General features: G+C 45.6%; 1 protein-coding gene across 4 annotated transcripts; it reads right to left on the reverse strand.

Moving 5' to 3' along the window:
• Positions 1-12,207: 12,207 nt before the first annotated feature.
• On the reverse strand, positions 12,208-102,879 carry DYRK1A (dual specificity tyrosine phosphorylation regulated kinase 1A). 4 transcript variants are annotated; one of them, XM_059493272.1, is made up of 12 exons: positions 102,677-102,829; positions 74,130-74,207; positions 39,178-39,383; positions 27,060-27,152; positions 25,755-25,943; positions 24,863-25,010; positions 21,350-21,636; positions 19,489-19,635; positions 19,047-19,187; positions 18,467-18,773; positions 17,909-18,033; positions 12,208-15,769 (listed from the first exon to the last, which is right to left on the reverse strand). In XM_059493272.1, exons 2-12 carry the CDS (start codon positions 74,137-74,139, stop codon positions 15,146-15,148), a joined length of 2,277 nt encoding a protein of 758 aa, XP_059349255.1. In that variant the 5' UTR covers positions 74,140-74,207; positions 102,677-102,829; the 3' UTR covers positions 12,208-15,145. The 4 variants fall into 4 exon arrangements, with proteins under 4 accessions (XP_059349255.1, XP_059349257.1, XP_059349258.1 ...); XM_059493274.1 differs by lacking the exon at positions 102,677-102,829 and adding an exon at positions 100,206-101,766; XM_059493275.1 differs by lacking the exon at positions 39,178-39,383 and having other exon boundaries at positions 102,677-102,879.
• Positions 102,880-124,005: the final 21,126 nt, after the last annotated feature.

Below are 124,005 nucleotides of genomic sequence, written 5' to 3' on the forward strand. Positions count from 1 at the left end.
GAAAACAACATTTTAATCAGTGTTTGAGTTCTGTTTGGTTGGTTGTTTGGGGTTTTTTTTTCCTTATTTTTTGTGGGTTTTGTGGGTTTTGGTGGTTTTTTTGTGGGTTTTTTTTTTGTTTGGTTGGTTGCTTGGGGTTTTTTGTTTTGGTTTTTGTTTCTAATTTTTGGGTGCTTTTTTGTGCTTTTTTTGTGGCGTTGTTGGTTTTTTTGTTTTGTTTTTTGGGGTTTTTGTGGGGTTTTTTGTGGGTTTTTTGTGGGTTTTTTGTGGGTTTTTTGTGGTTTTTTGTTTGTTTTTGTTTGTGTGGGCGTTTTTTGGTTGTTTGTTTTTGGTTTTGTTTTTGTTTTTTGGTGGGTTTTTTGTTTGTTTGGTTGGTCGGTTGGTTTTTGTTTGGTTTTAGTTTTGGTTTTTTTGGGGTTTTTCCTCAAGGGAATGGAACAGTTGTGACTCCAAATCAGGAAATTTGGTGCTGGGGCCCAGGAGCGGAGTCGCGCGCTGAGCTCAGGGCTGTGCAGGGATTCCTTTCCTATTACCGCGCCTGAGTGGGCGCAGCTGGTGAGAGAGAGACGGTGAATCTTGTTTCTTGAATCAGAAGGCTTGATTTATTAATATATGATATAATACATTATAGTTATACTAATGAGAATATAGAGAGAGGTTTTGCAGAGCAGCTAGGCTAGCTAGACATAGATAGAAAAGAATCCACAACAAAGCTGTGGCCAAGGACTCAGTCCCCTGGCTTGCACTGGTGATTGGCCCTTAATTATAAACATAAAACATGAACCAATCACCAATCAAAATAGGTGCCCCTGTTGCATTCCCCAGCAGCTGATAATAATTGTTTACCTTGTCTTCGGAGGCCTCTGGCCTCCCGAAGACACAGAAATCCGAAAGAAAGGATTTCTGTGGAGAAATGTCTGCGACACTTTCCCACATTAGAGCCGCAGCGCCAGCAGAGCTGCTCACGTTGCTGGTTTGGAGAAGCCCTGGCGGCTCTGGGTGAACAGCAGGAAACACAAGGAGATTTTATGTGGAACAATTCATTCCTAGGAGGAATGAATTTTTATGTTTGGTTTTGTTCTGGTCCATGAAAATTGATGTTTTCCTCTCAATGTCTTAAGATTCTGAGCACTTGGAAGTGTCCATGCTACCACTGGTTCACAATTTACTATTTTCACATGGAATCGGTGACGTGGTTTGAGAGGAAGTGAGGTTTTTTGGGATGCTGTGGTCAAACCAATAGTGCTTAGATTTGAATATTGGCACCTGGTGTGGCCACTGAGGACATGGACAATCATCAAGGTGGGAAAAGACCTCCAGGATCACCCAGTGCCACCCCAGCCCCACCAGCATCACCCCAATCCCTGTCCCCAAGGGCCACACCCAGACTGCTCTGGGACAATTCAGTGACTCCAAACCTCCTCCATGACAGCCTGGATTTTTATATTAATGCTGAAAAGCAGAGGAAAATGGGGTTTTTTTGGTAAATGTTTCTCCTATAAAGTGCAAATCAGTCAGAGAGGCTCAAATCACTCACAGATATGGGAAGAAGAGGGAACTCTCAGCCAGACTCTTCCTTCAGCTGTATTTCATGGAAAGATCCCTGTTACCAGCCAGGTGTTCCCTTTTCCACTCATTTTTTTCCCTCCATATCCCCATCCTATCTCAGGAAAAGCCCCTGTCCTTGCCTATTAAAATTAAGAATTGCATGAGAAGGGTGGATGGATCTCCTAAGGGTTTTATTCCTCTCTTTTTTGTGGCTCCCTTAAATTCTTCCCTTTCTTTGAGCTTTGTCCCCTCCCCTCTGTTCCCGTCACGTTCCACCCTTGACTGATGTGCCCAAGTGCTCCTGCTCTGGAGCCCGGATCAGACCCAGCCACCTGATACAGCTCAGCTGCTTCTCCAAGGTTTTTCCTCTGCTCTGGGTTTGGTCAGCTCCAGAAACCTTCCCTTGCCAAGGGAGCTCCAGCTCTAGAAATCTGCATTTTGTGTCCCATTCCTGCAGCGGCAGGACTGAGAAGCATCCCCAATAGCAAAGATGCCTTTGCTATTTTTGCAGATCCCCCCAGCAGCATTTGTGCTCTCAGGTTTCCCCCCTGGCTGGCTCTGGGATTTTTCCCGTGTCTCTCATTATTAATAGCTGCTCCTCCTTCGTATCTCTTACCTCAAATCCACTCTCAGTTATTTCTGTGTTGACAGTTGCAGCCTCTGCACTTTATCTGATCCATCAAGCGTGGCTTTCCCCTTCTGGAATTCTGTTCTGCTGATGCATCCTGGCCTGAGTTAGAACTTCTGCCTTCCTGCCCCAGAAACAGCACAAATTCCACTTTGGCTGCATTGGAGCTTTTAAAATTCCCTAATGAACATCAAAACATCTTTTTGGTTTTCCCAAGTTGTGGAATTCAGCCTTGGGAAGTTTCTCTGCCCATGGCACACCCAGACAAAATCCAGAACTCTGGGTGTGTACTCTGGGATTTTTCCTTCTTCAGCAGAGTCTTGTGGGCTTTTCCTTTGTCTCTTACTTGAGATAAGTCTCAAATTCCTCAGTAAATTCCCTTTTCCCACAGGGAAGGAGCAGGGACACCCATCCAGCAGAACTGGAATAATTTGTCTTAAATGCTGGGTCACTTTGTGCCCAAAAGAGAAGTTATTCCAACAGAACCAAAAAGACTGAAACAATCCTTTACAAAGAGCTCCCTTATCACAGAGTTTTGCAGCAGGGTTTGTAACCCAGGAAAAACTGGAGTTGGTTTGAAGCTTCATTGTCAAGAATCAGCTCAGAGCCTTGACACAAAAATCAGGGGTTACTATTGCTCCAGAGCAGAAGGAAATTCAGGGTAAACTCAGAGCTGCACATGACAAGGGGATGTGTCCAAAGACATTTCCTTTTACAGAATCAAGGAATTGTTTGGGTTGGAAGGGACCTCAAAGCCCATCCAGTGCCACCCCTGCCATGGCAGGGACACCTCCCACTGTCCCAGGCTGCTCCAGCCCCAGTGTCCAGCCTGGCCTTGGGCACTGCCAGGGATCCAGGGGCAGCCACAGCTGCTCTGGGAATTCCATCCCAGCCCCTGCCCACCCTCTCAGGGAGAACATTTTTCCTAATATCTGATGTAAAGCTGTAATTTTTCAGTGTGAAGCCGTTCCCTGTGTGCTGTCCCTGCATCCCCTGGCAATTGTCTCTCTCCAGCTTTCCTGGGGCTCCTCCAGGCCCTGCAAGGCCACCCTGAGCTCAGCCCAAAGCTTCTCCTGTGCAGGTGAGCAATGCCAGCTGTGCCAGCCTTTCCTGCCAGCAGAGCTGCTCCATCCCTCTGCCCATCCTGGAGCCTCCTCTGGGCTCTGCAGCAGCTCCAGCTCCTCCCTGGCTGGGGCAGCTCTGCAGCTGGGAAATCACCTGAGGGGCACAGGGACACAATCCCCATCCCAATCCCCATCCCAATCCCAATCCCAATCCCAATCCCCAATCCCAATCCCAATCCCCTCCTGCTGCCCACACACCTTTGGATGAAGGCACAGATAAATATTCTCTCCTTCTCCTAAATTAATACTTGAGGAGAAATCCCACCAGGGTGTGTGGGATTAAACCAACATCATCCCAGTTCATAAATGCACCATCAGTGTCCCAGGGCAAACCAGATTTAATTAAAATTTTCCCTTTAAGAGAGCACCTTAAAGTGAAGTTAAACCAACTAAAAGTGAAAAGAATGAATGCTGAGGCACTTGTTTGAACTGGCTTTAACTTCTGCAGCCTCAATGCAAAGCATGAGGCCCAGCAGGATTTGGAAGGCTGCTGCTTCCAAAGATAGGCTCAGAATTTGGGAGTGCTGAGGGCTGCCAGAGCAGCAGCTAAAATTAGAGCCCAGCAGCCCATGTCAGATGTGTCAGGAACCCACTGCAAATTCAATATTTTGAATGTTTTTCAAGCAGGGCCTTCCACCCAGGCAGAGTGAAGTTTATTTCAGGTAATGATGGGGAGTTACCGCTCAGAATTTTTCCAAATTTGAGGAAAAACCAGTCAGGAGAAAAGGCCCTGCTCAGATCTGCTTTTTCCTCCTTCTCCTGTTACCCCTCCTAAGGCCTCGGTTGGATCTTACACCACGCCTGCCCCAGCTCCCAGCTGTGGCCCTTTGGCCAGGGCTCAGGAAAAGGGGGACAGGGAGCTTTTTGTGGGGTGCAGCTGGGGCTGGGTTTGGGGTCAGGGAGGAGCTGCAGGGCAGCCCTGACACGGACACAGATTGGGATCTCCTGGGATCTCCTCCCAGATTCCACAGGCAGCAAGGATGGCCAAGCAGCTTTTTGGGCCTGGAAGCAGCCAGGAAGTTTCTCCTAACCTTCAATAATTGGGATTGATGCCCCCAGGGCTGAAGAGGGCTCTCCTCGGTGTCTCAATTCTGATTTTCCATTATCCATCACGATGCTTCCCCAGTGGATCCAGTGAGTTACGCCACATGGAAAAATTTGCATTTTCCCACTCGGAAATTCCAGTCCATTGCAACTTTTCAAGCAAAACAATTTCACCTCATAAAGACAAAGTTGTGCAGAAGGTCTGATATAAATACCAATATAAATACCAATATAAATACCAATATAAATACCTGGTGTATTTTTAATTTCTACAGCATTTTCTTGTCTTTTCTCATTGAATAATCAGCCTGAGTCTTTCCAAAGTTACCTAGAAATCAGACACCTGTTAAATCCAGCCTGCTGACCTTTTGCTTTACTAAGCCTATTGGTTTTTTTTGGATCTGTGCCCTTACATGGACACAGTTTGGGATCTCCTGGGCATCTCCTCCCAAATTCCACAGGCAGCAAAGATGGCTTAAGCAGCTTTTTGGGCCTGGAAGCAGCCAGGAAGTTTTTCCTAACCTTCAATAATTGGGATTGATGCCCCTCAGTGTCTCAATTCTGATTTTCATTATCCATCATGATGCTTTCCCAGTGGATCCAGTGAGTTACATCACATAGAAAAATTTGGATTTTCCCACTCAAAAATTCCAGTCCACTGCAGATTTTTAAGCAAAACAATTTCACCTGACAAAGTTGAGCAGAAGGCCTGATATAAATACCTGGTGTATTTTTAATTTCTACAGGTTTTTTTGTCTTTCCTCATTAAATAATCAGCCTGAGTCTTTCCAAAATTACCCAAAAATCAGGCACCTGTTCAATACACCCTGCTGACCTTTTGCTTTACTCAGCCTTTTGTTTTTTTGGACCTGTGCCCTTACATGGACACAGATTGGGATCTCCCAAATTCCACAGGCAGCAAGGATGGCTCAAGCAGCTTTTTGTGCTTAGAAGTAGCCAAGAAGTTTTTCCTAACCTTCAATAATTGGGATTGATGCCCCCAGGGCTGAGGGGGTTCTCCTCAGTGAGTTAATTCTGATTTTCCATTATCCATCAGTGGATCCTGTGGGACCCATGGCAGTGACTTACATCACATGGAAAAATTTGGGTTTTCCCACTCAAAAATTCCATTCCATTTCAACTTTTCAAGCAAAACAATTTCACCTCATAAAGACAATGTTGTGCAGGAGGTCTGATATAAATACCAGGTGTAAATACCCATATAAATACCAATATAAATACCTGGTGTATTTTTAATTTCTACGGGGTTTTTTTTTTTGTCTTTTCTCATTAAATAATCAGCCCGAGTCTTTCCAAAGCTACCCAAAACTTAGGCATTGTTAATTACAGCCTGCTGACCTTTTGCTTTACTCAGCCTATTGTATTTTTTGGATTTGTCCATGCAATCAAGACCTCTGCCTTCCAGTCTCCATCCAGGAGAGCTTTTCCATTCCCTTCATTTCTTCTCCTCCCCCCGGGCCCTTCCGTGGAGCTGCAGATATCCCAGTGCCATTCCCTGGATTCCAGCCCCAGGGAGCTCCCTCAGGTTTCTCACAGCTTCCCTGAACTCTGTCCCACTTTGCCACATCATTTCTGGGATTTGCCATCACTCCCTTCCCAAATGGCTGCTGAGGATACAGAAAACGAGAAAATCTTTGCACCAGGACAGGCTGGGACTCCCGAGATTTTTTCCCCCTGGAAATTTCCAATTTAGGGAGAAAAGCTCTCTCGATCATATTTACACCTGAAAACGAAAGGTTATAAAGACAAAAAACTAAACGGAAAAGGGGGAAATAGTTGAATAAAAACTAAGAAGTATTAATGGAGCATTTACAGGTCCAGTGGAATCTGATTAGAATTATAGAGGGAAAAAAAGCACCAAAAGAAAAAACAAGAAAAAAAGGATTTTCTTTCCTTCTTCAGAAGTAAGAATAAAGAAAGAAAAGGATGGGGGAGAAAAAGATCTGCAAAGGAGTGAAAATAAGCAGGAAGAGTTAGAAGGATTGAAAAGAGAGAGGGAAAGGGAAAGAAAAAGAGAAAAAGAAAAAGAAAAAGAAAAAGAAAAAGAAAAAGAAAAAGAAAAAGAAAAAGAAAAAGAAAAAGAAAAAGAAAAAGAAAAAGAAAAAGAAAAAGAAAAAGAAAAAGAAAAAGAAAAAGAAAAAGAAAAAGAAAAAGAAAAAGAAAAGAAAAGAAAAAGAAAGAAAAAGAAAGGAATCAAGAGGGTTACAAAAAGGATTTTTTTCATGGAGGGGAGAAGAAAGAAAATACCTGAAAAATCAGTGAAAATTAAGTTAAAGCACTGCAGGCAGTGGGAATGGGAAAGGAAAAGTAGAGAAAAGGGAAGGGAAAAGCAAGGAAAAGACCTGAAAAGCAGAGAAAAGTCTCTTAAGTATTGGAAAGGATAAGGAGTGGGAATAACAGCATGAAACAAAAGGAAAATATAAGGATAGAAAAGCAAGCAAAAGGTAAGGAAGGAAGTGGGGGAGAAAGAAATTACATTACCCAGAAAAAGCATGGAAGAGATGGGATAAAATGGGGAAAGTCAAAGCAGGGAAAACCAGGGAGGGGATGGAAAAATGAGCAAAGGGAAGAAGAAATGGACCTGGAAAACATATGGAAAAAAGTGGAGGAGGAAGGGAGAAAAAATTTGAAAAGCATTGAAGTGAGGAAAGGAAGCACAGAAGCACCCAAAAATATTGGAATTATGAAGAAAAAAAGAAGGAAAAAAGGAGAAAAGATTGGAAAGAAGAGGAGGGAAAGACCTGAAGGGAAAGCAAAGTGGGGGGAAACAAATGCAAATCAAGGGGGGCAAAGGAAGTGGGAAAGAAAGGCAGGAAAAAAACAAGCAGGAAAGATGGGAAGTGAAAAGAAAATACAGGGAAAATAATGAAAATAGAGGGGGGTTAGAAAGATCCTGAAAAAATAATGGAAGAGAACTCCAAGGAAGGAATGAAAAGTTAAAGCAGGGGAAAATCTGAAAGCACCAAGAAGAAAAAGGGGGAAAAGGAAAGACTTGGGAGGAAACCAAAAGGGAAAGGAGGAAGAAGAGGAAGAGAAGAGCAGGGGATGGGGAGAAAGAAAAAACAGGGGAAGAATGGCAGGAAAACAAAAGCAAGGAAGGCACAGGAAAAGCTGTGAAAAGAGAGGAAGAGAATAAAGAGATACAGGGAGAAGGAAAAGCAGAAAAGATTGGGAAAGCAACAGGGAAAACAGGGGAAAGCTGTGGGGAAAGAAGGGAAAGGCAGAGATGGAAAAAGAAGGGGGGGAAAGAAAAGCAGAGGGAAAATTCAAAGCTGAAAGATGGGAAAAGGAGGGAAAAATGTGAAAAGGGAGAAAAATTGTAGGGAAGGGGAGAAGGGTCAGAGTGGAAAGCAGGGAAGGGGTAAGAGAAGCACTGAGAAAGAAGAGGAATTTGGGAGGGGGACATAAAAGACTTTGAAGTGCTCCTGAAGAGGGAAATGAACTGCAGCTTCAACTGAGAACCAAATGAAAAGGGCACTGGAATTCTTCTAGCCAAAGTGACAATGTTGGATTCTGACAGAACTCCATCCCTGCTCCCATGAAGGAACCCTGAGACAATCCTGCTTTTCCAGGCCCTGGCTCCTGGGATTCCTGATTTCTCCTCCAGGTCACTGAGGCTGTGACACTCCAGCTTTGAGAATTTCATTCCCAAATGGGGAATGGGCACAGCCCTGAGGCTGCCAGAGCTCCAGGAGAGTTTGGAAGCTCTGCCAGGGACTGGGATTGTTGGGATTGTTGGGGTTGTTGGGGTTGTTGGGATGGTTGGGGTTGTTGGGGTTGTTGGTTGGGGTTGTTGGGGTTGTTGGGATGGTTGGGGTTGTTGGGGTGGTTGGGGTTGTTGGGGTTGTTGGGGTGGTTGGGGTTGTTGGGGTTGTTGGGGTTGTTGGGATGGTTGGGATTGTTGGGGTTGTTGGGGTTGTTGGGATGGTTGGGATGGTTGGGGTTGTTGGGGTTGTTGGTTGGGATGGTTGGGGTTGTTGGGGTTGTTGGGGTGGTTGGGGTTGTTGGGATTGTTGGGGTTGTTGGGGTTGTTGGGATGGTTGGGGTTGTTGGGGTTGTTGGGGTTGTTGGGGTTGTTGGGATGGTTGGGGTTGTTGGGATGGTTGGGATGGTTGGGGTTGTTGGGGTTGTTGGGGTTGTTGGGATGGTTGGGATTGTTGGGGTTGTTGGGGTTGTTGGGGTTGTTGGTTGGGATGGTTGGGGTTGTTGGGGTTGTTGGGGTTGTTGGGATGGTTGGGATGGTTGGGGTTGTTGGGGTTGTTGGGGTTGTTAGTTGGGATTGTTGGGGTTGTTGGGGTGGTTGGGGGGCCTGGGCAGGGCCAGGAGCTGGAATGGATGATCCCTGTGGATTCTTCCCACCCAGGACATTCCATGATTCTGTGGTTGAATTCCCTCAGCTTATTCTTGACTCCAAATGTCTCCAAATTGGGACTTTCCTTGGAGTAAAAATCAGGAAAGCTTTTGTTGAGTTCAGCTCAATGTGCTCCGCTCAGGATGAGCCTTTCTTCCTGTCCTGGGTAAAGGAAACTCCATCATCATCATCATCATCATCATCATCATCATCAATCACCACCATCATCATCATCCCTGCAGCCTCAGAATTATCAATTCCATCCACCAGCTGCTGCTATTGATGGGAAGGAGTCCTGGATTCCTGCCTGAGCCTGAGCTGGCTGGCAGGAAAATCTGAAGGAAAAGAGAGTTTGGGAAATGACAGGAAATGGTAAAGATGTCCCCAGCCAGGGAAGGGGAAGAGAGATCCTGAAAAAAGATTTTTTTGGATTTTCTGCTTGAGATCTTCCGTTAATTTCTTTAGAACAAACATTTGATTTTCCATCTATCATTTTCCAATCATTAACTCCCTGGTTTTGGACAACCAACATCCATCAAATCCATCTCCTTTCTCAAGGGGAGGCCTGCAGGAGGGGGATTTGGTTATTAATTTGGTCTTTAATTTCTCCTGCCTTAGCCATGCTCCTCTTTTATTACTCAACACCACAAGCAATACCCATAAAACCTGAAGTTTCAAGAAATTGTTAAAACTCCTGTGATTTCAAAAGAGATTAATAAATCAGTGCTCAGCAGGACTCGGTGATCACATAACAGATTTGAGAAGTTTTAAACTCATTTTTAACAGAATCAAAGAAAGCTTTGGGTTGGGAGAGACCTTAAAAATCCATTTCCACCCCTGCCATGGCAGGGACACCTGCCACTGTCCCAATGTCCTTTGCCAGTGTTTTACCCCTCATGGTAAAAAATGCCTTCCTTATATTTACCCTAAATCAGCTCCTTAATGTTGGAAGCCATTCCCTGGCTCCTGTCCCTCCATCCCCTGTCCCCAGTCCCTCTCCAGCTCTCCTGGAGCCCCTTTAGGTACCAGAATGGGCTCTGAGGTGTCCCTGGAGCCTTCTCCAGGCTGAACAACCCCAGCTGTGATTAACCCTGATGCTCCAGAACATCCACCATAAAATATAATGAGCAGCAACTACAAACCCCTCAGGTTTAGGCAGATCCCACAAATTTGCCAGGGCTCCTATGGAGAACTGCTGAAAGCAAATCCAGGCACCGTCATCAGTGAGGAAGGAACAGCTCAACAATCATCAATGAGGTGGAAAACTAAAAACCAACTGCAAATTTCCAACATGAAGAACCTCTAGAACCCCACAAAAACGGGGATATGGAACAGAAAACCAGTGTTTGACTGCTTTGCTGTGCAGGTATTGTGCACTTTAACATGAATCATTCCAAGTAAAATATCACAGAATCCCCAAATCCCTGAGGCTGGTAAGGCCCTCCCAGCCCATGGAGTGCCAGCTGTGCCTGATGCCCAAATTATCAAATATTAGGCCCAAGAGACTGAGGAAAGGAGCAAGACTTGAAGCAGGCTGGGCTCATGGTTGGTAAAACTTGGACCATCAGAGAAGTGGAAAGGAGTCAAAACATATCCTATTGAAAATACACCTTTTCAAACAAATTGGTGATGTGCTTTTTGTTCTCAGCTTGCTTTCTGCCCACAGCAGCTGTGGCTGGCAGTGTCCAAGGCCAGGCTGGGGCTTGGAGCGGCCTGGGACAGTGGAAGGTGTCCCTGTCCATGGCAGGGGTGGGACTGGATGAGCTGTAAGATCTTTTTGAATTTAGTCCTAATTGTAGAATCGTTTAGGTTGGCAAAGCCCTGCCAGCCCATGCAGTGCCAGCTGTGCCCTGTGGGCACCCTGTCCCCAGTCCAGAGCACTCAGTGCCACCTCCAGGGGACACCTACAGGGATGGGCACTGCAAAGCTCCCTGGGCAGCCCCTGCCAAGGCCTGAGCTCCCTTTCCATGGGCAAATTGCTGCTGCTGTCCCAGCTGAGCCTGCCCTGGCCCAGCCTGAGGCCGCTCCCTCTGCTCCTGTCCCTGTTCCCTGGAGCAGAGCCCGACCCCCCCGGCTGTGCCCTCCTGGCAGGGACTTGTGCAGAGCCACAAGGGCCCCCCTGAGAGAATTCCAATAAATAAATCATCCAAAAGTCAGGCTGAACACCAACTACCCTCAGGAGATAACTCCCAGCAGTATCTCTACTCTGCAGCCACTTCCTTGTGTATTTTTCACCAGACATTTCCTTTCTATCCAGAAGTTCCAGACTGATCTTACTGGGATGAATTTGTTCTATAAACCAACACAACAGGTTCTGTGTCACCAGGCTGGAGTCTGCACTCACTCCCTCCTTAGGAAGGATGTTCCTGATGGGCTTCAACAGGAATTCTTCCACAGAGGATCTTCAGATATTTTTTCAGCTGTCCAGTATAAAGTTTAAGCACATGGGTGGTGTGATGAAAACAAGGATGGCAGAGTGATAAATCATGGAGGTGAAGTCACATTTCCAGGTGAGTCCAAGCCTTGTGGCATGCAGGCCCCTGCAGACACCACGGTACTTACAGGATGGAATCCTAAATCCTGGCACAGCAGCCATTGCCCAAGGAGCAATCAGGATGGAGAACCATCTACATTTACAATCTTTTAATGCAAAGAACTGAGGCTGAAAGGCTGAAAACTGCAATCCTGGCAGGGATGAACAGACCAGGAACCGAGAGAGAGGCCCAGGGATGTACCTGCACCTCCTGCACACGCCCAGCAGGGCTGGCAGCACTCCAGGGCTGGGTGCAGCAATTCCAGCTTCCACAACGGGTTGGAAAACATCTGAGGATTCAGAAGAGCCACAAGAGCTTTAAAGGATTTGAGGAGGTTCATCAAGTGAATATATTTTTTACGTGGAATAGTTTCAAACTGGAGCTGTTACTCCTGTTCTGCCAGGCTCTGGTGGCCACCAGCTGTAGCTCAGCAGTCCCAGAGCTGAAGGAGGAGCTGGGAATAACCTGGCTGAATCACTCCAGAGACACAGAAAACTCCTGGAAAACTTGGCAGGAAAATCAGCGTTTTCCCAACCAGGTCCTACTGCACCCCCAGCCAGGGATTGGTGATGCAGAGGGAGCTGGGCTGGGCTCGGGGGATGACACCAGGCCAGCCCCAAAATCCCATTCCACGGCCCCAAAACCAGCTCAGCGGGGATGGGGAGGAAGCTGCAGAGCACATCAGAACACTCAGACTGAGAGATGAGGAGTAAAGACCTCCAGCTACGAGCACAGTCCATGGGCATCGAGCAGAGCTGTGCTCACACATCAGTGACTTGCAGACCTCGCTGGTTTTCAATTAAAAACTCCAAATTAGCTGTTATGCCTCCAACTTTTACTTTCATATTTTTAAGTCTGTTTCAATGTATCTGATATTTACACATTATAGTATAATTATACCTACCATACCATGGCTTGGAGTAGGTTAATTGCATAGGAAGACTCACTACGTTTACATTTTTCTTCTTTTTTTTTTTTTCCTTAAATTACTCTTATTTTTTTTTCCTTTTTTTTTTTTTTTTTCCTTTTTAAAAAGCACAGTAAAGAGTCTGAGGACAAATTATTCAACTGTTTATCATACATAAGACTGCATGACTATAATACAAAGGGCTTGTCTTTTCATTTAACGTTACAATATACACAGCAAGTCCGGACTAGATCTTACAATCTGAACACAGGTATTTAACCTTTTCCATGCTGTTTATGTTTACAATGCACAGAAGTCCTGTAACCAAACTGTGTAGTAAAGCACACAAAACTGGACTGTAACATAACACAGTATGCAGAAGCACTGGATTTTATGATTTTTTTTTTGTTTTGTTTTTCTTCTTGATGTAGAGGTTATTTCTTTGAACTGCTTTAGGTTTGGTGGGGGTTTTTTGGCGCTTGCTAAGGGGTGGCGCGTGGTGTTACCCAGATTCCACATTACCCTTCTGTTCCTAGACAGCAGTAAGAACTGGATTCCTTTGATTTGATATTGCTAAACTCAGCATTCTTTTCTAAGGTGACAGCCTTCCAAATCCCATAAACTTCTCTGAATTACTGAGCTTCAAAAGAAAACCAAACAACAACAACAAAAAAATAAACGGGGAAAAAAAATCCGCTTTCATCCACGGGGTTGATGTGTCGGTATAAAATGAAATATTTGATTAGGAAAATCATGATTTACAAAAGAAAACCTAATCCCAAGGATTCATTCCCATTTACATGGTAGTCAGCTGCTGTGTTGCCACTGTGAGTATAAAAAATTCCACCTTTTTGACTGAAAAAACGACTTGGCCGCATGGAATTGACCATTTGCTGCTGAAATGAACTTTTCCAAGGGCTGACTGGCAGAGGTAGATCACTGCTTCTGTAAGAGAGGATGGGCAACACTGTTCATCTGGGATGGGCAAGCAAGAACTCACCTTCATTCCTTCACCAAGGTGTTTTTTCCTCATGCAGCTTTTTTTTTTTTTTTCTTTTCCCACAAAATAGAACTAAAAATAAAATCTCTTGGATGGGCCCATAAATTTTGCAACTGCCAAGCTGACTGTGTTATATTAAGGCAGCGTTACCCAAAAATTAGGCACCTGTTAAATACAGCCTGCTAACCTCAGGTCTCCCTTGAGGGTTTTGCTTTACTCAGCCTATTATTATTTTTTTTGGACCTGTTCATGCAATCAAGGTCTTTGCCTTCAAGTTTACAATTTTGTTAATAAGGAATACAAGAATCAACTGCTGGTTTCATAGCTTCTGGATCTAGTGTCCCTTTTAACCTTCAGAAGCCTGAACACATTGATAATGTAACAGATGTTATAGTCTCCAAGTAGATGTCAATCTATTATCTTCAGTACACAGATTGCTGTAAATGTATTGGCTATGAATTCAACAACAGTTCCAGTTTTGTTTAAGCAATAGTACAGCCATAATTTTTCAACTGACATTTAAAAATGGTCTAGTTACACCTTGTGTCAAAGTGCAGAACTGCTACATTATTGGTTACAGACATCTATGTGCTATAAAAACAGCTTTGGTACAATAAATTATCAAAAAAGAAAATAAATTTTTGTAAAATTCACAGCATAATTGTGAGGCAAAAAAGCAGTCACATAAAATTCTGCATTTTTTTTTTTTTAAAAATGTTCAGGATGAACAGAAGACGTCTTTGTGCAGAAGTAATGGTGGAGAAAACCACGTGCCGAGAAAAAAGCAAAAGAAAAAAGTAAAAAGCAGGAAGGGACACAGTTGTAGCTATTTCCATCAAACGCAAACCACTACTCCTGTGACCTTCAACCAATAAGGAAGTCAACTTTATGACACACGCAAAGTGACCTTGCAATACCTTACAATAAGTGGGTCACAAAAGTCTATTTTTTTAAAAGAAAGGCCTCTTGAATTACCCATTCTCTGTGTTTTCAGCATTAAGGACTGTCTGCAAAAGCATGTCCAAAAGTGATTGCATCTGAAATGGTAGGCTCTTCTAACTTAAGAGTCCAAATCCATAAGGCCAAAGGTTATCCCAAAGACCACCACTTAGACCTCCCCAGGACTGGCCAGGACCGACCCGTTGATTGCTTCTCAGTGCACCTCAGTTATGAAACCAGTCAGATTTCCATCCTAACTGCCCGTGGGCTCCCAAAGGTGGCACCCACAGAATTCCCATCACAATTGCTGCTTTGATCCTCAGTAGATTCAGAAAAGGAGAGTTCTGCTCACCGCCACTTCGCATGCTCAATGTGCCTCACAAACTCCGTCACAACCGTCCCTTTTTACAGCTGAAGAATAATATATTTGTGTAATCTGAAGGTCCCTCTTTCTTACAGTACTGCATTTCTGTGCCCATGGTTGTTTGGGGAACTAAAAAAAATATATATATTACTCACTCCCCCTCCCACCCAAAAAACTTCAAAGGGCCTTTTTTTAGAAATCATGTGCAATGCCTTTAAAAAGAAACTAGTTTGCAACTATGACTAACATTTGAACAATAACCCCTGTCGAATGAGAGCAAAAATAAAATTTAAAATTAAAATTAAAGTTAAAATTAAAATTAAAAAAATCAAAACCCCTCCCCAAAAAAACCAAACTATGACTAGGTTGTGGCAAGTTAAAATGGGGGAAGCGAAAGGTGAACACCACTAAGCTATCCGTTAAGGTGGGTCCAGACATGGCTCTTAAAAAAAAAACCAACCAAAAAAACCTCCCCCCAGCAAAAAACCAACAAAACAAAGAACTTCATTGTCCCTTTGCAATCTTTTCAAGTTTAAAAAAATAGTCAACTTTGCCCTCCTGTAGCGGTTCAGTGAGTTTATCTCCTTCTGATTCAAGCAGCTTTGCACTTTGTTTTTTTTTTTTTTTTTTGGAAAAACACCACTTCTATAAAAACACACAAGAAACAAACTTAGTTTCAGTTTAGTCACGAGCTAGCCACAGGACTTTGCTGAACACAAACTCCTGTCATGGGAGACTCTTCTCTATCAATGCCTTGCCTCATGGCAAGGTGTCCTTCAGTCATGTAATGAGCAGGACCTGTATTAGCAGAAAACTGGTACGTGGGATGTCCAGCTATGCCAGTTTCTTGGCGCGGATTAGAGTAGACTGTTAAATTCATGTCCATAGCTCCGTTCTGTCCAAAGTCCAAGGTGTTAGCAGCCACTGGGCGGTTCTGATAGGCCTGATTGCCTTGGTTACCAGTAGAGGAGGAAGATGTAGAGGAAGAAGTAGTTGAGGAAGACAGGGATGTCATGGAGTGGTGACTGTGGCCCACCTCCATAGAATCCTGGGTGGAGGAGCTGTTTGTTGGAGAATTGTAGACTCTCGGCCTGGTCCGGCTGCCCAAGGCTTGCTGTCCATGGTGGTGGTGGTGGTGGTGGTGATGGTGGTGGTGGTGGGAGCTGTTGCCGTGGTGATGGTGTAATGCGTTCTGTTGCTGAGGGTTGACATGGAAGGTGGTTTCCTGAACCGGGTGGTTCTCCACGGTGACCTGGGTGGGAGCTTCGGTGGCTGTCCAACCGATGGGAGGGGGAAACTGCTGCCGAACCTGCAGAATGCCAAAGACAACGCTGACTCACAGCTGTCCTTCCACCCAAGCACAGAATCATAACGGCTGGGACAGACCATCCAACCATCCAAAACCATTCAGTTATCCAACACCATCCAACCATCCAAAACCATTCAGTTATCCAACACCATCCAACCATCCAAAACCATTCAGTCATCCAACACCATCCAACCATCCAAAACCATTCAGTCATCCAAGACCATCCAACCATCCAAAACCATTCAGTCATCCAAGACCATCCAACCATCCAACACCATCCAACCATCCAAAACCATTCAGTCATCCAAGACCATCCAACCATCCAACACCATCCAATCATCCAACACCATTCAGTCATCCAACACCATCCAACCATCCAAAACTATCCAACCATCCAACACCATCCAACCATCCAAAACTATCCAACCATCCAACACCATCCAACCATCCAACACCATCCAACCATCCAAAACTATCCAACCATCCAACACCATCCAACCATCCAACACCATCCAACCATCCAAAACTATCCAACCATCCAAGACCATCCAACCATCCAACACCATCCAAAACCATCCAACCATCCAAGACCATCCAATCATGCAAGACCATCCAACCATCCAAGAGCATCCAATTATCCAAGATCATCCAACCATCCAAGACCATCCAAGACCATCCAACCTCCGACCACCTTGTCAACTGAGTGTCACATCCAGTCAGTTCTTGAACAACACATGAGAGATTAAGTTATTCATATTTATGCCAAATTTCAAAATGTTAACCGAGCCTTGAAGTTGCACGATTATTCTAGAAATGTAGGCATGCCCTTAAAATTAATTTCCAAGACTTTTCTATTTTGAACAATAGATGAGAGATTAAGTTATCATATTTATGCCAATTTTTTAAAATGTTAACCAAGCCTTGAAGCTGCAGGATTATTCTAGAAATGCAGGCAAGGTACTTAAGAATAATTTCCAATACTTTTCTATCTTGAACAATATATGAGAGATTATTTATGCCAATTTTCAAAAAATTTTAACCAAGCCGTGAAGCTGCAGGATTATTCTAGAAATTCAGGTATGTACTTAAGATTAATTTCCAATATTTTCTATTTTGAACAACACATGAGAGATTAAGTTATTCATATTTATGCCAATTTTTAAAATCTTAACCAAGCCTTGAAGCTGCACAATTATTCTAGAAATTCAAGCATGCCCCTAAAATTAAATTTCCAATACTTTTGTATCTTGAACAACACACAAGAGATTAAGTTATCATATTTATGCCAATTTTTGAAAACATCAACCAAGCCTTGAAACTGCATGATTATTCTAGAAATGCAGGCAATGTACTTAAGAATAATTTCCAATACTTTTCTATCTCAAACAACACATGAGAGATTAAGTTATTCATATTTATGTCAATTTTTTAAAATCTTAACCAAGCTTTGCAGTAGCACAATTATTCTAGAATTTCAGGCATGCCCTTAAAAATAATTTCCAACATTTTTCTATCTTGAACAATATATGACAGATTATTTCTATTTATGCCAATTTTTAAAAAATGTTAACCAAGCCTTGCAGTTGGACAATTATTCTAGAATTTCAGGGATGCCCTTAAAAATAATTTCTAATACCTTTCTATCTTGAACAACATGTGAGAGATTAAGTTACTGTATTTATGCCATTTTTTTTAAATCTTAACCAAGCCTTGAAGATGCAGGATTATTCTAGAAATGCAGCCACGTACTTAAGAATAATTTCCAATACCTTTCTACATATACCTTATGGAAAATGAATGCACATCCTGAATGTTATTTTCAAACACTTAAAGGAAGTCTGATAAGTGACTTTGGTGTCAAAATTATAGGAGCAGCTTTACGTTATAGTAATAATAACAGCATTTGTATAACACTTAGTAAAATAAAGCCCTGACCTCTGGCTCGGGAGCCTGGAGAGAATAAGCAAAGCAAATGAAATTAAAATGTTGTAGCTCATACCCTGCAAGGTGCCAACAGCATTAGAGGAACCACTGGAACAACACAGCTGATTAAAGGCTACTAAAAAAGCAGTTTTTGGCTACACAGCAATGAATGATCTGCACTGGGGAGAATCTATGGTTTTGTGTGCCCTGCATTACCTGTGGGCTGTGTGTCTCACAGTCCATGGCCTGCACAGCAGCAGTGAAGTGCCCACCGCTGTGTCGATGCTGGTGCGTGGGGTCCGACCGCGCCCTTCCGCTGTTGCTCGTGCCAGAAGATCCACCTGGAAAACCCCAACGTGCTCAGTGACCAAAGGGACACAGAATTTACAGCTATCAAACAATGGCAGCATGGAAGGTTTACAAAGTGCTTCAAGGGAAAAGTATAAGATCAATGTTAATCACTCACATTTTTGCTCATCTAGTTGGGTTTTTGGGGGTTTTCTGTTTACCTGTTCCAGCTGATTAAAATAATTGTATAGCGATCATGACTGGTATTTTTTTGACAGTATGGAAAAAAATTGACATTTCAGAGAATCATGGAATATTCTGAGTTGGAAGAGACCCACAAGGATCATCCAGACTCCCAACAATCCCACCTGGGCACCCCTGGCAGTGCTACCAAAGGCTCCTGAAGCTCTGGCAGCCTCAGGGCCGTGCCCATTCCCTGGTGAGCCTGTTCAGCGCCCAACAAACCTGTTGATGACCAAAACCCACCTGAGCTCGAAGATGTACTAGAGGTGGTTCCTGAAGACTGTGACTGCTCCATGGCAGGACTCGTGGACACGCTGTTACTCGTGTTGGTACCTTCGTCCGCCGTCTTCTTGAAGAAACTGTGCTGCAGGGCGTAGTAGGGCTGGATTCGTGTCTTGGGGTCATAGTCAAGCATCCTTAAGATGAGGTCTTTGAACTTCAAGTAGTCAGCTACAGTATGACCTGACTCCCCAGCACGGCGCCCGCCTGGCCCTCCTGTCTCGACTCCCAGGATATTGTGGAGTTTGCGAGTTGCCGGTGGTTTGTATTCCTGTGGGGAGGGAGGAATGGCTGGCAATCAGTGTGTGAAGCACAGATTCTGTACAAAAACTCAAATCAAACCAGAAAACTGTTCAACACAACTGGAAATGTTATTTGATTGGCAAGACAGAACAAAATCAACAAGAAAACTGCATTTTCAGTAGGATGACGCAAAACAAACAACTCAGCTGCGTTTTCAGTAAGACAACGCAAAACGAAGTAACAACTCACCATTTTATATGTTTTTTAATATATTTATTATTAATCTAATTGTTTTACCTACCCTTTTTCCATCTTTGGTCTTCTTCAAGTTCCAAGTGCTATCTGGCAACTTCTCAAAGAACTTTCTTGCTTTGGGTGCTTGGTCGAGGATGTGGGTTGGTGGAATCCCCAAAACTTCCACTATTTTATTCATCTGATCCACCTGTCCCAAATAAAATGGGTTGGTGAAGGACAAGTGACAGCCAGCCCAGCTGTGGCACAAATGTCAGCTATTCACACAAGTTCTAAGCTAATTAATTTAAGAAAAATTTAATATGGACAAAACAAATTAAGGAGTAAGAGGGAGACACAGAAAATGATGAATAGATAATTTTGTGTCCTGACAAAAGTTGTGTTATTGATCAGAATTACCAGATTTTCCTAATTTATGCATTCTAATTAAACAGATGAAAATCATGATGGGGGTTAACAATAAAACCCCCAATTCCTGGGAGATAACTCACCTCATTTGCCCCACTAAAGAGAGGCTCTCCAGTGTGCATCTCGACTAAAATACACCCAAGGGACCACATGTCAATAGCAAGGTCATAAGGCATTCCCAGTAGCACCTCTGGTGATCGATAAAAACGACTCTGGATATATTGGTATATCTGCAAGAAAAGCATCTCCAAGTCACCATCACACACAGCACCCCAAGGGACTGAAAATCCCAAGAGACAAAACACAGCTGCCATGAAATCCCATTCTGGTGCAGGGAAAGAGGAGGTATCAGGGATAATAAAATATATACATGTATAACATTAATAAAAGTATCTAATTGTTAATTTCCACAAAAAGAGCAGAAAGTTCAGCTTGAGTCATGTCATGTTTTTGTAATTGTGATTCTTAATATTTCAAAATTATCTTATTAGTGATAAATAATTGATTTGGATAAACAATTCAGATATGATTTCACCTGGTCTGTTCCTTCAGCCCTTCCTTTTAGTTTATAACAAAAAGTTTTTTTATTAATCTAAATCTCTGTCTCATTGCTGCTTTCAATCCAATATTCCATATTCTGATCCACTACTCCTAAATTTATCCTGGGAAAAGGCAATGGGGTGCTGCTGACCAGAGCCAGCTCCTCAAGAGACAATTGGGGCACTTTTGGTGACCTCAGTCCATGAATTCCTGAATTCTTTTCCTACAGATCCAAGCTGCACTGTCATAATCATAAACAGGGGACACGCTAAAGGAATGCTCAGGGAAAGAGGAATATAAATGGAATAAGATACTCTTTTATTATTATCTTATTTATACTTAATTTTTTGTTTTATTTATTAGCACTGCAGATTTCTACCAACAAGTGCTGGTGCATTCTCCACTGAGAGCCAAGGAGAAATAAAAAACCATGGAAAATTTAAAATATGGTGGATTTTTATCTACTGGGACACTGAAGGAAGTGGTGGATTGTCAAATTGTTCAAAATAAGGTGTGGATGTGACACTTTTGGACTTGGTTTACTGGTGAACGTGGTGCAGCTGCTTCATGGTTGAACTTGATCTTAAAGATCTTTTCCAGCCTTGACAATTCTGGGATTTTGAGCTCTTGTGGACTGTGGATCTCTATTTAAAATTGAGTTATTATTTTAAAACTGTTGTATTTGCATTTCCCCCAGATGAAGGGAGGAATGATGAATCTGACTCCATGTTCTCAGAAGGCTAATTTATTACTTTATGATATTATATTATACTAAAGAATGCTAAACCATACTAAAGAATACAGAAAGGATGCAGACAGAAGGCTGAAAAGATAATAATGAAAACTCCTGATTCTCTCCAGTCTTGGCACAGCTTGGCACTGATTGGCCAATGAGTTAAAATAATTTACATTAATCCAGTGAAAGAATCACCTGTGGTAAACAATCTCTCAAGTATTCTTTAATATATTGTATTAAAGGATGCTATACGAAACTATACTAAAGAATACAAAAAGAATAGTTACTGAATGCTAAAAAGATAATAATGAAAAATTTGTGACTCTCTCCAGAGTCCTGGTACCACTTGGCACTGATTGGCCAATGAGTGAAAATAATTTACATTAAACTAATGAAACAATCACCTGTGGGTAAACAATCTCCAAACACATTCCAAAGGAGCAAAGCTCAGGAGAAGCAAATGAGATAAGAATTGTTTTCCTTTTTCTCTGAGGCTTCTCAGCTTCCCAGGAGAAAAATCCCAAGCAAAGAGATTTTTCAGAGAATGTGAATGCCACATAAAACCATCATGAATGGAGCTCAATGAGCTAGATGCGTATCACAACATAAAAATCCTGCATTTTTCACCAGCACAAACAGAATTCTCACCGATTTCCCCCCAAACTCACCCTCTGCCCAAGCTGACACGAACTGCCAAAATCCACGATCTTGATGGCGCTCCTTTTGGGGTTGCAGAGCAGGATGTTCTCTGGTTTTAGGTCACAGTGAATGATGCTGAGCTCGGGGGTGGCCAGGAAGAGCAGGGCCGTGCACATCTGCTGCGCGAACTTGCGCGTCAGGTTGAGCGACACGCCGCGGAAGTTGGTGTTCCTCAGCAGGTCGTACAGGTTGTAGGACAGCATCTCAAACACCAAGCACAGGTGGTTCCTGAACATGAAGTGACGCTTCAAATGCACTGGGGAAAAGGAGGAAACGGCATTAATGCACTCTGGGAATGAGGGGTTGTTACAACACAGCGTGGAGGAAGGAGGAGCGTCAATAAAATAACAGAGCGTCGTTTTTCTTCCCTGGGTCTGTGGTGTTCACAAAATGTTTCTGCCAAGGAGGCAGAAATTTCTGTCCTATTGGAAAATAACTCCCAATATTACCAGTTGGATTGTGCCTGGGCCAGTCTGACCCTCGCTGCTGGGCCAAAGGCAGCAACTGCGGTGTATCACCCCAGAGATACCTTGGCCTGCTGGGGATTGCAGCTGGGCACTGAACAAGTCCAGGCTTGTTAGGAACTCCGTTTACCTCAGGAGGAATGGCTTCAGGCGATGGTGAAGAGAAAAAGGATGGATTCTGCTGGAGGGTTTAATGTCCAGTGGTTTATTCCATGGTTACAGAGGTCTGAACGTGAGCAACTGCTCCAACAGAATCCGGCCACATGGTCTCATTCACCTTTTAAGCTCAGGGACAGGGGGAGGGGAGGTACAGGTGAGCCACCAACCAGGTGAGAGTGGCAGGGTCTCAGGGGAAGATGACACCCAGACAGGCCAATGACCCCCAGGCCTGAGGGGCATCCTTTGAACTTGACCAACCACACGAGCCTTGCTGGAATGTTAAACCTGATTGACAGGACTCACTCAGCATGGGGGCAAGGGGCAAGGGAGAGAGGTATAGGCACACCTGGGGAAGTGACCTGGAAGTCCAAAATGGGACATTACAGCACACCACAACACTGTCCTGAAGGACAAGAGGGCATTTCCACATTCTCAGGTGCACCTCAGTAAAACTGCAAAATCTTGTGAAATCTTTTCAATGCTTTAATCAATGAGTAGGAAGCTGGGCACTGAGTAAATAAGAGCACTGGGTTTTTTTCTGGTTTCGTGGTGTTTGAAAAATATTTCAGCCATGCCTGGGGTACAGAGGGGCATTTTACACATCCTGGGGTGCAAAAACTTGTGAAATCTTTTAAATGCTTTAATTAATGTACAGAAAGCTGAGCACTGAGTAAAACAAGAACATCAGGTTTTTTCCTGGTTCTGTGGTGTTTATAAAATATTTCTGCCAAGGAGGCAGAAATTTCTGTCTTGGAGGGCAAGAGGGCATTTCCACATCCTCAGGTGCACCTCAGTAAAACTGGAAAATCTTGTGGAATCTTTTAAATGCTTTAATCAATGTGTAGGAACTGAGTAAATAAAGAGCATTGGGTTTTTCCTGGTTCTGTGGTGTTTATAAAATGTTTCTGCCAATTTCTGCAATGCCTGGGGTACAGAGGGACATTTTATACACCCCTGGGTGCAAAAACTTGTGAAATCTTTTACATGTTTTAGTCAATGTATACAAAGCTGGGGACTGAGTAAAATAAGAACATCAGTTTTTTTCCCTGGTTCTGTGTTATCTACAAAATATTTCTGCCACGCTTGGAGGACAAGAGAACATTTCCACATTCTCAGGTGCACCTCAATAACACTGGAAAAACTTATGAGAACTTTTAAATTATTCTAATCAATGTGTAAGAAGCTGAGCGCTGGGTAAAACAAGAACATCAGGTTTTTTCCTGGTTCTGTGGTGTTTCTAAGGAGGTACAGAGGGGCATTTTACACATCCTTGGGTGCAAAAACTTGGGAAATCTTTTAAATGCTTTAATTAATGTACAGAAAGCTGAGCACTGAGTGAAACAAGAACATCAGGTTTTTTCCTGGTTCTGTGGTGTTTATAAAATATTTCTGCCAAGGAGGCAGAAATTTCTGTCTTGGAGGGCAAGAGGGCATTTCCACATCCTCAGGTGCACCTCAGCAAAACTGGAAAATCTTGTGAAATCTTTTAAATGTTTTAATCAATGTGTAGGAAGCTGAGTGCTGAGTAAAATAACATCAGGGTTTTTTCCTGGTTCTGTGGTGTTCACAAAATATTTCTGCCATGCCTGGGGTACAGAGGAGCATTTTACACATCCTTGGGTGCAAAAACTTGTGAAATCTTTTAAATGTAGGAAGCTGAGCACTGAGTCAAACAAGAGCATTGGGGTTTTTCCTGATTCCATGGTTTTTACAAAGTATTTCTGCCATGCTTGGAGGACAAGAGGACATTTTCACATCCTCAGGTGCACCTCAGTAAAATTGGAAAATCTGGTGAAATCTTTTAAAAAGCATCTTTTAAGTTTATTGAAAGTTTAATCATCTTATTTAGGCATTTTATTTAAGTTAAAAGCATCTTTTAAGTTTATTTAAAAGCATCTTTTAAATGCTTTAATCAATCTGTAGAAAGCTGGGCACTGAGTAAAATAAAGGCATTGGGTTTTTTCCTGGTTCTGTGTTATTTACAAAATATTTCTGCCATGTTTGGAGGACAAGAGGGCATTTTCACATCCATGGGTGCACCTCAGTAAAGCTGAATTAACCAAAAACTTGTGAAAGGATTATTGTCAAAGTAACTTATCACTCTCTTACATATACAGAGGAAATATTTAATTGTGAGAAGAATTTAAAATACACAATGACATCACTGCAATTTATAAGCTGATTACTTCAATTAATAAAACTGATCAATAATCCCAAGGAATTGTATCAATTTCCTTTCAGTTTATGAAAGGAACCAATCCAAGACTTTTTTTTTATTAAATAAATTGAAATATTCATCACATTCCTCTGTTCAGAGGCCAGCAGGGTTTGCCACTGTCAAACCTTCAGGTTGCCACAAGAAAACTGAAATAGGAAAAACATTTCAGGGAAAAAGCAACACGCTCCCCTTTCTGGGATAATAAAATCTTGAATATGAGCACCATGAGAATTCAGACTTTTAATTAAGGTGGATTTTTGGTCAGCTTGGTGCCCATGGATTTGTCTTCTCCATTCTCCCACAGCAGCTCCTTCTGTGTCCTTTACAACTCACCTGAGATGGAACATTTTGCTCCCACCCTGGTGCCATTTCCTGCCACACATCCTTGTCCAAATCCCTGTTCTCTGACCTTTGGAATTCTCCTCCCACCATTCCATGTCCTGCTGGGCCTCCTTCACTTGGTTCCAGCTCCTCCCCAGAGTTCCTGAGCTTGCTGGACCCACCAGCTTGGCAGGAACCACCAAATATCATCACAAATATTCCAAAACAGATCTGGCAATCAGCTGGAAGCAGCCTGAGCTCCACAGCAAGATCCAAACCGTTCATAATGCAATAAAAATGAGGAGTAATTAATCCCATACCTATGTAGTATTTCATCTCAGTGTCATGTTTGTTCATCAGCTCGAGCAGCCTCACTTCAATCTGGGCCTGATTTAGGAAAGCCTTCTTGTTTTTGATGATTTTGATGGCCACCCACTCCTGCTCCACTCGGTCATAAGCCTTCACAACCTGCAAGTGAAAAATCCATCAGGAAAATCCGACTTCCAAACCCATCCAAACTCCCTTGTTCACCTTTCTGAATTCAGAATTCTTCTTTTTAATCTTATTTGTTCTGATGATACAATAAAGCTACAACTCATTTGATGTTTATTGCAGTGATGTCACTTTATATGCAAATAAAATTATCTAAACCAATACTGTAAAAGGACTGGTAAATCTGAGAAAAACTAAAACCAACAAAATAAAATCTCCATCCTGATCCAGCTGTCATTGTTAAAGCAGCTTCAAATCCAAATATTTCCCTCAAATTCCCGAATTCTGACTGAGAGAAGGTGTTGGCTGCAACTTTAGCTGCAACCAGACAAAACAAATGCTGCTAATGACATTTATAGGAGGTAAGATCCAGCACTAACTATTGTTTTAAGTTAAAAACCCAATTCAAGCTAAAAACCTAACTCAAACTAAAACCAAAGTAAAAATGTAACTCAAACTAAAAACAAACTCAAGTCAAAAATGTCACAGATGGCAAAAGGTGGAGGATTTCTCATTGTAAAATGCAACACACACTGAAATTGAATTAAATGTTTTCTGTAGTAACATGAAATAGCACAAGATCTGAGTGTCTGAACAGGCACTCAGGATAACAGGAGTGAGAAAAAAGAGTTTTAATTTCAAAATAAAGCAGAAATAACACTCCAAATGAACCACACCTGTGATCCACAGTAATGATAAGAACACCTAAGGAGCCTTTACCTGTCCAAAGGATCCTTTGCCTATCAAGGAGTCGATCTCATAGCGGTCCATCCACTTCTCCCCATTTTTCACAATGTAGTCGTAGTTGTCATCATCATAACCATCATTGTAAACTTTCCTCTCCTTTTTGTGACTGGAATCATCTCCCTGGCCCTGCTGATGCCGCCGTTTTTTTTTTGCATAGTAAACCTGGAGGGGAAAAGGAACTTCCTTAAGAGCCTTGCTTAGAACTGCAGCTCAAGAAAAGAGGAAAATCAACTTTTCTTCAGCATCCTGTGCTTTGAAAGTGGAATTTCTACAAGTGAAAACCAAGCAGGCCTCTCCTCCTATTGCTGTGGTTGAGTCAGGTCATAATTCCAAAGGAAAGTCTTGAATAATTGAAAAACTGGGAAAGCAGAGCTGAAGAAATGTACTGACACTAATAAATAATAATAATAACTCTGATAAATGTACTAACACTAACAAATAATAATAATAATAACTCTGATAAATGTTCTAACACTAATAAATAGTAACAATAACACTCATAAACATGGTAATACTGATATGGAGTTCATGGGTGCCAAAGGAACAGAAACACCCCAGCACAATGTGCACACAGTAAAATTCAAAATGTTAACTAGCCTGGAAAGAAGAATTACCATTGATATTCCCACAAAACTGGGAAAGAATTCCAAGAAGTCATTAATCACCATAAAAATATCTTCACAATCCCTTTAATTGTCAAAAATTTCAAACTAACTGATGCTTTCCTGTGTTAACCCGAACAACTTTATATTTTCCATTTGTCTATAATATTTCATTCAATAATTAAGAAAAAACACTTCAGCATTTTCCTTATAAGCTAATCACCATAAAAGTATCTTCACAATCCCTTTAACTACCAAAAATTTCAAACTAGCTGATGCTTTCCTGTATAAACCTGAGCAACTTTGTATTTTCCATTTCTCTATAATATTTCATTCAATAATTAAGGGAAAACACTTCAGTATTTTCATTCTAAGCTCTTAGAAACATTAATAAAGTTTTATTGAGCTCAAAGTGTGCTTGTGCCATTCATTGAGCTCCTTGTCCTGCAAGCTCAACATTTGTTTATAAAACAACAGAAAATAAATCCCAGGATAAAAGATTTCCTGTGTGCTGGACAGAAAGCAGGACTGTGACAGCCATGACCTCAAACAGGACGTGAACAACTGAGAGAAAACCTGATTTTTTGGATCTCTTGATGAGATTATTTGTAAAAAATCCATTTAAATCACGTGTTGTAACAAACATCAGTGCAGTGAAGGCAGCTGCAGCCATTACCTCATTAATATGCTTGTAAGTTTTGATCAAATCTACAGAGAGTTTCCTCAGTGGAGCAGTGGCTGGATCACGAAAAGTTTGGGGCATCCGCCTCTGGAATGGGAATATGACAGAAATTAGAATAAAAATAGGAATTTAATGGTATAGTTACTGCATCAAACTGTGAAATTCCTCACAAAAATGAGCTATTTAAATGCAACAGGTTTTTTTTAAACTAACAATAAGAAAAATCCTACACCCAGTTTAGTTGCTTTTTGATATATTCATAATTTTTAATGTATTAAGAATTTTTCAATAAGGGTAAATTCCAAGATTCCGACCTCTCCTGCCACTACACCCAAAAAGTTTAATCCAAATCTCCTTTGACCACAAAGATTCTCCTCCATCACTCCTCCCCCTCAGGACTGACACATGAACTGTCACCACATTTAAGGTACACACATATTTAAGTTCACAGGAACTGCTGGAGAACTGGGCCAGCTCATCACATTCAACTGCATTAAATTCCAAATAAATATTGGAATAAAATAAAACCAAAATCCAGGACTACCAAGAGACAAACCATCTCCAAAAGCTGTGCCCAGCACTGCTGGACAAGCTCTGGGAATTCTGTCCCACCCAGCCGGAGTCTGATGGGGACTCTGGAGAGTGGCTGATCCCTCAGCCTGCCCCTCTCTCCATCCCAGAGCACAGGGCACAGAGCTGGGTCCAGGTGGCTCTGGAATGTCCCCAGGAGGTGCCCCCAGAGCCCCTCTGGGCTCTGCTCAGGGCTGGGCACTGCCCAGGGCAGAAGTTGTGCCTCCTGTGAGGGGAATTGCTGGGCTCAGGCCCTGCCCGTGGCTCTGGGGCCATTGCTGGGCCTGGAGCAGAGCCTGGGCCTGCTCTGAGCTCTGCACACAGGGACAGACACAGGGACAGACACAGGGACAGCCAGGGACAGACAGGGACAGACACAGGGACAGACACAGGGACAGCCAGGGACAGACACAAGGACAGACACAGGGACAGATACAGGGACAGACACAGGGACAGACACAGGGACAGCCACAGGGACAGACAGGGAGAGACACAGGGACAGACACAGGGACAGACACAGGGGCAGGCAGAGACAGACATAGGGACAGACACAGGGACAGACACAGGGACAGCCAAGGACAGACACAGGGACAGACACAGGGACAGCCACAGGGACAGCCAAGGACAGACACAGGGACAGACACAGGGACAGACACAGGGACAGCCACAGGGACAGCCAAGGACAGACACAGGGACAGACACAGGGACAGACACAGAGACAGACACAGGGACAGACACAGGGACAGCCACAGGGACAGCCAAGGACAGACACAGGGACAGACACAGGGACAGACACAGAGACAGACACAGGGACAGACACAGGGCCAGGCAGGCCCAGGCAGGGCTGAGGCCCCTCTCTCTCCCTGGGGCTCCTCTCCAGGCTGAGCAGCCCCAGCTCCCTCAGCCTTTCCTGGGCACGGAGCCGCTCCAGGCCCTTGCTCAGCTCCAGGAGCTCCTGGCCCTGCTGTGCTGAGGAGCCAGAGCTGGGCACAGCAGCCAGAGGTGCCCCCAGGGCTGGGCACAGGGGCAGGGTCAGCCCTGACCTGCTGGCAGTGCCCATCCCAATGCACCCCAGGACACTCTCCTGGTCCAGGGACAGCTCGGTGTCCCCAGGTCCTTCCCCAGCAGGGCACGCCCAGCCTGGGCTTGGTCCCCTCAGGGTGCAGGACAAAAGCCCAGTGTGAGTTTAAGCAACTCCAGCAGAGAAAAGCCTGTTCTGTGCATGTTTTCCATGAGAATTATTGAACTAATAAATGAGTTATTAAATAGAGATGTCTAAAGAAGGCCTGGAGGTGGCACTCAGAGCTCTGGGCTGGGCACAGAGCACAGCTGGGATTCATCCTGGAGACCTTTCCCAACCTAAATGATCCTGGAGTTCAGTGATAGCAACTTGAAAAAGCAGAGTTCACCTCCTGTGACTGAGGAGAGTTTGCCATTGCCAAGTCTACCTTCTAGTTTTTATACAATAACTTAATACTTATAACAGTTGCTATACAAATAACTACTTTTCCCTCTATGACAAAATAAAAAGAATCACATCAAAGTGACTCAAAAAAGGTCTCACAGAAAGAAATTATAGAGAGTTTGTGCTTCTGAAACTGGACATGCACTGAGGTACCAGAGGGACCACCCTAGAAAGCCAAACTCCCCTTCTCCTCCTGTGTGGGCAGGGGAAAAACCATTAATTTTATTTTATTACAAGTACAAGCGCTTTGTAAACATCAGGAAACTGTTTGAAAGTTTCCTAAACAAACCATCAGACATTTACAAAACATTTTTGTTTCTTCCTTTCATCTGGCAAACAAATGTGGCCCATGAAATAAACCCCACCTCAAGGGGATCTTTAGGATCTCTCCCTCAGCACTGAGCAGCAGCAAGTCCTGACCCAGCTGTCACTGATAAAGCAGCTTCAAATCCAAATATTTCCCTCAAATTCCAGAATTCTGACTGAGAGAAAGTGTTGGGATATGGGAACACTGGTGGGGTTTGCTGGTGAAAGAAACCAGGAGGTGGCAGAGGAATATCAGGAATATTGGCAGGGATGCATGAGCAGAACGGGATTTGATTTTTGAGGGAAAAGTCTCAATGTGGAAGAATTCCATAGTTCAGACTAACTATTCCCATAAAAAATTGCTCTGATTTGGAAAGAGAGTTTGTATGCCAAGTCTTGAAGTTTATTTTTTAATTTATAAGTCAAATTTGCTTGCTTACTACAAAAATAAAGATCTAATTCCCACTCTGAAATAAACAGCCTAGTGAAAAAAAATCTGAATTATCATAATCAAAAAATTGTAAATAATTCAAATTCTGCAGGCTGCTACAGCCAGTCCCTTCTTTAACAACTGTGCATTTTTACAATCACACATTTCTGAGCACATTCCTGAACCTGTATGAACTTCTCAGAAGTTTGATTTTGCTCCCCTGGGTTCACAAAGTTTTGGGATGAATCTTTTTCCTCACACTTTTATACTGTGAAATTTGCAATATTCCCTTCTTTTTTCAAGTGAGATTCTTTACTCCTGATGATGGAGCATGGAACAAAATAATTTTGTGTTTTATACAACAACACTGTCCAATCCTTTATTGTTACTTTGGGGTTACTCTGATTTCTGACCTGGATTTAAGGAATGCTCAACCACCAAAGAAAGGAGGAAAAGGGGAAAAGGGGAAAAAAGGGGAAAAGGGGAAAAAAGGGGGAAGGGAAGGGAAGGGAAGGGAAGGGAAGGGAAGGGAAGGGAAGGGAAGGGAAGGGAAGGGAAGGGAAGGGAAGGGAAGGGAAGGGAAGGGAAGGGAAGGGAAGGGAAGGGAAGGGAAGGGAAGGGAAGGGAAGGGAAGGGAAGGGAAGGGAAGGGAAGGGAAGGGAAGGGAAGGGAAGGGAAGGGAAGGGAAGGGAAGGGAAGGGAAGGGAAGGGAAGGGAAGGGAAGGGAAGGGAAGGGAAGGGAAGGGAAGGGAAGGGAAGGGAAGGGAAGGGAAGGGAAGGGAAGGGAAGGGAAGGGAAGGGAAGGGAAGCTCCCATTTCACAAGCTTCAGTCTCTATCTGGTGGCCAGACAGCCACACTGCAAGCTCAGACCTCCCTCAAACCAGAACACAATTCATTGAGCTGCTGCATCTCAGGTCTGAGAGACAAGAAACTACTTTAATTAATAAGAAAATACCCACAAAAAGGGCCCCATTTATGTGTCCTCAACACACTGGTGACAAAGCACATTTTATGGCAACTGTGACTTTTAGCTCAGGTGTGCTGTTTGAAGTCCCAGCCATTGGGGATGGAACACACAACAAATTCCTCTCTTCATGGGCATTTTCTTTTTTTGTCCAAGCAGATGATATTGCTCCTTTTAAAATATTTTTATTATGGAGAATCCTGAGCTGTCTATGGGATGCTTTAATTCGTTTTTTTTTAAAAAAAAAAAGAAAGAACCACCAATATCCACATTCATTAAAAGAAGAAAGAAAAAAAAAGATAAATTCAACTTGTGCATAGCACATGTTCCACTTCACAAACAAAATAAATAATGAAGACTTCATTGTGTCAGGTCAACTTTTAGCAAGAATTCCAAATTTAATTGTTTCATTGACTTGCATGGCCTCACTGATGACAGAGACTGCTAAAGTTAAACCATCATTAACAATAATGTTGAACAGGTAGTGGGAATATCTGAATTAAGGATTTTAAACTGGTGCTACAGCATGAACCTGGCAATGATCTTGATGAGGTCAATAAAATCTCTGGCCAAGATGTGGATTAGAAAACCTCAAATTTTACAGATAATTTTATATATATATATATATATATATAAAAAAAAATTTTAGAGTATATAATATATATTGCATTATATATTCAATATCATATTTTATATATTGTAGATTACATATTATATATTGTATATGTATTATATACTAGATATTATATACTGTATACTATATATTCTATATATTCTATATATTCTATAATATTATATTATATTATATTACATTATATTACATTATATTACATTATATTACATTATATTACATTATATTACATTATATTACATTATGTTATATTATATATTTATTTTATAGATTATATATATTAGTTTTATATATGGTATATTTGTTTTTTAATATATGCAAATGATGTTAGATAATCAGAGCTGGAAAGGTGTTTAACACTCAGCCTGACCTTCCCATTCCAGGTGTTTCACAAAAGCTGAACCACTGGAATTTGTTACCAAAATCTCACCTCAGCTCCTTTATCAGGTAAATCAATTTTCTAATAATTTTGTAATTAAATGAAAAGAGTTTCAGGCAATCTGAGCATCAAAACAGAGCAGCAAAAAAGAGAAACTTTGAAGTTGTGACAACTTTTAAGCCCTTATCTTTCATTCCCATCAGGCTGTGTTGAACTCAGGATGGAACCAGTCAGAAGTGGAGAGAGAAATGTGAATTTATTGGCGCTGCAGGAGAACGATCCCAGAGATCCCAACTCTCCTGCTCTCCCTGGACCGTGTGCTCCCACACTCCCTGAAACTCCAACACTCAGCAGCCACAGCCAGGACCCCTCCTGCCAGCACAGTTTGGGAAACAAAAGCCTTAAAAAAGAACTCCTGAAGGGAAAAAATGTAAAAAGACAGAGCTGGAAGGTTTAAAGTGTAATTTAAAACCTCATAAATAAGAGAAAAACAAAACAATCTGGCTGCTCTTGGAGTATCTTCCTGGAATTCTTTGATCCTTGTCAGTGATGGGTGTGGGGACCACAGCCAGAAGAAATAAGTGCAAGAGAAAATGATGTAAATAATTTTTAAGACCAACTTATATGTAATTATTTATATTATTTACATTTACCATAAATACAGATAATTTATATAATCTGAATATAAATTGTCATTATTGTTCCTTAACCTTTAATCTGCAGCTGTGAGTGATTCCCTAAAAACCAGAATATGGCCTGCAAGTCACAAAAACCCCAAATGGAAGCAGGAGTAAAACAAATTCACATTTATTCTCTGCTAATGAATTAAAATCATTCCAGGAACCTGAACCAGATACTCCATAAAAAAATAGGAGTCAGTCTGCAGCAAAAACATAAAAATAACTTGATAATCTAATGTAATCTAAATACATAGACTGTATAGAATTAAAATATAAATTACCATTATTTTTCCCTAATTTGATGATTCCTGTGAATGCTTCCCCAAAAACCAGAATATGGCCTGCAAGTCACGAAAACCCCAAATGGAAGTAGGAAAGGAATAAAACCAATAAATTCACATTCCCTTTTTCTGCTTATGAATTAAAATCATTTCCAGGAACCTGAACCAGATACTCCATAAAAAAATAGGAGTCAGTCTGCAGCAAAGACACAGAAATGACCTGATAATCTAATGTAATCTAAATACATCGATTGTATAGAATTTGAATATCAATTGTCATTATTGTTCCCTAACTTTTGATGATTCCTGTGAATGATTCCCCAAAAACCAGAATATGGCCTGCAAATCACTACAACCCCAAATCCAAGCAGGAATAAAACCAATAAATTCACATTTATTCTCTGCTTATGAATTCAAATCATTTCCAGGAACCTGAACCAGACGCTCCATAAAAAAAGGAGTCAGAGAAAAGGAATAACCGGGCAGAGCACCCTGAGGGAGCTCAGGGCGGGACTGGGTTGAGGCGGCCCGGGAGCACCGCGGCGCCGCGGCCAGCAGAGGGGGGCGGCAGCCCGGGAACGGCTGCGAGCGGGAAAACCCCCTTTCCTGAGAAAAACCCCCATTTCCCGAACAAAACCCCCGTTTCCAGAGCAAAACCCCCGTTTCCCGAACAAAACCCCCGTTTCCAGAGCAAAACCCCCGTTTCCCGAGAAAAACCCCGTTTCCCGAGAAAAAAACCCCCGTTTCCCGAGAAAAACCCCGTTTCCCGAGCAAAACCCCCGGTTCCCGAGCAAAATCCCCGTTTCCAGAGCAAAACCCCCGTTTCCCGAGAAAAACCCCCGGTTCCCGAGCAAAATCCCCGTTTCCAGAGCAAAACCCCCGTTTCCCGAGAAAAACCCCCGTTTCCCGAGAAAAACCCCCGTTTCCAGAGCAAAACCCCCGTTTCCCGAGAAAAACCCCCGTTTCCCGAGAAAAACCCCCGGTTCCCGAGAAAAACCCCCGTTTCCAGAGCAAAACCCCCGTTTCCAGAGCAAAACCCCCGTTTCCCGAGCACAAATCCCTATTTCCATAGCCCAAATCCCCATTTCCCCAGCCCAAATCCCCATTTCCCGAGCCCAAATCCTCATTTCCCGAGTCCAAATCTTGATTTCCAGAGTCCAAACCCTGATTCCCCTAGCCCAAATCCTGACTTCCAGAGCCCAAATCCCCATTTCAGAGCCAAATCCCCATTTCCCGAGCAAAAATCCCCATTTCCAGAGCAAAATCTCCATTTCCCGGGCCCAAATCCCCATTTCCAGAGCAAAATCCCCATTTCCTGAGCCCAAATCCCCATTTCCCAAGCCCAAATCCCCATTTCCCGAGCAAAAATCCCCATTTCCAGAGCCTAAATCCCTGTTTCCGAGCCCAAATCCCCATTTCCCGAGCAAAAATCCTCCTTTCCCGAGCAAAAATCCTGATTTCCCAAGCCCAAATCCCCATTTCCCGAGCAAAAATCCCCATTTCCCGGGCCCAAATCCTGACTTCCCAACCCCAAATCCCCATTCCCCGAGCCCAAATCCTCCTTTCCTGAGACCAAACCCCCATTTCCATAGCCTAAATCTCGATTTCCAGAGCCCAAATCCCCATTTACTGAGCCCAAATCCCCATTTACTGAGCCCAAATCCCCATTTCCCCAGCCCAAATCCCCATTTCCCGAGACCAAACCCCAATTTCCAGAGCCCAAACCCTGATTCCCCTAGCCCAAATCCTGACTTCCAGGGCCCAAATCCCCATCTCCAAATCCTGACATTTCCAGAGCCCAAATCCCCATTTCCAGAGCCCTCAGGAAGGGCTCACCCTTCCAAAGAAGTTATTTATGGGGCACCCAAATGGGCTATTTTAGGGCACCCAAATAAGTGACTTTTAGGGTACCAAATGGCATTTTAGGGCACCCTAACAGTTTACTTTTAGGGCACCCAGAGAAGTTATTTTATGACACCCAAAAAGTTACTTTTAGGGCACCCAAAGAGGTGACTTTTAGGGTACCTACATGAGTTACTTTCAGGGTTGCCAAAGAAATTCTGGGGCCCCCAAACTGATTACTTTTAGGGTACCCAAATGGGGTGTTTTAGGGCACCCAAAAAAGTTACTTTTAGACCACCCAAACTGGGTATTTTAGAGCACCCAAGAAGTGACTTTTAGGGTACCTGAATGAGTTACTTTTAGGGTATTCAAAGAAGTTCTAGGAAACCCAAACTATTTACTTTTAGGGCACCCAAAGAAGTTGTTTTTAGGGCACCCAAAGAGGTTATTTTAGGACACCCTAACAGTTTACTTTTAGGGCACCCAAATGGGGTGTTTTAGAGCACCCAAAGAAGTAACTTTTAGGGTACCTACATGAGTTACTTTCAGGGTGCCTAAAGAAGTTTTAGGACACCCAAAGTGTCTACTTTTAGGGAACTCAAATGGGGTGTTTTAGGGCACCCAAAGAAGTTACTTTTAGGTACCTAAATTAGTTACTTTTAGGGTACCCAAAGAAGTTTTAGGACACCCAAAGAGTTTACTTTTAGGGCACCCAAATAGGGTAAATTATGGCACTCAAAGAAGTGATTTTTAGGCTACCGAAATGAGTTACTTTTAGGGCACTGAAAGAAGTTTAAGGGCACCCAAACAGTTAACTTTTAGGGCACCCAGAGAAGTTATTTTTAGGTCACCCAAAGAGGTTATTTTAGGACACCCTAACAGTTTACTTTTAGGGCACCCAAAGAAGATACTTTTAGGGCACCTAAATGAGTTACTTTTAGGGTACTGAAAGAAGATTTTGGGCACCCAAAGAGTTTACTTTTAGGACACCCAAAGAAGTGACTTTAGGGTACCTAAATGAGTTGCTTTTAGGGTAACCAAAGAAGTTCAATGGCACCCTAACAGTTTACTTTTAGAGCATCCAAATGGGGTATTTTAGGGCACCCAAAGAGGTTATTTTAGGACACCCTAACAGTTTACTTTTAGGGCACCCAAATGGGTTGTTTTAGGGCAAGAAATTATTTTTAGGGCACCCAAACAGTTTACTTTTAGGGCACCCAAATAAGTTACTTTTAGGGCACACTAAGAAGTTATTTTTAAGGCACTCAGATTACTTTTAGGGCACACTAAGAAGTTGCTTTTAGGGCACCCTAACAGATTATTATTTTTACATCTGCACCCTAGCAGGTTATTTAGGGCACCCAAGCAGGTTGGTTTAGGGCACCCAAGCAGTGACTTTTAGGCTGTGCAAAGCTGGGGCACCCAGGCTGTCCCAATGGTCCAGGTCCCTGCTGATGCTGGGAAATTCCAGGAACTGCAGCTCCCAGACCCAATCCTTGTCTGTCTGACTGGGTGGGAGCCACTGCATGGAGAGGATCCAACCTTAAAGGATCAAACTCCCTCAATCTGCCTGAGGTCATCTTTCTCCTCCTCCTGTTTCTATGGGTTTATTAAAATCAAACTAGCAAGGCTTCTCCAATTCCTTTTGATGCATATTATAATCTGGAATTTCTGGATGATAAACATTGGAGAAAGGAGGCTCAGGGGGGACCTCGTGGCTCTGACCAGGGAACAGGGACAGGAGCAGAGGGAACGGCCTCAGGCTGGGCCAGGGCAGGTTTAGGTTGGATTTTGGGAAAATTTCTGCATGGAAAGGGAGCTCAGGCCTTGGCAGGGGCTGCCCAGGGAGCTTTGCAGTGCCCATCCCTGCAGGTGTGCCCTGGAGGTGGCACTGAGTGCTCTGGGCTGGGCACAAGGTGGGGATTGCTCACAGCTGGGACTCATCTTGGAGATTTTTCCCAACCTAAATGATCCTGAAATTCTGTGGTATGAACTCACAAAGGCAGAAGCCATTTTGTGTGACCAAAGAGAGTTTGCCATTACAAAAGGCTGCTCTGTGTTAGAAACTCTACAAGGAGATGACAGAGAGAACCAGTGGTGGGATCCCACCTGAATAAAACCACCTAAAGAGGTTCCAACAATGTTCTCTGCAAGGTTCCTTCTCAGAATTGACATTTACAGGACAGAACTTTATCAAGTATTTGGATAAAAACCTTTTCTCAAGGCCAGAGAGAGGTGGCAGCACATTCATGGCAATGCCTTGAATAAAAAGGATTCCTGTAGGAATGTCACAAAGAAAGAATCTGTAACATGCAGGGATCAGTGGGACACAAACCCCAGATGTTGGCAGATCACATCTGGAGAGAAAAGCACAAAGCCTTTAACTACAGAGGTCAAATTTTTACAAGAAAAAAAGATATTTTTTAATCAAGATGAGCCAGAGCTGTAAATGGGCAGCCCAAAAGAAAGAACAAGGAATTTATTCTGCAGAGGTCCAGGTCCAGAGCAGATGATCTGAGCCATCAGCAGGAAGGTCTCAGCTGGATCTGGCTGTGCAGATAAAATCAGAAATGCACGGCAAAGACAAAAAGTCTTTGGGAATCCCCCCAGAGGCTCACACAGAACCTCCACCCCAAGCAGGAGCCTGGTGAGGAGAACTCTTGGTGGGACTGGGTGATGGCAGAAGCACAAGAACCCGAGGGAGGAACGAGGCAGGGAAGGGAAGCAGTCAGCTGGCCACCATCAAAGCCAAGAACATTAATTCTATAAAACTGTGGTGCTGGTGCAAGAACAGCTTGATTGCCATGGCCAAGGTGTCCAGCTGATTATTTCCTCACATGGATCATGTCCCTATAGCCTAAAATTCCTTGAGTTTGTTTCCAAAGTGCCTTGAAAGGATTCAGGTGCAACTTTTCTTGACTGACCAGCCTCATTGCAGAAGTTCTGGGAGACCTTTAACTCAAAAAAACTCAAAATAAAATGTCTCTGTAGATCCTCAAGCTCTATATTATTATATAGGAGATTTCCTCTTCCTCCTGGACAGGAAACCCATCCCTGGCATCTCCAGTCACTGGAGATCTCCAAACCCTGGCCATTCTCATGCCTTCTAATCCCTTCCTCCTCCTGCCAAAGCATCTCCCCACAGCCCCAGAGCAACTCCTGATGGTTCTGGAGACTCTTCTGCCCAAAACATCCCGAGCAGCAAACACACTTCACCTTCACCCTCTTTAGTGAAACATTCCTCATCAGTCTGCAGCAAATTTTCAATTTCTAAATTACAGGTTTTGTTGGAACCCCTCTGCCCTTATGTTTCCACAACTGGGCCATGGAATTTTTAAAAACCAACAGAATTCCCACTTATCCAGAGCCACAGCAGCTCTTGTGGCTCCTGGCACTCTGAGTTGGGAGGCTCCTTCAGCAGTCCTACCTACTCAAATAAAATCTATTTTGTGCAAACTTCTGTATTCCAAATACACCAACCAGTGATTCCGCACTACAACTGTCCATTAGGATAAGTAATAAAGCAATCAGCAGCTAACAAACCACCCAAAAATTTTAACACCAGTTATTATTTTAAAAAAGAGCTTTTCACAGTTCTCCACTCGGCCAATCTTTCTCTCCCCTTATTTAAAAAAACGTTGCAAGTAGAATAAATATGTTCCAGAAGTTTAGAATCAACTTTTAAAACTTTTTTTTGAAGTTATAGTATACATATACATATATATACACAAAAATAGATATACACATATATTATATACATATATATAATATGTATATATATGTAATATATATTATTATATATTATATATTATAATATATATTATGTCTTGTAATACATATATATGTATATACATATATATGTTATTTATATAATATATACACATAATATATAATATATATAATATAGTATATAATATAGCATAATATATAATACAATATATATAAATATGAATATACATAAATATATATAAATATATATAGACATGGTATAATATAATAATATAGCATATATGTATATAATATGTGTATATATTATGTATATGTACATATATTTATATGTGTATATATTTATATATATATACATATATATATGCACACACATAAAATATATAAAATATAAATAGTTTTAAATATACTGTTGTGTGTTAATTCTATCCTTACAGAGTTGGGAGTTAATTAGTTTAAAAGAAAACCCTGCAAGAATAAAAGCCCTGATGCTGTAATTGATGGCTGGATAATGCAGGGACACAGGGGACATTTCACAGGGGTTCAGAGTGACAGGACATGGGGGGAATGACTTTAAACTGAAGGAGGGCAGGGCTGGATGGGTTCTTGGCAATGAGGAATTGTTCCCTGGCAGGGTGAGGAGGAGCTGGGGTGGAATTCCGTCCCTGGATCCCTGGCAGTGCCCAAGGCCAGGCTGGGCACTGGGGCTGGAGCACCTGGGACAGTGGGAGGTGTCCCTGCCATGGCCAACTCATCTCTAAAGGTCCCTTCCACCCCACATGAGTGCACACCTGCCCACTGAAGAGCCGCCAGGTGCAGGAGCAGCCCTGGCCATACCTGGTTTGTCAGGGGGATTGGCTGCTCGAGCTGCTCAGCGTAGGATAAGGCCGAGACCTGCTGGTCACTGATGCTCTGCTGCCGCCGGTCACTGTACTGCTGATGCGAATGGGACATCTGTCCAGCCATCTGAAGGCCAGCAGCATGGAATGAAAACGATGGTGCAAGCCGAACAGATGAAGGTTTGCATGCTGAAGTCTCTCCTCCTGCAAAGACAAGGACAGGGTTAAGCAGGGGATGGGGAGAGAATCTTGTCCTGGGTTCTGAGTCCTGGATCCTGGAGAGCATTGGCACCCAAGGGTTGTCACACGGGGGTTCCATAGGGATCAGGGATCCCAGAATTGTCCTGCAGGGCTGGGCAGGGACTTCTCACAAGGACACGGGGAATGGCCTTAGGTTGAGAGAGAGCAGGATTGGATGGGATACTGGGAATTAGGAATTGTTCCCTGGCAGGGTGGGCAGGCCCTGGCACAGCTGTGGCTGCCCCTGGATCCCTGGCAGTGCCCAAGGCCAGGCTGGAACGACCTGGTCTGGTGGGAGGTGTCCCTGACCATCAGATTATTGTCACACATGGGGGATTCCACAGGGAGGGATCCCAGAATCACCCTCAGGGAAAGGGCTGGGCAGGGACTTCTCACAGGGACACAGGGAATGGCCGCAGGCTGAGAGGGCAGAGCTGCCCCAGCCCTGCCCCAGCCAGGGAGGAGCTGGAGCTGCTGCAGAGCCCAGAGGAGGCTCCAGGATGGGCAGAGGATGGAGCAGCTCTGCTGGCAGGAAAGGCTGGCACAGCTGGCATTGCTCACCTGCACAGGAGAAGCTTTGGGCTGAGCTCAGGGTGGCCTTGCAGGGCCTGGAGGAGCCCCAGGAAAGCTGGAGAGAGACAGTTGTCAGGGGATGCAGGGACAGCACACAGGGAATGGCTCCCAGTGAACTGTTCCCTGGCAGGGTGGGCAGGCCCTGGCACAGCTGTGGCTGCCCCTGAATCCCTGGAGTGTCCAAGGCCAGGCTGGAGCACCCTGGTCTGGTGGGAGGTGTCCCTGACCATCAGAACTCCATCTTTAAGGATCCCTTCCAGCCCAACCCATGCTGGGACTCTGATCCTCAGCATCCCTTTCTTCACAGCTCCCCCTGGGTGTCCCAGCTCAGTCACAATTTGACAGGGGTTATTCCAAACACACAAATTCTGTGTATGGATCCCAAAAAGCCAGAACACCACACCAATTCTGCCTTTCAGGGCTGCTCCCAGCATTCTGGTCTGACTGTACCAAAGGAAAATCCATTGTCCAGCCTCAGCAGCTCATCTTTGTTTGGGGATGAGGTTCAGGGGTGATGATGGTGGGACTGGGATGATCCCAAAGGGCTCCTCCAGCCCTGGTGATTGCCTGAATCCCTGAATTCCTGATTCCCTGAATCCCTGATTCCCTGATTCCCTGAATTCCTGATTTCCTGAATCCCTGAGTCTGTGATTCCTTGAATCCCTGATTTCCTGAATCCCTGATTCCCTGAATCCCTGATTCCCTGAATCCCTGATTTCCCTGAATCCCTGATTTCCTGAATTCCCGATTCCCTGAATCCCTGATTCCCTGAATCCCTGAATCCCTGATTCCCTGAATCCCTGATTTCCCTGAATCCCTGATTTCCTGATTCCCTGAATTCCTGATTTCCTGAATTCCTGATTTCCTGAATCCCTGAATCTCTGATTCCCTGAATCCCTGATTTCCTGATTCCCTGAATCTCTGTTTCCCTGATTCCCTGAATCCCTGATTCCCTGATTCCCTGAATTCCTGATTCCCTAAATCCCTGATTTCCTGAATCCCTGATTCCCTGAATCCCTGATTCCCTGAATTCCTGATTTCCTGAATTCCTGAATCTCTGATTCCCTGAATCCCTGATTCCCTGAATTCCTGATTCCCTGAATTCCTGATTTCCTGAATTCCTGAATCTCTGATTCCCTGAATCCCTGATTCCCTGAATTCCTGATTCCCTGATTCCCTGTCCTCTGTGTTTCTGCCTCCCTACAAAGCACAGCAAACAAAGAGCAGCTGCAATCTGAAAGCAAAATTATCACTAAAGATTAAATTTAGAAGGAAGGTGTTAAACAGCCAAGCACCTGACCAGCCAAGGGAAATCCCCACTTCCTTTGCAGTCCAAACCTTGCAAGAAAACACAAGCGCTAGAAAACAGTAGATGAGCACAGCCAAGATTTGGCTTTCTTAAAAATAACTGTCAAAAGAAAACTAAAATATTAAGATTGATACTGCACATTGACTCAACACCTACCAGGGCAACAGCACTGCATGGATGGAATCAAACACCATTTTACATTGATTATGTTAAAATATTAACCTTTTAAAATTAGCATTGCACAGAAAATTACTTTTAACTCTTCTACAAAATGTCCATTAAAAACTGAGAATCAGAATTATCTCCCATCTCCACAACTTGGTGGATTCAGTGAACATTTCCTGTTCAAGATTCACTGAACACTCCTGCAAGAATGGCTGAACATATGTAAGACATCATCCACTATCTCTACTTTTTGCTCTTTTAATTTCTGAGGTTCTGCTTAACCTGAAAAAAAATCATAATCTCACTTAGCAACATCATGGTGACTGAAGTAGAAGTCAAAACAATATTTAAATCAGAGAGTCAAAAATACCACTGATTCTGAAGTGTGGAGCCAGTCACTTTCAAAGTTTCAATTTTGTGTTTTCTTACCTCAGGCCACAGGTTTCCAGTAGAGAATTACCTGGACAATTACAGAACTTTATAAACACAAATTTTATTTTAAAAATTCTGCCCTTCCATGTGTTCCTCAAAAAGCAGAAAGGTCAAATATATAAACCCAAAAATCCTGGCACTGTGGGGTTCTCATTTACTGCACAGGATCTTCTGACACTCCAAAAATCACAGCAAGTCTGAGGATAGACTGAACAATGCACTACACACACTTAAAATAAAGTAAAAATACAAAATAGAAGAGTGTTAAAGTGTAATTATCCCACAAAACAACACTTGTAATGTAATACAAATGTTGTGATGTGATGTTTGGGTTCAGCTGGAAACTTTCCATGCTTGTAGACCTTTTCCTCCCAAGTCCACCTACACCCAAATCTGTAATTTTGATTTTTTAGTTTAGAATATTTTTGAGATTTGCTGTTGGTGAGTGCCAAAGAGGTTCCTGTCGGCTTGGAGGACAATCCCACACCAAATGTGACACCATAAATCCAAACTGTGTCCAACAAGAAGGTTCTTCACCCAGAGGCACAAATGGCTCCACAGCAAATCCCAGAGGAAAGGGACAGGATTAGAGCCTGTGGTGATGTGAAGGATGCCAGGGGGGTGGATGGGAATTGGCCAAACTCATCCCTGTGCTCCCATCCCAAAGGGAAAAGGGTTTGAGTCCCCCCTGAGATGGGACCGAGCCCACCCAGCCGAGCAGCCCTGGGGCAGAGCTCCGGCAGCTGAAATTCAGCACAAGGAGCAGCAGCCAAGGAACTGCAGCCCCTGGGGCTGCCACACACACCCAGGGCCTGGTGGGACCCCTGTCCTTGTCACATCCCAGCCCCTGCCACATCCCTGTCCTTGTCACATCCCTGTCCTTGTCACATCCCTGTCCTTGTCACATCCCAGCCCCTGCCACATCCCTGTCCCTGCCACATCCCAGCCCCTGCCACATCCCTGTCCCTGCCACATCCCTGTCCTTGTCACATCCCAGCCCCTGCCACATCCCTGTCCCTGCCACATCCCTGTCCTTGTCACATCCCTGTCCCTGCCACATCCCTGTCCCTGCCACATCCCAGCCCCTGCCACATCCCTGTCCCTGCCACATCCCTGTCCTTGTCACATCCCTGTCCCTGCCACATCCCTGCCACATCCCTGCCCCTGCCACATCCCAGCCCTGCTACATCCCAGGCCCTGCCACATCCCAGGCCCTGCCACATCCCTGTCCTTGTCACATCCCTGACCCTGCCACATCCCTGCCCTGCCACATCCCTGTCCCTGCCACATCCCTGTCCTTGTCACATCCCTGTCCCTGCCACATCCCTGTCACATCCCAGCCCCTGCCACATCCCTGTCCCTGCCACATCCCTGTCCCTGCCACATCCCTGTCACATCCCTGTCCCTGCCACATCCCTGCCACATCCCAGGCCCTGCCCCATCCCTGCCCCTGCCCCATCCCTACCCCTGCCACATCCCTGTCCTTGTCACATCCCTGCCCCTGCCCCATCCCTGCCCCTGTCCCTGCCCCATCCCAGGCCCTGCACTCCCAGCCCAGCCCAGCCCCAGGGAACCCTCCCAGAAACCCTGGGGACACAGCAGGGGAAGGAGGGGAAGGAAGGACTGGCTAGAATAGAAATCCTGACCTCCTTTAGTTCTAGGTCGAGGAGTCGCTCCAGAAACAGGGACATTTGTGACAGCCATTAATTGAGGCTCACACAGCCTCTGGTGGCTCTGGGATTGGGTTTGGGCTCATCTGGAGAGCTCCAGACAGCCAAAAAATCAGGGATCTGCTGAGCACCAGGGCAGGGCTAAAATCCACCAGCACATCCAGAACTAGATGGGTCTGAGATTGTTCCCACAGCACATCCAGAACTAGATGGGTCTGAGATTGTTCCCACAGCACATCCAGAATTAGATGGGTCTGAGATTGTTCCCACAGCACATCCAGAATTAGATGGGTCTGAGATTGTTTCTGGCTCATCTGGAGAGCTCCAGACAGCCAAAACATCAAGGATTTGCTGAGCACCAGGGCAGGACTAAAATCCACCAAAACCTGTTCCCACAGCACATCCAGAGCTAGATGGGTCTGAGATTGTTTTTTGGCTCATCTGGGGAGCTCCAGACATCCAAAAAACAAAAATCAGGGATCTGCTGAGCACCAGGGCAGGACTAAAATCCACCAGCACATCCAGAGCTAGATGGGTCTGAGATTGTTCCCACAGCCCATCCTGAACTAGATGGGTTTGAGGTTATTTTTTGGCTCATCTGGAGAGCTCCAGACATCCAAAAAAAATCAAGGATCTGCTGACCACCAGGGCAGGACTAAAATCCACCAAAACCTGTTCCCACAGCACATGCAGAACTTCCACAAGGTGCAGTACATCATCCATTTTCCTTTTTAACCACTACAAGTTCAAGTGATCACACCTTGTAAAGCACCTTGGGAAGAAAATGAAGTTTTTAAAAAACCCCCAAACATATGCCAAGATCTCTAAGCATGAAGTACATTAAGGGAAAAGATTATGGATTTGGAGTGGGCAGAACTGTCTTACAAATAAGCCTTACCTAATGTTAGTTCAGGGGAGGCATAAAAATACCCACCTTGATTTGTATTTGCACTCAAAGAGGCTCCCAGAGCTCTCTGAAAATAGACACAGTGCAGAAATGGATCCCCTCATAAAGGAGAAGGTTTATTTCTTAAAGCATCCTCTCAACACAGTGGAAGAAGTTCAAGAATATATTTATTTGTTTATTTGGGAAGGATGGGAAATACTTCTGTCATTCAAAATAGATGTGTTTTAGATGTTTGGGTTTTTCTTAAAATGAATTTTTGGGGCCTCCCCATCCCTGGAAGTGTCCAAGGCCAGGCTGGGTTATCCCTGCCCATGGCAGGGGTGGCACTGGATGATTTCAGGGTCCTTTTCAACCCAAACCATTTGTGATTTTAAGATTTTTCCAAGCAACAAAGAAATTATCAACTGCAAGCATAACAAATATTTGAGATTGTGATTATTGAGGAATCTATAAATTAACTACAATTGGTGTAATATTGGAAAAGTTTGTATACATTTTTAAATTTTTGCACAGATTTTTTAAGAACTCCACGCAGATTCAATTTCCTCTCTCATCCATTTGAGATCCTGTTATTCCCATTTTGATATCAGTCCACAGAACTAATTTAGACATTAAACCTCCTCCCTAAAAATGTATTTTTGGTGGTAAAACACATCCCTGGCCTTCCCTTTCAGCTACAAACATTCACTGGGGAAGAGCTGTGGGTGACTGAGTGATCCCAAGAGTGGATCAACAACCCAGAAAAAATCAATGGATTCTACATTGGATTGAAATCTATGGATTGTAAATTGGATTGAAATCAGTGCATTGTAAATTGGATTGAAATCAGTGCATTGTAAATTGGATTGCAATCAGTGCATTGTAAACTGGATTGAAATCAGTGCATTGTAAACTGGATTGCAATCTATGGATTGTAAACTGGATTGCAATCAGTGGATTGTAAACTGGATTGAAATCAGTGCACTGTAAATTGGATTGAAATCAGTGCACTGTAAATTGGATTGAAATCAGTGCACTGTAAATTGGATTGAAATCAGTGCACTGTAAATTGGATTGAAATCAGTGCACTGTAAATTGGATTGCAATCTATGGATTGTAAACTGGATTGCAATCAGTGCATTGTAAACTGGATTGAAATCAGTGCATTGTAAATTGGATTGAAATCAGTGCATTGTAAATTGGATTGAAATCTATGGATTGTAAATTGGATTGAAATCAGTGCACTGTAAATTGGATTGAAATCTATGGATTGTAAATTGGATTGAAATCAGTGCATTGTAAATTGGATTGAAATCAGTGCACTGTAAATTGGATTGAAATCAGTGGATTGCAGCCAAAACCCACTGGCCACAGCACTGGGCAACCTCCAAAGGTCTCTTCCAGCCTCAGGGTTTCCACATTTCTGTGTCGCAAAGTCAGCACAAAGTGAGTTTTCTCTCTGGATCAGTTGTTAGAGTAGTTCCTCTGTTGGGTGGGACGGCACCTGAAAATCCCAACAGTGATTCCAAGGTTTCTCTGCATTCCTGCCCCCCAGCTCATTAAAGATCTACTTTGCCTCTCAAAGTATCTTTGTGACTCTCTTTGTCCCTCTGTCACACTTCTACCTCAGTGCTCTACTGAGGTGTATTCATAGTGAAATATAAAAAAGGGAGGCAAAGTCAGACAAAAACCATTAGAGAATTTAAAAAGTGACATTTCCTTAATATCTCTTCCTACTTTTCACCTCCCAATTAAAAATCAGCCCCCAAAAAGTGACAGTTTGGACGCTGTGAGTGATGCAAATCTGCTTCAGGACTGACAAAGCATCTCCCAAGGGCAGCAGCAGCAGCAGATCTCGGTTCCATGACAAGATAAAGAGTTATCTTGCTGATAACAGAACCTCTGCAACAGCCTGAAAACACCTCCCCGCCTGCTGGTGGCTGTGCAAGATGAAGAGGTAAAAGCAGTGGAAGTCCCATCAGCATTTGGAAGTTTAAATGCAGGAATTCCCCAAGTTTGGAGGTGCCCCAGGCCAGGCTGGAGCAGCCTGGGACAGTGGGGGTGTCCCTGCCCGTGGCAGGGAATGGAATTAAGATGATAAATAAAGCCTGAAACTTCCTCTGCGCAATTCACCTGCCATTCTCTCTGCCTTGCTACAACTTTTCTTCCTTTTCTTCAACATTTTCCCTCCTAAGATCACTGCTCTGACCCAAGATGCTGCGAGCTCCTCTCCCTGCCACGCCACCCTCCCTGTCCCCCCATGTGCAGCCATTCCCTGCACTCCCCCTCAGGGATGTGCTGGCAGCTGAGTGGGAACCTGCCAGAAAACACCACCAGGGAACAGAAGTGTGAAGGGTCTCGTTGGCCACAAAGGCTCATCTGCTTCCCACACCCAGAGCTCACAGCTGGTGGGGCCACACCACAGAACAAACACGACTCTGACCGAGCAGGACAGGCTCAGACTTTAAATCTTTTTGTTTCCAACCCCTGCTAAACCATCACAGCTGAAGGCAAGCACTTCTTGCTGCTTTTTTCTGTGTTAAAATTAGTGATGTGTGTGAAAAATGCCTATTTTATGATTGGCTTTTTGCAAATATTAACATGAATATTGTATGTGTTGTGTTAGAAAGTGATGCTGTATTAATTCTCTTAAGTAGTGTGTTAAATAGAGTTTTAGGTTATAAAAATTGTTGAAATAGAAACTATGCTATGTAGGATACTTTTTTAAAGAAAGGACTGGCAGTGAGATAGCAGTCACAGGACACCTGAATCTTTCAGAGAAAGAGAATTTATTCCCCATTATCAGGAGAAATGAACTTCTTCCCGCCTCGAAGGCGCTGTCAGGATTCAGAGGAAGAAGCTGACACTGCCCAGCCAGAATCCTGTGTTTGAATGGAATTTATGCATGATATGTGAGGTGTATGAATATGCAACAGGCTGTTGTTTTTAAGGGTTAATCCTTCATTAACTTGTGTCCTTTTTCGGGCTCCTGCTGCCCAGAAAAAGGTACTCAGACATCCATAACTTTTTGTTTCTCTTGTCTCATATTGTCCGTATTCAAATTGTCCAAATTATTATTACTCTAACTGCATTACTAGTTTCATAACCATTTTATTCTTACTAAACTTTTAAAATGTTAAAAACAAGGCATTGGTGTTTTTCACAATGTGAAAGCCACCCAATGTCCACTCTAAGAAAATCCTGTGTTAGCTGAGGAATTGTACAACCCTCTTCCTCCAGAGAAGATTATTTCTGTGCAAAGTTCATTGTTTTGCAGAGTTCTGGTCAATTTTATTTTTCACCATCTCAGCTTGGAAAAGCTCTCAGCACCCATGAGCACTGAAGGGGGTCTGGAAAAGGGAGGCAGATGCCTGCACTGCTCTGGCACTCTGAGGTGTACCAGCACACCCTGCAACAGCCAGGGAGAACCAGCAAGAGTCCTGGGATGTGAGAGCTCCGTCCACACACACCCACGCTGAGGACGAGTCAGACCCAGCAGAGTTCCCCCTGAGCACCACAAACATCAGCGCTGGGGATGGCAGCGTTTGGAACAATCATCTCTGAGCAACGAGCAAAGCCCGACCTGAACTCTGCGTGCCCTCCTGCCGCCCTGCCCTGCCCACTGTCCCCACGCGGGGACATCGGGGGGCTGCAGGGACCTCCCTGTGCTCGGCCTGGAGTGGGAAAGGCTGGGAGAGCCCGGGGAACAAAGGGGAATTACCTGGGGCAGCTCCCGGAGAACAATCCCGTTATAAATATCCCCCAAAGGAGGAACTTTATTATTGTGGGGGGATTATTGAGAATGGCTGCTCCACAAGTTCTCCTACAATAACCATTGAGCCAACTTCCCTGTACACAAATGCCAAACGCTGCTTGCCCGGAGAGCAGAATGGAACCCTGAACTTAGAAACAACCCCCAGGGTTCCTCCTGCTCCTGTCCCTGCTCTGCTCCTGTTCCTGCTCTGCTCCTGTTCCTGCTCCTGTTCCTGCTCCTGTTCCTGCTCCTGTTCCTGTTCCTGCTCCTGTCCCTGCTCTGCTCCTGTTCCTGTTCCTGTTCCCGCTCCTGTTCCCGCTCCTGTTCCTGTTCCTGTTCCTGTTCCTGCTCCTGTTCCTGTTCCTGCTCCTGTTCCTGCTCCTGTTCCTGTTCCTGCTCCTGTTCCTGCTCCTGTTCCTGTTCCTGCTCCTGTTCCTGCTCCTGCTCCTGTTCCTGTTCCTGCTCCTGTTCCTGTTCCTGCTCCTGTTCCTGCTCCTGTTCCTGCTCCTGTTCCTGCTCCTGTTCCTGCTCCTGTTCCTGTTCCTGTTCCTGCTCCTGTTCCTGCTCCTGTTCCTGTTCCTGCTCCTGTTCCTGCTCCTGTTCCTGTTCCTGTTCCTGTTCCTGCTCCTGCTCCTGTTCCTGTTCTGCTCCTGTTCCTGTTCCTGCTCCTGTTCCTGCTCCTGTTCCTGTTCCTGTTCCTGCTCCTGTTCCTGCTCCTGTTCCTGTTCCTGCTCCTGTTCCTGCTCCTGTTCCTGTTCCTGTTCCTGCTCCTGTTCCTGCTCCTGTTCCTGTCCCTGCTCCTGTTCCTGTTCCTGCTCCTGTTCCTGTTCCTGCTCCTGTTCCTGCTCCTGTTCCTGCTCCTGTTCCTGTTCCTGTTCCTGCTCCTGTTCCTGTTCCTGTTCCTGTTCCTGTTCCTGCTCCTTCTCCTGCTCCTGCTCCTGTTCCTGTTCCTGTTCCTGCTCCTGCTCCTGTTCCTGTTCCTGCTCCTGTTCCTGCTCCTGCTCCTGTTCCTGCTCAGGAGGTGACACCAAGCTCCATCTTTTCCCAGCCTGGAGGAAAAGCAGGCCAGGAGCAGGTTCATGAGCTGCTGTGCCATGCTGAGCCTGTCCTGGCCAGTTCCTTCCCTGGATGGGCTGCACAGGAGGTGGACTTAGGGCAGGACTTGTGGTCTGTGCCTTTTGTGCAATCAGAGAACTCCAGTTCCTTTTCCTGGAGAAAAACTGCAGCTCAGATTTGTCTCAGGGAAACACTGTGGGAAAAATCTACCAAAAAAGAAAAAAAGCCACTTGAAAAATAAAAATTTGGTAGCAGAAGGGCTGAATGCTGCTGCTCATTGTAATTCTCCCACTACAAGAGAAAGAAGTTTCTAAAACTCATTTAATCAACTGGCAACACAGTATATAAATGTGGGTTTCATTAACTTATAAATATGACTTTGAGTACACTCCAGAGAATCTCAGAACTGAGAAAATGTTGTGAAAGTGAAACTACTTTTTTTTTTTTTTTTTTTTTTTTTTTTTTTTTTTTTTTTTTTTTTTTAATAAATGAAGCCCAAGATTGCCAAAATTCTCAGTTAAAACCTCCAGGAAACACAAGCACTCTGAACTTTCAAAGCCCAAATGAAGCTCTGTGAGACCTCTGCTTGCCCATTTCTGCCCTGGACAAGCACCTGCCTTAAAGCACAGCTAAAAACCACCTGGAATTCCACAAGGAAACAGCAAACTGAACTGAAAAGCCACTAAAATGAAGAGAAATGAGGAAAGGCCAGAATCCTTGCCCAGCTTTATTTCTGTGCCTCCATGTCAATAAGTTATGATTCTGTTTAGCCCCATGAATGCCCTGTTTGTTTTAGGGGCAGAATGGAAGCAGTGCTGCCTCAATAGGTGGCCACACAATAGATCTTTTGATTTTCATTGTGTTTAACATAATATCCCTTGCCACTCTTCAGACTGTGCTCCAAATAAAATTATTCCTGGCTGCTTATACATTCTATAGAGTGCTCATTGTTTTTGCATCCTCGGAATTCACAAACAATCATTTCCTTCTGTAGAATTCTGCATTTTCTCCTGCTCTGCAGAAAAACATCCAGACATGGGATAAACACCAAAGGGCTCCATAATTTAAATTTTTGTACTTTGCAAAGACAAAGGGCATATCCTAGCAGGTAAATCTGTGTTTTACAGAGCTCCACAGAGGAGCAGCTTTGAGGTTAGGTTAAAAAAGCTCCTTTTTGACCTCTGTGATCCTCCAAGAGAGCATATCCCAGGATTTAGAGAGGAAATGACTGCACACACACCAACTGTTAGGGAAGCTTTTCCCCTTTTCCAACTCTCTTCAAGTTCTTCCCAAGTTTTCCTGGCACACTGGAACTCTGTCCAGCTGCTCAGGAGCACTGGGCAAACCCAAGTACTTTGGCTGCTGATTCACCCCAGCGTGTATTTGTTTATTTAATGACAAATCAGTGAGTGAAACAATATCTCAGCAGTCAATACTTTATTGCTGAATGTTTAATAACCTCTATTTCAAGAAGAAACTAACTTTTATTTTAAAACTGACAAATAAAAATTATCCAAACTCACTGATATTGGTGAAAATGTGCCAAGGTTGAGGTTCAGAGGCTTCTTTTTTTGTCTCCCCCTACAAATTCATGTGTAATTTATGATCTTATGCAATTATTCTAAGGTTTATAATTTTTCTAATTGAGTGAAAAGCCTGCCATTAAAAAGAAGGAATATAAAGGAGAGGGGGAAATGGAGATAAACTTTTTTTATGATCATGGTGAAAGTTCAAAGACTCACAGAAGCAATAATATTGGAAAATACCACCAAGATCATCAAGTCCAACCTTTGACCGAACAAACATAACAATTCTTAAAGCAGAAATAAAGACTGAAGTGTGAATATTACTCCAAACACAGGTTTTCCAATAATTACTTAACTCCAGCTACCTCTGCATCTTTAATCCTGCTTGAAGACCCACACCTGCCCCTCTGTTCTGAGTGAAAACCACAAACACAAACAAAAAATTCTGTCAAATTCAGTAAATAAGGAGAAAATCTTTTATAAACCACGGTAATCCCCTAATATAGCAGAAATTTAGGGACAAAAAGTTTAAATTCACATTATTTTGTCCTTTAAAAAAGCTATAAAAGAACCTCTCAACTGGTTCTTCAGAAGGCTTCAAGCAAACTCCAAGTACACACAACTTTATTAAATCTAAGTTTTTGTTCTAGAAATCGCTACGTTTCTCTATGAAAATGTCGGCTTTATCCAAGAAAAACTAAATTTGCCTCTGCTGAACCTGAAGTTTTCTGAAGGTTTAGAAAACAGTCAAAAAATTAAAATTTCACCAAAGTAAAAATCCGATTTAACCAAAAATCTGTTTGTGACAGGAATTCCCATTATTACTAGCAAATGTCAGATGGTATCAAAACACAGATACATATTGATATTTATGTGGAAGAGAAGGGAGAAAAAAAGGAAAAAATAGGGAATGTAGCTGGATTTACTCATTTAAACAATTCATTATCCTTACAGTCACTTTTGGTGAGTTAAAAGAAGAGAATTTGAGCAGTTATGGAAGAAAATACAGGAATTGGACACTGAGGAAGAGGGAGGGAGGGAGAGGGAACAGGACTGAGGAAAGTGATCCATGACTGAACAGCAGAAAAAGCTGCTTGGGAAGGCAGGGAAAGGAAAAAAGGCCAGATACAGATGCAGATTTAAGCAGCAGAATATATTTTAAGCTCAGATTCCCCAATATTCTTAGACAGGAATGATATTTAGGACAGAAAAAAAAACCAGGACTCAACTTAGAGCTGAGGAGGGGCCTGGTTATTGGTGTGGAGTTTTTTTTTTTTTTTTTGTCGGGTGGGATATGAATACAGCATTTTTGAAAGGTGAGTGTGTTTGTTCCAGAAATAGATTATTCTAAAGAAACATCAGATTGAGATGCCGATCTTGGACAGCGAGATAGGGCTGTGGTGTATCGTAAGAAAAATCAGATTGAGATCCCGATCTCGGACAGCGAGAAGGGGCTGTGGTGTATCGTGAGTGATTGGTGAGTGTACCGGCGTTCTGCTTTCTACAAGAAGCTGGCTACTTTAAGGCGTTTTATTTAAATAATAAATTTTAAAACAGGGGGGAAGCAGGTGGGAAGCAGCAATTAGCCGAAGCGCTGGGCGGCCGGGCCGGGCCCGGTGTGAGGGCGGCTCGCAGCGCGCAGGCCCCGCGCGTGAGGGGGAAGCCGATCCCGGCGCTCCCCTCAGCGCATCCCCGGCTGCCGCAGCGCGCCCCAGCAACAGCGCCTCATTAGCATAGCCCACCCCGGGCCGCGCCGCGCCATTGGCCCGCAGCGCCGCGGCGCGGACCAATGGCGGCGCGCTATGCAAATGCGGGCGCGCAGTTGCCAGGGCAGAGCTGGCGCGCGGCGGCCAATGGGCGCGGGCTCCATAAACAAGGAGCGCGATTGAGCTTTGTCACATTCGCCGGGCGCTGTTAACACTTTCCAGTTTAGGGCGAAATTAGCTCCATCTCCCGAGGATCAGGCTCATGTTCTACATTTCACCCCCACAGCAAGGGCAGGGCGGCGCAGCCATGATACACGGGATTTACGGATAAGCGCGCCCGCGTTAGGATTTCGCCTTGCCCGGCTCCGGGACGCCTTCTCCGGGGTTGGGATGCGAAAGATCCCCCAAGGCTGCCGGGTGGGAGCGAGCCCGGCTGGAATTCTTGCCGGGGCTTTAAAAAGCTATAAAGTTCCCTGTCGCTGCCTTCCTTAGGCAGGTCACCTCCTAAAATTACTGTGTCAGGCCACTCCTGTCCTTCCCTTTTGAATTTATGTTTCACTGGTTTGGGTTTAACCCTAAAGACACAACATCCATCATTATTATTATTATAATTATAATTCACCCCCCCTCCCCGACAGATTTTAAGCAAGTGAAATTTCAGCTCGTTCTACCGCCGCTAACGACTGAACATGAGCGATGCTGAAGCATCCTAGGTGAAATAAGCAGATTTTTTTCTTATTTTAAAGAAAAAAAAAAAAATAAAATATTATCTGCCAGCATATTGGTTTCTGTGTGCCTGTGACGGCGTGAATCCATCACTGACCAGCACCGCTCCTGCTGGGGAGATCCCCTTCCCACGCGCAGGGGGGATGCGGCTGTGGAAAACCGGCGGCTGGAAATGCAAAGAGTGACAGACAGACAGACTTACTCTGGAAGCCCCCGGCTGTCCCTGCAGCACAGCAGCAGCAGCAGCAGCAGCAGCAGCAGCAGCACTGTCCCCCCTCTCTCTGTGTCCCTCTACGCCGTGGCGGCCGCGGCGATGCCGGGCATGTTTTACTGCACTTTGCCGAGCCCGGCAGCGATGTGCCAGCGCCGCTGCGAGTCACTCACCTGCCGAGGGGGTGGGGGGGGCTTCCTGTTCTCCGGGGCTCCGCCAAGGTGCCACCGGACAGGGACAGAGCACGGAGCCCCCGGAGCCCCCGGGCACGGCGGGGACAGCACCGGAGCCCGGCCGCGCTCGGAACCTGGGCTGGGGCAGGAGGGGCGCGGGCAGAGCCAGAGCCGCTCTGAGGGGCCCGGCCCGGCCCAACTGCACCGAGCTGCAGCGGGATTTTAAAATGTCAGCTCCAACAGAACTTCAGAGTTTTACCGGCTCCCTCATTCAAAAACTTCATCTTGGACATTTTAGCAGTAGAGAAACTACTGAAGTATTTCCTTCCATGCCTTAAAACACCAGCAACTCCCTCAGAGAAGCTAGTGAAATCCCTCCCTGTATGCCCCAAAACACCAGCAACTCCCTCAGAGAAGCTCCTGAAATCTCTTCCTCATTCAACAATTTCACTTTGGACATTTTAGCAGTTATGAAACTACTGAAATCTCTCCCTATATGACCCAGAACACCAGCAACTCCCTCAGATTTCAGGAGTGAAGCTCCTGAAATCTCTCCCTGATTCAACAACTTCATTTTGGACACCTTAGCAGTTATGAAACGACTGAAATATCTCCTTCCATGCTCTGGAACACCAGGAACTCCCTCAGAGAAGCTCCTGAAATCTCTGCCTCATTCAACAACTTCATTTTGGACATTTCAGCAGTAGTGGAACTACTGAAGTATTTCCCTCCATGCCCTAAAACACCAGCAACTCTCACAGTGAAGCCACTGAAATCTCTCCCTGTATGCCCCAAAACACCAGCAACTCTCTCAGTGAAGCTCCTGAAATCTCTCCCTCATTCAACAACTTCATTTTGGACATTTCAGCAGCAGTGAAACTACTGAAATTTCCGCTTCCATGCCCTGGAACACCAGAAACTCTCACAGTGAAGCTCCTGAAATCTCGCCCTACATGTCCTAAACCACCAGAAACTCCCTCAGCAAAGTTCCTGAAATCCCTCCTTCATTCAACAACTTCATTTTGGACATTTCAGCAGTAGTGGAACTACTGAAATTTCAGCTTCCATGCCCTGAACACCAGCAACTCCCTCAGAGAAGCTCCTGAAATCTCCCTCATTCAACAACTTCATTTTGGACATTTTAGCAGTAGTGAAAGTACTGAAATCTCTCCCCACATGCCCTAAACCACCAGCAACTCCACAGTGTGCGTGCACTACACACCCCAAAAATCAGTGCTGCCCATTCCTTATCTCCTGGCAGCTTTTGGAACCCATTTATTGCATTTATTGCATTTATTTTGTGCTCACTTGCAGCCCCTGCAGCAGCAGTGTTACCTGACAGGGGCTTACAGGATTTCCCAGCAATCCGGGCTGGGCTGGCACCTTGCAGCACTAATTTATTGCATTTATTGCAGCGTTTATTGCATTTATTTTGTGCTCATCTGTGCAGCAGCAGTGTTACCTGACAGGGGCTTACAGGATTTCCCAGCAATCCGGGCTGGGCTGGCACCTTGCAGCACTAATTTATTGCATTTATTGCAGCGTTTATTGCATTTATTTTGTGCTCACTTGCAGCAGCAGTGTTACCTGACAGGGGCTTACAGGATTTCCCAGCAATCCGGGCTGGGCTGGCACCTTGCAGCACTAATTTATTGCATTTATTGCAGCGTTTATTGCATTTATTTTGTGCTCATCTGTGCAGCAGCAGTGTTACCTGACAGGGGCTTACAGGATTTCCCAGCAATCCGGGCTGGGCTGGCACCTTGCAGCACTAATCCCCGTGCTGGGCTCTTGCAGACTTTTATCAGCACTTCATGAGAGTTCCTGGTGTTGGTGCAGCACCTCCTCCTTCCCCCACCTCCAAAGAACGTTACTCACAATTTGCAGTTTGTAACACAAAACTAATTAGAGATGGAATAAATTACCTGCTGCATGGCAGCATGAGAGGTGAATAACACCCAATATTTTATCCCAAATCAATACCCAGCATTTCCAGCTGAACGTAAAGTTAGCATAAATATCAGCATCATTTTTAAAGCTCTCCTTTTGTACAAACAGATATATATTTAAAAAAAAAATTAAAAAGAAATCTTTTGCTATGCATCAAACCCATCAAGGGAAATAACTTGAATTATTCTATTTCCCATTTGTAGTTACTGAGGCACAAGATATATTTAAACAGTTGGTAGAGAAAAAATGGGAAGCATCTCCCATATCAATGTACAGCCAGCATGCCAAACCATGAATGCAAGTGCTAAACAAGGGATGAATACATCATGTGCAAGAGTCTCACATGATATAAATTATTCAATACCTGACCAAAGAGAACAGCTTTCAGGAGAGAGGGGGAGGATCTCAAAGTACTTTTGTAGTTTGAATACAGGCAGGGTTAGGAATTGCTGCAGAATCTTTTTAACGCTGTTAAATAATCCCATGTATTTCCCAGCTATTTCACTGGGTGACATCCACCCAGCTCTGGTGTCTACCATAAATAAAGGTGGATTTCATCTAACACAGCCATGACAATTTTAAAATAAAACCAACTGTAAAAATAAAATAACTTGGCACGTGGGCAAGTGTGTATTTTGAGAATTTGGGCTGTCCCCTCCTTCCACTTGCAGGATTTGCACAGCCCTACTGATATGAAAAGTCTTTTTTCCTTTCCTTTGTTCGAGTTTGGGATTTTTGGGATTGGATTTGAGATTGCTGTGAACCTATCACACATCTTTAACACACACACACACACACACAGAGGCTTTTGAAGTGAAAAACTGAACTACAAAAAAATATCCACCATTATAAATTCCACCTCAACTATGGGGAAGCTGCTGCTGTGATGATTCCAGGGAATTCCCTGGCTGGCTGATTTCATGGATGATTTTGGAGTAATTCATGTCACTCCAAGAGAAATTTATAGCACTTAAATTTTAGCTACAGAGCAGTTCTGTTGCATTTGAAGACATTGCTTTGATACTCTGTATTAATAACACAAATTCTGATGGAGTTCCTACAAACCAGAATATTCTGTATTAATAACACAAATTCTGACAGAGTTCCTAAAAACCAGAATATTCTGTATTAATAACACAAAGTTCCTAAAATCCAGAATATTTTGTATTAATCACACAAATTCTGACGGAGTTCCTAAAAACCAGAATATTCTGTACTAATAACACAAAGTTCCTAAAATCCAGAATATTCTGTATTAATCACACAAATTCTGATGGAGTTCCTACAAACCAGAATATTCTGTACTAATAACACAAAGTTCCTAAAATCCAGAATATTCTGTATTAATAACACAAATTCTGACAGAGTTCCTACAAACCAGAATATTTTGTATTAATAACACAAATTCTGATGGAGTTCCTAAAAAACAGAATATTCTGTATTAATAACACAAAGTTCCTAAAATCCAGAATATTCTGTATTAATCACACAAATTCTGACAGAGTTCCTACAAACCAGAATATTCTGTACTAATAACACAAATTCTGACAGAGTTCCTACAAACCAGAATATTCTGTACTAATAACACAAATTCTGACAGAGTTCCTAAAAACCAGAATATTCTGTATTAATAACACAAAGTTCCTAAAATCCAGAATATTCTGTATTAATCACACAAATTCTGACAGAGTTCCTACAAACCAGAATATTCTGTACTAATAACACAAATTCTGACAGAGTTCCTACAAACCAGAATATTCTGTACTAATAACACAAATTCTGACAGAGTTCCTAAAAACCAGAACACTTTAAAACTCTCAGGCACTCTGTCCTTATAAATCCACATCACAGTTCATAAAATAACAACATTCCAGGTTTTTCCTCACTCCAAAGTTGCCTGGAAGCACCAGAACAGTTCCATAAAATCCTCCCAGGTTTGAACTGCACCTAAACCATTTTTGTGCTGCTCTCTCCATGATTTGCTAACTGATATTCTGCATTTTACAGCAGGAATCTGAAGCCAGTCCTGACAAACTCCACTCCCAAGTCACTAAACAATAAATCATTAAAAAGTTTCAATATTTCCATGCCCAGTTTAGTGCTCATCACAGAAAATAAATAAAAAAATCAGAAATAACTCCAGGCAAGATTTATTTGGGGGTTGACAAGTCCAGTCAAAGCTCACATCTGAAAGCCAATTTCCTGCCTCTGTAATAATTCCTGTATTTAGTACACACACTTCCAAGTTTTGGCAATTACTTCTTTTGATTTGTCTCACCTTGAAGCAGCAGATTTAAGGAGAAAAATCCTTAAGTGTGGTTGGATCTGTGCTTGCAGCTGGAAACCACCAAAACCTGGGGATGCCAAACTTCACTAATCCAAACATGTGAGCCCAAAGTGGGGCTCACTGCGAACTGTGTTGATTTCTCTCAAGTAACACAAACTTCAACCCAGAAAAATTTAAAACATAACAACAAAAAACCATCCAGAAAACAAACAGAAAATATCATTATTTCTTTAGGATAATACAATTATTTTTAAAGTGTATCTTGCATTTTTCCTTGTAAGGTTTTATTGTTTCTAGCGTAAAATAAGGAGTAGGTATTAAAGCTAACTATGAAAATTGGGGCTTTGTTCACACTAATAATAACAATGAGAGCAGCACCACCCAAGTATCAGAGTTGTGCAAATTTTAAAAAATAATTTTTGTCTGCATCTTATAGAATTCTAGAATGATTTGGGTTGGAAGAGACTTAAAAATCAATCAGTGCCACCCCTGCCACGGCAGGGACACCTCCCACTGTCCCAGGTGTTCCAAACCCCAGTGCCCAGCCTGGCCTTGGGCATTGCCAGGGATCCAGGGGTGGAATTCCATCCCAGCCCCTGCCAAGGAACAACTCCTGGTTTATCCCACCTGACCCTGCTTTCCCTCAGCTCATCTGCTCCATAAATCTGATTCCCAGTTACAAAAATCCCCATTTGCCATCACTGGGCTCCTCCTTTGCCACCTGTCCCCTGCAAGGACATCAAGGAAGGTGCACAAAGCAAAGACTGGAACATCTGAGCCTCTCCTTCATCAGTCTCTGGTTCTTCTGGAATGCCCAACTCCTGAGAGCCGCCTGCCACCTGCACCTCTGTGCTCACCAAGCAGGTGCAGGAGGGAAGGAACCATCCCAGCACTTCCTGCAGGATGTACGAACCACACCAAGGAAAAGCTGAGTGGATAATTGGCCATGGTTTGGTGTTGTGTGGGATCTCAGCACCTCAGGACTGACGTTCAGAGTCACCGAGAGCACCCTTGGAGGGCTCGGGAGTCCTGGGATGTTGCCAGAAGTGTCTGGTGGCTGCACTTTGATCCCACACGGGAGACGACGCCTGTATGAGGATGGGAGGATTTCACTGGGTGAATGGTGAAGGGATGAGTTAATTAGAGTGTAAAACACAGGGTTTAGGATTTCTGTACAGGGGGGTCTAAAGAAGTAAGATGGAGGAATTGGGGCGTGTCCTGTTCTTCTTCTTCTTCTTCTTCTTCTTGGCCTCCATCTTCTGTGGTGGTGGTGGCACTTTGGGATTGGTTATTACTAGAAGTGCACCGGTTAATAAGGGTAGAAGGTATTGGGGAAAAATGATAAATATTGTACACGTAACTTCGGGTATAAAGATAAGTGACCGCCCCGGGGGCTCTCAGTGTGCCCATGGCTGACTTGCTGTGCAGACCTCTGTCGGGCTGAAAGAAAATCTTTTAGATAAACAATAAATAAACACCGAGACCGAGACAAGATCAGAAGTCTCTCCTCATCCTTTGAAGCGCCGGCTCTTCAAGGCCATCCCTGGGCCTTTCCAGGCCACCTAAACAGCCGAGAAACCGACAGTGTTGGGTTGGTTTCCTCACCTCCAGAGAGGTGCAGAGGAACCATTCCACCTGAGGAAAGGGAGTTGGATGTTCTCAAAGAAAGGTGATGATGGAAAATTATTTACAGGATCTAAAGGAAATCTTCAAAGTTCAGCCAACAATTGTTCTGGGAAAAGATCACCCCAAGTTCTGTTCACAGCAGAAATGTTCATGGGGTTCTAACCCCTAAAGGCTTTTAATCCAAACAAAATGTGCCCTGGTGTGGCCAGGGAATGTTCCCAGCTCCTGAGGACACTGAAATCCACATTTACAGGCACCAGACACGAGTGTCCTGCAATGCAAGGGAACCACGGCCTCCTACAAGGCCATGTCACCAAGGGTGAGGTCACTGCAAGTCAAGAAAAGTGAAATAATGACACACAAACTCTTTATTTTAAAGCTGAAGTATCAATGAGCTTCAAAGCCTCAGCACTGAGGTTTCAGAAGTGTTCTCAGGGAACAGAACACAGCTCCATGCAGGACTCTGCAAACAAACAGGTGAGGAGGAGTGTGGAGTGTGGAACAGCCTCGCTCTTCCTGGGCAGAACGGGGAAAAAAGAGGGAAAGAAGAGGGAAGAAGTTGGAACTGCCCTCCTGCCATGAGGGAAAACTCACTGGAGTGAGGGCTGTGCCAGGCTGAGATGATTGAGAAAGGACACAAAGAAAAGTCTCCCCAAAGAAATGTCACCCCCAAGAAATGCCACCCCAAAGAAATGCCACCGCAAAGAAATGTTACCCCAAAGAAATGTTGCCCTAAAGAAAAGTCACCTCAAAGAAATGTCACCCCCAAGAAATGCCAGCCCAAAGAAATGTCACCCCAAAGAAATGTCACCCCAAGAAATGCCACCCCAAAGCAATGTCCCTGTCCCAGCAGGACATCACTGAGGGCAGTTATCAAACAGTCCCCAAGGTAATGGGATTGAGGGTGCCCAGAGCAGCTGTGGCTGCCCCTGCATCCCTGGCAGTGCCCTGCATCCCTGGCAGTGCCCTGCATCCCTGGCAGTGCCCCTGGATCCCTGGCAGTGCCCCTGGATCCCTGGCAGTGCCTCTGGATCCCTGGCAGTGCCTCTGGATCCCTGGCAGTGCCCCTGGATCCCTGGCAGTGCCCCTGCATCCCTGGCAGTGCCTCTGGATCCCTGGCAGTGCCCCTGCATCCCTGGCAGTGCCCCTGCATCCCTGGCAGTGCCACTGGATCCCTGGCAGTGCCTCTGGATCCCTGGCAGTGCCCTGCATCCCTGGCAGTGCCCCTGGATCCCTGGCAGTGCCCTGCATCCCTGGCAGTGCTGGAGCAGCCTGGCACAGTGGGAGGTGTCCCTGCCATGGCAGGGGTGGCACTGCATGGGCTGTGAGGTCCCTCCCAACCCAAACCATTCTGTGATTCCATGGATTTGGAGGAGAAAGCTCAAAACAAGCCCAGGATGTGCCACCTCTAAGATGTCTGTACAAAACAAGAGCCACGTAACTCTTTATTCTCATCACTGCCATGGAGCCCAGCTTTTCACCAAGTCCATGCAGAGGCGAAATCCTTACCAGGAGCAAAGATCAGTGTCATTTCTGATGCCCCCAAGGCAGTGCAGAAAGCAGGGTCCTGGTGCAGGAGGAGCCCCAAGCAGCTGCTCCTGCCCTGCAGCACGGCCTGTTCTGCCCAGCAGTGCTGACACTCGGGGCTGGGCTCTGCCAAAGCACCGCGGGGTTTTCTCTGGCCCTGCTGGCCAAGAGAGCACAGAACTGCTCCCAAACGTCCCCCCAGCTCCCACAGCTCCTCAGGACCTCTTTGGCAATGTGGGGGATTGCTGTGATTTCTCTGCAGCTCCAGAGAGCCCAACCAAGTCCGAGCAGAGAGGATTTCCCTTCTTTTTCTGCCCCACAAAGGGGAGACTTCCCAATTTCTCAGCTAACAGAAGGGAGCGGACAGAGGTGGAAAATTGTCCTTGCCACCATCTGTGAGAGGAAAGCACGGCAGTCCCTTCAGAGGTCAGGGCACTGAGCGCCTTCAGCCAACACTGCAATGTTTCAGGACATCACCAAGGATGAAATGATGCTGCCAGGGGAGGCTCTGATTGCTGTCAGGGGAAACTTTCCATGCAGGAATGGTCAGGCCTTGGGATGAGCTGCTCAGGGAGGTCTGGAGTCTCTGGGAGCGCTCAGGAGGAGTCTGGATGTGGCCCCTGGGGACAGGGCTTGGGGTGATGATCCTGAACACCAATATTTAACCCTCCCCGTGAAGAAATTCCTCCTGGTGTCCAACCCAAGCCCCCCCCTGGCACAGCCTGAGCCTTTTCCTCCTGTCCTGTCCTGTTCCCTGTGAGCAGAGCTCCTGTCCCCTGGGGAGCTCACACACCAGGCCGTTCTGAAATCCTGGGTTTCACTCCTGAGGGCCAGAAGCACATCAGGCACAGAGTCACACCTGCAATGTCCTGGCCTTGTCCCTTCCCTTGGAGCTGTGCTGAGGACCCCAGAAAGGGCTGCAGGAAAGTCCCCCTGGCTCTCCAAAGCTGAGCACAGCAATGCTTCTCATGGAGCACCTTGTCCAGACCCTTCCAAAAACCTCCTGAGGTGTTTTGTGTTCTCCAAAGCTGCTCAGTTCCTGTCTGTGAACGAGGAAAGCCAGGCCTCAGGCAGAGGTGCCATCCATCCAAACGTGCAGCCCCTCTTGAATGAAATCCCCACTGTTCATTAGGAGCTGGTGCTGAAAGGAGCCCAAATCCCTTTGCTTAAGGAGCTGCTACCCAGCCTTGCTCAGAAGACACCGATTCCCTTTTCTCCCAATTGATCAAAAGGCTCACCCAGGAGGGAACTGCCCGTCTTCCTCATGGGGCAGGGCAGCTTCTTGGGCAGACAGAGCTAATCTGTTATCGAGGATAATGTGGATTTTTATGGCAAAAAACACTGCTAATAAACTGGGATCCATGGGACAAAGGGTGACACAAAGTCAAACACCAAAATGCTGTGACCAACCTGTAAATACTGAGCGCTGTATCTGTGCAAAGGGTATTTATTTGTAGGGAAGGAACCGCTCCCTGTGAGGGGGCCCAGAGAAGTTCTGCTGTCCCATCCCTGGCAGTGTCCCAGGCCAGGCTGCACAGGGCTTGGAGCAAGCTGGGATCATGGAAGGTGTCCCTGCCATGGCAGGGGGTGGGAATGGGATGAGTTTTAAAATCCCTTCCAACCCAAACCATTCCAGGATTCTATGAAAGCAAAAATTCCCTTCTCCTCCATCAACTCCTTCCCAGAAAAAAAAAGTGAAGCAGGTTTTTCATTCACGGTGCACAATTCATGGAATTGCAGGACACAAATGATTCCTCAGGTGTCTGAACATGCACTGAGTGTTTACCCAAACACCTGGAGCCAGAGGGAAAGACTCTGAAAAAGTGCAGAGACGTCACCACGGCTCTGGGAGTGTTTTGAACCCAAATCCCTGCTCCAGACAAAGTTAGCTCCCAAATTCTATTTCAGGAAAGAGCCTTCTATTGAAGAAGTGGAGTATTCAGCTGGCTCCCTTTTGGTGGCACTTTTTCTGAGCACAGAAGTGTCAGAATTTTTGCATTTGGATGGCAGCCTATAGAGCCTGGATTTCTCCCAAGAAAAAACCAAGTTGTGCTTCTTGCCTTCCCCTGGAGCTCCACATGCCTCCAGACATAAAAGAAAACACCAAACAAAGAAAAAACACAACAACTACTTTTGCCTTTCTCAGGATCCAAACAGTCGTTGCCTGGGGCCTTTTGCTACCAGAATCTTTGTTGGAAAACAAAGCTGAACACAGAATTTAAGCTGAAGGTGCACAATCCTAACTTGAAAACTGACCCGTTGATTTGGGTGTGAAACAGCCTCTTTTTTTCTGAGGAAAATCTCTTTTCTTCACAAGAGAAATCATGAAGACTCCTGAAGTCCATGAAGTCAGCCCAAGCCAGAGGACAAGAACAACTTTACAGATAAAATTTCTCTGAAGATGGAAGAAAAGCTGAACTTTCCAAGGAAAGCAACACAAAATTCTCCCAGGTTTTGTAAGGGAGAAAGAAGCAAAGGAATATTCCTGCAGCTGCAGGTCAGGAAAAAAGAAGTTATATTTCTATATATATATTTATATATTATGTATATATAACAAAAGCTAGAACAACCCTGGGGTTTTTTGCTTTGACAAGAGGGGGAAAAAAGCAATTTTCTCCTGAGACATCCTAAATCCAAAGAGAAAGGGAAAAGGATTGAAGGACAAGAGTGGAATTAAGAGCTGAGGAAGGATGGAAGCAGCAGCTGGGTACCCCTGGATCCAGCACATGCCAGGAATCCTCCCCAGCAGGGCAGGGAAGCAGCAGAGATGGGAATTCTCCAGGTACCAACAGGGAAACAGCTCCTTAGCCTGGGAGCCGGTGCTCAGAAACCTCCTCTGACCAATCTGCAAATGGCAGAGCAGGAGAGGCTCAGCTGGGAACTGAATCTGTGAAATCCTGGGGCGTGGAGAAAGGAAAACACCCCAACAGCACTGGCTGGGATATTCCACCCCAACTGGAATATCAGATATTGGCCAATAACTGCTCTGCTCCCCTCCAGATTCTGGGCTGTGACAAGAAATCCTTCTTTTTCTTTGCAGGATTTAAAGGAGTTTCATGCTCCTATCAAACACCTGCCCAGGGCCATTAAAGGTGAGGAATAATTCTGAGGCTCACCACTGACAAACCACAAGATCATCACAAACTGGTCTAAATTAAAGCACCCAAGACTAACTTGTATTTTTTCCCCCAGCTATTTATTTATTGTCATTATCTTAATGCTGGGATTAAAGTCTCCCTTCAACATCCCAGGGTGCCCAGAGCAGCTGTGGGTGCCCCTGGAGCCCTGGCAGTGCCCAAGGCCAGGCTGGACACTGGGAGATGTCCCTGCACTGGGATTCCATGACCTCAACAAGGCAATTTTGAAAAATGGAATTTTGGAGAAAACTCCAGAGATGTGAACATTTAGGCCTAGAAACAAACACTGCCTTTTTTACATCCAGCACCAGAAATACCCTAAAACTCCACACCTGGATCCACCACGGCACTCAGGGAAGTCTCCAGGAATTTCTCAGCATTGTGAAATGATTACTGTAAAATTATTTTACAAAGGTTTAACTTTAGAAACAAGAATAAATCAATTGCCAGATTGCTGCTTTTTTACACAGTCCTTAAGGCCTAACTCAGAGCCTCCCATGCACATCTGGAACTCACCTAAAGTGAAGCTGGAAATGGAATTCTGATGGACGTCTGCAGCCTCTCAGATCTTCTGCTAAACTTCACTAAGTGAAATATTTCAAAGGGCTTAATTCCCACTTTTATTCCAAACTAGCACAAAGCCTCTGCATTACTGGAAGGTACAATACCTGGTAAATATATTTGGTGGGGTGTTGTAATTTATTTTATATTTTATAAGCTAATATAATCTATGTAAGCCATTATTCCATATCTACATGAAGATAAAATCAGTTTTATATTCAGCTTAAATTGTGGATCTACTGAGAGGCATTAACAGCAAGCCAGAACTCACACTAATAGGTGAGTTCTAATATGTGGAAATCCACATTAATGGATTTACCAATATGTGAAATCTTGGAGAAGCAGTTCATTCCTGTTAGGCACCTTCAGGACCTTGGAGGAGCATGAAGATGTCAGCCCTGGTACAGCCAAGCTAAAAAAGACATGTTTGGATCTCCATGTGTTGCCAGAAAGAGTTTCTTTTCCTGGAGTGGCAAGGCACTCCTGAGGAACTGTGGACTTTAATAACAATATTCAATATTTCTCTATTTAAAGGCCTCACTGCCTACAAAACCAGGTAAAAATGAAACAACTTCATCCACCTTTACAGAGATCATCCCTCTGTTTATTTCCTGGCACAGCACATCTGCTGATCCATGTCCACCACATCTGAGGCAGCACAAACAAGTGGCAGGGTCACCCCAAAATACTGAGCTCAAATATTAAAATTTTCACCGATTTTAGTAAAGAAAGGCAAAGTGTTGGATGGTTTAGCAGACTTGAAGTTGGATTCTCTGTTCACAAAGTGGATTCAATGACGTGAAGGAGAAAATACTGAGCTCCAACAGGCAAGATGCTCAAATATTAAAATTTTCACTGATTTTAGCAAAGAAAAAGCAAAGTGTTGGATGGCTTAGCAAACCTGATATTGGATTCTCTGTTCACAAAGTGGATTCAATGAGGTGAAGGAGAAGGTAAGAGTATGCACCAAAATAAACCAGTTAGGAGATCCAGAGTTAACCAGTAAAGCAGAACTTCATACTCTGCTCTCTGCTGGTATCCCCAGATTTTCAAGGGATTTTCAATAACCAACTCGTTAGGAAAATGTCAGCACCAACAGGAAGGAGGAAATCCAGAACAAATCTCTCTTCTCAGCCTGGAACCAAACTGCTGCCCCTGTTCCAGCTGTGCAAAGGTGTCCAGCAGCTGCCTCTGTGTGCCATGAACCCAAAGCAAGGTCCCCAAAGGAATTTTGGGATAATTTAACTCAGCCAGAAGCCACCAGGGGCTGGGTTTGAGTGTCAGGGAGTGCTGAGCCCAGAACCAGGCTGTCCCTTGGGCTGGGCATTCCCTGCTCCTCCCAGGACAAGCGCAAGGTCAGAGCCTCCAATCTGATGTGTCACTGCTGAAAACAAACTCTGCTTCTTGCTCTCTAATCTAATCTCTGTCCTTAACAGCTTATCAACAAATGTGGTTTGAGACTGTGGCGTCACAGCAGAAATCTGAGAGTCAAACTTTGCCACTTTTCCATTTTCCAAGCTTAATTGTGTTCCTAAATCCAGCAGGGTCTGAGCAGCCCTGCTCAGATACGTCTGAGCTGCACCCAGGGGCAGTTTGGATATCCCTGGAAATACCCCGAGTGTGCATGGAGAGCTGATGCACACTGGGACATGGAAACTCTGAAACCTGGGCAGAGCAACGTCCTCCCCTGTGTGTAACCCTGTCAGCAAGCTGAGCACAGCCTGGGCTGCTCTGGGAAACTGGGAACCCTCCAGGATCAGCCTGATCCCAGTCATGGATCACACACACATCTGGGATCCCACCAGGATCAGCCTGATCCCACTCAGGAATCACACACACATCTGGGATCCCACCAGGATCAGCCTGATCCCAGTCATGGATCACACACACATCTGGGATCCCACCAGGATCAGCCTGATCCCAGTCATGGATCACACACACATCTGGGATCCCTCCAGGATCAGCCTGATCCCAGTCATGGATCACACACACATCTGGGATCCCTCCAGGATCAGCCTGATCCCAGTCAGGGATCTCACACACACATCTGGGCACCCACCAGGATCAGCCTGATCCCAGTCATGGATCACACACACATCTGGGATCCCACCAGGATCAGCCTGATCCCAGTCATGGATCACACACACATCTGGGATCCCACCAGGATCAGCCTGATCCCAGTCATGGATCACACACACACACCTGGGATCCCACCAGGATCAGCCTGATCCCAGTCAGGGATCTCACACACACATCTGGGCACCCACCAGGATCAGCCTGATCCCAGTCAGGGATCTCACACACACATCTGGGCACCCCTGCCTGCCAGAGGTTTGATAGAAAATCCAAACCCACAGGGCACAAACTGAACTGAACAGAACAGAACAGAACAGAGGGCACCAGCCTGAGCAGGGAAAGAGAAACACAAACCTTACAAGTGACAATGTCCAATTTTAGCAGCATTTAGGAGCAACATTTGCCCAGTTCTTGCCTCCACCTGCCTGATGAAGGATTATAAATGGAATCCTTACCAAGAATTGCCAAGAACTTGCCAAGAACTGCCAAGAACTTGCCAAGAACTCGCCAATCCTTACCAAGAACTTGCCAAGAACTCGCCAATCCTTACCAAGAACTTGCTAAGAACTTACCAAGAATTTACCAATCCTTACCAAGAACTCACCAATTCTTACCAAGAACTTGCCAAGAACTTACCAATCCTTACCAAGAACTTGCCAAGAACTTACCAAGAATTTACCAATCCTTACCAAGAACTTACCAATCCTTGCCAAGAACTTACCAAGAACTCACCAATCCTTACCAAGAACTTGCCAAGAACTTACCAAGAATTTACCAATCCTTACCAAGAATTTACCAATCCTTACCAAGAACTTACCAATCCTTACCAAGAACTTGCCAAGAACTTGCCAGTCCTTACCAAGAACTTACCAACCCTTACCAATCCCTACCAAGAACTGTTGAGAACTTACCAAGAACTTACCAATCCTTACCAAGAACTGCCAAGAACTTACCAAGAACTCACCAATCCTTACCAAGAACTTACCAATCCTTACCAAGAACTCACCAATCCTTACCAAGAACTCACCAATCCTTACCAAGAACTCACCAATCCTTACCAAGAACTTACCAATCCTTACCAAGAACTCACCATCCTTACCAAGAACTCACCAATCCTTACCAAGAACTCACCATCCTTACCAAGAACTCACCAATCCTTACCAAGAACTCACCATCCTTACCAAGAACTCACCAATCCTTACCAAGAACTCACCATCCTTACCAAGAACTCACCAATCCTTACCAAGAACTCACCAATCCTTACCAAGAACTCACCATCCTTACCAAGAACTCACCAATCCTTACCAAGAACTCACCATCCTTACCAATCCTTACCAATCCTCTCTTAACTGGCCTTTAAGAGAGCCCTCCTAAGGTGTCTGTCTGTGTTTTAAAACCTGACCCCAAAGGAACAGAACTTTGGGATGGAGGGAGACGTTTCCACCTGGCTCCATGATTTATCAAGGATGCCTCCTGCAAAAATCTGCTCTCCTGGATTCAACACAGCAAATGCTCAGGAGCTCAAGTAAATTTAAAGTTCCATTTAAAGTCCAGCCTTGCCCAAGAGAACCTTTCCTTTTGTTGCCACCCTGAACACTGACTTTAAAGGCTGCAGAAAAACCTCTGGATTTCCAGCATTCTGTTGATTACAGAGCTCAGGCATTCTCAGTGTACTGACCAATCATTCGGGAAATGGGAAATAATTGTTAATAGTTACTATTGCAATTTTTGAGCTGAATTTTCATTTGGTTTTGTTCAAAATAAGTTTTTTGTCTTTGCTCTTAGAAATCAACAACAGAAATAAATTTCAATAAAGAAATCTCCTCACAATTTGTAACTTCATTGGAAGTTTTCTCAACAGGTTTTAAACAGAGGGTTTTAAACATGTATTGGGAGGCAAAGTTAATAGAAATGACTTTTCCAGAATATTGGAACTATACACAAGAACAGCAGCACCCAAAGATTTTGTGGTTCAGATGCTCTGCTCTGTTCCTGAATAAGGAAAGCAGCATCCCACACCAGGCTGCAATCCCACACCAAAATCCTGGAGTTTTGTTTCCTCTTAGATGGGGGCTGAGGCTGAAAAGTTCAATTTTCAATATCACAGGTACTGAGCCCTTCTGGAGGAGGGGGAAAAAAACCTTTTCTTTTAAATAGGCAACTTCTTAAATATGGATGCAGGAATCTAACTTTAGCTGTCCAGGTTTCCACACTGCTGCTCTCAAATGCAGAAAGTGGAGCACTAATTTAGTCTGTTGACTTCAAGGTTATCATTCATTGAGGTCAATGACTCCATCTCTGAGAAGCAGAACTTCCATTGCAGCCTGAGCAGCACAAAAACTCCAAAACCAGCAGCAAACCCTGCTGCAAAGGGATTGATTTAGCCGTGGAAAAGCAGGGGTTAATGCCAGGAATAGCCAAGGAAACATTAAAGTAAAAATAAAAACTAAAACTAAAAATATTAATATGTCCCAGGAATATCCAAGGGAAAATAAAAATAAAAAATTAAAAACATTTCCCAGGAATATCCAAGAGAAAATAAAAATAAAAAATAAAAATATTTCCCAGGAATATCCAAGGGCAAATAAAAATAAAAAATTATAATAATAAAAATAATAGAAACATTTACTAAAATACTAAAATAACAATACTAAAATAATATTGATATTGATATTGATATTATATTATTATCACTATTATCAATAATATTAATATTAATACTAATATGTTGTTGTTGTTGTTGTCGTCATCATCATCCCAGGAATATCCAAGCCCTCATTATTGATATTGATATAACAGGAATAATAATAGGAATAATAGTAATAATAACAATAGTAATAGTAATAATAGCAATAATAGTAATAGTAATAATAGTAGTAGTAGTAGTAGTAGTAATAATAATAATAATAATAATAATAATAATAATAATAATGTCATCATCATCATCCCAGGAATATCCAAGCCCTTGAATTCCAAACTCCCCTCCTCACGAGCAGCTCTGTCTCAGACATTATTTATATTTATTTGGGTGGGATTTCTGGGCTGATCTGCCCAGCCAGGACCTGAACCTCCCCCACAAACCCCCTGGGAGGACCCAGCCAGGCAGAATCCAACTGGAACCAGTAACAAACCAGTCTGTGCCAGCAGGGAATCAGCACCTGGACCTGTTCTGCTCTTTCCAAACCTGATTTTCTGCCACCCGCTGGTGTTGGTCCCCTCAGTGGTCACCTGGCCACCCCAGGAACAGCCAGGGCAGGGATAAGTTGGTGCTGGCCCAGGAATTTTGGATTTTCCTGGTAAAACTTCCAGTTCAGGTAACCCAGGTGAGCTCCACACGCTTTGTTCTGAGTGCACAGCAACAGAGGGGTTTTCTGCTTTGGTCTGTGGGATTTTCTCACTACTGACATATAAAAACATCCTTTAAAACAGCTACAGGCTCAATGAAATCAGCAACTGAAATGTGAAATAGGAGGTGTGAGAGCCATGGCCCAGTTCTCCACTTCCATAAAACAAACACCTGGACACTTTCAGGCCCCAAACTCAGCCCAGGAATTCCCAGAAATCCTCCTCTGGATTTGTTTTATGTTAATAAGGAATTCAGCTGGGGCAGGACAGGGACCTGTGTGAGAACTGATTAACTGCCCTTGCAGTGTCCTTATTGAAAAGTATTGAATTGGCTTTTTCTCTTCTCCAAAAACGATCATTTTTAATAAAATTAAGAGCAATATGAACACCTCAAACTTGACACCACCACTATCACATTTCCTTGGTTCTCAACATCTCTGGTGCATCCAAGATAATTCCACGTTGATGAGAATAATTTGCTGTAGCCATGATGTTACTCTGTTTTCTTACAAAGGTTACAAAAAGAAGCTTTGAGCTCTTCAAAAGCCTAAAAATCAGACAAGTCAGTTTTTTTAGATCCATATTCCTCAGGCTCCAGTATAACTACAAAAGTTAAAACCAGAAAGCTGTCATAAAACTAAATTATTTTTATAAGAAATCTCCATAAAAAAGAGGAAAATAAAAAGAACAACCAACCACTGAGTTACACAGGAGCAGGACAAGGGGGAGCAGAACTCTGGACACACCAACTTTAACCAAGATGAATCCTTGCATGTAGGGACTCAGTAAAATCCCAAATTTGATGCCAGCACAGCATGAAAAGTGAATATGGGCAGGATGATCAATCACCAGCCTCACCACAACCAGCAGAGTTTGGTTCCTTGCTTTCCCCAAAGGTCCTGGAGGGACTTGCAAAGGACAAAGGAGTGAAAAATTCCCATTCTGAGAACAAGGTGTCACCTGTGTCACCACAACCTGACTGAAATACAAACTTGGCTTTGCCTGCAAAGAGCCGAACCCCAGCTTTGCTTATGGCCCTGCTTCAGGGGAAAGCAGAACAGAGCCCTAAAAACCCACAAGTAAACAGGAATCAGAGAATCATTAGGGCTGGAAAAGACCTCTGAGACCCTCAAAGTCCAACCTTTACCCAGCTCTGCCGGGTCCTTCTCCAGGCCATGAGCTCAGGTGCCACAGCCACAGATTTCTGAGCATTTCGCAGGCCTGAGCTCCCTTTCCATGGGCAAATTGCTGCTGCTGTCCCAGCTGAGCCTGCCCTGGCCCAGCCTGAGGCCGTTCCCTCTGCTCCTGTCCCTGTTCCCTGGAGCAGAGCCCGACCCCCCCGGCTGTGCCCTCCTGGCAGGGACTTGTGCAGAGCCACGAGGGCCCCTGAGCCTCCTTTGCTCCAGCCCCAGCCCCTTCCAGCTCCTCAGGGATTCTGCAGCCCCTTCCAGCTCCCTCAGGGATTCTGCAGCCCCTTCCAGCTCCCTCAGGGATTCTGCAGCCCCTTCCAGCTCCTCAGGGATTCTGCAGCCCCTTCCCAGCTCCCTCAGGGATTCTCCAGCCCCTTCCAGCTCCCTCAGGGATTCTGCAGCCCCTTCCAGCTCCGTTCCCTGCCCTGGACACGCTCCAGCCCCTCCAGGGCTCTCCTGCAGGAGCAGAACTGGGCCCAGCCCTGGAGGGACCCCAGCACAGAGGGACAATCCCTGCCCTGCTCCTGCTGCACACACAATTCCCCATCCAGCCCAGCTGCCAGGGGCCTCTTGCCCCCCTGGGCACCCCTGGGCTCGTGTCCAGCCCCTGTCACAGCACCCCAGGGCCTTTCCCAGCCCTTCTGCCCAGCCTGGAGCTCCCTGGGGCTGTTCTGACCCAAGGCAGGACTGACCCTCACTCTGCTCCCCATCCCTGGATGCTGTCCTGACCCTCCCACCCTCCAGGTCCTCACTCACTCCTGCCCAAACTGGTGCTGCCCACAAACTGAGGGTGCTCTCAATCCCCTGCTCTGGATCATGAATAAAATTACTGAAAATTTTTCACTTCTCCAAACAGCACCTTAAAGTGCCTTTTTGCTGGGTGTCCCACATATTATCCAGGGCAAAAAGACAAGTCCAATGTGCTGCAAGTTTGTTTTCCTGGTGATTCAAACTGGAAAACAGCATTTAATATCCTCATTTCTTCAAATTTTCACTTTCTTTTTTTTTAGAAAGGAGAGGACCTTAAAACATTTCTGTGTTTTCAGCCTAGGTGGTGATCTAAAATTAAAGTGTTCCATGGCAGAAGTGAAACAATCTTCTTCTTTAGGGGATTGTTTCCCCAGTTCTGCTGTGGTTAACTGTTGGGCTTTGGAGCAGCTTCCAGGACAATGAAGTGAAGCTCATTAAAACACAGAATTTACTGACCCTGGAGAAGCTTCCCCCTTTAACCAAAGGTAGTTTAGACATTACCAGGCACCTCTGATCCATCACCCTCGAGAAACCTTTAAAAACACAAGAGAGCCATCCCCAAGAACCACAAGAACTTTCAATTTCAGGCCTGAGCTCTCCCCAGGCACTCTGAACTTGAGACCAAGATCAGCAGTCACCAAATGACTCCTCCTGTCCCAGAATTGTATCAGGGGGACAAGGTCTCATTTGAAGGCCTGCAATTCTTGTTCATTCTCAGAACCTCAGCACGCCAAGCCTGGCTCTGCTAATAAACAGAAAATGCAAATCAATCTGAATTCTTTAACTTTCAACACATCACAGGCATAAATGCCTTTATCCTGGTTTTTCATCTGTATTTATCAAGGGACTTGTAAATCAAGAATTTGGGCTGCAGGAGACAGAATTACCACTTAAATTTCAAAATCTTGTATCCATTTCAATTCCACAAGCTCATAATTCTAAGAAGCTCAACACCATCAGAAATTCTGACCAAAACTGAAAGTGCTTAAGTTGGGAGTTTTAAATCAGAATAAAGCATTGCAATGTGAAACTGAATTCTCTCAAACACTGTCATGCATAAGGTACAATTTCATAACATTATCTCTCCTTTCACTTGTGGGATGAGTATTTTTAAAGCTTTCAAAACATTTTCTCAATATTTAGGTTCTATTTTAATCTGTCACTGCCTACTACACAGAGCTCCCCAAATCTGATGGGACATCAATTTTCTACACTTTTAATGCTGCTCCTTTAGATTAAGATATTGAAAATGAAACATAAAAACGAAATATCTCTTTGGAGAAGTTTTCCCTTCTCCTCTCCTTCACCCAACCTAATTTTAGAATTCTTTAGACCTGCTTTGACTTGAGCTTTCAGCACACAACTCACAACCACGGGAGTGGAATGAGAGATGTTTGGTTTTCAGGGAATGAAATCTCCACTTCCAGCATCTTGGTCCAAATCCAAAGGCTCCATGTAAACAGAGCCTCCAAAGCTGTTTATGCAGCAACAGCTGATGCAACTGAAAACTGTCAATCAGGAGATGAGCTCCATGCTCACAGAAATCTGCTGGATTTGTTATTTCCCCAGCCCTAAGGATTCCTGGGGTTTAAACTGAACACGAATCCAAAGATCTGGTTGAAATTAGGGTATTTGGGTATAAGAAATTAGAGCAACCCTCTTGGACAAATTTAATTTTATTCTATTTCTACTGCTTGTGATTTTCCCTGACCGTATTTCCAGCAAAAGTAAAAATCAGCCATTGAAGCTGCAAATACACCTGGCACTTCCAGGATTTCTGATTAGCCAAAAAAAGGGAGAATTCCCTAAAAATATCAATCAGCACCTTCAGAAGCATTCCCAGAAAAACTTTGAAAACAATATTTCCAGTCAGGAAAACCATTTTCTTCCTGAGAGAAGAAGAGTTTTCCAAGCTGCAGAAGAGTTTTGAAAGGCAAAGAAACATTCCAAAATTCTTCAATATTTTGCTAAGTTGGAACAACATCATTTGGGGGGACAGAGAATGGAAGAGCAACAAGAAGCACATCAAGAACATCCAACATCTGTCATTGTAAAAATCCTAAACATCACTCACCTGTATGCATCGTCTTCTTTCAAGTCTCATATCATCCTGCGGGGTTGAGGGGACAGGGGAGTCCAGCAGCAAACAACACTGAAAAAGGGAGAAAAAACAAAAATTAACTTCTGAATCTGCAGCCACAGCTGCTCAACCCCCAGCTAAACCAAGGAATCCAAACTAAAATCAAGTTTATAACACACCCATTCTTCTGTAATACACGATTTTTTACAGCCTAGTTAGGAAATGCATCACTTCTAAACATGAATTGCTTGCCGGGTGTCTGAAGGAACTGAAATGTTAAATTTATAACTGACCCATCCAGCCAGAGAAGTCGGGATTTGGTTTTTTCCAGCAGGAAAAGCAAAGACAGGCATGACAAAGATTTATTTTCTACTCATATCTGGTTCTAGAAAAACTTTCCAAGTGTCAAAATGGCAACTATTAACTTAAATTTCAACTGGCCATTAAATATATCTCAAAATTATCATCATCCCAAAAATTGTCAGTCACCCATCTTTGCCAAGCCCTTAAATATTTGAATTTTCACAGAAATTCAGTACAAAATTTCTAAAACACAACTCAACTTGTGGGATTGTCCCAAATCTACAAGATACAGAACTATAAATGCATATCAATCCCTAAATGTTAACATTCACTCTCCTCATGGCATGATGAAATTAAATTAGGTTCAGCTAGCTGCAAGTAATTAAAATATGCTCAGAAAAATAAAATTGTATTTTCCATAGACAGAGAGATATAGACAGGAGTTTCTGTCTACATATTATATATTACATATTATATATTACATATTATATATTACATATTACATATTATATATTATATATTATATATTATATATTATATATTATATATTATATATTTTATATTATATATTATATATTATATATTATATATTATATATTATTATATATTATATATTACACATTATATATTATATCTCATATATTATGTCTCGTATATTATATATGGTATATTATATATGGTATATTATACATTATATATTGTATGTGATATATTCTATATTATATACAATATATAATATAGTATATTATAATATATTATATATTTTATATATTATGTTATGTGTTACATATTATATATTACATATTACATATTATATATTACATATTCTATGTTATATAATGTTATTTATTATATATCATGTATTATATATCATATATTACATTATATGATATATATTCTATATTATAATAATTATTATATATTTCTGTCTTTTTTTAATACAACTCCAACAGAAATTAGGAAGAACAGTAGGATTATAACAAAAAAATTTAAATTAAACCCTCAAACACAACACCCAGCAACTAAGCCTGGTTAAAGTATTTCCCAAGCATTTATTTTTCCCTTCTTCTCCAGCAATCATTGGTGCTGTACAACCTATGGAAACACCAAACCCACTCAGAACTCCTGAGACTTTCAGAGAACTCTGCAAACGACTGACCAGCTGCAACTGGAGTTGTTGTTACTGAAACAGCTCCTGGCATGGAACTGCAGGGACAGTGAGCAGCCTGAAACGCTCGGAGCCCCAGCACCGTGCGCTCCATGGCCCCGGGAGTGAGAGAGAGAGAGCCCATCCGGGGCTGCTGCCCTGTGCCAGTCCAGCCTGTCCCTCCTGTCCCTGTGCCACTCCAGCCTGTCCCATGCCACTCCAGCCTGCCCTGTGCCAGTCCAGCCTGTCCCTGTGCCACTCCAGCCTGTCCTGTGCCACTCCAGCCTGTCCCTCCTGTCCCCGTGCCACACGCTGGCCTGTCCTGTGCCACTCTAGCCTGTCCCTCCTGTCCCGTGCCACTCCAGCCTGTCCTGTGCCACTCCAGCCTGTCCCTGTGCCACTCCAGCCTGTCCTGTGCCACTCCAGCCTGTCCCCGTGCCACACGCTGGCCTGTCCCTGTGCCACTCTAGCCTGTCCCTCCTGTCCCGTGCCACTCCAGCCTGTCCCTGTGCCACTCCAGCCTGTCCCTCCTGTCCCGTGCCACTCCAGCCTGTCCTGTGCCACTCCAGCCTGTCCCTCCTGTCCCTGTGCCACACGCTGGCCTGTCCTGTGCCACTCCAGCCTGTCCCTGTGCCACTCCAGCCTGTCCTGTGCCACTCCAGCCTGTCCCTCCTGTCCCTGTGCCACTCCAGCCTGTCCCTGTGCCACTCCAGCCTGTCCTGTGCCACTCCAGGCCTGTCCCTGTGCCACTCCAGCCTGTCCCTCCTGTCCCTGTGCCACTCCAGCCTGTCCTGTGCCACTCCAGGCCTGTCCCTGTGCCACTCCAGCCTGTCCCTCCTGTCCCTGTGCCACTCCAGCCTGTCCCTGTGCAGCTCCAGTGTCACCCACAGCACAGGGAAGGGCAGCAGGACAAGGAGCTGCTTGTTGGGGCTGTGCAGGGGCAGCCGGTGCAGTGCTGGGTTGGTGTTTTATGAGTGGGTGAATTTTTGCTGCTGTGCCCCCCCCCAAAAAAGGGGAAACCCTAAAAGTGTCCATCCCATGGACCCATGGCCTTTTTATGGCTGCAGTGCCCTGGGATGGCACTGCCACATCCACAGCTGCCAGGGGCACTGCTGAGGCCACAGCAGGTTCTACACACTGGGCACTCTGGTGCCTGAATCCCTTTGGTGTGAGGGAAAGGTGCTGAGCCCACTGAGCCAGCTCAGAGCCCCGGGACTCAACAGCAGCAAGAAGCAAGAGCAAACTCTTCTTTAAACGAACTAACAATGGAATCTCAGAGTGGTTTGGGTGGGATGGGACCTTCAAGATCACCCAGTGCCACCCCTGCCGTGGCAGGGACACCTGCCACTGTCCCAGGCTGCTCCAGCCCCAGTGTCCAGCCTGGCCTTGGGCACTGCCAGGGATCCAGGGATGGAATTCCATCCCAGCCCTGCCCACCCTGCCAGGGAAGGATTTTTCCCCACCATCCCGCCTAAAGCTGGAATTTTTCAGTGTGGAGCCATTCCCTGTGTGCTGTCCCTGCATCCCCTGGCAATTGTCTCTCTCCAGCTTTCCTGGGGCTCCTCCAGGCCCTGCAAGGCCACCCTGAGCTCAGCCCAAAGCTTCTCCTGTGCAGGTGAGCAATGCCAGCTGTGCCAGCCTTTCCTGCCAGCAGAGCTGCTCCATCCTCTGCCCATCCTGGAGCCTCCTCTGGGCTCTGCAGCAGCTCCAGCTCCTCCCTGTCCTGCATCACCAGGTCTGTCCACCCCACACAGGTGCCCAGAGGCTGCAGAGCCTCAGTCCCAGCTCTGCAATCTCTCCCTGGCCAAAATCCTTTTTTCCCTTTACCTGCAGCATCCCTGGGTTTACAGCAGGATTACAGGAAGCCTTTGCCAGCAGCAGCAGCAGCTCAAGGACTGAAGGATTCTCTTGTCTTTACCCTCCTTCAGCTCCAGCACTGCCTGACCCCTCCCAGTGCCACCAGTGCCAGACCAGTTTCCATGCTGACCCAGCTTAGCCCAAACCATCACCAGAGTTTGAGGAATTTTCAGCCAAAACACCCTGGAATATTCAAGCTCTGCTTCCTGCCCGTCCCAGAGTGGCAATGCTCGGCTCCCACAGCAGCAGCAGGGGAAGCACCGAGCCCCGAGTTATTTCAGAGTTTAGAAGACGCTTTAAGAGGTACCAGCACTGAGGAAGAGCCGCTGATGTGAGAAAGTCATTAACAGGCAATTAACAGGAATCAACGCATGGTGCATCTCAGAGCTGACCAGAACTCAGATCCAGCCCAGCCTCAGCCTCCTTGCAGCTCCTCATCAGCCCATCCTGGAGAACTGGACAATTCCAGGGTGGAAAAATCCCTGTTTTCCAAGGAGGGGTTTGAAATCTCAGCAGAGCCCAAAGCCACCGAGTCCCTGTGACAGTAACAGGGTCACACCACATTAAAAAGTAACGATTTGGGGTTTTTTTAAATAAGTACAACCAAACTGCACCCCATGGCCGCAGGGGCAGCACCTTAACTCAGGGTCCCCAGCTGTGCCTGCACCGCCAAGCTCTGAAAGCAAAAGGCCTTTCAGACAGCCTGCACAAAGGCTTCCTGGGTTAGATAATAAATTGATGATAAGAGGAGGCAAGAGCAAATCCTACTCATCACACAGTCTGTAAGATCATTACCAGAAGAATCCCCTCAGTAATAACATTTACTGGGCTTCAGGAACCCAGTTTGATCTCCTTACCAGCAGAGAACAGAAGTGAATTGGAAATAAAGGAGGAGAGGAAGGAACAGATGACAGGAAAAGTGTTAAAAAGCAAATTATTGAAAGTGCTAGAGCAAAGAGAAGAATAAAAGCTGAAGTCTTTTACTAAAACAAAGAGAGCAATTCTTAGAAATCATCTGTGCTAAACTTTACCTGGTGCTTCTGTTTTTTGTTGTACTCCTGGATCTAATCAGGGATGGGATCCCTGCAGAGCCCCAGGGATGGGATCCCTGCACACCCAGGATGGGATCCTGCACACCCAGGATGGGATCCTGCACACCCAGGATGGGATCCTGCACACCCAGGATGGGATCCCTGCACACCCAGGATGGGATCCTGCACACCCAGGATGGGATCCCTGCACACCCAGGGATGGGATCCCTGCACACCCAGGGATGGGATCCTGCACACCCAGGATGGGATCCCTGCTCACCCAGGATGGGATCCTGCACACCCAGGATGGGATCCCTGCTCACCCAGGATGGGATCCTGCACACCCAGGATGGGATCCCTGCACACCCAGGGATGGGATCCTGCACACCCAGGATGGGATCCCTGCTCACCCAGGATGGGATCCTGCACACCCAGGATGGGATCCCTGCTCACCCAGGATGGGATCCTGCACACCCAGGATGGGATCCCTGCACACCCAGGATGGGATCCCTGCACACCCAGGATGGGATCCCTGCAGAGCCCCAGGGATGGGATCCCTGCACACCCAGGATGGGATCCCTGCACACCCAGGATGGGATCCTGCACACCCAGGATGGGATCCCTGCTCACCCAGGATGGGATCCCTGCACACCCAGGATGGGTTCCCTGCACACCCAGGATGGGATCCCTGCACACCCAGGATGGGATCCTGCACACCCAGGATGGGATCCCCCTGCACACCCAGGATGGGATCCCTGCACACCCAGGATGGGATCCTGCACACCCAGGATGGGATCCCTGCACACCCAGGATGGGATCCTGCACACCCAGGATGGGATCCCCCTGCACACCCAGGATGGGATCCCTGCACACCCAGGATGGGATCCCTGCAGAGCCCCAGGGATGGGATCCCTGCACACCCAGGATGGGATCCCTGCACACCCAGGATGGGATCCCTGCACACCCAGGATGGGATCCTGCACACCCAGGATGGGATCCCTGCTCACCCAGGATGGGATCCCTGCACACCCAGGATGGGATCCCTGCACACCCAGGATGGGATCCCTGCACACCCAGGATGGGATCCCTGCTCACCCAGGATGGGATCCTGCACACCCAGGATGGGATCCCCCTGCACACCCAGGATGGGATCCCTGCACACCCAGGATGGGATCCCTGCACACCCAGGATGGGATCCCTGCTCACCCAGGATGGGATCCCTGCACACCCAGGGATGGGATCCCTGCACACCCAGGATGGGATCCTGCACACCCAGGATGGGATCCCTGCAGAGCCCCAGGGATGGGATCCCTGCACACCCAGGATGGGATCCCTGCACACCCAGGATGGGATCCCTGCACACCCAGGATGGGATCCCTGCACACCCAGGATGGGATCCCCCTGCACACCCAGGATGGGATCCCTGCACACCCAGGATGGGATCCCTGCACACCCAGGGATGGGATCCCTGCACACCCAGGATGGGATCCCTGCAGAGCCCCAGGGATGGGATCCCTGCAGAGCCCCAGGGATGGGATCCCTGCACACCCAGGATGGGATCCCTGCTCACCCAGGATGGGATCCCTGCACACCCAGGATGGGATCCCTGCACACCCAGGATGGGATCCCTGCACACCCAGGATGGGATCCTGCACACCCAGGATGGGATCCCCCTGCACACCCAGGATGGGATCCCCCTGCACACCCAGGATGGGATCCCTGCACACCCAGGATGGAATCCCTGCTCACCCAGGATGGGTTCCCCCCAGAGCCCTCCCTGCCCTGAGCAATCCCAGTGTGGAGCCACACCAGGCTCAGACACACCGAGGGTGCAGAGCAGCTCCACCCCAGATAAATCCACAGCACTGTGGGCATGGGGACATTGAACAACAAAACCTCCTCACGTTTCTGACTCCTCCTCACACCCCAGACCTGCTTTCCCTGCTGGCCTCTCAGAGAATTCAAGTTTTATTCCCTGTATTCCTTAGGAGCATCCACCCCTTCCTGCAAAGCTCAATACCCAGCACACATCGATAGGTTCAGTGCAGATCAAAGGTGGGTTCAGAGCAATCAGATTTCTAAACCCCTAAAAGTTAAAGTGCAAAAACCATTATTAACATGAAAATTTAATTAAAAGAGAAGTCTGCTGGGGAGGGGTTTACTTTTTACATCTTCCTAATTAAAACCCTTCATAGAGGGACTTATTTTCCTTATTCAGGATCACTGTATTGTAAGATTCAATTTGGAATATTTTTGCAAAACCAAATTGGAGTTTTTCCTTTGTGAAAAGATTATTTTGTAATTTTTCAAGTCATACTGGTGGAATCCAGAGAAACCCTTGCATTTCTCATGACTACACACACTGCTGGCAGAGCTGAACATAATTCAGGTCACTGACCTTCGGTGAACACAGGCAGGCCTGTTGCTAGCAACATAAAATATAAATACTTACTTAGAAACCAATTTTTTTTTATTTGTTTACTAGGAAAATGATCCTGAGGTAGCCACCATGAAATTGGGGTTATTAACACACCGGAATATAATGGATTTAGACATCTGAACTATGCAGAGGCAATCAGTGATGAGGTTTGGTGTAAGACAAACTGAGCAAAAGGTTCCTCAAAGACACAGATGTGGTGTTTTATTTCAAATGTGAAGTACAGTCAGTGGAACTGGAATCAGATCAATAAATGTGCCAGGGTGCTCAGACAGCCTCCCAGAGGGACAGAGCTGAGGAGCTCCAGGATCATTGTTCTGCCAGCACCCAGCACATCAGTGTGCTTTGTTCCCAGGGAAATCCCGGCTGTTTCATGTCCAAGCTGAACACACCCAGACTCACTGCTGCTCCTGTGGCCAACACAGGTGATGATCCAGCTAAGGAATAATTCATGACCATGAAAAGGGGAAAAAAAATGGCCAAGCTGCACTGAGTTCTGCTTTGTGCAACAACTAAGGATCACCTGCAAAATCACAGCAGGAAATTAAAAGTAAATTATGATTCCAGCATGAAAGTCCAATATATCCTTTCCTTTCTGGGCACTTGCAGGTTCCTATGTACTAAAATACAGATAAATGAATTTGTGACCAGCACCACATCTGTCCTGCTCCCAAAGAAGTCACAGGTCCCCTTCTCCAGCTCTAAGTCCTGTGGCATCCTGGAACACTTTTCAGCTGAATGTTTTCACTGGAACAGCAAATACTTTAGGACTACAGAATCCTGGGATGGTTTGGGATGGAAGGGACCTTACAGATCATCCCTGGGCAGGGACAGCTTCCACTGTCCCAGGTGCTCCAAGCCCCATCCAGCCTGGCCTGGGGCACTGCCAGGGATCCAGGGGCAGCCACAGCTGCTCTGGGCAAAGGTTTTAAAACTCACGATCTTTAGGTTTTTAAACTCATAATTCAGTAAAATTAAAGTCTCTCTCTTCAGGTGACAGTGTGTATCCTACAGAACCATGAGCAGAGTCACCTCTGATAGCAGCTCACCCTCACACAGGGGCTGAACGTTCCTCCTTCTTAAACATGGAAAAAGAACATTAAAAATTTGGGAATTGAGCGTTTTCCTCCATCACTGGGGAGAAGCCAACAACAAGGAAACTGATTTGACAGCAGACTGCCCGGCACAGCCCTGACCCCCCTGAGCTGCACCCGGAGTTTCCACACCAGGACCTGTGAGAAGCTCCTGAACCAAGCCCAGTCCAACCCCAACACGCCCAGCCCCGATTTTCTGTGCGCTGCAAACGATTCCCAGCGTTCCGAAAGCCCCGAATTTCTATGCGCTGCAAATGATTCCCAGCGTTCCGAAAGCCCCGATTTTCTGTGAGCTGCAAACGATTCCCAGCGTTCCAAGAGCCCCGATTTTCTGTGTGCTGCAAACGATTCCCAGCGTTCCGAAAGCCCCGAATTTCTGTGTGCTGCAAATGATTCCCAGCGTTCCGAAAGCCCCGATTTTCTGTGTGCTGCAAACGATTCCCAGCGTTCCGAAAGTCCCGATTTTCTGTGCGCTGCAAACGATTCCCAGCGTTCCGAAAGCCCCGAATTTCTGTGTGCTGCAAACGATTCCCAGCGTTCCGAAAGCCCCGATTTTCTGTGAGCTGCAAACGATTCCCAGCGTTCCAAGAGCCCCGATTTTCTGTGTGCTGCAAACGATTCCCAGCGTTCCGAAAGGCCCGAATTTCTGTGTGCTGCGTTCCGAAAGGCCCGGTTCCTCGGAAAGGCAGGCGCTGTGAATGGCTGGTTTCACTCTCGGGCTGAATCTCAGCACGGGATGCCAGCAGCCATCGCTGAGGTGTGACAGCTCCGGGGGAAGCAGCTTTGCTGAAATCACCCAGTTCTCGCCCAGTTCCAGCGCTGGCACACGGAGCAGGGATTTCTCTCCAGCAGCAGCAGCACAAGCGGAGCTCAGCCCTTGCCCGGCTGCAGCGGGACAGCAAAGAGCACTGGGGGATGGATTGGGGAGCAGCAGAAAGCCACAGCTCTAACCCAGCTCGGTGCTCTGACATGCACAGGTGCTGCAGCGGTGCTGTCCCAAACGAATGCATTTGTGACCAGCACCACATCTGTGCTGCTCCCAAAGCAGTCACAGGTCCCCTTCTCCAGCTCTAAGTCCCGTGGGATCCTGGAACACTTTTCAGCTCAATGTTTTCACTGGAACAGCAAATATTTCAAACTACAGAATCACGGGATGGTTTGGGATGGAAGGGACCTTACAGATCATCCCTCCAGGATTAACCCAGGCACACCCAGAGTCTCTGCAATTTACACCTGATTTATAACACACCCATTCTTCTGTAATACACGATTTTTTACAGCCTAGTTAGGAAATGCATCACTTCTAAACATGAATTGCTTGCCGGGTGTCTGAAGGAACTGAAATGTTAAATTTATAACTGACCCATCCAGCCAGAGAAGTCGGGATTTGGTTTTTTAAATATTCATTAATTCATGTGAACCCCAGAATAAAGCCTGTGGTTTTAGGAAGAATTAAACTGACACAGTGAGGGGGGAGAGGAGGGCAAGAAAAACCCCACAACAAAGGTTGAAATACTTGAGATTTTTTAGATAATTTGCATCTGATGCTTTACTTACTCACTGACTAAAAAAAAAATTAATTTTAGAAGCACAAACTTCAAATATTTCCAGTCCCCTGACCTTATAAGGAACCTCCAATTAGAGGGGGGAGTGGCTCCTTTTTCCACCCACTTAACAGAGCCAGACAAAAGTCAAACCACTGGATTTGCATTCCCCTCCCTCCCTGCACCAAACAAAAGGAAAAGATGCTACAGCTGGAATTGCCCATCCCCTGCAACATCAGGAATAAAAAGTCCCCAAATGAACCACACATGAGGGCTGTAAACTAATTTAATTCATTTATCCAGAGGAATATGACATTTTTTGCAGAGCTGAGATTTTTTTCTGCAGGTATTTTTTTTCCTACACGTGTCCTCAACAAGGCCAACAATTCCACGTACAAAAACTCTTTCTGTTCCTTGTGGTTGGGAAAAGAACTTGAGCAATGCAAAGCCAAACCTGCCCTGCTGCAGAACTGCATTCAGTACTTCAGAATTTCAGAGCCAGGAGTGTCAGGGGAGCAGAACCTTCCTCCTCCTCCTCCTCCTCCCTGAATTTCTGAGCCACAGAGCAAGGAGAATGACAGCAACACCTAAAGCTGCCTCCAATTTCCACAGAACCACTCCATTTACAGATTTTTACTGCAACCTTGGTGTTACCACAGCTGATTGTTGTCCCAGTTCAGCGGTCACTGCTGCTCCTCTCGTTTTTGGTTGTGTTTTTATTCCCAAACTGGGCTCTGTGTCTCAGACACCTGCCAAGGGAGGGGACTCAGGTGCAGCCACCTGAACTTCTCCATCCAGGGCTGGAGCTGGAAAAATCAAACCCAATCCAACTCAGACCACAACAAACAATATAAAGTACAGAAACAAAAATATAAAGTATTTCTATACTTTATATATTGATGAAGATTTTGTGCAGCTGCTGTCCCATGTTTAAATGAAATAAAACTTCTCCAGCTCCCTTTTGGCACCAGACAGTTCTGGTGTTGCTCTCAAACATTTAAAGTCACTTATTTCAAGTATAACAATGGAGATGTTTGTTGCTCTGCTACAGCAGTACCTTTAATCTTGAAAGTTTCCAAAATATTTTCATACCTGGAGATAGGCACAGATTTAGTCTCCCAAATTAAAAAAAAAAAAAAACACCAAAACCAAATAAAAACCACAATTAAATAACCAAACACAAAAAACCAATCACACCAAGGTGGAAGTGCTGGCTGGCTCTGTACAGAATGGTGCTAATTTGTAAGATTTTGGGTTAGTGGCCCTTTTTTAAGCCATGTAGAGGTTTGGGAGCATTTTTAAAGATTTTTGGACCTTTTCAAACACACCAGGACCTGCTGTTTGAATGCTGCCCCTGAGGCAGCTCCCACTGACACTGCAATGCCAAAAATTGCCTCTCATTATTCAGACATGGCTGGGTCCTCTCAAACTGCTCTTCCTGGCAAACACCACAGCAGCCCCAGCTTTCTCCAGACGTATCAGGATAGCAGCACCAGGTTTAAAATCCTTGCTCATCCCACTTTCCAACAGCAGCCCCTGTGAAGCTCAGCTCAGAACACTGACAGTGCCAGATTCAGCTCCACAAAAACCAGCTGCATCCAACTCCATGGGAATAAATGGAATTATTTCAGTAAAATCATTATTTTAGGCTGAAGTGTCCCAAAAGCCAGAGGTGGTGCTGCTGTGGCTGCTGTGCTGGCAGAGCCCTCCCTGTGCCAGCCCTGGCAGTGCCCGCTGTGAGTCAGTGCTGAGAGCCCCGGCTGCGTTTGGTCACTGCCCTGCTGCCTCTGCACAGCCCCCCAGGAGCTCAGGGACAATTCCTGCCTGGGAAGGGACCCCAAAGATCACCCAGGGCCACCCTGCCATGGGGACACCTCCCACTGTCCCAGGCTGCTCCAACCCAGGGCCCAACCTGGCCTTGGGCACTGCCAGGGATGCAGGGCTGGAATTCCATCCCAGCCCTGCCCACCCTCACAGGGAGGAAATTGTCCCTAATATCTGACCTAAAGCTGTAATTTTTCAGTGTGGAGCCATTCCCTGGGTGCTGTCCCTGCATCCCCTGGCAATTGTCTCTCTCCAGCTTTCCTGGGGCTCCTCCAGGCCCTGCAAGGCCACCCTGAGCTCAGCCCAAAGCTTCTCCTGTGCAGGTGAGCAATGCCAGCTGTGCCAGCCTTTCCTGCCAGCACAGGAATATCCTGAAACTCACCCAGTGCCACCCCTGCCATGGCAAGGACACCTCCCTCTGTCCCCAGTGTCCAGCCTGGCCTTGGGCACTGCCAGGGATCCAGGGATGGAATTCCACCCCAGCCCTGCCAGGGAACAGTTCCTCATTGCCACTCTCCCATCCAATCCTGCTCTGCGGCCACTCCCTGGCTCCTGTCCCTCCATCCCTGTCCCCAGTCCCCCTCCAGCTCTCCTGGAGCCCCTTCAGGCCCTGGAGGGGCTCTGAGGTGTCCCTGGACCCCCCTTTTCTCCAGCCCCAGCCCCCCCAGGCTGTCCCCAGGCTGTCCCCAGGCTGTCCCCTGTCCCTCCCTGGGCTCTGTCCAGCACCCCCACACCCCAGTGTGGGTCCCCATTCCAGGAGCAGAGGGGCAGATTCACTCTGCATGAACGCCATCAATAAATCACGCTGCCACATTTTCCTCACATTGTTCACTCCCAGCCCTTCCATTTCTCAGAACACACACCCTCAGCAGCTCCAAACGTTTTTCCCTAAATGTGAATCATGCCTGGGTTGGTATTTGTTAACTTGCCATGGTTCAGGATGGGTTTGTGTCCCATCTGCAGCACATTTGCCATGGCCTTATTCCCTGGTTCAGGAAGCACTGACCTAGAAATCTCTCACTGGAGGAGGAGGAGATAAACTGAGAACTTCAGGAAATTCTCCCATCATCCAGGGATGGAGTCAAACACCTTTTTCACCCTCACAATTCCAAGGTTTTGTTGCATTATCTTTTCAGCTCCATCCATCCCCGCTGTTAAGCATAATATTCAAGCAAATCTTGGTATATCCCAAGGTATACTGAGATCCAGGCAGGGGGAGGTGATAAACTGCAAATTCCTCCTTTTTAAGTGGTATTCTAATCCATGGGAATAATTCAGGCATCCTGTCCAAGTGATAAAAACACGTGGATGCAAGGGAGAAAAGCCAGGGCAGACACTGGGTGCAGATCAAGCAGCAAAAGCTTCACTGGGTGCATTTATTATCACACTGAACAGAGAATTATCAAACATTCACCCCCAAAAATTTAGTGATGGTAGCTCACTGGAGACTCCAGAATATTTGTTCTGTTACATGACACCATTGTGTTTAATGTTAAAAAAAAATAAGATGAGAATGTGCTAATTATAATGTGATATTCCTTACAAATTCCACCAGTAATTCCTTACAATTTCCTACCCAAATTCCTTACAATTTCCTACCCAAATTCCTTACAATTTCCACCAGGAATTCCTTACAATTTCCTACCCAAATACCTTACAATTTCCACCAGGAATTCCTTACAATTTCCTATCCAAATTCCTTACAATTTCCACCAGGAATTCCTTACAATTTCCTACCCAAATTCCTTACAATTTCCTACCCAAATTCCTTACAATTTCCTATCCAAATACCTTACAATTTCCACCAGGAATTCCTTACAATTTCCTATCCAAATTCCTTACAATTTCCACCAGGAATTCCTTACAATTTCCACCAGGAATTCCTTACAATTTCCTACCCAAATTCCTTACAATTTCCTATCCAAATTCCTTACAATTTCCTACCCAAATTCCTTACAATTTCCACCAGGAATTCCTCATCCACCCAAAAAGAATCCATCATTTATAAAGCCTTCAGTGACCACAAAGCCATGACTCTCTTCCAAGTGAACTGACTGCCCATCACCCCCAGAAGTTGACAATCTGCTGCTTATTAAAACTGAAAACAATGATTTTCTGAGCTTCAGGAATCCAGCGAGAGCCTGGAGGGGCCTCAATCCCCAGTGGACAGGTCCTGGGGTGCAGCTCAAGCTCAGCCTGTAAATTTGGGCTAATTTTGGCTTGAATCCCTTTCTGAGAGCAGGCACTATGGAGAAGCTTGGAATTCACTTTGGATTCACTTTTATTCCCTGATGGCAGCTGTAAGATAAAAGTTTCAGAGATTTTTATCCCTCAGTGACACAAAGGGCCAGGAAAAGTCTCTCTTGCTGAGCTCTCTCACATCCATTTGGTCCAACTCAACTTTTAGGAGGAAAAACAGAAAAAGTTGAACTTTTGGGACAAGTTTATGGGAACTTCCCCAATTCCAGCACCCCAATGTGGAGTTACACTGGTCAGTGTGATGCTCTCCAGGATGCTCCTCTCCTCATTTGTTCAAGAAGCAGCCACTGCACTAAATCTCTGATAAACTTATCCAGTTAAGTATCTAGGTCACAGTGAGACTGTACAGTTTTTATTAAATAAATAATCTCTGCCAGCATCAGAAGGTGGTAAAGGCCTCACCAGAGAAGTTTGGTTTCCTGTAGCATTTTTTTCCTTGATAACAATTCCTAAAATGGTTTTAATAAAGCAGGTTGCAGGAAGGAAATGAGGACAAATAAAAAAAAAGGCTTTTAAATGCTGACCTTACAACCCTCCAGAGAGCATTCAGGATTGCCAAGTCCAAGGTACCCAGGAAATAAAAAAGCAAGAAAAGCTTTAGTGTCCCACTGAAGTTCTCACTCCCCAGAATAGCTTGGGATGGATGGAAAGACTCCAAACCACTTTTCCAGCAGATCTTTAGTTTGGTACCAGTGACACTGAGCTGGTGCATTCCATGGGACATGGGCTGGGCTTTTAAAGCTGCTGGGAAAAGGGAACTTTGGTGCTGCTGCTGCTCCCATGTTTGCAACAGCTCAGAAAGAGGCTCCTGACACATTCCAGGGGCTGCCCAGGGGGTTGGAGTCCCCATCCCTGCAGGTGTCCCCCGGGGGTGGCACTGAGTGCTCTGCGCTGGGGACAGGGTGCCCACGGGGCACAGCTGGCACTCCCTGGGCTGGCAGGGCTTTGGTTCTGGGGTTCTCTGATCCAGCAGCCAAGGCCTGGAATTTGCCCTTTTTATTTTGCTCAGACATTTTTGTCTGAAATATTTCAACCCAAAGCAACTGAGGGAAAAGAGAAATTTGGATCAGGAGAAATGCCATGGAATGGCAAAAAAGGGGATGGAGGAGGGAAGACAAGCACCAAACACCAGAGCACAATTCTGTGCCTGAGGAAGCTCAGCTGCTCCTGGAACTGAGCAGTGCCATGAAAAACCCACCCAGAAACCAACGGGATGGACAGAGCTCACTGCAAAACCATTCCAAGGGATTAAGAAAATTAAGGAAGAAAATCATCAGTGAAGCTGTGACTCACCAGATCCAGCAGTTATGGGCAGTGATTTTATTTACTAACTGAGAGGGAACCACTGAACATCTCTGAAGACAACCACTGTAATTCAAACTCTCATTTATGTTTATTATCATACAGGAATTCCAAAGATTGGAATGGCATGGAGAAAGCAGGTCCCAAAAACTCAGAAAGCCAAGGGGATGAAGAAGAATTTCACTGCTTTTTTCCTGCCATAAAGAGTAAATGTATTGCTCCATTTTCCAGTTTTATTTGAAGTCACTTTGGATTGTTAAAATATGGATGGACATTCAGATGGATGGACTCAGATATTAAAGAATGAGCACTTCTACTTTCCCGACTAACAGGTAAATCATGATCAATAACATTTAAATATTGTGTATCTGAATGCACGGATGTGAAAGTGGTCACCTGTTTAAGAGCACAAGCAAGCATGGAATTTCCAAAAGAGTTTGGGTTGGTTTTTAACATAACGGGCCCAGCTGGGGCTTGTGTGGAACAGAAACATTCTTTGTAGGGCAGGAAGAAGAAAACAAAGCATCTTCACAATTCAGCAGGTTCTGCTCATAGTATACAGTGAAAATACCTTTTCTTACAAGTTAACTTTGGGAACTTCAATTCATTTTTCAGTTTGTCCAGAAAGGAAAAAGGAAAAACAGGAAAAACACATTTTGTGTGTGCACGCCTATCTTAAGGCAATACAGAAGTCAAGTGAAAATTCCAAAGTCAATGAGACAGACACAAAACCTGTATGTTGTATTGGTTTGTGGTATTGTTTTGGGGGGAATGCACAGAAAATAAAAAACTTGGGGTTTCTTAAGAGGCTTTAGTGTTTAAAATGGGGATTTTTTTTTTCGTATTGGGGAAGAGAAAGGAGAAAGAACAAACAAGTGAGCAAATGACAATAAGAGAGAACTGGGAGAAAAGGGGCACAAGTAGAAGTTAGAAAATAGTGAAAAAGGGGAGGGAAAGAAGAAGAGAAGGGAAAAGAGAGCAAGAGGAGCAGCAGCAGGGGGCAGGGGGGATTCCCAAGCCCAGGCTGTGCTGGGGGGCACGCCAGGGCAGTGGCTGAGACAGCCAAAGTCAGAGAGGCAGAGCAAGGAGGGCACACAATGCCAGGGGATGATGCAGTGCCCGAGGAGGGGCACAATTCCCTGGAATGGCGCCCTGCAGCAGTGCCAGCCCTGCCCTGCTGCCCGCCCACAGAGCCCATCCCGTCCCACCGACTCCCACCCACACACCCCGGCGGTAAAAATACAACCACCACCACCACAGAAGATGGAGGCCAAGAAGAAGAAGAAGAAGGACAGGACACGCCCTAATTCCTTCATCTTGTTTCTCTAGACCCCCCTGTACCGAAATTCTAAACCCTGTGTTTCACTCTCTAATTAACTTATCCCTTCACCATTTATCCAGTGAGATCCTCCCATCCTCATACAGGTGTCTCCTGTGTAGGATCAAAGTGCAGCCACCAGACACTTCTGACAACATCCCAGGACCTCGGAGCCCCCCAAGGGTGCTCTCGGTGACTCTGAACATCAGTCCTGATCTGCTGAGATCCCACAAAAACCCTTCCAACAATTTCCCTCCAAGAGTTCCCACGCTCTGCACCCTGTGCAGGAACTTCCCACCGAGCCTTCGCCAGGTACGGACAGCTCCAAAAACAATCCATCATTTACAAAGCCTTCAATGACCAAAAAACATGGCTCTCCTTCAGGTGAACTGGCCGCCAATCACCCCCAGATTTTGATTCTCTCCTGCTTGCCAACACTTGTAACATGGGCAGGTGAATGCCGGCCCTCACCCCTCACAGATGAAACACAATCCCAGTGCTTTCTTTTCATCTTTATGCTTCTTTAGTATCAATTATTCCAACTGGAGCAGGTACAGGTTTAGGGAGCAAGGTCATTTCCACCAGGCCCAGGAAAGCATGGACAGATCTGGGTGGGTGGAAGGAAAAAAGGGGAGAAAATCGACATTTTTTGTGTTTTTCTCTGAATTGGCTGCTCTTGCTCTCATCCTCTCAGCACTGGAATGATGCACCAGCCCATGGCCTCATCTCAATCCAGAACACTGATCTGGATAAAACAGAGATCAGGAATTCTGCCTGAATTCCCCCCAAATTTAAGAGGGTGCAGCCACACAAGACCAACAATTCCAGCCTTTATTCCCCAGCTCCAGCTGCTCCCCTCCCCTGCCAGCAGCACCACCAGCAGTCTCAGGGCTCTGTCACAAGTTTGGGCAGCTGAAACCAGAACACTTTATTTTTAAAGAGTTTTATTTAACACATTTAGCCAGTTTTCCCCCTAAAATCCAAGCAGAGAAGAAGGTGGGCACACACTGGCACAGGTAACCCTGCTCCCCAGGCTGGTCACTCCCCAGGGCTCAGAGCTCAGCCCTGCCAGGGAAGTTGGAGCTTTTGCACTGCTGAGATGGAGCTGGGGGTGTCCCATCCCTGAGGTGCCAAGGCCAGGCTGGACGGGGCACGGAACAGCCTGGGAAATGTCCCTGCCAGGGCAGGGGGGAAGGAGACAATCCTTACAGTCCTCAAACCCAAACCATTCCATGCTCCCATCACACAAAGTGGGCAAACCCCTAAATGCCTCCTTCCCCTTCCATACAAAAATTGTATAAATGCCATTTCCACTGAAATTCTCATTTATTCATGGTACAGATGAGGAGAACACACAGACAACAACCCACCCAGTCAATCCAGCCACCCCAAAATGATACAATTTCCTGAAATACCCCATCAATATCCCCAGAATTCAGGTATGAGGATCAAATAAGAAAAGAGGTTGCAAATTAAAAATCAGCATTTTTTAAGACAAACTCTGAGAAAAACAAGTTCAAACCCTAATTCCCCCAAATTTCCAAGCAAATCCTAAATTCCTTGAGCACACCTCTATGTGGATGTGCTTCCCCTTCCATACAAAAGTTGTATAAATGTCATTTCCATTGAAATTCTCATTTATTCATGGCACAGATGAGGAGAGCACACAGACAACAACCCACCCAGTCAATCCAGCTACCCCAAAATGACAACATTTCCTGAAATTCCTCATCACTTTCCCCAAAATTCAGGTATGAGGATCGAATGGGAAAAGAGGTTAAAAAATGCTGATTTTGAATTTGCAAAGACAAATTCTGTTTGGGGAAAACTAGTTCAAACTCTAATTCCTCCAAATTTCCAAGCAAATCCTACATTCCTTGAGCAAACCTCTATGTGGATGTGCTTCGCCTTCCATACAAAAGAAGTTGTATAAATGTCATTTCCATTGAAATTCTCATTTATTCATTGCACAAATCCTTCTCATGTCCACCAAGAGGAGAGCACACAGACAACAACCCACCCAGTCAATCCAGCCACCCCAAAATGACACCATTTCCTCAAATACCCCATCACTTTCCCCAAAATTCAGGTATGAGGATCAGATGACAAAAGAGGCTGCAAATTAAAAATCAGCACTTTTTAAAGACCAACTCTGTTTGGGAAAAACGAATTCAAACCCTAATTTCCCCAAATTTCCAAGCAAATCCTACATTCCTTGAGCAGACCTCTATGTGGATGTGCTGAGTCACTCTCCAGCCTTAAGAGGCTGCTTTTTCAAGTTACAGAGCACTCAGAATACAAACTCCAGGCAAATGAAACTGCAAATGCAAAGAGCATCCTGCTATTAAAGCACCAGACACAGAAATCCTTCACTCAGCTCCACCCCCTGCCTCACCCCGGGACTCTGGGCACTCACAGGGCACCCAGGGAAATGTGAAAATATAGAAAAATATGAAAAGTTTTAAATGGAAAGAGTTAGAAAGTACTGGAATGGTTTGCCTGGGGAGTCCCCATGCCTGGGTGTGTTTAACAAAGCCTGGATGTGGCACTGGGGGCCAGGGTTCAGTTGGGGCTCGATGGTCTTGGAGGTCTCTCCCAAGCCAGGGATTCTGGGAATTCTGTGAATTCTGGTCATTCTGTGAATTCTGGGAATTGCTCTGCACAACTCCCTGACATGAGGGCACTGAGGGGGGTTGGGCTCTGCTGTTGTGTCCAAGGGAAAGGAGGAGAGGAAATGGCCTCAAATTTAGGAAGGACCTTGGGACACTGAGCACATCCAGAGGGGACAACGAGGCTGGAGAGGGGCTGGGAACACAAACCCTGTGAGGAAGCCCTGAGGGAGCTGGGGGTGCTCAGCCTGCAGAAAAGGAGACTCAGGGCTGCCCCCATCACTCTGCACAGCTCCTGAAAGGTGCCTGTGCTCACCTGGGGCTGGGCTCTTGCTCCAGCAGCACTGACACACCCAGAGCACACAGCCTCGAGCTGCACCAGGGGAAATACAGGGTGGAGAGCAGGGAAAAGGTTTCTCCAGCCAGGGTGAGAAAGTTCTGGAATGGCTGCCCGGGGAGGTGGTGGAGTCCCCATGCCTGGGTGTGTTTAACAAAGCCTGGATGTGGCACTGGGGGCCAGGGTTCAGTTGGGGCTGGGCTGGACTCGATGGTCCTGGAGGTCTCTTCCAGCCCAGGGATTCTGGGATTCTGTGACTCTGGGCGCTCCCCAGGTGATTTTGGGCACTCCCCAGGTGATTTTGGGCACTCCCCAGGTGACTCTGGGCCATCACTTCACCCTCTGGCTCTCACTCCCTGCTGGAGAGCAGCTCAGGGAGTTCTTTATCTCATGGACAGCACACAAAGCTCCACAAGACACCAAAAATCCCTGAATTTCCTCTCTTCATCCCAAAAAGCAGGAGCTCAGTGCCTCGGGTCAGGCTGGCAATGGGATACAAAAAGTTTGGGTGGATGGGGTGTTTTTATGTTAGATCCCAATCACTGAAAAACTTCCATGGGATGCTGGAAAAATCCATTGGAATTTACTTGATTCAGGTACTAAAATGTGGCATGAGAAAGTCCCATACCTAAAACCAAGTGCAGGGTCTGGACAGTGATTAATTACTAAATTACACTTTAAAAAATTAAATTTATGTATTTACTACATGATAAAAGATAGTTCAGACCACCATAAACAAGAGATGAGTCTCACATTTTTGTGGGTGCTTGACTTAGTTTGGGGATTTTTATGGAAATAATGAATAAAGTCAAGTGTAACTGCACAGAGACAAGACTGAAATGTTGGAGGCAGACCATGTTCCAACCTAAGGAATACAATCCAGACCTGGTTTCTCATTTACATCAAGGAAATTTGTGTGTTTGGCACTGTCAGGTTGGGGCTCAGAGGTTTCAGACCACTCATCATGACCAACACAAAACTCAGAAATTGCATTCTGGGCCCACTCTGAGATTGCTAAAAATGAATCTCAAACTTCAGCCTCACCTCAAACCACAGCCCTCAGATTCTTTTGTTTCATGCAAACAAAAATCATGCAAAGATGAAAATTAAGATTTGTTTTTTAAAGTTGCAGTGGTCCAGAGGAATAAATAGCAAAGCAGCTAAAGAAATCTGTATCAGAAAATACCAAGGGACTTCTTTTCAAATATGGAAATCTGAACATCAAATTCTTCACCCCATATTCAAAGTCTTGTATAGAAATAATCACAAGTTCTCACATTTCAATAAATTAAGGTAGGACCCAAAATCTTAACAAAAGAGTGAGGCCAACACTTACAAAATACTGGTTTATACTGTGTATGCCCAGGAATAAACTTCTGAGGTAGGAAAAATAGAGATAAATATTTCAAAAATGAGGAATGACATAAGGAAGGTCAGTTGAGTCCACCCTCTGTCTTTGCAGACTTTGGAAATACACATTAAAGGACAACAAATATGAGCTTAGGAAATCTTTGTCACACACACAAAAAATTATTGACTGATCTCAATCAAAACATGTTCCTGATTTAAAAAAAATTAAATAAATAAATAAAGAAGTGGAAGTTATTACACTGCACAGAAAAGGGGGAATAAAAGAAAGCAAAAAAAACCTCAAACAAACCAGCCCAAGACAGAAAACCTCAGCATGTGAGCCCACCCTGAACTTGTCAGTGCCAGAGGAGATTTAATGGCATGAACAACTCCAAAGTGGCCTTTCCTTATTGCCAGATTCTAAAAATGCCTGAGATTGGGGTTTGTGCTGTGGAATCAAAGCCCCAGAGGTCACTGCTCAGCTCCTTGGTGTTCCCAAGCCAAGCACCGGGTGTGTGCTGGCAGGAGCCTCAGAAAATGTCCCTTTGTCAGCCCAGGACATCCCTTCCTCCACACACCAAACCCTGTGCACTCCATATTTTACATTTCAGCTAAACTCAAACAGGTTTTTCAATAAATTTGTTTCATTTAAAGTTTTGCAGGAGGGGGTGATTTCAAGATGGATCACTGGAACTTTGTCAACTGCGAGCAGAAGTTGTTTTCTCATTTCTTGAAATAACTGGGTGCTGATGAAGAACACCCAGCAGAAAACCAGAATGAAACACTCACTTTCTGCAGGTGGAACACAACCATTATACAATGGTTACACAACTCTTTCTTTGCATAATAAGAAGAGAAAAAAGTGGGGTTTTTAAACCAGCCCTCAGAAGGGAGAACTTGATAACACCACAGCTTGGCCAACTGGTTTTCCTCGCTTTATTGGCTTCTGCAATAAATCAAATGGAAATATTCTAGCAAAAACTTGGGTTTGGGGGTGCTGTGTGGCAGAAATCAAGTAAATGGGCAATGGGTAGAACCTTTAAACTCACTTGTAGAAATCTGTGTCCAATTCTAATGGGAGAAAAGCATTTATGATGGGAGAAAAGAATTTATGATGGGAGAAAAGCATTTCCAATGGGAGAAAAGCATTTCCAATGGGAGAAAAGCATTTCTGGTGCCCACCACACAGAACAAACTCGTCAGGACTCAGACCGAGCCCCAGAGGTGCCAGCAGCACCGAGGAAGGCAGGGCAGGGCCTGTGCTCCATCTGTCTCCGCCTGTGCTCCTGCATTTCTCAGGGTTTCAGCTCTGAGCTCATCAAGTTTTAAAAGGTCCCTGCTGTGAAGGTGACCCTGGTTAACTGAACCCCACAGAGATCCAGAAATGAATGCTGGGATGGGTCAGGGACTGCAGGGCTCACATGGACACTGCAATGGTGGAAAACAGCTGAGAACATCCCCAGACCAACCCTCCTGAAGGGCCACACCACAGAAAGGATTCCCATCCTCACCTCCAGATGATGTTTCAGACCTTCTATCATAAAGCTTTTGTGCAGCAGATTATCAAATCACAATAATTACCAGAACTTTTATTTACAGCAGGAAACCCAAACCACAAACACAGGGATTTCCCCAGGGCTGTCCCAGAAATTCTGTGGACAGGGACCTCCAAGTCAGGAAATGTGACACAGAAACAAACAACACTCCATGCTGTAAACACAAACCAAACCAGAAATCACATCCCAAGAAGGGTTTCTCATTAACACAACACAAACACAAGCAATTCTCAATTGTCCTTACAGGAACTTTACCTGTACAACTCATCTCTTACACTCTTTTCACTCAGACTTCACTGACTCATTTGTGATGCTGTCTCTGGTATAGTTCACAAAACACATCAATTCACTTTCAATTTAAGCTTTATAATTAAGCTTTACAATTAATAAATGTATACTAAGCCTCTTAAAAATAATAAACCACTACAGAAAGTTTGAGGAGCTACAAGAGGCATTCCAAGAGAAGCTGTAGTGACTGGGTTATCACTGCCCAGAGCTGCACCTACTCCTGCCTCTGATTTTGGGGCAGAGCCAGGAAAGTTTGGAGCCTTTGGATAGAGCCTGACTTCAGCAAAATTTTAAAAATTTTGTTGGGGACAGAAACAAGGGGACCCATGGCAAGTGACAAGACAGGGAGCTGAGTGGGACAGACCCAGAGGGACCTGGGCAGGCTGGGAGAGCCCCATGGAGCTCAGCAAGGCCATGGGGAACCCAAACACAAGCCAGGCTGGCTGGGGATGGGTGGAGAGCAGCCCTGGGAGGAGATTGGGGTGCTGGCAGGTGAGAAGCTCAGTGTGTTCCATTCAGAACCTGCCCTGGGCTGGGAAAGGGATTGCGGTTGGGGTTGGGCCCCTCAGGTGATTTCCCAGCTGCAGAGCTGCCCCAGCCAGGGAGGAGCTGGAGCTGCTGCAGAGCCCAGAGGAGGCTCCAGGATGGGCAGAGGATGGAGCAGCTCTGCTGGCAGGAAAGGCTGGCACAGCTGGCATTGCTCACCTGCACAGGAGAAGCTTTGGGCTGAGCTCAGGGTGGCCTTGCAGGGCCTGGAGGAGCCCCAGGAAAGCTGGAGAGAGACAATTGCCAGGGGATGCAGGGACAGCACACAGGGAATGGCTCCACACTGAAAAATTACAGCTTTACATCAGATAATTAGGGAAAATTTCCCCCTGTGAGTGTGGGCAGGGGCTGGGATGGAATTCCAGCCCTGGATCCCTGGCAGTGCCCAAGGCCAGGCTGGACACTGGGGCTGGAGCAGCCTGGGACAGTGGGAGGTGTCCCTGCCATGGACGGGCTTTGAGGTCCCTGGATGGGCTTTAAGGTCCCTTCCACCCCATCCTGGGATTTCATGAAAAATCTGATTTTATCAGAAGAGATCCATAGTTTCAATCACACACCCAGCATTTGCAGGAATGCTCCTGCTCCTGCACAGGCCCTGCCACAACAATCTCAGTTTCTGAAGGAACACTGACATTGACACCAAGTCACCCCAAGTACAAGAGCACAGAATTCTAAGCTGAGGAACATCTCAGGATGGTGAAAAATGTGCATTGAGCTGTTATTCCACAACCCTGCCCCAGTGTTTGTGGTATTTATGAGTAACTTCTATAGCAGTGCAAACTCCCAAGATCTTGTAACATTAACAAAGAAATCAATGTATTCCCAACACTAACTCTGGCACAGCATTGCTTTAATGCCTAATTATCCACAAGTTGGAAAGAATAACAATAAAGAAGCCAGAATCATGATCCTGGAAAGTTACTGAGCTTCCAGTGTCAGTCAGATGTTGAAAGAGTGGATGGAAACTGATTTGTCTGTGAGCACACACCCTCCCTGTATTTCATGTGTGAGTCCTGCTCAAAGTGCATTTCAAACTGGAATAAATGTGGTTGGAATATATTGGAATAGCTGTGAGCAGGGAAAGCTGCAGTTGCACAGACAGGGCAGAGATCAGTGTGAGGGAGCTCTCGGTGACCAGGAAAACGCAGAGCTGAGGAAGCACCAACACATTCACTTCCCTGACATTTCTCTCCCCTTTTAACCCTTCCCTGAGTTTTAACTCAAACTGAGAGCAGGGACACAAAGCTGCTCTCTCTGTCCAGGAGATGCTGGGTGTTCCAACAGCAGCACAGTAAATGAGTTATTGGCATTTATGGAGTTCTCAGAAGCACAAACCATGAGCTGAACACACTCAGGGAATGGGGAATTGGAATGAAATGTGTTTGCAGTCAGGAAACCACAAAACCAGTGAACAACAGGTTTTGGGACACTAAGATTTAAAAGTTTCACTGGCAAGTTCAATTTAATTATTAAAATTATTTACTTATGCTTTTGTGAACTAGTCATCCTACTAATTTGATTTTTTCCAGTAACTCAACATAATTCATTCTCATTTTATTCCCATTATTTTTTGAAGGAATGACTCTGCCATCAGAAATCAATTTGTACATTTCCATCCCTCTCTCATTTCACCATCCAAACAGTTACCAAAAAGAAAGAGGAAACTTTTCAACACAAAGAGGTATTAATGTATTATTAACTATTCCTTTAACTGACTCACAACACGGTCTATTTTTATTTGCCTCTGGGGGAAAGGAAAAAGGGGGGGGAAAGGAACGCTAGGAGGCTTTGGAACTTGGTGTAACAGCAACTGAAAGCTTGGTCTCTCCCAGCTGGAACAAAACTGACATTAATGGAGTTAATTTTACTTTCATTTACTCAGTTTCACTTTCAGGTACTTGGTGCTACCCAGAGCTGGAAACTTTGCCTGGAGAATGTTTACAAATAGGTGTCAGCCCGTGGTGCTGCAGTGACAGAAACATTTCCCTGCTGTCCAAAACTCAGAGCTGGGATTTCACTCACAGGTTTTGTTTTCACACCAGTTCCCCACTGTATGGGTGCAGGCAGAGCTGCTGGGAATTGCCCCCCACATTTCCCCGGCCCTTCAGAGGGAATTCTCCCCAAAAATCCTAAGGACAGAACACCTTGGAGTAAATAAGGAGAGGATAAAGCCAATTCCCCTCAAAGTGAGCCACACCAAGGGTGAGGACACAGCAGAGCCCTGCTCTGAAGGAATGAAATCCCCTGGTACCAGCAAAAGCAGCCCAGACATTCCCCCAGTCACTGGGACAAATGAGAATGAAATGCAGAATGAAATACAGAATTTTACCAAAAGATGATAAAGCAATGGAGATCACTGCAATTCCACTGGTGTGTTGTGTCACCTTGAAGAGCCAGCACTGGGGAACTCCACATATGGAGCAAATCTTTGTGGAAGGAAGCATTCCTGATCTTCCAGAGTTTCCCTGGTGTTTGAAGGCATGCAAAGACTACAGTTCCCATAAGCCTCTCCTGAAGGACCCGTGGAGGTGAGGAAGGAAAGGAAGAGCATTCCCAAGGAAAAGGAAGAGCATTCCCCTTCTCCTGATTACTTCTTTCTCCCCTCAGAAGCTCACAAGAAAAGCAGTTGGCTCAGAAAGCTTTTCAGTATTATTTCAAATAATAAAAAATAATAACAAATAACAAAAAAGAACTCTCCCTGCACAAACATCAGAGTCTGAGGAGCCAGAAAGTTATTACATAATTCTTGTGAAAATGTATTTCTTATCAAGCTCTTTGCAGAGATGAAACTGTAAACTCAACAAATCATGTATTGTACTCAGTATAAAGACAAAAGCAGCAGTTCTCTGTAAATAATCCTGTTCTACAACAACAGATCTATTTACAAAAGGATTTCAGAAGTTATACAACTCCCATAATATAAAGGTATCAGAAAGTTTTGTACTTTCATGTGGAGAACAGCTCTCCAAATGGCATTCAGTGACCACGGAAAGGCTGAACAGATCCCAGGCTGCAATTCCCGCCCCAAACCACAAACTCACAACGCTCCCAACCTGCAGCCCCACAGCCAGGCTCAAAGCACCTGAAACGAGCAGCTTTGCAGAGGAACTCCCAAAAGATAATCTAATTATAGCAACAAAAAGCGCTTTTTTTGGTACCAATTGTTTCTAGCCTTCAAATCAGCGCCCAGTTGGGCTGAGCTGAAGCTGTGAAACGCCTGCATGGCAAATAAAAGCTCCGTTTTGCAGTGTTTATTCTCTCCACATACCATCCGAGCAGGTGGTCCAGTTTCAAACACGACTCGGAGAGGTGGCACATGTAAGCGAGTCTGTCCCAATTCAATGTCACTGGGAAAGCCCCACCAGGGCACGGCTTGCCCGGAGCCCGCCGGGGCTCTGCTGCTTTGTTGGAGCCATCGGGCACTTTGCACAAGCTCCATCGGGCACTTTGCACAAGGCTCCATCGGGCACTTTGCACAAGGCTCCATCGGGCACTTTGCACAAGGCTCCATCGGGCACTTTGCACAAGCTCCATCGGGCACTTCGCACACGGCTCCATCGGGCACTTCGCACAAGGCTCCATCGGGCACTTCGCACAAGGCTCCGGGGGCCGCCAGGGGCTGAGCCCGCCCCGCAGCACCCCCAGATCCCCGAACTGGATCCATTCCCGGCGTTTCACACCAGCAAGGGAACCCTGCCCATAAATCGGCGCTGGAAGGAGAACTCTTGGCTGCCATCAGGTAAAATTATCCTTGTCACTGTCCAGCTGGGGGAGGGGACGCCAATGACAAGTCCCAAATCCAGGCCGGCGTTGATGCAGGAACTGTAACACTCGCTGCTCCTGTAACCACCCTACCTGTAGGCCTGGAAACAATATCAAACTCCTGACCTATTGCCCTCCTGGCTTAAGAAAACCCCGCTGGCTCCTCGATTTTGAACAAGATATACTTGTTCAAAGTATATACTCTTCAAAGATATGTACACTCTTCAAGATATACTTGTTCAAAGATATACTCTTCACCCAAGGAATATTCCAAAGCCGTGAATTAAACTCAATAAGCATCATAAACTTGGATGGAATTTTTAATTCACAGCAGAAAAATGTAAATTTAACACTTCACACACATATTCTACTTCAGACTGCAAATAAAAAGTCTAGTTCTAAATAATTCATGTAAGCCAAAAACATGAAGCGTAGCCTACAAAAGTATCTATATATACACACACCAAATATATATAGATAATAGTTAACAAATACTAGCTCAGAGTTATTTTCAGTGTTATTATTCTAATTCTATAAAGTATAATTAATTTTCCAAAAATATCCAACCTACAGAGGTTGGGGGAAGGGCGGCGTGGAGAAAGAGAGAAACAAGTTTACCAAAACTTTTTAGGGCTACAGACTATTCCAAGGAGGGAGATTAAATTCTGCTTGGTTACAGGCAGAGAATTAAACACTACCAGAAACTAAATGTTTGCTAATTTATCACCAGATATCATCTAAGTGTTCTTCAACTTCACACACCTTTCTTGAGGAAAAGGTAAGGAAAACACCAAGAAGATAAGAAAAAAAAGTTGCTAACTTGTTCAAACCCAGGCCCCCATGAAACTCCATCCACCTCAGTGGGACTGCAAGCACCTCCTGGCAAAAGTTACCAGCACACTCTCATTCGGATTCAACCACGATGGCTGTCAAAAACACGCCTGTCGATTTATTTTGGAGTCACTTACTCTGCCTTCGTTGATTTTAAATAACAATAAATGTTCATTTCCCCCGATGGCTGTGGGGTAATAGGAGAACTGAGTAACAGCAGCAATCGAGAGACACGATCAAAGAAGCCCTACGTGGTCTTTGGACGGGCTAAACCCAAAACTTCAAAGGCGACTGAGATTCCCAAATTTCTAAATTTCGAACTGCAGCACTTTAAAACGCGTTTTGTGATGCCGCGGCGGCGGGAGGGAACTGTGGCCACTCTAGAGCAGCACCCAGTGCATCCCAGCACAGCTCCAGTTCCCCCAGAACACAAAGCTGAATCCCTGAAAGGCCGCGGCCGGCTACTAAAACATGGAACCGGGGAATCATTCATGACGGAAAAGACCTCCAAGATCATCGAGCCCAACCTTGTCAAGCAGACCACGGCACCGAGAGCCACGTCCAGCCTTTCCCCAAAGAGCTCCGGGGCCGGTGCCTGCAGCACTCCCCGGGGAGTGCCCGTGTGTCCCTGCCTGTCCCTGTGCCCGTGCGTCCCTGCGTGTCCCTGTGTCTATTCCCAACATCGCTGCTCCCTCCTCCTCCCCACCCCCACCGAAGGGATGACAGGCACCTCGCTCAGGTAACTCTTTCCCCGTCTCCCCTGCACCTTCCCCACCCGCCCCAGCGGCCCCTCGCAGGTGCCGGGGCATCCCAATCCTCCCCTACAACAGGTGATGCTCCAAGTCCTGCCGCCCTCCTCGCCGCCAGCCCGGCCCGAGCCCTCGCACCCGCCCACCGCAGGGCGTTGCGCATAACACCGAGAGGCTCCGGGCGAGCTCCCTTCCTCCATCGCCGCTCCCAAGGCCCGGCAAGGCACAGCCGCGCTCCAAGGGGAAAAAGGCCGCGGGCTGCGGAGGGGCGGGCGGGGATGGATCCCGGCCCTGCCGCCGCTCCCGCTCTAAGATGGCAGCGAAGCGCTGCGGCCCCTCCGCCGCGGGCCCGGGCGAGGCGGCCCCGGCTCGTCCCGCGGTGCGGCGTCTCACTCACCCGTGCGGCGGCTTCTCCCGGGGCGAGGCCTCTCCCTTCGTGGGGCGAGCGCCGGGCGCGTCCTCCCGCTCTTCCCCGGGGGCCTCGGCGGCGGCGGCGCCTCCTCCTCCCTCGGGCCGCGGCTCTGCCCGCGGTGGAAAGGGGAGCCCGGGCGGCCCGGCGGCTCCCCGGCCGGGCTCTGGCTGTTCGCTGCCCTCACAAAATGGCGCGCGGTCCAAACCTGCGCAGCGCCCGGCGGCGGCTCGGCCTCGCCTCGGCTCGGCTGCGATCGGCGGCCTGAGCCCCGGCCGGGAGCGCGGGGACAGCGGCGGGGGGAGCGGGAGGAGCGGGAGGAGGAGGAGAAGGAGGAGGAGGAGGGGATGGGGGGAAGCGCAGCGCCGTACCGAGCCCCCGGGAACTCCTCGCTCCCTCCCTCCCTCCCCCGCCTGCCAGCCGCTACCTCCTCCCCCTCCCTCCCTCCCCGCCCGCTCCTCCTTCCCTCCCTCCCTTCTTCCTCACGAACCGGCTTCGCTTCCCGCACCGCCGCCGCCGCCTCAAGCCCGGCCGCGCATCCCCGGCGGGACCCTCGGAGCGCACTTTTTTTGCGTCCCTTCTTTTCCTTTTCCTTTCGCGGTGGAGGTCGGAAGAAGGAGAAGAAAAAAAAACTTAAAATAAAAACAACCCCAGAAATTCTGGCGGAAATTGAGCGATTTGCTCTTGTTTTTTATTATTATTATTTTATTTTATTTTAATTTTTTAAATATTTTTTTAAAATTTAAAAAAAAACCCAACTGACAAAATGGCGGCGGGGGCGAGCCTGTTGCCATAGCAACTGTCAATCACCCGCGGCCGGGCGGGAGACGGCGCTGACGTGGGGAGGCAAGGGCGGGCCGCGCTCGCCATGGCAACGGCTCCTTCCGCCTCCTTGCTCATCCGTGCCCGCCCGCCCTCCGGCGTGTGACGGTGTCGGCGGCGCTGCGGGCCGGGATGGCCCCGGCGGGGCGGGGAAGGGGAGCGGCGGCCATTCCCGGTGATGGGGGGAACCCGGCGGTTGAGGCGGTGCCGGCCCCGGCCCGCAGGGGGCGCCGGGAGTGCGAGGCCGAGCCCGCCGGGGCTTCCCGCCCGCCGCCGCCTGTGGGGAGGGACAGGGCCGGGCACGGCCCCCTCGGAAGCCGAGACGTGCCCGAAAAACCGTTCAAAAAACGCTCTGCAAAGAGCCAGGAGTGCCCCAACCTGCCGAGGGAAAAACCGTTCAAAAACCGCACTGCAAGGAGTCCGGAATGTCTAAACCTGCTGAGGGAAAAAAGCGTTCAAAAAAAGCACTGCAAGGAGCCCGGAGTGCCTCAACCTGCTGCTCCTCTCCCCTCCCCTCCCCTCGGCATTGCGTCCACGGGTCTTTCTCGACCCGCTTAAAAATATCACCCCCAAAATTCGAGTTGTGCTGAAAGTCGTCCGGTGTGGGAGCCCCGACATGTTCGGGGAGTCCCAGGATTCTAGAGGGTTTCTGTCCCCTCAGAATTGCATCCAGGCGTGTTGCTCGGCCCCTCAGAAAATCTGTATTCCCCAAGAACAAGTTTAAAAACGCACTAAAAGCTGAGGGAATCACAGAATAAAAGGCTCTTTTCCCCTCAACTGCATCCAGGGGTGTTTCTTGGCCCCTCAGAAAATCTGTGTTCCCCAAGAACAATTTAAAAAACGCATTGAAAGTCACCCGGTGTGGGAGCCTTGAGCTGCTGGGGGAAGGCTCCTTTCCCCTTGGCATTCCGTCCAGGGTTTTTCTAATTCTCAGCAGAAAACAAAAATACATTCCCCTAGAAGCAAGTTAGGTGTGGGAGCCTCAAGCTGCTGAGGCAAAGCTCCTTTCCCCTCAGAATTGCATCCAGAGGTCTTTCTCACCCCTCTCTGAAAATCAATATATTCCCCCAAAATGAGTTTAAAAATGCGCTAAAAGTCGTCCTGTGTGGGAGCCCCGACATGTTGGTGAAGTCACAGGATTCTAGAAGGTTTCTGTCCCCTCAGAATTGCATCCAGGGGTGTTTCTCGGCCCCTCAGAAAATCTGTATTCCCTAAGAACAAGTTAAAAAATGCACTAAAAGTCACCTGGTGTGGGAGCTTTGAGCTGCTGAGGGAAGGCTCCTTTCCCCTTGGAATTTGGTCCAGGGCTTCTCTAATTCTCATCGGGGAAAAAAAAAAAAAAAACCTAAAAAAAAAAAAAAAAAAAAAAAAAAACAAACAAAAACAAGCCCCCCCCCCAAAATACATATATTTATATATATATGTATATGTATATATATATATGTATGTATATATATATATATTCCCCCAGAAGTGAGTTAGGTGTGGGAGCCTCAAGCTGCTGAGGCAAAGCTCCTTTCCCTTCAGAATAACATCCAGAGGTCTTTCTGACCCCACTCTGGAAATCAATATATTCCCCCAAAATGAGTTTAAAAATGCACTGAAAGTAGCTTGGTGTGGGAGCCTTGAGGTGCTGAGGGAATCACAGAATAAAAGGCTCTTTTCCCCTTGGAATTGCATCCAGGGGTCTTCCTCATCCTCCTCAAAAATCAATATATTTCCCAAAAAATGAATTAAAATATGCACTGTAAGTAGCCCAGTGTGGGAGCCTCGAGCTGCTGATGCAAGGCTCCTTTCCCCTTGGAATTGCCAGATCGGAGCTTCCAGCCTAAATCTGTGACAGGGAGTTTTGAATGTATTTTTTTATTATTTTTAATTTCTGGAATGCCCACAAAGATCAAAAAGTAGAGTCTGGCCTTTATCTAATACTTTAATTCTGACGTGTGATACTTTAATCTAGTCATTTCAGTTCCCAGCCAGCTTCCTTGGAGAAATTAGGACATGTTACTTGTTCCATTTGCTTTTTCTTCCTGTTTTAATTTTTTTTTTTTTTATCTTGGCTTAAAAGGTGGAAATAAGCAGCCAAGGATTGGCAGACGGATGCAGCCACAGCCAAAACCCCCCAGATAATTGAAGTGTTGAGAATTCTACTTAAATTGTGTGATCACAGAACACCAGAGTGGCTTGGGGGGGAAAGGACCTCAAAGCCCATCCAGTGCCATGGCAGGGACACCTCCCACTGTCCCAGGCTGCTCCAGCCCCAGTGTCCAGCCTGGCCTTGGGCACTGCCAGGGATCCAGGGGCAGCCACAGCTGCTCTGGGAATTCTATTCCAGCCCCTGCCCACACTCACAGGGAGGAAATTGTCCCTACTATCTGATGTAAAGCTGTAATTTTTCAGTGTGGAGCCATTCCCTGTGTGCTGTCCCTGCATCCCCTGGCAATTGTCTCTCTCCAGCTTTCCTGGGGCTCCTCCAGGCCCTGCAAGGCCACCCTGAGCTCAGCCCAAAGCTTCTCCTGTGCAGGTGAGCAATGCCAGCTGTGCCAGCCTTTCCTGCCAGCACAGGAATATCCTGAAACTGACCCAGTGCCACCCCTGCCATGGCAGGGACACCTCCCACTGTCCCAGGCTGCTCCAACCTGGCCTTGGGCACTGCCAGGGATCCAGGGGCAGCCACAGCTGCTCTGGGAATTCCATCCCAGGGAAGGATTTCTCCCTGATATCCCAGCTAAACCTCTCTTTGTCAGCTTAAGGCCGTTCATTCCTGTTTGTCACCCAAATCCCTTGTGAACAGTCCCTTTCCAGGGACTGGGGTGCACAGGGGAGTTGTGGGACCACCCCAGGAGTGACAGTGAGGTGTGTGGTGAGTTGGAATTCTCCGTGGAACTGCACCTTCCAGCCGTGGGAGGTGCTTGGGAGCACGGTGATTCAAGTGATCCTTTCTCATTCCCCTCAGCCCCAGGAAGATTTGAGCTCACTTGGAGCTGCTTTTGACACTTCTCTCAGTGACTTTGAGCATGGCCAGAATGTGGCTCCTGTCCTGGGATGTGGAAAGGAACACCTGAGGGAGCTGAGGGGGCTCAGCCTGGAGAAAGGAGGCTCAGGGGGGACCCTGTGGCTCTGCACAAGTCCCTGGCAGGAGGGGACAGCTGGGGGGAGTTGGGCTCTGCTGCCTGTCCCAAAGAAAAGGAGGAGAGGAAATGGCCTCAGATGGCACCAGAGCAGGCTCAGGTTGGAGACTGGCACAGAAAATTTCCCTGGCAGAGTGGTCAGGCCTTGGGCTGAGCTGCCCAGGGAGGTTTGGAGTCACTGAATTGTCCCAGAGCAGTCTGGATGTGGCCTTGGGGACAGGGATTGGGGTGATGGCACTGGGTGATCCTGCAGGGCCCTTCCCACATGGACAATTCCAAGATCTCCAGTGCCAACCTCTGCCCAGTCCCTCAGTCAGGAAGAACAGCTCCAGTCTCAGAGAGGAGCAGGGGGGACATTCCCTCATTCCCTGAGGACTTTTCCCCTCTGAAATCCCTTTCTGGTCTCTCTGATTGCAGTGACAGAACAGTTTCTCTGTGGCTCAGTGTAGGTAACTACAAACCTCTCAGAAATTTGTTACACTGTTCACTGCATTACTGTAACTTCCTGGGGTTTGGGGTTTTTGTCAGGTTTTGAGGGTTTATTTTGCTAACACTTAAAAATATTATAGAGTTTTCCAGAGTTTGTGCATTTGCTCAGTCATCCTCTACTTTTATTTTGCTGGCTATACCCAAGCTCTGGCAACTTGGGCAGAAATTAAATATCCTTTAAAAGGTGATGGCATCTTTTTAAAATGTCATTTTCCAGCACAAACAACTAGATATTTTTGTTTGTTAATTTTATTTGCATAATGAATAACCTGCATGGTACAAAAGTGTTCTCTTCAATCTCCATTTCATTAAACAGCCAGGGGAGGTTCAGGTTGGACATCAGCAGGAATTTCTTCCTGGAAAGGGCTGTGAGGAACTGAACTTGTGTTCTGTGCTGGAGGTTGAGGGCTCAGTTAGGGATCCTCCAGGCTGGGATTCCACCAGAATCCTGCCTCACCTGGAAACTGCACAGAGTTGTGACCTGGATGGAGGGAATCCAACTTCTTGCTTATCAAAAATTATCAAATCTTTTTCCTTTTTTATTTTCTTTAGGAAGGGAGGGACTGCCAAGAAGGAAAGACTCAAGAGTCCTTTTTTTAAACTCCCCACCTGGAGTAGGTTTGCAGTGCTTGAAAACAGGAGGTTGTGAACATTCTACATGAATTAGTGGACAGGCTTGTAAGAAATACTTGGGTTTCTCTTCCTATGAGACCACCACTCAGAAAGCAGAATATTGGGGACCAAAAAAAACCAACAATAAGCAGAAAAATTGAGAAAAAATAAGAAAAAAAAGTACATTAAAAATGAGGAGGAAAGAGATTGGAGAGATGAGTTCTAAGAGAGAAAATAACAGAGAGCATTCTAGAGAAATGGAACAGATGTAAAAGAAACAACACAACAGCTGAAGAGTTGGGATTGCCCAGCCTGGAGAAGAGAAGGATGTGTGGAGACCTCCCAGCACCTTCCAGTGTCTGAAGGGGCTACACGGAACAGGAGAGGGACAATTCATCAGGGACTGCAGTGACAGGACAAGGGGAGGGACTCCAAACTGAAAGAGGAGAATTTAGGTTAGGGATGGGAAGAAGTTGTTCCCTGTGAGGCTGGGCAGGGGCTGGGATGGAATTCCCAGAGCAGCTGTGGCTGCCCCTGCATCCCTGGCAGTGCCCAAGGCCAGGCTGGACACTGGGACAGTGGGAGGTGTCCCTGCCATGGCTGGGGTGGCACTGGATGGTTTTTAATGTCCCTTCTGACCCAAACTGGGATTCTATGGCAGTGGAGCGTGATTCTGGGTAACATTTCCCATTTTTCCCTTTCCAGCCTTCCTGCATGCAGCAGAGGGGCCCATCTGCCTCTCCCTGTGAGCTCTGCAGGGCTTCATTCCCTGACCCCCCCTGCCCCTGCAGCCCTGCAGTTTTCCTCCTGCAGCATTCCCAGCTCTGCCTGAACTCCAGGCTCCCTTCACAGCAGCCATGGGCACCCTGACTTCCCCAGGGCTCAACATTTGTACTCTGGGGACAAGTTTTGGTGCAGATTCTGTGCTGAACCAGCAGCAATTCCAATAATCCCACAGCAAGAGGAGCCTCCTTAGGTCACCAGGCCCAAGCTGGAAGATCTTCAGGAAGAATTCCATGAAAATACAGAAGCAAAAATTCTGCAGTTGGGTTTCTCTACCAAAGCCACCCCACAGCTCAGTTCCTTTGGTGCTGGCCCCTGTGTGGTGGTGTTCCCAGGGGTCACAGGATGAGGGAAGAGATGAGGATCTGACTCCATGTTTCATAAGGCTGATTTATTATTTTATTATATATATTATAATAAAAGAAAATGATATATTAACACTATACTAAAAGAAGAGAAGAAAGGATTTCATCAGAAGGCTTGAAAAGGATAGAAAGGAATGACAATAAAATCTTGTGAGTGATCAGAGAGTCTGAGCCAGCTGACTGTGATTGGTCATTAATTACAAACAACCACATGAGACCAATCCCAGATGCACCTGTTGCATTCCACAGCAGCAGATAATCAATGTTTACATTTCATTTCTGAGGCCTCTCAGCTTCTCAGGAGAAAAATCCTGGCAAAAGGATTTTTCATAAAATGTGTCTGTGACACCCCTGTCACTACAGGACACAAAATAAAACAAGGCGAATACTGGTACGAAATGTTAAAAGTCAGAAATTAAACTTCTTTTTACCTTAGAAGGTAAAAAGAAGTTTAATTTCTGACTTTTAACATTTATAGATTTTCAAAAGTGACAGTGGATTGGAGATGACAGTCCCACTTCTCCAATGGTCAAACCAACAGTTCATCAAATTTCTCCTCCTCCAGAAAAGAATGTAAAACAATTATTTACATAAAAGCGCGTGAGAAAGTTCTTGACAAGAACGGAAACATCAGAAGGCTTAGCAGAACTTAGAAGAACTTAGAGGAACAGGGAGACAGGCCCCAACCCCAGTGAAGTCCCAGCAGAAGTTCTCCTCCGTGGGTTACATCATCAGCCCTTCCCAAGCCCCGTGGCAGCTCCAGGCAGCCTCAGTTGCCCATGGAGCCCTCATGTGGAGGGAGCAGCTTGTGTTTCGCCTGTCAGAAAGGTGCTGCTGAGGAACCCATGTGGTCCAGCTCTTTTTAGGCCAGAGGGGTTGCCATGGTAACCCGTTGGGATGGAGATAGATCAGCTTTTGAGTCATCCTCAGAGCCGGCTTCGATAGTAGCGGCTTTGGATTGGCAGCCAGAGCTGCACACTGTGGAGGCTGGCACGCCTCTGGACCAGAAGGTCCTGGAAGTGCTGCTGGATGAGCCTTGTTCCCAAAAAAAAGTGAAATTCCCTCAGTTCTCCCTGATAATCCCTGGAATTGTTCACACTCACGGTGAAGATCACGCTCCTGAGCATGAAAAGTTTCTCTTCTGGTTTAAAACATCAGGCAGGAATTCCTGGACATCAGGAGGAATTTTCTTTTTCATGGAAATGGTTGTTGAGTATTGGAAGAGGCTGCCCAGGGAGGTTTGGAGTGCCCATCCCTGCAGGAACACCTGGAGGTGGCACTGAGTGCTCTGGGCCTGGGGCACAGCTGATGATCCTGGAGATCAGTGATTCTCTGAAAATCCTTCCCAAAACCAAAGAGTTTCTGGGGGAGAATTCTCCAGGGAAAAGGCTGTGTTAGTTATCCTAGGGAAGGTGCATATTGGAAGTTGTATCCCAGAAGTCCTCCTAGGATCCCTTTCCATGATAAATACGTTTGTGGGAGAACAGCTCCTGTTAAAATCAGGCATTCTGAAGAATTGTGATTCTTTAAAACTTTTAAATCAGGTGCTACAATGTCAAGTATGTCTCTACACCCTCAATTTCCAACTTTTAGAGGAATCTGGTTTCTCTGCATTAGAAAATAGGGAAAGCAAACAAACAAACAGGTTAATTTAATCCAAAAGTTCCCCTCACATCCAAAAGGACCAGTACAATCCATGGCTCTTTAAAAATCTTTAAAAATCTTTAAAAATCTTTAAAAATCTTTAAAAATCTTTAGTTCTGCTGACTATAACATCATTGGATCTACACCTGTTCAATGCCCAGCTTTTGCTTCTCTGTCAGAATTCCTGGAAGGGTCAAGACCTGTCTTCAATACCATTAAAATCCCATTCCTCTTTCATTGCCCCTTCCCTTTTCCACACCATTTCCCTGCTCCCTTGTGCAGCAGGATTGGTGCCTCTGCTGGCCAAAATGAACACTTGGTTCTTGCTGCCAAAGAAAGCTCCTTGTGCTGCTTCCACTGGGATTTTGTTCTTGAAATTCCAGACCATGACATTTGTGGTATCCTGACACAAATCCACTCAAGAAAGTTCTTAGAAGTAAGTTCTGCTTGGTGTCCACTTGATCAACCTCCTGCTAGCAAAGAAGAAGAAATTGTGATTAATTTTAAACAATTTTTTTCTAAAATTGTCACTTAGGGAACTTTATTAGGCTAAGAAGTCATTCTTCAGTGGAAGCAGGAATGCTTTGTTGTTTGTTCTTTTTTCCCTCCCAGATCCTCAAGAAAGATGGAGAGAGACTTATTCCAAGAGCATGGAGTGATGGGACAAGGAGGAATGGCCTTAAGCTGCAAAAGAGTAAAGTTAAATTAGAGATTACAACAAAATTCTTTGCTCTGAGGATGGTGAGGGTCTGGCACAGGATGCCCAGAGAAGCCCAGGGCTCAGTCACTCACAGGAAATTTCTTCCTGATGCTCAGGTGAAACTTCCCACAACAGTTCAGCCTTTCCCAAAGTGAGAGGTGGTTTAGGGATTGGCCAGGATCAATCCTGCACCCAGCCAGCAGCTCCCAGAACTTCTCTGAATCTCTTTATTCACCACCCCTGCCCAAGGTGGCTCTGTCAGAGCTGTCTGAGCCCTGCAGGGAATAAAATAAAATAAAATAAAATAAAATAAAATAAAATAAAATAAAATAAAATAAAATAAAATAAAATAAAATAAAATAAAATAAAATAAAATAAAATAAAATAAAATAAAATAAAATAAAATAAAATAAAATAAAATAAAATAAAATAAAATAAAAACCATTGCAAGAGCTGAGGGTCCAATCAAGGGCTGATCACTCAGGGTTGTGAACCAGAACAGAGAGTTTGTATTTTCTGCAAGGAGCTGTGAGGTGCATTCCAGTTCCTGGGTGTCCCCACTGCCAGGCCCTGGAGCTGCTCTGTGCCATCACTAATTAGGCTAATTGCTCTGGGGGCCAGCACTCCTCTTTTGTAGGGCACATTTTTGGGGCCTGCGTTTCCCCTCTGTGAGCTGTTCCAGGGAGCTGCAAGGCAAGGTCAGTGCTGACCTTCAATTCCAGAGGGACCAGCCAGGCCTGCCAGGGTGGAGCTCCCAAAATAACTCCGGGCAGGGCAGGGCTGTGCTCCCAGGGCAGGGACATCCCTGAGCACTGCCAGGGCAGCTCCTCAGGCTGCTGGCACTCTGCAGAGGGCACAACACCACGGGGGAAGCACCGGGCACCACCCTGAAACTGCTGCGGGAGGGACAAAGGCACACAAACCACCTGGGGCTGGAGCCGTGGGTAAATCAGAACCAGTTCCTGAGGTGTAAAGGGATGGAGGAGTCCAGAAAAACTTACAATTCTCCATCCCCATCCTTTTAAAGCAGCTTCAGGGCTCCCTGTTCCCACTGTCACTCCCAGCTGCAGAAGTGCCAGGGTGAGTTCAAAAGCAGCCATGGAGAGTCCTGGCTGCCAGGTCTCAGGACTTCAGGAAACTTTGCAAAGGATCCAGCACCCGAAAACAAATCTGAGGGGGAATCACAGAGTCTGGTTTGGGTTGGAAAGGACCATAAAGGAGTGACAGGACAAGGGGGAATGGCTGCAAACTGACAGGAGGTGGGATTGGGTGGGATATTGGAACAGTTCCTGAGGGTGGGCAGGGCTGGGATGGCATTCCCAGAGCAGCTGTGGCTGCCCCTGCATCCCTGGCAGTGCCCAAGGCCAGGCTGGACACTGGGGACAGTGGGAGGTGTCCCTGCCATGGCAGGGGTGGGATGGCATGAGCTTTAGCATCCCAACCCAAACCACTCTGGGATCTGTGATTCCATGATACAAGGAATATTTAAAAATGGGTTTAAACTGGGGGCAATTGGCAGGCACTGGCAGCATAATGGAAGATGAGGTGTGTTGTTGTTCAACTGATGTTTCAAAAACATTCATTTGTTTCCCAAGAAATGACAGGTTTGAAATTGTCCTTGGTGAAGTTGGCAAATCAGTGGAGCTGCAAAGGTTTCACTGAGCAGCAGCACAGGAAAGTCTCTGAGGCAGGGGCTGCACCAAACACTGCTCTGCTCTGTGCTAACAGCACTGCCCATCAATTCTCTCCTTTCTGCAGAATAAAATTAGCATTACTCCAGGTATTTGATATTTTGTGTGCAGGGCACATCAGGTATTGGAAAAAAGGCTCCCAATATTACCAGTTGGATTGTGCCTGGGCCAGTCTGACCCTCGCTGCTGGGCCAAAGGCAGCAACTGCAGTGTATCACCCCAGAGATACCTTGGCTTGCTGGAGATTGCAGCTGGGCACTGAACCAGTCCAGGCTTGTTAGGAACTCCGTTTACCTCAGGAGGAATGGCTTCAGGCGATGGTGAAGAGAAAAAGGATGGATTCTGCTGGAGGGTTTAATGTCCAGTGGTTTATTCCAAGGTTACAGAGGTCTGAACGTGAGCAACTGCTCCAACAGAATCCGGCCACATGCTCTGATGACCTTTTTAACCTCAGGGACAGGGGAGGTACAGGTGAGCCACCAACCAGGTGAGAGGGGCAGGGTCTCAGGGGAAGATGACACCCAGACAGGCCAATGACCCCCAGGCCTGAGGGGCATCCTTTGAACTTGACCAACCACACGACGCCTTGCTGGAATGTTAAGCCTGATTGACAGGACTCACTCAGCATGGGGGCAAGGGGGAAGGGATAGGCACACCTGGGGAAGTGACCTGGAAGGCCAAAATGGGACAATACAGCACACCACAACAATCAGGTTGATGAATAAATTGAATTAGATGATGGGTTTAGATCTCTTTCCACTCAAATACCCTCTCCTGAGTGCTCACATCCACAGGACACTCAACACTCGTGCTCCCAGCACTGAAAGTTTCTCTCTTGGTTTATAAAACCAAATTACAAAAAACAAAAGCATAAAAATCCCCTCAATCCCATTGTTCTTCCCTCTTCCAGCCTATGTGTAACAGAAAATTTTTTCACACTAAACCTGAACTGAATTTTGATATATTGACAGAGCACTTCTTGAAAGGGATCACCTCAAAGAGGTGAAACTGGACTGCTGAACCCAAATTTCAGGCAGAACATAAAGATTTCCAGTTAAAAATTAAAATAAAGCTAAATGGAAAGCATTGAGAAAATTCTAAGTAGCCAAATGCACCTGTAGAAGTATAAATATTTTTAAAAATCAATGTAACATAACCTACTCTGGATATTTATTTTATTTCTTTTGTTAGAACAAACTAGTCCATTCTAGATGTATGAGTAATGTAAATCTCATCTTTGACATATAAAAGTTTAAATTAATATATTTTTGAAGAATTCTATTCATTAAATACTAATTCATGCCATTTATATACCTAAAAACCAATGCTCAAATTTACACAGGAGCTTTGTATGTATGGACAGAGCACACAGAGGATTTTCCAACATGGAACATCAGGAACAGAAAACTTCCTGACCTCATTTTGGGGATTTGAGGAGGTTTTGTGTGTGTCCAGAACATTCAGGCTGAGACAAACATTCAACTGATCCTCGTTTGTTTGTTTTCCATTGTTTGCAGGTTTGCCAAGCTTTAACTGCTTGGAAGAAGTTTCCTGTCCTGGGTGTTGCTTCAGGCTGATTTTTTATTCTTTAAACCTCCCCAAGCTTTTTTTTTCCCCTTCTGTTTTAAGTGGAAGGAACAAGGAGAATTTGGGGCTTTTTTTGGAAGTGTAATATTTTGGTCAGGGAAATTTATAAGCAACTTCAAGTTTCAAAGGCTGAAAACAGCAGCTCAAAAATATTTCTTGCTTAAATTGTCACAAGAAAGAACTTTTTGTTGTCTTTTTTCTGTTGCTTTTCAAGGCAGTGAAATTGATATGTAATAAATTATAGTAAATACGCCAAGTCTGTGGTACTAATTTTTACCCCAATTCCAGATTCTGAGCATCACCTTCTTAGCCAAAGGGACAACAACACAAAGTTTTTACAGGAAACATGGGGGGAAAATTCCTTATTGGGAAACTTTTCCAAGGATTTGCTGTTCCTTTTCCCAAGTGTCCTAAAGCCCAAAGCCAGGGCAGCACCTTCAGCTGTCCTTGAAGGCCATGGCTGAGGGTGGGAGGCAATGCTGGGGTGAGGGGTTTGCTTCAAAATTCTGTTTTTCAGAGTTGGCATGTTGAGATCCCAGAATTACAGAATCCCAGAAATCCCGGAATGGTTGGGCTGGAAGGGACCTCAAAGCCCACCCAGTGCCACCCCTGCCATGGCAGGGACACCTCCCACTGTGCCAGGGTGCCCAGGGCACATCTGCTGAGCCTGAGGGGACATCAGCCCTTGGCAGGGGGCAAAACAGAGTTAGAGGTATAGAATCAATGATGTTACAGCAAGAAAATCTTAAAAATTATAAAAAACTCAGTGCTTGAACTTCCCCTTTGGACTCAAGTCCTGCAAGGCTTTTCCTTCTGTCCATGCCATACCAATGCAGCAGCCACGAGCAGTGGGATGATCTGCAGAGTGATGGAATCATGGAATGGGTGGGGTTGGAAGGGATCTGAAAGATCACCCAGTGCCACCCCTGCCATGGCAGGGACACCTCCCACTGTCCCAGTGTCCAACCTGGCCTTGGGCACTGCCAGGGATGCAGGGATGGAATTCCATCCCAGCCCTGCCCACCCTGCCAGGGAACAATTCCTCATGGCCAGGATCCCACCCAGCCCTGCCCTCTGGCACTGGGAGCCATTCCCTGTGTGCTGTCCCTGCATCCCCTGGCAATTGTCTCTCTCCAGCTTTTTTGTCAGCTCCTTCAGGTCCTGGAGTCCTTTCTAAGATGTCTGCAAGGGAACTGCACACACTGCTCCATGCACACAGAACTATGGATTTATACCAGGGCAGGTGTGCTGCTGTGTTCTCTGGTTTGTTCTTTATTTTGTGTCCTTAATAATTCTAAATATTTGATTTGTTTCTCTCACTAAAAGGGAACATTGTGCCGATATTTTCATGGCAATATTAATCAGAACCCAAAAATCTCAGCTGTGAGTGGAAAACCAGCTAAGAGCCCACCCTTATGTAGACAGAATTTCCCCCTCAGTAGTGTGCACTACTTTACTACATTGGATTTTCCCTGCCATTTTTTTATCCAGTCCCTCACTCTTGTAAGGTCTTTATTCAGTTCTTCAACGCCTTTAACTGCACCTGACTTTGTCCTCTGCCTTTCCTTCACCTGAACACCTCCATCTCTTCAGCAGCTGTGGTGTGTCCCTGCCCAGCCCCTCTCTCCAGGTCATGAGGGATGCACGAACCAGCACCAGGCACAGCACAGCTCCCTGCAGGCTCCTCCTGTGGCCTCCCCTTCTCTGAAAAGTGACCTTTCAGTGCTGCTTTATTTCTTTCCTCTCATCCTGCCAGTTTTTGATCCATTCTTCTCTTGCTTCTTTTGCATAAAGGCTTTTTTATTATTATTTTCCATTTGGTGCTTTGTCTGGGAAGCTGATCGTCCCAGGAAATCCTGGGAGCTCTTAACCATGGATCTTCATGTTTGCCTGCCCCACTTGGTTAGTGGGGAACAGAGTGGAGGGAGTTCTTCAGCTCTTGGACAAGAGGGATTTAGGACAGCATGGATTTGGGACAACAAAGATTTCACATTGAGGCCTGTGCCCAGTTCTGGTCCTGCAGGAGAGCCCTGGAGGGGCTGGAGCGCGTCCAGGGCAGGGAACGGAGCTGGGCAGGGGCTGCAGAATCCCTGAGGGAGCTGGAAGGGGCTGGAGAATCCCTGAGGAGCTGGAAGGGGCTGCAGAATCCCTGAGGAGCTGGAAGGGGCTGCAGAATCCCTGAGGGAGCTGGAAGGGGCTGCAGAATCCCTGAGGAGCTGGAAGGGGCTGCAGAATCCCTGAGGAGCTGGAAGGGGCTGCAGAATCCCTGAGGGAGCTGGGAAGGGGCTGCAGAATCCCTGAGGGAGCTGGAAGGGGCTGCAGAATCCCTGAGGAGCTGGAAGGGGCTGGAGAATCCCTGAGGAGCTGGAAGGGGCTGGAGAATCCCTGAGGAGCTGGAAGGGGCTGGAGAATCCCTGAGGAGCTGGGAAGGGGCTGGAGAATCCCTGAGGGAGCTGGGAAGGGGCTGGGGCTGGAGCAAAGGAGGCTCAGGGGCCCTCGTGGCTCTGCACAAGTCCCTGCCAGGAGGGCACAGCCGGGGGGGTCGGGCTCTGCTCCAGGGAACAGGGACAGGAGCAGAGGGAGCGGCCTCAGGCTGGGCCAGGGCAGGCTCAGCAGGGACAGCAGCAGCAATTTGCCCATGGAAAGGGAGCTCAGGCCTTGGCAGGGGCTGCCCAGGGAGCTTTGCAGTGCCCATCCCTGCAGGTGTGCCCTGGAGGTGGCACCGAGTGCTCTGGGCTGGGCACAAGGTGCCCGTGGGGCACAGCTGGCACTGCATGGGCTGGCACTGCACTTTGCCAGCCCCAGGGATTTTGGGATTCTGTGGAACTCTTGCACTGTGAACTCAGAGGCAAGAACAGGAATTTTGTTTTCTCTGTGATTTTGCTTTCTCTGTGTGTTCCTTTAACACCTTGATGCTCTCTGGGCCCTGCCCACTCTGCTGCTGATCCTGACAGGAGTTCTTGGGTACTTTCTGGGTACCCAAGAAAAGTTTGGGTAACCCCAGCCTCCCAGATTTGGCTGTGGGAGTCATTCCTTAAGCTCAGCTCAGACATCACAGAGCCATGGAATGGTTTGGGTTGGAAAGGACCTCAAAGCTCACCCAGTGCCACCCCTGCCATGGCAGGGACACCTCCCACTGCCCCAGACCCTGTCCAGCTTTCTATGAAAGTTGAAAATAATTTCCATACTGTCCTTTACTCCAGCCTAAAATACTGAAAACATATCATTAAAACATTAAATCAACAGTTGTGGTTGGTGTCTCCTATCTATAATGGAAAAATCTCTTTAAAGGGCAGAGTTATGCAATTTTCCTCCTATTTGACAAGAAAAAACCTAAAAAAATCTGTGTTCAGTGCCTGAGGAAGCTCCAACCAACTGAGCAGTGAGGGTGGAAATATCCTGCCACGAGCAAACCCAGTTACACACTCCTTACAACCAGGAGCAAAACCTGAGCCATGAATTGTAACCTTACACGTGGAGTTTCAAAAGCTATTTATGTCACAGGAAGATGTAAACAGCTGAGGGTGTGCAGAGCACTCACTGGGACCATTTTTTCTCCTGGATCCAAATCAATATTAAAAAAAAAAAATATTAAAAAATTCTTTTTCCATTCCAGTCCCCTTTGAGGTCACTACAAAACTTTGCTTCCTCATAAATGTTTGGCGCCACAATTTTTGTTTAATACAACTGCCAATGTTTTCAATATCTGCATAAATCCCAAATTGTTTTTCAAGGACTATCAGCGCTCAAAGAGTCAGTCAATTTTAACTTTTCATTCAATATTTCATTATTATTTTAATATTATTTGAAAACACAAACACCTTTTTTAACACTGTATCTACTTCATTGCTGCTGGCAGATGAATACAAGTTTTAGTTGGAATTTTCCTTTATTTTGTATTTTTTTTTTTGTGGTTTTATTCTCCATACCTGTATCCTGTCATAGGTTGTTTAAAAATATATAAATAAATATTAATAATAAAATAAATATAATTATGTAAATAAAATGTAAAAATAAATATAAATTCCCAAACAATTCCTCTATATCCATCAGTTCTCACACACAAGCCTGTAAAATTCACCATTTTGTAAAGAGCTTCTTTTACCATGGTAGTTGATATTTTTAAATTGATATTTTTAAAGATATCACCTTGCCCATCATCATTCAGAATCTCTCAACATCCAGTAACAACCTTTTACTAGGGAAAATTACCCAATTAATACCTAATTATTTCATTCTTTAGTATTTTTTCTGTTTCCTAAGTACTTTTTATTCAGGATATTCAGTCATTATTTTCTTTCCCTGCTAAATATATTTTTTTTAATGTCTAAACTACTTGTTTTGTTTTATTTATTTTATTTGTGACTGTTTTTGTCACCCCTACACATTTTATAACATTATTTTCCTTATTTGCTAATTCTCCTGAGTGGCAAGAGAAGCTCAGTGCAATTTTCAGTCAGTCCAAGCCCTTTTCAAAGTATCTAATGACATTTCCTCTGAGGGAATTCCCTTCAAAACTCTGTATTTTGCCTGGAAAATTAGTTCATTACTCAATATCTTTTAAAATCCTGCCCCAATATTATTATAATTTATGGGTTTTTTTCCTTTTATTGTAATTCTCTCTATTTAAACACTTCATTTAGACTTTTTTTCCCTGGATGTTCCCCCAGCTTTGTTTCATCTCAATCAGCTTTTCTCACCTTGCTATGAGAATAATTAAGTTTATTTTGCTGCCTTCTTTAATATTTTCTCATTAGTTCTTTGAAGTTTGATATACTTTAAAACATAATTTTTATTGAAAAGGAAATTTCTGTGCAGTGGGGAAACATTTTAGAAAATATTGGTGAGATTTAATGTGTGTATAGTCCCTCTATGGGGTGCAGAGATTTTAATTTATTTTTTATTACCTTTTATCTTTCAGGAACACCACCCCTTGTGTGGCGCAGAATTTGTGGGATTTGCTGATTTCTCCACCAAAAATAATTAATTTCAATTTATTTCCTGCTCTTCAGGGCATCACTTTTCTTCTCCTCCCTCCTTGGTGTTACAGAGCAGCTTTTCCACCCAGGTGCTCTGAAAAACAATTTGTCAAATGTGCTTACAGAAACCATGGAATGGTCTCAAAATTGTCCAACACATCAACAAGATTTGAAATTACTTTTTTTATTAGATTTAATAATCTATAAGTTCCTTAAAAGTGCAGTTTTTAAATGATTTTGTATAAATGTAGAACTTCTCCCATTGAATTCCTGAAGTTAAATCCCTTCCAATCCAAACCATTCTGTGATTCTACACCACTGTTCTCTGAGCAAAGATTTCAAAACTAATAAAAAAACCCCAAAAAACAGAAAACCAGGTTTTGGGTACCCAAAAAAAAAATTGGGTAACCACAGCTTCCCTATGGATATCCCAAATGAGGAATGCTGCCATTCCAAACCAATTAATCCATACATTTCAGCCCTGGATAGAGGCAAAAATAGAAATGGAATTCTTCTAAATAATTTAAATCTGTTTGTTAAAGGATGTCCCAGAAATAATCAGGTAGAAAAGTGAAAGGGATTTAGAACTGGATGATGTTTAAAGTCCCTTCCAACCCAAACCATTCCTTGAAGATTCTGTGATAACCAGGAATAAAAAACAAATGTTTGGATGGTTCTGAGTTCATTCAGATTTCCCCTTGGCTTTCAGTTCAGGTTCATTTGTTACTGGAGTTCTTTTATTCCGTTCTGGCTCACCAAACTTCAAAACAACAAATGAAGATCCCAGTCAAGTTTGGATCTGGTTGACTCCACAAGTGGAGTTACATCCAAAATGGGTCTGAGCAAAATCTGTGCCCTCCTGGTTGGTTCTCTGTGATAGACTCAGGAATAACCAGAATATTTTATTTATTTCATCCTGCTCTTGCAGCTGAACACAGCAATGCAACCAACAGCAGCAACAATTAGAGAAATGAAGTGACCAAGAGCTGCCAAACATTTCTTCATTAATCCAGAGCTCCTCATCACAGAATCCCAGAGAGGTTTGGCTTGGAAGGGACCTTAAACCCCATCCCAAAATCCACTCCACCTCCCACTGTCCCAGTGCCCAGCCTGGCCTTGGGCACTGCCAGGGGTGCAGGGGTGGAATTCCATGCCAGCCCTGCCCACCCTGCCAGGGAACAATTCCTCATGGCCAGGATCCCAGCCAGCCCTGCCCTCTGCCCATTTAAAACCATTCCCCCCGACCTCACAAAAATATCCTGCCCTGAAACAGAATTTCTTTTTTAAATTTACAGGGTATCCACCTCTCACTGAATTATTTTGGGAGATTTCAGCAAAATCAGTGAAACAGTTTGAGCATGAGAGCACAAGCTGGAATTGTTGGCACGGAGCCCTCTCATTGTCAGGAGCTGCTGCATTTGTCCACTTCGAAAATCCACCCCAAATTTGGGCAATTTGAGACTGACAGATTTAGCTTGGTTTGGGAATGGGAATTCCTCCAGAAAATCAAAAGTAAAGGGGAAAGGAGCATCTCAGGGGGAAATTGGTGCCCCCAGCCTAGAGCTGGGAAGGGAATTCAGCTCTCGCTGCACTGGGCTGGCAGTGATGGCCTGTCCCACACGGGGACACTTCTGTCCTTGACAGAGTTGTTTTATTCCTCCTGCTTTCTGGCTTTAGAGGGCTTGTTTTGTGTGTGTGTTTTAATTTTGGTTTTCTTGTTTTGTTTGTAGTAGATAGGGTCAGGCGCTCGGAAAATCTTGCGATGTTACGGAAAGCAGTAGAGTCCCTCTCCCCCTAACTCCTAGTGGTAAGGGATCACCCAAGAATGTAGTCCCCCCTAACATTAGTAACTTTCTACTCCTTACTAACCAACTACAGTAAAGTAAGACCCCCTGACGTAGGGAAAAAACTTTCCCGGTATAAAACCCGACGAGACGGGACAATAAAGGTCTTGAACCGTCCACCATACTGGTGTCTGCGTGTGTTCTTGGCCCGAGCGGCCCTGGAGAGTTTGGCTCGCCGTGCCGTTTCCTCAGAACCCGGTCACCTCGCCTGGCATCAGAAGGCGACATTTGTTCTCTGTTTGTTTCTTTGCTATTTGGTTGGTTGGTTGCTTTTTTTGTTGTTTTGCTTATTTGGGTTTTCAGTTGTTGTTGTTGGTTGGGTTTTTATTTTTGGAGGGTTTCTTTAGTGTGTTTTTATTTGTATTTTTAGTTGTTTTTTTTTTCATTTGAGTTTTTAGTTGTTGTTGGTTGGGGTTTTATTTTTGGAGGGTTTTTTTTGGTGTGTTTTTATTTGTGTTTTTAGTTGTTTTTTTATCTGGGTTTTTAGTTGTTGGTTGGGTTTTTATTTTTGGAGGGGTTTTTTTTGGTGTGTTTTTATCTGTGTTTTTAGTTTTTTTTTTTTTAATCTGGGTTTTTAGTTGTTGCTGGTTGGGTTTTTATTTTTGGAGGGTTTTTTTTGGTGTGTTTTTATCTGTGTTTTTAGTTGTTTTTTTATCTGGGTTTTTAGTTGTTGGTTGGGTTTTTATTTTTGGAGGGGTTTTTTTTGGTGTGTTTTTATTTGTGTTTTTAGTTGTTTTTTTATCTGGGTTTTTAGTTGTTGGTTGGGTTTTTATTTTTGGAGGGTTTTTTTTGGTGTGTTTTTATCTTTGTTTTTAGTTGTTTTTTTTTTTTAATCTGGGTTTTTAGTTGTTGTTGGTTGGGTTTTTATTTTTGGAGGGTTTTTTTTGGTGTGTTTTTATCTGTGTTTTTAGTTGTTGGTTTTTTTTTTTAATCTGGGTTTTTAGTTGTTGCTGGTTGGGTTTTTTATTTTTGGAGGGTTTCTTTGGTGTGTTTTCTTGTTTGTTGGTTTGTTTCTGTGGGTTTTGGGGGTGGTTTTGTTTTTTTTTTTTTTTTAATAATTTTATTTCTTGCACCTGCAGAGCTGCCCCAGCCAGGGAGGAGCTGGAGCTGCTGCAGAGCCCAGAGGAGGCTCAGGATGGGCAGAGGGATGGAGCAGCTCTGCTGGCAGGAAAGGCTGGCACAGCTGGCATTGCTCACCTGCACAGGAGAAGCTTTGGGCTGAGCTCAGAGCCCCTTGCAGTGTCCAAAGGAGGTTTTAAAAAGGAGGAAGAGGTAGTTTTTTTATATGGACAAAGAGTTACAGGACAAGGGGGAATGGTTTAAACTGCCACAGGGCAGGGCTGGGTGGGATCCTGGCAATGAGGAATTGTTCCCTGGCAGGGTGGGCAGGGCTGGCATGGAATTCCACCCCTGCATCCCTGGCAGTGCCCAAGGCCAGGCTGGACACTGGGGACAGTGGGAGGTGTCCCTGCCATGGCAGGGGTGGCACTGGGTGATTTTTAAGTCCCTTCCCACCCAAAGCACTCTGGAATTCTTTCTGCAGATGATGGACCCAGGGGGTGCTGAGCTCCCCGTGTCCCTGGGCTGGGACACGCGTTCCCCGTGTGCTCCGGGTTTGTTTGTGGGATCTCTGTTGCCAGGCACGGGGCAGCTCCCGCTGCTCCCACAGGAGCTTGTCCGGGACACGAGGCTCCAGTTCCTAGAAATGAGTAACTCAAGTACCTTGGAAGAAGTTTCCCAAGAAAAACAGCTGATTGTGAAAGGGATGGCAAAACAAATCTTCGCACTCAGAAGCAGCTGTGCTGTCCAGGCTTTTATGTTCCTCTTTTCCTTGAATGGGGTGAAAAGTCAAACAAAAAAAAATGCCTCTTTATTTGCCTCACACTAATGACAGTAATTAGCTACCTCAGCTACTCAGCTACCTGAATCCTGCCGGTAATATGCAGTGATCCCAGTTAAATGCTCCCGTATTTTTACAATGACCACCTTCCCTCTCTTCCCTGAAACGTGGGACAATTTGATATCTCAGTTTTTGTCCGAAAACAGGAGCTCGCAGTGTTTTTTGCCACGTTTTCCACAAGCACAGCAGAGGAAGGGACATGGATGGGTTAGGGTACTGAGGGCTGAGGAGGGAGAGGACAGAACCATCCTCCAGGAACTCCCACCACTGACAAGGTTACGTTTATTTTAACCATGTAAATCTGAATAAAATCTAATTTAGTGAATACTGTGTGAAGAATGAACATAATGCCTTAGGAAAGCATTAACATTCAGAACTGGACTCCTGCTGTAGAGATTTCCTTCAGGACTCGCAGTTCCAGCGATGGACGAGTCCTGGTTCCGCTGAAATCCCGGGAATTCCGGCTGAGGCCACGCCTGGAAGCGATGGCCGCATTTCCCTCAGCCCTCAGGCATTCCCACACCGAGCATTTCCCCGCTCCGGGTTTTCAAGGGGGAATTCCTTTCTGCGTGCTTCGCAGGGCTCTGCCTTCCTGAATTTATCGGAATTCAGGCTGGGGGAGCTCTGGGCACCGCGGCCGGACCGTGCTCGGGAACGCAAAGCGATGAATCCCGGTGGAATTATCGGGGACAAGTTCGCTCCTCGTTTATATGGGTGCTTGCGGCTGTGCAATGCACTCAGAGGGAAACATTTCAGGACAGTGAGGCCTT

Source organism: Ammospiza nelsoni, chromosome 2 (genome assembly GCF_027579445.1).
Source record: "Ammospiza nelsoni isolate bAmmNel1 chromosome 2, bAmmNel1.pri, whole genome shotgun sequence".
NCBI lineage: Eukaryota > Metazoa > Chordata > Aves > Passeriformes > Passerellidae > Ammospiza > Ammospiza nelsoni.

Bases quoted from the DNA above. Each gene is read 5' to 3' on its own strand.
- DYRK1A (XM_059493272.1), bottom strand. The intron at 25,944-27,059 runs GTAATGGCTGCA...TTTCCCCTCCAG, and splicing joins CTTACAAGCATATTAATGAG to GTTTACTATGCAAAAAAAAA. The intron at 19,188-19,488 runs GTGAGTTATCTC...TATTTGGGACAG, and splicing joins TCTTTAGTGGGGCAAATGAG to GTGGATCAGATGAATAAAAT.